Source organism: Tachypleus tridentatus, chromosome 12, assembly GCF_004210375.1.
Source record: "Tachypleus tridentatus isolate NWPU-2018 chromosome 12, ASM421037v1, whole genome shotgun sequence".
NCBI classification, from domain to species: domain Eukaryota; kingdom Metazoa; phylum Arthropoda; class Merostomata; order Xiphosura; family Limulidae; genus Tachypleus; species Tachypleus tridentatus.
Genome location: NC_134836.1, coordinates 113,152,328 through 113,279,702, shown reverse-complemented (window position 1 = coordinate 113,279,702; position 127,375 = coordinate 113,152,328). Strand labels below are relative to the sequence as shown.

The following is a 127,375-nucleotide window of genomic DNA, read 5'->3' as shown; positions in this document are numbered from 1 at the left end:
AAACCTCCTTGTCACAACGTATGTATTCCAAGTTTACAGACCTAGTAGCGATTCCCATAAATAATGTATTCTTAATCAAAATATGATTTCCAAGTTTATCTCTTTATTTGCCTTGTTATTCAATATAGATTGAAGATTAGGGGGAAAAATCAACTATGGTGTCATTTAAAGAGGAGAATATATGGAGTTATTATCTGTTCTAGGCAATATTTCTAACAAACCGGGGGGATGCATATGGAGTTATTATCTGTTCTAGGAAATATTTCCAACAAACCAGGGGGATGCATATGGAGTTATTATCTGCCCTAGGCAATATTTCTAACAAACCGGGGGGATGCATATGGAGTTATTATCTGTTCTAGGAAATATTTCCAACAAACCAAGGGGATGCATATGGAGTTATTATCTGCCCTAGGCAATATTTCTAACAAACCGGGGGGATGCATATGGAGTTATCTGTTCTAGGCAATATTTCTAACACACCGGGGGGATGCATATGGAGTTATTATCTGTCCTAGGCAATATTTCCATCAAACATGAGGGGAGGGTATGGAGTTATTATCTACCTTAGGCAGTATTTCCAACAACAAAAGGGAGCATATGGAGTTATCTGCCCTAAGCAATATATCTGCAAGAAAAGGCAGTAAGTGAGGATGCCTTAGTCAAAAATTGATATCAATAATAAATTCGATTCCGACACAAACTTCATCGTAAGGCTTCCCGTTGACTCACCAGGGAACTTTTCGCACATAAAACGCTATAATCCTGAGTTCGATTCCTTGGTTGTCCAGAGCACAGATATTTGCTTATATAACTGCGTGAAAAGAAACAAATTGAAAACACTCACACCGATGAAAATAAGAACATGTTTTGTTCTAATTTCAAGTGGTCCAAACGCAATTGCTTTGAGAATAAAATGTTGCAGAAAGTTTGGGCTGTTTGCAAGAAAATAGAGTGAAATCTTAATCAATATTCGTGCACAGTTTACTACAGGAGTTTGAGTTATATTACATTATGCACATCAGCAATTGACATGACATCTATAACTAATATAACAGTGAAACGGAATGTATCAGAACTACATTTTGACATTGTTTGGCAGAACGTAGGTAGTATAATTTTTATCTAAAACTTATGGGAAGTTATGTAACAACCCTTTCCAACGAAAAATATTCATACACTCAAATCAGAAAGATGTATTCAGATAGAGATTTTATACTTTCCAAAACAAGGATAATCCTTTGTATTTAACAACATTGGAATACAAATATGGATTAACATGAGGTGAGAACTATCCAGAATCAGACCTGAAACAAGTCGTATCCCAATCGTAATAAGCAAAGTGCAACATCTTTTAGCAGGTGACAGTCCACGAACACAAAGGTCACATGTCCAAGGCAACAATATGGAACATAATTAAGAAGGATCTCCAACCAACAAACCAATACAGTTTATTTGCACAAATTGCTTCCACAATATATATTTTAAGTTGTTGCCTACCGAAGCAACTGGAGAAGAAAACTGTTATTCATGCTAATTCCTACGAAGATGTACCAGTCAAATCGCCAGGAGCAGTTCCTGCAAATTTACATACTATCGAATTGTTAATATACGTTTTTGGGAAACATTCATAATAGTACACGAAATAGATTATGGAAAGTATTCAGAGAAAAGTGGTTTACTTTGGACATGACAGCTTTACGATGGGGACTTTTGCAATGTCCTCGTCATTCAAGGTTGTAAGGTTGCTGTCAAGATGCATGACCGCCACATACAGCGTGACCAAACGTGGCAACATGGACTGTAATAACGTACTGAAACTCCAAAGTCGTTTTTAAATAAATATGATAAAGTGATTGAGAATATTGAAGCAGATATAGATGGGGTTTATAATGCATCACAAATAAGCTTCACCCGTTAAAACATGGCGGACCCTCTTTCCCTCCAGTAATTTGTAACATAACACATAACCACATTACAGTATTATGTAACAAATAAACACATTTCTACCAGGGTATGATAAATTAGAAATTTATTTAACACAATACACGTTTTATAATACGTAATCAATCAATAATTAAGAAATGTCTGGCGAGAACATTGGAATGAAATATCCCAATCACAAATAAACATCAAGTTATTTGCAGTGACATTCATTTTACAATATGCGTGCTTCTCGTTTTTTAACTAAACTACATGTTCTCGACAGTTTCTCTTAATTTTTTGTTTCATTTCAGTCCACCTTAAGGAGCTGGTGGACTATTTAAGGGCTATGCCCTTTCTTTGTACAAGAGAAGGATGAAAAATCGAAACATGGGGAATATAAGTATGGGCAAGAGGGCTTAAAGAAAATGATGCCAAAGTTTATTGGTGCAAGTAATTTTTTTAAGTGTTGTACCTGAAAGTAGGTGTCCAATAAGAACGAGTAACATAAGTTATCAAAGAATCAAGCCTCTGGATCAATGTAACTAGGTGTATTTTGTTAAGAAGGGTTATTATGATAGAGATTCCCACGAGGAAACGACATCACACAAAGGTTTAGTAATTGATGAAGTGGAGGTAAAACTTGGCAAGGTTGTTATTCAGACACTGAGAGTAGGTTGGCAAAGATTGTATTTTCATTGAAAAAACATTGGTGGAACGTTCTCGGAGATCTACGGTAGTGGGTGGGAAGGTGATGCATTTATAGTGTTCTTGTTTCACAGTTTAGTATGAAAGATTAGTCTAAAACAACAACAACAAAATTACCATAATACATTTCTAGGTAATGTTCAGATTGACGATTTTTCTATTCAGTCTTCAGCTACAATTAAATATCTTGTTATTTTCAACAAACATCATACCTGGAAGTCTCAAATGAAGGTTGCCAAACTTGAAATCACCTCTTATCTGTTGGCTGTCAGGAACATCCTGGAGATTGAATGTCCCCACTTCTGTTATATGCTTTCAAGACCTTCATTCACCTCTTTCTCACAAATGGTCGCACTCCCTGCATTTGAGACTTCCAGGTGTGATGTTTGTTGAAAATAACAAGACATTTCATTGTATATGAAGACTGAATAGAAAAATCGTCAATTTGAACATTACATAGAAATGTATTATGGTAAGAACGGAATTTATGACATTTAAGACCAAAAAGTGTGGCTGTTGGATTGGAGACGTTAAGAGAAAGATGCCAGTGATGAATTTAAACCTAAAAGGTTTAACAGCAAAGTGTAAAACTTGGATGTCATCATTATATGACAGGTGACCACAAGAGTTGTATCATCAGTATATGGAAAAACATGAATTGGAAGTCTAGGAGTCACATGTGAGCAAAATAAAAGATATAATGGAGATGAGGTCTGACAGAGTATAGAAAGAAGAAATGCACGAGAACATCAGTATAAACCACAACACTTTTGCCACTGAGAAAGGAGTTGTCAAAAAGAATATAAATCAAATTGAAAAAAAAATGTGGAATTTGAAGACTAAACCTCAAAGAGAAATTGAATAAAAATCATGTGGAAAGTCAAAAGAAAATATATTGGAAGGTTGGGAAAAGTTAAAATGATTGGAGAATGTATTAAAGAACTTGGCAGTTGATTGGTGATCGAAATCCAACTTGTTTGTTAGGTGGTGTGTCACAATTCCCTCCCACACACACAAACCATGGAGCCAACGCACAAAGATGTGTTCAGGGGTATTGCTGAAGACGCTGGTGTGATTAATGGGATGATAAGCGTCAACCGAGATAGCACACTTTTTCGGTTTTGAGAACACAAAAAATTGTGCACTTTTTCCAGAATGCAGAATAAAATCCCGACCATAGAATAAATATGTGGCATGAGAAATCACGCTGAAGCATGTGTTTGTTTGTTTTGAATTTCGCACAAAGTTACACGAGGGCGACCTGCGCTAAGTCATTAGGTCATATGCAGTGTCAGACTAGAGGGAGGGCAGCTCGTCATCACAATCCACTGCCAATTCTTGGGCCACTCTTTTACCTACGAATAGTGGGATTGACCTTCACATTATAACGCCCTCACGGCTGAAAGGACGAGCATGTTTGGTGTAACGGGTATACGAACCCACAACCGTCAGATTACGAGTCGAGTGCCTTAACCACTTTGCCATGCCGGGCCCAGAAGCATATGTAAGATAAGAATAAATTACTCCATCTGGACTGGAAGTTGTGTTGCAGCCATACAGTGGATCCTGTACAATTATAAAAGCATTTGCAAAGGTATCACCCGGAGTATGTGCAGGAGATAGGATGGGTTTACGTGATGAAGGATCAGACTGTCTAGTGTATCCCGAACTGGGGCTAAAAATTTAGTTTCAAAAGAAGGAACCAAAATGTTAGCTTTGTGTTATGGATGAGAAGGTGTAGTTCCATCTCCTAGAAAGATGCACGTTTAAGAATCCTTTTGCTCTATTTAAAACTTGAATATATTCCTAAACTGGTTGGAATTGGAAGATAGACAAATATAATTAATCACAAGCCTATATCAAAACTGGATCTTCACCTTTCAGATAAAAGTTGGGGGATGTTCATTGAAGATGATGATGTCATGCAAGGAGAAGAGAGTCCTGGATGAATTGATGATCTGGTAACAAAGTCGAAGAGTGGAATGAAAGGTTAAATGCCCAAATATGAAAAACTAGATGATGAGATATGTATTGAGCAGTACGAATACGAAGTAAACGTGCAGTGGTAGCAGCTGATTACAGTACAGTGGGTAAAGACTTAACCTGATCATGATATTGTGTTAAAGGTTACTTCGAGCAGGTAGCCAAGTATTAGTAATAAGAAAACAGTAATTTGTCCAGTTGGCTTTACGAAAATCGAAGTTCTTATGCGTCACTGTGTGTGTGTGTGTGTAGGCATACTAGTTATGTAGTTTACATGTTCAGACAGATGATGACTTCCAATTTGGGAAAGTATGTTGGTGGATAAAAGAGGAGTTGTGTTGAATGATTGAAAAACAACATCAGGTAAATAACTTGATGCAAATCAACTAGATGGAACAAGGGTCACAGGCAAGCCCAAATACCACATAAAGCAAAGTGAATGTGTGGCTGTAGAAATTAATGTCAGCTAAAATAATATAGCTATAAAGCATAATTCTCACCATATCCTGTGAAGAAGGTGAACATTGCTGCATATAGCAACTTGAACTTGACCGAAGCCGAGTGGATGGTCATATTGATGAAAAGTAAATTCAGATCATTTGCAGTCTATATTGGTTTCAGAATAATTGTGTTGAAGAAGATGCAATCATCGAGCAGTTCCAGAATGGTTGGTTGATGAAGGAGTGAACATTAGCATCTACGAAGTTCAACGTGTTGTCTCCAGAAAATATGATCGTGCAGGATCACATAAGTGACCAAAATGAAAGTTGAAAGTAAGATTTAAAAACAGAATAGGTAGTTTGTATATCTAATCAAAACATTACCTTGACAGCATAGTGCATAAGGTCGAGAACAAAGATCTCTAAAAGGGATGAGGATTCTGAAATTTGAGAGTGAAGAAATGGAGGAGGTCTCCAATGGTTGGAGGTGAAGTGGAGGTCTTCAATGGTTGGAGGTGAAGTGGAGGTTTTCATTGGTTGGAGGTGAAGTGGAGGTCTCCAATGGTTAGTGGTGAAGTGGAGGTCTCCAATGGTTGGAGATTAAGTGGAGGTCTCCAATGGTTGGAGGTGAAGTGGAGGTCTCCAATGGTTGGAGATGAAGTGGAGGTCTCCAATGGTTGGAAGTGAAGTGGAGGTCTCCAATGGTTGGAAGTGAAGTGGAGGTCTCCAATGGATGGAGGTGAAGTGGAAGTCTCCAATGGTTGGAGGTGTAGTGGAGGTCTCCAATGGTTGAAGGTGAAGTGGAGGTCTCCAATGGTTGGAGATGAAGTGGAGGTCTCCAATGGTTGGAGATGAAGTGGAGGTCTCCAATGGTTGGAGGTGTAGTGGAGGTCTCCAATGGTTGGAGATGAAGTGGGGGTCTCCAATGGTTTGAGGTGAAGTGGAGGTCTCCAATGGTTGGAGGTGAAGTGGAGGTCTCCAATGGTTGGAGGTGAAGTGGAGGTTTTCATTGGTTGGAGGTGAAGTGGAGGTCTCCAATGGTTAGTGGTGAAGTGGAGGTCTCCAATGGTTGGAGATGAAGTGGAGGTCTCCAATGGTTGGAGGTGAAGTGGAGGTCTCCAATGGTTGGAGATGAAGTGGAGGTCTCCAATGGTTGGAAGTGAAGTGGAGGTCTCCAATGGTTGGAAGTGAAGTGGAGGTCTCCAATGGATGGAGGTGAAGTGGAAGTCTCCAATGGTTGGAGGTGTAGTGGAGGTCTCCAATGGTTGAAGGTGAAGTGGAGGTCTCCAATGGTTGGAGATGAAGTGGAGGTCTCCAATGGTTGGAGATGAAGTGGAGGTCTCCAATGGTTGGAGGTGTAGTGGAGGTCTCCAATGGTTGGAGATGAAGTGGGGGTCTCCAATGGTTTGAGGTGAAGTGGAGGTCTCCAATGGTTGGAGGTGAAGTGGAGGTCTCCAATGGTTGGAGGTGAAGTGGAGGTCTCCAATGGTTGGAGGTGAAGTGGAGGTCTCCAATGGTTGGAGGTGTAGTGGAGGTCTCCAATGGTTGGAGGTGAAGTGGAGGTCTCCAATGGTTAGTGGTGAAGTGGAGGTCTCCAATGGTTGGAGGTGAAGTGGAGGTCTCCAATGGTTGGAAGTGAAGTGGAGGTTTTCATTGGTTGGAAGTGAAGTGGAGGTTTCAATGGTTGGAAGAAGTGGAGGTCTCAAATGGTTAGTGGTGAAGTGGAGGTCTCCAATGGTTGGAGGTGAAGTGGAGGTCTCCAATGGTTGGAGGTGTAGTGGAGGTCTCCAATGGTTGGAGGTGAAGTGGAGGTCTCCAATGGTTAGTGGTGAAGTGGAGGTCTCCAATGGTTGGAGGTGAGGTGGAGGTCTCCAATGGTTGGAGGTGTAGTGGAGGTCTCCAATGGTTGGAAGTGAAGTGGAGGTCTCCAATGGATGGAGGTGAAGTGGAAGTCTCCAATGGTTGGAGGTGTAGTGGAGGTCTCCAATGGTTGGAGGTGAAGTGGAGGTCTCCAATGGTTGGAGATGAAGTGGAGGTCTCCAATGGTTGGAGTGTAGTGGAGGTCTCCAATGGTTGGAGATGAGTGGAGGTCTCCAATGGTTGGAGATGAAGTGAGGTCTCCAATGGTTGGAGAGTGTAGTGGAGTCTCCAATGGTTGGAGTGAAGTGGAGGTCTCCAATGGTTGGAGATGAAGTGGAGGTCTCCAATGGTTGAAGTGAAGTGGAGGTCTCCAATGGTTGGAAGTGAAGGAGGTCTCCAATGGTTGGAAGTGAAGTGGAGGTCTCCAATGGATGGAGTGAAGTGGAAGTCTCCAATGGTTGGAGGTGTAGTGGAGGTCTCCAATGGTTGAAGGTGAAGGGAGGTCTCCAATGGTTGGAGATGAAGAGGAGGTCTCCAATGGTTGGAGATGAAGTGGAGGTCTCCAATGGTTGGAGGTGTAGTGGAGGTCTCCAATGGTTGGAGATGAAGTGGGGGTCTCCAATGGTTTGAGGTGAAGTGGAGGTCTCCAATGGTTGGAGGTGAAGTGGAGGTCTCCAATGGTTGGAGGTGAAGTGGAGGTCTCCAATGGTTGGAGGTGAAGTGGAGGTCTCCAATGGTTGGAGGTGTAGTGGAGGTCTCCAATGGTTGGAGGTGAAGTGGAGGTCTCCAATGGTTAGTGGTGAAGTGGAGGTCTCCAATGGTTGGAGGTGAAGTGGAGGTCTCCAATGGTTGGAAGTGAAGTGGAGGTTTTCATTGGTTGGAAGTGAAGTGGAGGTTTTCATTGGTTGGAAGTGAAGTGGAGGTCTCCAATGGTTAGTGGTGAAGTGGAGGTCTCCAATGGTTGGAGGTGAAGTGGAGGTCTCCAATGGTTGGAGGTGTAGTGGAGGTCTCCAATGGTTGGAGGTGAAGTGGAGGTCTCCAATGGTTAGTGGTGAAGTGGAGGTCTCCAATGGTTGGAGGTGAGGTGGAGGTCTCCAATGGTTGGAGGTGTAGTGGAGGTCTCCAATGGTTGGAAGTGAAGTGGAGGTCTCCAATGGATGGAGGTGAAGTGGAAGTCTCCAATGGTTGGAGGTGTAGTGGAGGTCTCCAATGGTTGGAGGTGAAGTGGAGGTCTCCAATGGTTGGAGATGAAGTGGAGGTCTCCAATGGTTGGAGGTGTAGTGGAGGTCTCCAATGGTTGGAGATGTAGTGGAGGTCTCCAATGGTTGGAGATGAAGTGGAGGTCTCCAATGGTTGGAAGTGAAGTGGAGGTCTCCAATGGATGGAGGTGAAGTGGAAGTCTCCAATGGTTGGAGGTGTAGTGGAGGTCTCCAATGGTTGGAGGTGTAGTGGAAGTCTCCAATGGTTGGAGAGTGTAGTGGAGGTCCCAATGGTTGGAGTGAAGTGGAGGTCTCCAATGGTTGGAGGTGAAGTGGAGGTCTCCAATGGTTAGTGGTGAAGTGGAGGTCTCCAATGGTTGGAGGTGAAGTGGAGGTCTCCAATGGTTGGAAGTGAAGTGGAGGTTTTCATTGGTTGGAAGTGAAGTGGAGGTCTCCAATGGTTAGTGGTGAAGTGGAGGTCTCCAATGGTTGGTGGTGAAGTGGAGGTCTCCAATGGTTGGAGGTGAAGTGGAGGTCTCCAATGGTTGGAGGTGTAGTGGAGGTCTCCAATGGTTGGAGGTGAAGTGGAGGTCTCCAATGGTTAGTGGTGAAGTGGAGGTCTCCAATGGTTGGAGGTGAGGTGGAGGTCTCCAATGGTTGGAGGTGTAGTGGAGGTCTCCAATGGTTGGAAGTGAAGTGGAGGTCTCCAATGGATGGAGGTGAAGTGGAAGTCTCCAATGGTTGGAGGTGTAGTGGAGGTCTCCAATGGTTGGAGGTGAAGTGGAGGTCTCCAATGGTTGGAGATGAAGTGGAGGTCTCCAATGGTTGGAGGTGTAGTGGAGGTCTCCAATGGTTGGAGATGAAGTGGAGGTCTCCAATGGTTGGAAGTGAAGTGGAGGTCTCCAATGGATGGAGGTGAAGTGGAAGTCTTCAATGGTTGGAGGTGTAGTGGAGGTCTCCAATGGTTGGAGGTGTAGTGGAAGTCTCCAATGGTTGGAGGTGTAGTGGAGGTCTCCAATGGTTGGAGGTGTAGTGGAGGTCTCCAATGGTTGGAAGTGAAGTGGAGGTTTTCATTGGTTGGAAGTGAAGTGGAGGTCTCCAATGGATGGAGGTGAAGTGGAAGTCTCCAATGGTTGGAGGTGTAGTGGAGGTCTCCAATGGTTGGAGGTGAAGTGGAGGTCTCCAATGGTTGGAGATGAAGTGGAGGTCTCCAATGGTTGGAGGTGTAGTGGAAGTCTCCAATGGTTGGAGGTGTAGTGGAGGTCTCCAATGGTTGGAAGTGAAGTGGAGGTTTTCATTGGTTGGAAGTGAAGTAACAGAGTTTGAAGAAGGTATAACAAAATCAGTAGTTCCTACAAAAGCAAATGTGATAGGGTAACCAGATTGTGTTAAAGATTTATAACATTTATAATAGATGCTAAATGATTTAGCTGACGTGTACTGCAGAAAGGAAGAGCAACTGGTTGCAATGATGAGTGAAATATAGACCATAGTAAGGTGTGCCTATAGGTTTGATGGTACACTCAGCAGTTAGATAAAAATTATGAGCGAGACATTTCTCACAGTTTAAAGTTTGGGGAGGATATTTCAATGAAGATTCTAAGTAATATCATTGCTATACTGATGTTGGGTTGGGTGCACCAACACTCAAAAAACCCTCCAAATAGAAATATCATTGCTGATTAGTTTGGATACGATTTCTTTTCCGAGTTGGGAGGACCAACTTCGCGAATAATACGTAAAAATAATGGAGATGTACGTGGTGACTGATGGTTTAAAGTATGTGAGATAAATTTCTGTAAGCTGCTGGTGGGTCCTAAGTTAGCAAGTCCAATTTTGGTAAGGAGGATGTCAGAGAGAGAGTAAGATTGGCTGTCTTGACTATTACATCGTTGTAAGTTAGAACAAATCAATGGATATCAGCGAGTTGACAATATTTGGTGATCTCCCAAAATGGTTTAAATGTGTTAGAAATTGAGAATCCATCTTGGAAATTAGAAACACTGAATGTTAAGAAGTATGATCAGTATCTATAGTTGTGGACAGTAAACAGTCACCAGATGCAGCCTGTAGGAGGCAAAGTCACTGGAGTTGTAGTAGATGAACTGATTGTAACTAAATAGGTGTCACTCGAAGAGTTGGAAGTTATGGTTGGATATATCGTTGAAGAAACAGTGTGCGGTGATAAGTGATGAAAGGTTAGAAAATTCCAAATTCAGATCGAAAGTTTTCAACATGATAACACCAAAAGTTTGTTCTTTCTGGATCACTGCGGGGTCGAGAGTAAGCCGTATGTTATCAACGACTATAAAGTGTTTCCAGGAAAGCCCTGGAACCTCCTACAATTCCACCACGAAGAATTATGCTATAATGCATCTGAAAGACTGTGGAAGCACAATACATTTAATAGTCTAGACAATGAAACTAAAGTAATTGAACGAAATTTAACAAATGACATAATAAAAAGTTAACTCATCGAAGCAAAATCGTTTAATTACAAACATTGTAAAAATCACCAAGAATCGAAAGACCTCCTTCATGGAGAGTCCAACTTCTTCTCCCTCATAACTTCAAATTGCTGGCTAATAATTTCATTTATAAGTCAATGATGTTATATAAGGCATCACTAACAACTTATAATTTGTATTACGTAATCATAAAGGTATCTACTTTTGATCTTTTAATACAAAAACGTCTCTTTAATTTTCCCTAAAATTGACCGAAGACCGCTTGGAGAGGTCACCTGTTTTAACGACTCGCACAAGTAGTGAGTTGTCTGTTAGAAAGTCAGTAGACATTAAAATGACGTCACATAAGGGACGCTAAACGTTTTAATTTGTACTGTAGTGACGTCAGTAAAACGTGCATGCTATGAATCACGAAAACAACTGTACACTCTGTAGTCTGTAACATAGCATCACTTCGAAAGTAAGAAATAAAAATATTTGTTACTCTTAACTTTTGTTTTTACTCTTGAGTGTGTGTGTTTTTCTTACAACAAAGCCACATTGAGTTATCTGCTGAGTCCACCGAGGGGAATCGAACCCCTGATTTTAGCGTTGTAAATTTGTAGACTTACCGCTGTACCAGCGGGGTACTTTTTGTGTTGAAACAGAACAATTTCGGGAAATTGCGGAAATGTTTGGCATTCACGAGATAGCGTTTAGCGCAAATAAAAAATATAATGAAGATAACACAGAGAAGGATGAAAAACACATAAACGAGAAGCAAAATAACGAATAAAAACAGAAGTTCATTTTTATACGATATTATAAAAATCCAGGCTTCGTTTCAGAAACATGCAAGACCATATAGATTATCTGGGGGGTGAGAGTAAGTGATTAAATGTCTTCCAGTTTTTCTGTTTTTGAATTTCGCACAAAGCTACTCGAGGGCTATCTTTGCTAGCCGTCCCTAATTTAGCAGTGTAAGACTACAGGGAAGGCAGCTAGTCATCACCACCCACCGCCAACTCTTGGGCTACTCTTTTACCAACGAATAGTGGGATTAACCGTTACATTATAACGCCCCTACGGCTGAAAGGGAGAGCATGTTTGGCGCGACGGGGATGCGAACCCGCGACCCTCAGATTACGAGTCGCACGCCTTAACGCGCTTGGCCATGCCTGGCCACACCAGTTTTTCTGCGTGAACCCTTTAGAATCAGCTGTTCAACGTTTTATCAGCATTATATTGTTTTAATTATTACCTATGCAAATAAATGAAAAATTTAATAATTATTTATTAAATAATTATTCATTATTCTCTTCTCATCACTACGAACTAAACAGCTCAGAGTTAAACAACTTTTTTATTGCTATTACTATGTCAAGTAATGCTGTGACACCTGGTGTCATCATTATTTAACATTACCTAATAATACAGCGTCTTGCAAAACTATTCACCACCCTCCAAAGTTTCTACATTTTGTTGCCGTCTGAGCTTGAAATCACGTAACTGTCAAATAGGGCTATATATTTATAATCTATTCCAAATTCACAAAGCTACCAAAAGCGCTGATATTACGTAAGTTAGATTGTAAAAGATAATTAAAATATTCTTAATTGTCCAATTATTTAACCCCTTTGCTACGGAAACCCTAAATCAGTTCAGGCCAAAAGATTAATATGAAAGGTCACAAAATTAGTGTAATGGTCTTTGTCTGTGTATAATCAAAGTTTTAACATGACTTGAGAGTATATGCGTCTGTTTAAGTCACAACCCATATTGTGATACGGCAAACCAACTACGAAGACCAGGGAATTTTCCAAACAAGTCAGAGATAAAATGGTAGAAAAAGCAGAGATCACAAGGTAACAAGAAAAGTTCAGAGTCGCTAATTATCCCTTTCAGTACGGTGAAGTCCATCATTACTACCCAGATCAGGCAGCCCTTCCAAACTAAACAGCCGGTCAAGCAGGAAACTGGTTAGGGATGACACTGTAAAGCCAACAGTGACGTTGAAAGATCTGTAAAGTTCCATTTCTGAAATTGGAGTCAGTCTTTATTCATCGACAATATTCTAGTCTTTACACAAAGCTTGCATGTATTGGAGAATAGCAAGATAGAAGCTATTTCTGGAAATGAATCATTTTAAATCTCGTATGGAGTTTGAGACAAAGTTTGTAAATGATACAACAGACATGTGACAGAAAGTTTTGTGGACAGGCGAGACAAAAACTGAACAAGTCCAACACAGCACATCACCCAGCCAACACCATCCCAACTGTCAATCGTGGTGAAGGCAGCATCATGTCAAAAGAATTCTTCATATCAGGAGGAACTAGGAAGCTTGTCAGGATTGAGGGGAAGATGGATGGTGGAAATTACGGGTGAATCCTAGAGGAAAACCTGCTTGAATCAATAATAATTTAAAACTGGATCGAAAATTCACATTTCAGCAGGGCAGTGACCTGAAGCACGAGGTCAAAGCCACACCAGAGTAGTTTCATATAAAGAAAGTGAATGTTCCAAGATGGTTCAGTAAGAGTTCCGACTTGAATCTACTGGAACATTTATGGTGAGACTTAAATATTGCAGTTTATTAACTTTCTCCAACGAACTTGCTAGAATTGGAAGAAGCGTGCCAGCAGGAATGGGTAAAAATTACATCTCATTGTGCAAAGCAGATAGAGAACCATCCAAAAAATACCAGCAATAACTGCTGCTAAAGATGATTCCAACAAGTACTAACTTAGGTGAATAAATACTTAGGCAATCAACAAAATTCAATATATATATTTTCTTTGCAGGTTCCTCTGACGTTCAACCTCCTTCACACATGTCAGTGTTAAGTCTTATCGTTCGAGTTTTGAGTAAAAATAAGTTCATTACAAACTGTTAACATTTTTTGTATTTTATCAAGATGTGTCATTATTGGTAGGGGTGAATATTTTTTCTTGGCTTTTTATGTTTTAGACGTATAATTGAGGGATTTTATAAACCTTATTTATATTCAAGTACAATTAATTCATTTATATGCAAAGGCGCTTTCGATAATCAAAATAGAAAATTGAATGCGTAATTAATTTAGTACACTTTACCAAATATATTGACCATCCTCACGTAACGTGGAATATTTTTTGTGCTTTTCAAACTTGGTAACTAGTTATATAAGTAGTTCTTTGAAGAATACCCCGAAAAACTGACTATAGTCACCATGTTCATGTTAAGTTTTACCCATGCGCCATCTTGAAGTGCAGTTGGTATTAACGATTCCGTTTCTACAGTTTAAACAAACCACTTTTAATAGGCCCCCAGTGGCTCAGCGGTATGGCTGCAGACTTACAACGCTAAAAACCGGGTTTCGATACCCGTGGTGGGCAGAGCACAGAGAGCTCATTGTGTAGCTTTGTGCTTAATTCAAAAAACAAAACAAATTTTTAATAGAAGTATAGGGCATATGTTCAATATTTTTGGGGTAAAATTCTTAAAATCAAAGTATAGATAACTTTTTAAATATTACAAAGTATTGAAGAAAACAGACTATCATAATTCTCACACGTTCTTCAATATCTGTTGTATTGTTAATACGTCACAACAATAATAATCTCGCTCACTACTAGATGGCACTACATTCACATTTCATTACGACTCATTTTATCAACTCGCAACGTTGGTTCTTCTGATTTTTTGTTTTGAATTTGTTGTTACTATTGCTCTCTGCCAAGTTATTTAAATAATTAAAAAACACACTATAACTGTATTTATGTTTTACTGTAACAGGTAACTATATGGTTGAATCAGACTTGTGCTAGACTTTTATCAACCAAAAGTCAAATACAATCACATGGCTAGCATAATTAATATAGCTTGACGTACATTCGGAAACAGCAAGAAATCCGGACCAGCTGGACAATGAAATGGCGTAATTAAAAGTTAAATCAACAAGGTATTCTTCGGCCTAACTTACAAGAAACTGGTCTAAATAAGGGTGGATACCTCTGTAACGGACATCTACAGTATAAACATGCATGCAAGGTATTACAATAGATGTAACATAGAACCGTACACACCGTTTTCCTGCATAACTGTAGCTACAACCAGAGCTACAGAATCTACAAAACGGTTTCATGGATATATATATATATATATAGACACACATATAATATGGCAAAGCTTTTCAGGAGCCACTTCTATAATGTTTCTCGAGACTCTAACATAATAGATAAAATAATGAAAAGTAAGTTACTCATGTTACTGTCACATTCCTATTTACCAGTCATGATAACACTGCCAATATAAAAAATTGAAAGATTCACCAGCTATGATAACACTGCCAATAAAAACTAAAACTTACCAGTCATGATAACAATGACAATATAAAAAATTGAAAGTTGCACCAGTCATGATAACTCTGACAATAAAAACTGGAAAATTTACCAGTCATGATAACACTGACAATATTAAAAATTAAAAGATTTACCAGTCATAATAACACTGGCAATAAAAACTGGAAAATTCACCAGTCATGATAACAACACTGACAGTATTAAAAATATTAGAAATGTAACAGTTAGGATACAATAAAAAAACTAGAAAATTTATGAGTCACTAATGCTATATTTTTCCAGTTGTCTGGAATGATGCATAAAAGTTCCAATAGTTAATTTCAAGAATGAAGTGAACATAAAAACAAAATGTTTGTAGAACAACTTATGAACTTAAAACACCTTGTTTTGCTATTTCATTCAAGAATCCTAAAAGCTGTCAAAGTTTTCAGCATATACAGTGAATGTTTCACTACCATTCACCATAAAAACATGCTCACCCAACAGAAACAATGCAGTTTTCGAAGTGGTTCTATTTATTTGTTGTGGTACCTAACTACAGAACAAATACGGCAAAAACCTTTGGACCATTACAGCAAAATGGTAACTATTTTCATACTAAAGTTACATTTAAACTGATTATTAACCATTCTTTCAAATACTGAAAAACATATGCTCACCCAACAGAAGCTGAATGGAGAAAAATATTATTATAGAAAGTTTTCTACTTGTTTTCATAAACCAATCTAAACAATTTATTAACAGCCAAGAACACCTATTTTAAATGAAACTACGTGTACAATGACTCCAAACACATATAATTATTTAAAACCTTGTCAAGATAAGCTGACTGGGCAACTTCATCCTATACTATTGAAGGGAAATCAGTCAATGCAAAAATTTGTCCACATGTGTATGGATAAATGATACTATGGTAGAAACTGGAAACACACACTTGCCATACGGAAAACAGGTGAATGTTGCTATTATTCAAACTTTTTTTGTCACAAGAGATGTAAAAGCTTCCTTCACAGATTAAAAAGAAAAAATAATAAATTATTACGTGGAACCAACAATTGTATTCCCACCAGAAAATTGATGTTATGAGTTTCTCTATGCAATAAATGGGAAGTAAACAGCCATGTATGAACCACTAAAAATGAACCTATCACTGATAAATGATGACAGATTAGTAGGGAAACATTTCCGTTTGGTGACTAGAATGTTGATGTTATTCTTATGATACCATACTTTGCTGAATGATGTTGTAATGCTTCGTGTACCAGACTACTGAATTTTTCCTCTTGGAATAAAACTAACTGGCTTATACTATCCTATGACTCTTTGTAAAAATAGTTATAATATTAGTAGCATTCCGATATTTAATCACCTACCTACTGCCAAATTACTTTTAAAAAAGTAAAGAAAGATAGGCCTGTGTATCTAATCTTTGGTTTCCTTTAAAAACATTGGTAAAAACATTGTTTGATCCTGATTCTCAATGAACTTTTAGTCTCTCAGTGTTTCTTACACTAAGAAATTAATATCTTAATGACTTCCATCAATACTAATTTTCCAAAGACTGTTCTGGGTCAGCAATATTATTAATATTTCATTTTGTAAAAACAGAAAACAACAAATAGAAGCTCATCCCTGACAAATTCTTCAGCAAAACCCTTGTTCTCAGCATCCTTTGATTGCCCAATCCTTATAATAATACTGTGCTTATTTTTAGCACACTTAAAACAATCCCCCGTTAGTTTTAACTTCATCTGTCAACTGTTTCTCATTATCCTTTGGAGTTCCAAATTTACTTTTAAACACATACCTAGCTTTCATATAATTCTATAAATCTTTCATTCTAACTGCCAATTTAAACCTCTTAATTTTACAGCATTTATATTCAATTTCCTCCCTTAGTCTTTAGTAAACCAATTAGGTTTGATCTTAGTTCTTACTTGTTATCCGTTTCCTGTTTTTTTAGGAGCATGCTTATCTTAAAATAACTAGAAAACTATATCCTATTAAGGAAAATATTACAATAATCTTTTTCTTTACTCTAATTTCTCTGCATTTTTCCAAAAGTCATTAGACTTTGACTTGTTAGATCATTCTTAAAAGGTAATTTATATTCTAGTTTATGGTACATGATTTAAACTACTGCTATAAAAATAAAAAGTTAATACCTAGCTATTACACATACTATCCAATATACTAAAGTCCACTGTATCCAGGATCCTATGAATATGGTTTAAAATGTCACAATATCCTTTGGACAGGCTTACGTTTGACATAGATATTTTCAGATATTGAAACAATTAAGGTAAAATCAGATGATCTAGAAATGTTTACTTAACTACATGTAAGACACTTACAAATGTTAAAACACTTATGAATGTAACAGAACAGCTTGATAGTGTAAATATAAAAAATATGCTTATGGACTTAACTAGGTAAAAAGCATCAGTCAGCTTAAAACAGTTACTTCATGACTCTAAAAGTGTGGCTTTAAAGGACTTATTCTTACTAAAGTCATTATTAATAAGGTTGTCTCTCACATTTTATTGTCATTATATGAAGCATAAAGTTGTCAACATTTTAGGTTAATGAAGTTGTTTTCTTTATGATGGAACCCTAAAGCACATTTTCATTAGTTTCATAAAATGTTAAATACAGCATTACTCACCAGTATAATATATGAAAATCTGTAATAATGAAATGTTATTTTATATACTGAAAAATTAATAATTTGTTTTTTATCATTATCAATAATGTGATACTATCAAAATTCACAAGTTATCTCAAAATATTAAACACTGATTAATAACTAGGTTCAGATATTAAAAATTACTTAATACTAAATGAAATTTAAATCAATATGGCCAGTGTTATTCACGTTTTTAGTCTTAACACTATTTCAAAGGGCTGTTTTTTACAGAATAAGGTTAGGTGAGAATGTTAATTAAGTTAATCTAGTTTATTTTTAAACACTAATTACTGTTGTCTTAGTTTTTAATACAGATAAACCACCGAAAAGAATAGCACTACTGTGAAGAGAGAAAAAAAAAACTTATTTCGTAAAGAAAATACAGAAAAAGCTTTTGATATAATAACATAATGCAGATGTCTTAATTTATCATTTTTTGACACTTCCAAGTAATAAAAGTCATTACACCTTTGAATTTTTAAAATGTACAACATAAAACAATATTAATTTCTCATGAAAAAGTTGACAAGGCGTTTAGCTAACATTACTAATACCATTAGTAACAGTTTTTAGTGATATACAGGGTGTTGGAAAGTCACTGTGCACTTGTATATTTATTAACAGACATGTTTCAATGTAGAATACAGGAGAAAATATGAATGACAGTTATAAACAATGTTGAAAATGACCCCCGTTGGCATCAGTACAGGCTTGGATCCTTCTTATTTTGTTTCGAAACACCGCTATCAGTTGCTGGCTTGAAATAGACGGAATAAAATACGGCTTTCCAAACACCCTGTAGTTAGCCTATAGGCTTATAATGCATATATACCTAGCCGATTTTAATGTAAGATATCTAGAATTCCGTAATTATAGTTTGTAGTGAACTTTAAGAACAATCTTATTCGTAACTATTAATTTTACAGTAAATTACATAGAACAATTTATTCTGCTGTATTACCTTTATTATCACTCGTTACTAACGTTATTTAATTAATTATGTACGAGGAAAACTTTTACCTTCACATGCTTTCAGCATATCATAGATGACGCTAGTAAACAATTTCTGATTAATAATACATTTTACAATCAACTAACGTATAATAAATAGCCACAAGTAGCTTATCAAATATATTTATATAATAATGATAGCAAGTACAACATTAAAAACTGTTAACATCACAGCATTTTGTACATTTTAATTCATTATGAAAGAGATATCTGTAGTCTTGTGAAGTGAATTTACTTTATTCATGTTTTAAAATAACCCGTCCATTTGTTTTGATCATTGTTAAGCGCAAAGCTACACAATGGGATTTGTGTTTTACCCACCTTAAAGATATTGAACCCTGAATTTCAATATTATAAATCTTCAAGTTTGTCGCTAACTCACCGAGGATAATTTTCTTATATTGTTTTATCTTTATCTGTCATTGCTGGCAGCTGAGGTTGGTCATACTGCCACCATGTTTCAACAGCAGAACAATACTACGATATCAAAATACAAAGTAGTGTTGTCATTGACACAGCGGTCTGTTTGAGGACTTGCATCGCGATAAATCACATTTCAATACCCCTGGTGGTCAAAGCAGACATACCCAGTGCGAGGTAATGAAATTATTTTTTTCTGTTTTTTCATTGTACTGTTCAGAAAAATATAATGAAATGTACAGATTAACCAATGTTATTAAATCGGACTAACTAAATATTGTTAAGGTATTTATAATTTGATTTTTTCAGCAATAATTATTTGTATTGTATTTAAAAATATAAATGATGAAAAACAATCTATGATGAGTACAAAAAATAATTTGTTCATTTGGAAATCAACGGATATTTTTGTATGTTTCTGTATGACTCGATTTCATTTTCTTTAGATAGCAATTTTTAATTTAGGCATAGAAATTCGTTGTTGGTGTAACTCAATGTGTAAGATTACTCTTCTTTAGGTTTAATGAAGATACTAGTATCATACTTTGTTAACAGGAGGTGTGATTTCATGTTCAAAGCATAGTTACTGAGGGACTATACATACACTTGCTATGGCAACACCTGCTGCACTTAAATATTGGGTAGATGAGTGACAAAACTGATACGAAAAGTTCCTTCTCCTCATGAGATGAGTTAGGTTGCAAATAGTTATTCTGTTATTTCTTATAAACAAGTGTAGTGAAGTTAAGTACAAACATGCCATTGAAGACAAAGAAGAATACTTTGTTTGTCCTAGAAACATTAGACATCTTCATAAAGGGACCAAATAACCTAATCAAAGCAACAAATTGTCGTTACAGCAACCTAGAAGCATCATAAACAATCATTGGAACCATTGCCATTAACCATAAAAACAACTGTATCAACTTACCAGCTTTATCAACTCTTCGAATCTCTGTAGATAAACTAAACTTTACCATCCTCTCCTAGAATCTATGAACAATTCGTGAAGTCCTGGTCTAAATGTACTATAACAGCGTAAAACATTACTCGAATGTGAGAGCAATCTAGCGAAATGAAATAATAGGCGTAGAGTTAAACGAATCAAGGACAATCTCAGAAAGAACATTAATGTACCGATCATGCAGTCAAAAGAGCATTTGGACAAGAGCCTAGAACTTTGTCATCAATGAATAGGGGCGATGTAACATTATATAGTGTTGGACATTAAGAATATTCATGTTACCAAAAATAAACTGTCCGACTGAAAATACAACTCATTCAATGAGGAACTGACAGTATGAGAAGTACAGCAGAGACAAATCTTTAAGATATCCTTACTATTCCTAGTTGGATCACCTTTTGTAGTGTTAAATGTGTATGCACACAAGAGATAAATAGGTCAAAGAAGCTATCATCTTCACTCACCTACACATTTAAAATATTTTCAAGCTATTAATAGTAGTAAAAGGCTAGTTGTCGCTTTCATCGATTGATTTGTTTTGAATTTCGCGCAAAGATACACGAAGACCATCCGCGTTAGCCGTCCCAAATTTAGCTGTGTAAGACTCGACGAAAGGAAGCTAGTCTCACCACCCACCACCAACTTTTGGGCTACTCTTTTACCAGCGAATAGGGGGATTGACCATCACATTATAACGTCCCCAAGGCTGAAAGAACGAGCATGTTTGGTGTGACGGCGACTCGAACCCGTCACCCTCAGATGACGAGTCAAGCGCCCTAACCACCTGGACATTTCATCGATTGTTACTTGGTCACAACTTTGTATCACATATGACAAAAAAAGAAAAAAAAAGTCAACTTTCGGTAGTTTGTGTTTTTTTGTCACTATCCGTGAATAAAGAATGGACCAGTTAAACAATGTATTAAAATATTCTTAATAAAATTTTATAGTTCAGACAATTGAAACATTAATACAATAACACAATACTTCCTGTACACCAAAAAACAATATACTTCGAATAATTATCAGTTATCTAAATAAACATAAAGTTTGTTTTTTGAATTTTGCGCAAAGCTACATGAGGCCTAACTGCGTTAGCCGTCCCTAATTTTGCAGTGTAAGACTATAGGGAAGGTAGCTAGTCATCATACTCCACCGCCAACTCTTGGGCTACCCTTTTACCAACGAATAGTGGGACCATCACATTATAATGCTCCTACGCCTAAAAGGGCGAGCATGTTTGGTGTGACGGGGACTGGAACCCGCGCTTCTCAGATTACGAGTCGAATGCCTCAGCCACCTGGCCATGCCGGGCCTGCAAACATAAAGACAGCCTGGATCCAACTCATATCTATACAGCAATACTGTGTGACTATTACTTCTTCATCATCTTTTAGTTGTATGTTTTATTTTCGAATGTTTGTCTGTAGATAAAATTCCTTTCTCATTATATTCGTTTCATCCATAAACAGAAACTTTGTATCTACTATTATGAACACGTTCTTGAAATATTTAAGTTTCGGCTATCAGACAAATTCTTTATAACTCATCTCACAAATTGTGTAATCTGTTAAGATAACTATTTGAATGGAATGCAAAATTATTATTGATACCGTCTTATTATCATTCTACCAACACAGAGATAATAAAAAGTTAAATATTTCATCAGGGTGGATTTTGTTTGTTTTGAACTCGTACAAAGCCACTAGAGGGCTATCTGTGCTAGCTGTCCCTAATTTTGCGGTGTAAGAAGAGAGGGAAGGTAACTAGTCATCACCATCCACCGCCAACTCTTGAGCCCCTCTTATATCAACGAATAATGGGGTTGACTGTTACATTATAACGCCCCCACGGCTGAAAGGGCGAGCATGTTTGGCGTGACGGGGATTCGACCCCGCGACCCTTAGATGACGAGTCAAGTGCCTTAACCACCTGGCCATGCCGGGCCTTATGTAAAGGTTTGTCTGGAATTTTGCGCGAAACTACACGAGGGCTATCTGCACTATGGCACAATACTCTTATAGCGTACCCGCAGCACTAAACTGAAGAGTGCGAACCTCGGATTCACATTTCTTTGCGCACTGGACCACACTAGGCACCACTTTTCTTAAAGAATAAATCTTGAAATATTTACACAACAAATTCTACTATGGTCTTGTATCTGTTTCAGTGTAAGGCCGAGCGTGGCCTAGTGATTGACTTTCCTGCAGTGTAAACCAAATACTTGTTTTTTTCGCGTCATCTTTTCAATATTATGTTCTGATGAAAAGCGAGTAACCTAAAAAAATAACGTTGGTCGCTGTTAATTAATGGATTTCAACCTAATCTGTAACTTTAAGGTTACGATCCACTATGTACACAAATTCCTTCACAGCTTTGCGCGAAATTACGAAATAAACAAACAAATAAACCATAATGCAAATCTTTGACCTATAACTCCTTAGTCTTTGACCTCCAACCTCACAAGTGGAGATTTTTTTTGTTAGGAGTTTGAATTAGAATGATATTTTCATTCTTCTCATCGCGAATTTTTGCTTCATTTATATTCTACCATTGACCATTCGGCACGGATACTCGTAGAAAGTGTGTTTTCTTGAAGCATAGCTACATCGGGCTTTCTGCTGAGTCCACCGAGGGGAATCGAACCCCTGATTTTAGCATTGTAAATCCGTAGACTTACCGCCGTACCTGCTGGGGACTCTCGAAGAGAGAGAGAGAAAAAGAAACCGTGAAAAACACTGACTTTCCCCCTCTCTGTTTACCATTGTAAATCCTCTCTATTTTACTGGGTAAATTTTTAGGTGAAAAACATTTCATTTTGTTTGAGGAAGTTTATACTGAATACGTTTTCCTAGACATTGGTTATCCACCCCGATGGGCCCCGGCATGGCCAGGTGATTAAGGCACTCGACTCGTAATCTAAAGATCGCGGGTTCAAATCCCAGTCGCACCAAACCCCTTTCAGCCGTGGGGGCGTTATAATGTGACAGTCAGTCCCACTATTCGTTGGCAAAAGAGTAGCTCAAGAATAGGCGGTGGGTGGTGATGACAAGCTGCCTTCCCTCTAATCTTACACTGCTAAATTAGGGATGGCTAGCGCAGATAGCCCTCGAGTAGCTTTGCGCGAAATTCAAAAAAACAAACAAACAATCCAAAGATAAATTACTTTTAATAATTTAAATACGTTGTGTCATAACCTGAGCAAATAAACATGGATTTGTTATTTTTTTCAAACATACAGCAAATTATTCTGAAATCAGTTTTACTGATATTAATCAAATTACAAATCCAAACCAACAATAAACAAACAAAACAAAATATGTTAATAACTTTTCATTATATTATTTGTATTTATTTTCCAGTTTGATAGATGGCGCTAAACAAAACCCCTGTCTTTGTAAAATTCAAGGTCAAATAAGTGGTTATGTTCGGTATCATATTTTCTTATTGTCTTACCCGACCTTGTCAACAACAGAAAAGTATTCGCACAATCTGAAAGTTTATTAAGTTTGATCTGTACTTTAAGTTAGAATATAGTTTAGATAAATTACGTTTTAACTTATCGAATTCTAACATTTACTGTGATTCAACTTGGTGTATTACTTTGACACGAAGTAAATTATGCAAGATATTTTGTACAGAAAACATAACTGATAATGATGTTAATAGAAATGAATAATAAAAAAAATAAATAGGGTTTTTATTCATTCCTATGAAGACTTCTTGAACCTACGTGTTTTTCTAACATCATGACATCGTTGGCCAGATAAACACAGTTTTATAAGAAACCATGGTAACATATCTTTGCAGGTTATTGTTGAATTATTTTTTCCAGAGTTATGTTTGTTGTTTGATAGCGGTTTCTATATTTACTGAATAGGATTGCTCGACTCGCAATCTAAGGGTCGGTGGTTTGAATCCCCGTCCAACCAAATATGCTCTCTCTTTCAGCTGTGTGAGCTTTATAACCTTGGTAAGAAGAGTAGCCGAAGAGGCGACAACTAGCTCTAGTCTTACAACGCTAAATTAGGGAAGGCTTGCGCAGATATCCCTCGTGTAGCTTTGCGAGAAATCTAAGAAACAAACAAATAGTGGTACAAAGCCAAATCTGGATAACTACAATAATGATTAAATTATCACTTATAATGTCCTCCTACCTTACGTGCCTCAATAAAAATATTTTAGTTCATTAGGTCACAGAACTTAACAGTGCTACAGAACACTTGATAATAAATTATTTGAACGTATGAAGGGGGAGGTAGAAGTTCCGATACAGTATAACTCTCGACGGCTGAGAGAAGGATTCAAACCCTCGACCTTCGAAGTGAGTGTCAACCGAACTAACCACCACGAGATTCTGAGCCACTGTACTGGAATAAAGGATGACGTCTACTCTATTATTCAGGCACATTAACATCTCGTTCGTTAATCTGTCATTTTCATCTCCACTGATGTGGAACTAAATATGATGCTGCTGTAAACTTTGCAGTTAATTGGTTTAATCTCAAAATAGAAACAAAAATAATGTGATACATATTCATAAAATACAAAACGATAATCAACCTGTGGAAGATTTGAAATAAGTCATTTTAAGTACAATAAATTGTGTCAAACCTTGATTTTTTTTATTTGTGTATGTGAAATTCTGTTTATAATAACCTCGCGTTTTAACATTAAAAAGGGGGGTTGTGGTAAAGAAACAGCCTTACATTTACGAACACGCCCTGAAAGACAAAGACAGTATTTTTCATTGTCTTTATCCTTTAAGTAACACCACAACATGGCCGCCTATGACGTCATCACGTACAAGAAAAAAGAAGAGTTGTTACTTTTTTTTTCATAACGAAATAGATCTCTTGAAGTAAAGAACAGTTTTTATTCAATGATAAACGGTGCATTGATGTAATAAATGGAAAACTCAAACGTGACGCAATGGGTAACAGAACTTCGTTTGTTGAAGTATTATTCGAAAAATCACTCATTCTGAGATGAGTATTATGCTTGTACGCAGAACGTTTGAAAGGGTTGGGTGGGTTCTAATTTGTGAGATCAAAAGTCAACACATATTGTGCATGATAATCGTACAGGGGTTGGAGGGCATGCTCCCCCCAGAAAAATTGTAAGAAAAAAAATGCTATAAGATTAAATCTGGAAGCAGTTTTGTATGAAGCATAACTTAAACTGATGCATAACTGTTCATAAAATCAACATCATAAGCAGCTGTGTCACAACTATATAAGAAACCCCACAACCCAAGTGAAGGTGAATCGTTCTTTGTCAGATACAAGTTATAAGATTTTTTTAATAACCACCATTGCCTAAGCTGATAAAGTTCCTTAGATATAAATGGTAGATAACTATTTTTAAAAGAAATTACAATAAAGTATTTAGATAAGCAAAATGAAACATGATAAAGGATTAAAAGCATTTTATTGTATTATAAACTCGCTGATCTTTATAAAACCAATTTCTTATCTCTAAATCGTTTGTTCTCTTCAAGTAATATCTGTATTTGATGTGTTATTCAACAACAGAATAAAGTTCCTCAGCTTTCTGTGTGATTACCAACATTACAATAGACTAAAAAAATAATCATTTTCGTACACGAGATGGATTATGGAAAGTACGCAGGGAGATATTATGTGTTTTGATCATGACAACTTTAGGACAGAGCCTTTTATAATGGAAAATACGCTCTTGGACTATTGTAAAAAAAAAAACACGGACTTCAAATAGAACATAACTAAACATAGCTACACGGACTGTAAATCCACGGTGATGTTCTTAAACCGTTTCAATATAACGTTCTGGTAGACGCCTACATAAGAAACTTTTTGATAAAAATGTATACATATCCCAGAACTTGGTGGTTTCAGAGATTCTAGACAATGAAAGTTTCTATGTACGTAAGAAAGTGCTTGACGAATATCCTTACATCATATTTTACTAGTTAGTGGTTAGGAAGATTAAATATTAATATATAATTTTTTGCCGTCTATTATTTTAAGCCAGAACTACATCTCATGCGACTCATGGATTATTTGACCAGGTCAGAAACCGTGAGGTTCAAGCATAGCCATCCTTGGTTTTAAACTGTTGACTAGAGGGATAGCTGTCAGTCAACAGGATCTGCTTCCTACACGGATATTCTTAATCAAATAACGGAATTAAGTGTCACGATTATAAAGCCCCTCCCATCCCTATCCCCCCATTACGTCGCAAATTGAACCTTAGACCTTCCATCTTGGAAAACTAATTATTAATACACGTTCGGCTTTTGCATACACACAAAACGGAAAAGCTACTGAATACCTTTACATAGTTTACTAGCTAATGGTTCCGAATATTTTACCCTGATGAAGGTTACGGTACGAATGTGACGAGGTTTGTTTACGTATTATAGAGGGCGCTATAGTTTACTTATTCAGGTTCCTTTAGACACAAAATCGTTTTCTTGTTAAAGTTGTGTTGTGAATATTCACGTGCCAGGTCTAATGGCTTTTTTTTTTTTTTTACTCTATGCCATCTACCCTTTAGTGGTTTCTAAGAACTCTAATCAATTTCCAGTTCAAAAATTTTAATCGGGCATTATATATGAGAATGATTTACATTGAAACAATGGTTACTAAAGCTACTGTTATAATCACGAACGACGATACACTGTTTTAAACCTCCTATCAACAAGATAGAGGTTCCATAGGTATTTCGGCCCGCCATGGCCAAGTGGTTAGGGTATTCAACTCGCAAATTGATGGTCTAGGGTTCGAATCCCCGTAGCACCAAACATGCTCGTTCTTTCAGCCGTGAAGGCATTATAATGTGTCGGCAAATCCAACTATTCGTTCGTAAAAGAGTAGCCCAGAGAGTTCAGCTGCCTTCCCTCTAATTTTACACTGCTAAATTAGGGACGGCTAGCACAAACTGATAACTCTCATGTGGTTTTACGCGAAATTCAAACAAACCAACAAGCAGTATGCCCTCGAAGTGAAGCACATACAGCAGTCAAGTAGCTAATAATGAATTATATACAATTATAATTACATATATTTGTTTGTTTTTGGAATTTCGCGCAAAGCTACACGAGGGTTGTCTGCTTTAGCCGTTCCTAATTTAGCTATATAAGACTAGAGGGAAGGCAGCTAGTTATCACCACCCACAGCCAACTCTTGAGCTACTCTTTTACCAACGAATAGTGGGATTGGCCGTAACATTATAAGGTCTCCACAGTTGAAGGGCGAGCATGTTTGGCGCGACGGGGAAATTGAGAAACGAAAACGTTACCATAAAACATCGCGTTCTGCATTTGTGGGTCGTGAGTGCGTTCTAAAGAGACGACCAAATTACATTATTCGAGTAAAGAGTGGTCAAACAATCTCTTCAAACTAAGGAACAGATAGTGCTGAATTAAAACTTCTTTGTGCAAAATTTTAAAAATATATATATTTCAAATGAATTACCATGTTTAAAAGGCTTAGCATGGCCTGGCGGTTAAGACGGTCGACTGGTAATCTGAGGGTCGCGGGTTCGAATCTCAGTCACACCAAATATGCTTGCCCTTTCAGCCGTGGGGCGTTATAAAGTGACAGTCAATTCCACTATTCGTTGGTAAAAGAGTAAGTAACCCAAGAGTTGGCATTGGGTGGTGATGACTAGCTACCTTCTCTGTCGTCTTACACTGCTAAATTAGGGGCGGCTAGCGCAGATAGATCTCATGTAGCTTTGCGCGAAATTCAAGAACAAACCAACCATGTTTATATTATTTCTCCTGTCCCATAGAGTGACAACTTATAGTTGTGAGATAAAACGAATCTTATTTCAGCTGTTTTGTAAAAAGATATTCTTTTTTATTATTTATTCCCCTAAAAAGTGGATCAGAAACCTGAATTATTTTGTATGTCGGACGCAGGGTTTAATGGCTATTATCAAATATGCAGACTTTGATCACAGTTATCGACTTTTCTGGGTCAGAATAAAGATTGGAGTCGCATGTTCAAGAGAAACAGGTCATTGGTGTATTTTCTTTCAAGTTAAAGTTTACGAATTTGTAAGTAATCAGTATCAACTTGTAAATAAGATAATTCTAAAAAGTGCCGAATCGATTGTCTTTATACTTATCAATATAAACTGTGTTGTACCTAGAAATAGCTCAAGGTTTACGAACCCTTATTAAAACTAACATTCACATCTCTCAACTGTAACTCCCGTTGAATTTGTAAAAACATGGCGTCCTTACGCACGAGCGCTAAGGGTTAAAGCTTGAATTTGTCTGGAGTTAATGTGTCCCTCGTTTGTTTTCGTTTTAGGGTGAGTATCTTATTTTACTTGAATAATTAAATCGACCTTTTTTATATTTTATTTCTTTAAGTTCATTGCGAGGCTTGAGGGATTCTTATATTTGTCGTATCAACTGCTTAGGTACGATGCACATCGTATATCTACGATACACGATTGTGTGTAAGATGTTGCGACCTCTATAATTTTTATCAGCTCGTGGCTCCAATTCCACGTTATTGCGCCCCCCCAGTGGCACAGCAACATGTCTGCGGACTTACAATGCTAGAAACAGGGTTTCTATACCTGTGGTGGACAGAACACAGATAGCCCATTATGTAGTTTTGTGCTCAACTTCAAACAAACAAACAAACAAATCCACGTAAATGCATTTAATACACTCCAAATAATTTTAAAAAATAACAATAATATAGCTCAATCAGGCATTGCCAAGTTGGACATATGTTTAAACTGCATAATCTTTAAAAGTTACTACGATGTTTAACCGGATTTAAATCCCAATTTTCAGTCCAGTATGGTTGATCATTATAACGACAATATTAACTTGGTTCCATATCGTTTCGTTGTTGTTTTTTAAACCATTTAATTTGTGGAACGACAAATTTGCATAAAACACTATTGTACGAAATTACTATAATACGAGCGACGTGAAATTTGTTCAATGCAGAAATCGCATTAAGCCTTCAAGCTTAGCGCTGAACGGCCTTCCCCTTTCTTCTTTTTCCTCGTGACACAAAGCTGGGTCTGTTTGTTTTTGGAATTTCGCACAAAGCTACTCGAGGGCTATCTGTGCTAGCCGTCCCTAATTTAGCAGTGTAAGACTAGAGGGAAGGCAGCTAGTCATCACCACCCACCGCCAACTCTTGGGCTACTCTTTTACCAACGAATAGTGGGATTGACCATAACATTATAACGCCCCCACGGCTGAAAGGGCGAGCATGTTTGGCGCGACCGGGATGCGAACCCGCGACCCTCGGATTACGAGTCGCACGCCATTACACGCTTGGCCATGCCGGATTGACCGTAACATTGTAACGAGCTGAATAGCAGTTTGGCGCGAAGAAATACAGATTACGAGTCGCACGCCAATGGTAAGGGAAGTTTTAAATACAAAAAATACAGCTGGGCCAATGGGAAGGGGAGTTTTAAATACAAAAATCAATTTTAAAAACATGGAACATCGACAACTTGTCGCGATGACGAGAAGCCCGCTTGAAGCAGAAACGGCTGGTATGGGTAACAACACTTTTCTTAATAAAGCAGAAAACAACCTTTCGATCTTCCCAGGAAGTGTGAATACCCCAGCCCTCCCGAGATACGTTGACGACTTGTATTTTAGTTATTTATTATTGGTGGCTGTAAATAGGGTGTATGGATCATATTAACGGTTTTCAACAATGGAATATAATTCTAGTCTCAAGTTGATTATAATATTTACACTATCTAGTAACTTATATTTAAACAGAAGTTACTTTTACACGACCTGGGACGACTGTTATGTTGACTGTACACGTGGAGAGTTCGATTCTAAAGGAGTTGGGATTTAATACATTTTTATCTGCAGACTCGGGTTTCCGGCTCATCATTGTACTTAATAAGGCACCGCCTCTCTTCTTACCCAACTGTCTCTCACACACAAGAAGCTAGTGGAAAAAAACAAACCAACATACCAAAACTACAACAAAGTAAAACAGGCGAGATCTGCGTCTGGTAGATAATATCCAGTGTTTGGAACAATCTACTTTTGTACTGACTTGCATGCTGACCTGGCCCTACTTCTAAAGCTGAGGTCAAGAGGCCTACCAACTCCAGCCGAACCAGTTTTTCTTCAAGGCTTCGACAAGACTCGACTCTGCGCAAAACCACGGGTTTTAAAACGTGCAGCTAAGAAACGGTAAGAAGGACGCTAGTGATCAACCTTGCTATCTCCCTGCACTCAGGGTGCCCTTGAGAACTCTGTGATTTCTCGCATCACTTCCCAGTAATGGTTCGGTCCTACTATTAAGTTTGTGGGTCTCCTTACCTGCTCTCCGGAGAAGCCAACTTACAGGTCGTCTGCACCACGTCGTTGTTCCAGTCCGGAGTGTACAAGCTAGCTAATTATTCTCCTTCTGTATTGTTCAGAAATACTCGAAGCAATTCACGCTTCTGATGCGTGAAACGAGAGAGTCACTTATAAAGTTTGAAATGAGCCTTCTTGTTGTCCTTCCCATTGTCTTTACGTGACTGTTACGATATAAATTGTCTACAAAAACATTGACCATTACAATATATATATATATATACAGATTTACGTGGGCAAACCTGTTGGCTACACAGCTCGACAAAAATATGGACGTTTTGTGCATAATTTGATCCTAATATCGAATATTTAAATTTATGTTGTTATCTCAAATAACAATAAAGTTATTCAACTTCATTTTGTGGGTTTTCATTTGCGGACACCCTGTGTATTATAGTTTGCTAACATATATCATAGGTGTCACTCCTTGGAACAGTGTCGCTCACTGTGTAAACCATAACTCTAATTTTTCTCCAATTTTCATTCACCAATAATGGTCTTCAACAAAGGATATTTTCCAGTTACCTTAGTTTTGAGAAAAACGGATGGTTTGTTATGATAAGTAATGCCTATATTTCTTCAAGTTGCAGGGAATTGCTAATTCAAAAAATATATTATTCTTATACTGTAATAGTCTTCGGAACCTTGTGAATTCAATTTTTTTAATTTTCTACAGCTTTATTTTTTAGGATACACGGTGTTTCTTGTTATGTTCCGTTTATTTTCCTACTTCGCCGAAACTATTTCTTCTTAAGGGCGCGGCGTGGCCTTATCAATTGCTTACCAAACTATGGATTCGAGGGTCCGTGGTTTCAGTTTCAATTCTCCCTCTAGTGGATCAGCAGTGAACTTGAGAGCATATAATGCTAACATTCAGGGTTCAACCACCTTGCAGTGAGCACAGTGCAGGTAACCTTACAGCGGGCACAGTGCAGGTAACCAATTTTGTAGTTTTGTCTTTAAATAGCAAAACATTTCATCTCGTTTATGATACGACTGTTTCATAATTTGGTCTAATGAACCTGTTAGAGTGTTTTTACTGGAAATCTTCAGTAAAAACAGTCTAACTTATGAGAACTGATACAGCGTGCAGTTCTCGACTGGTTGTGATAGGAGATTTTTGAGCAAATGTTTTTTGAACTTGAGAGTTGTTTTCTTAGTGCAAGCCTACACAACGGGATATCCGTCATTTGACCCACCAGGGTACAGTTCTTGGTTTGTTTTGAATTTCGCGCAAAGCTACACGAACGCTATCTGCGCTAGCCGTCCCTAATTTACCAGTGTAAGACTAGAGAGAAGGCAGCCAGTCATCACCACCCACCGTCAACTCTTGGGCTACTCTTTAACTAACGAATAGTGGGATTGACAGTTACATTATAACGCCCCCCACGGCTAAAAGGGGGAGAGTATGTTTGGTGCGACTGGGATTCGAACCCGTGAACCTCAGATTACGAGTTGAACGCCTTAACCCACCTGGTCATGCCAGGCCGCACGTTTCTTACAAGGTTCAGTGTTTCGGTGGTTTCTTTTTTGCACTGTAAACGTCTTATACGTCCAGTCGTACTGGAAACTATATAAACTCTATTCACGTTTATTTCGCCTATTAAGTAGCATTGATTGTTGCCACAGTCGCTCAATTAACAGCAAATGTTGTTTATTGCAACTGCAATTTTTAGCTAGCAGTAAATATGCAGAAAACATTGAAAGACCAAGGGCTTGTTAACATAAAAGGCACTTTTCAAGCATTGTAAAGTAAGTATGTTTTTTGTTTTGTTTTTTAGGGGTGAAGAGGAAACATTGAGGACTATAGGTTACGGGTAGCCTTCTGGTACACACAGGGGAGAAATCCATAAATGAAAGCAAACATTTATTGCCACTAGTTGGTCTGATAAACATTTTTACTATCTGAAAGCAAACAGTAAATTATCGCGTATTAACATTTAATAGCATATCAAACATTTTTTTTTTATTATGTGACATTATAACTCGTAGCAAACAAGGTGTGGAATCAGGTGTGTCTTATCGTAGTGACATTTTTCATGATAAAAAGCAATAATCAACACACAGAGCCTAAAAATAGTTTATTTTTTAAATACATAAAAGTAACAGTTTCAGGTTTATAGCTAAAAAAAACAAACAACGATAAAATATTTCTGCACAAGTTTGTGATAACCAAACTGTTTCTGAACGGACGTTTTCGTGCAGGTATCAAAGTGAGACGAAAACGTCATATGTACTCTGTGTGTGTGTGTGAAGTTTATGTTTCTGTGACATGCGTACACAAGTCACGTGCCGTTAGAACTGGCGTGTGGATTTTGAAACATTACACTGAAGAGTGGCTTCGAATTCACTATTTTTTAACCCATGTTCTTGAGAGAAACAGGGCGTAAATGTCATACATTTACATGCCGCCCGAAGCCACAGATTTCTGACTGTATTTGTTTATCACGCTAAACAGCGTACTGCCTCTTTGTCGTTTGTGATTGGGTCGTTTCTCACTCATATCGTTTGACCGTGAACCGCTACGGGCCCAATCAACAGGTATCTGTGAAATTTCTTGTGGCGTCACGCTAGAGGGCGCAACAGTCAGCAGAGAGATCTTTGCTATGGACGCTGTCAGCTGTGGCGGGAATTAATACGGTTTGCACATTGAAAGTTGAAAAATTATTTTAGAGATTATGAAGTTAACCTAATTGTTGAAAGTTAATGAAAAAAGGTTTTAGGAATCTACTCCACAAAAAATGTTTTGATTCGTGTGTATTCTAGTGCTGTTTTCTAGTTAGTCGTAACAAAAAAAGTGCCACGTATTCGGAAAGCGTTTTATGGGTTTTCTCAGCGCACCTGGCCCTAATATTCGAGTAGCGTTAGACAGTGGCGGAATTGATCACGTGGTAAGAGAGCACAGTTGCCTTGGTACAGGTAAGGGCGAAAACAATAAAATTTTATTCACGTTGTGTAAATGTAAATGTACTGTAGATAATTAAACCTCAAATAACCGACTTGTCACAATACTTCTATCTTACGGTAGAGGTCAGTATACTGTTTTGAATTGAATGCTTTTATATTTTCGTATGTCATAACACCAACTACGTGTGCAAATAACTGGCTCAAATTACTCATTGCTATTGCCAAAAACGTAGGAAAGTTTCGCAATATTTAGTGGGATTTATTGCAAGTAATTAAGGTATGTTTGATGATTGTTTTAATATGTGGATGTCACAGTGGTATGTGTGGGACTTAAAATACTAGAAACCTGGGTTCAATACCTGTGGTTGGCAGAGCACAAATAGCTCATTGTGCAACTAACACGCAAACAAAATCGTATGTTACCAGGAGCCTTGCAAACAAATAGTTATAGATTCACAAGCAGTTTCATTTCTAAGTAGTTTAAAAAAAATGTGTTTTAAAACACAACGAAGCCTCTAAATCTAGTATTAGTTGGTTTTTTTTTTTTACAATAAACTGCATTATACACCCTACATCACGAGCGGTGCGAAAGGAAATGCTTAATTTCTGAATATCTAGGGTAATCAGTCCCAAATTTCAAATACGTCAACAACAACGATACCAGGAATAAATGGCCGCACCTATTTCATCTTAAAATATTTTATTGTTTTGCTGGCGTTGGTTACAAATAAAAGCAAAAAAGTTACACTTTTTTTTTCTTAAATAAAACTGCAACTACCAAAAGACAACCTCGAATACTGTGTGTTAAAACGTTCCTAGACATAAACATTTAATCAAATACAAATTTAACAAATGCTCCAACCCTATTCTAGTGATTTTCGTAAGAAAACACTGCAGTCGAAGTTCTGATGTTTCTTGACGCTGGTGGTTATACATTACACATAACATCGGTTAATAATCTGTAATTTGTTGAGTTTAGTTTGTTTTGTTGAGTTTCGTATAAAGTTACATGAGGGCTATCAGCTCTAATTTAGCCGTGAGGGGTGGAGGGAGGCAGGTAGTCAATACTACCCACCGCCTACTGTTGGACTACACGTTTACTAACGAATAGTGAGAGTGGCTGAACATTATAACACCCCCACACAGCAGCTGAAAGGGTGAGCATATTTGGTGACGGGGAATCGGACCTGCGGCCCTCAGATTGCGAGTTGAGAGCCCTAATGACCAGACACCTATTTGTAAAGGACCATAAAGTATCAACGGACTGTGGCACTTCATCTTATTTTAAGAATTAGATCATTACGAACCTTTTAATTGTACTAAGTAACATGAATATCCTTACGTTATATCACCATTCATTGTATCGAGTGTTGAATTTGTACTAAATATCCAATTCATAGTTAATCTTATGAAACAATTCATTAAATTTAAGGCATAATAACGTTTTTTTTTTTTTTTTACAAAGATTATATGTTTTAACGCAATAAGCCGTGTGCGCTCTGTCAATTGCAAGGAATCGAACCTAGGAGTTTAGCGTACAAGTTCGGAGACTTACCATTTACTCACTAGGGGAACGTCACAGATATTACATGAGTACTTATTAGGCTTTGGAATTTTTCTCCGTCTATTATAGTACATTCTGTGCGACGAATGATATTTCTCCATAAAGTTGTTAAATAGCTTAATATAATGCTGTCAGTGTACACTGTTTTCATACAAATCATGAGTATCAACATAATTCATTTATGTTCCGCTGTTGTCTGTGTTTAGTGTCGCAAGTAACATGTGAGATACAGTGTTAATTGCTGTAACATCAACTTACCACTACTGTAATGTTTTAATACCCGAAAATCACGTCTCTTATACTGTCCTTTTAATAGATATTCATGGATGTGCCACACTTTTAACTGTTTGTTTCAAAAACCATTCATTTACTTGCGTAACAGTGTTAACTGTTCGTTATTTTTTTCACCTGTGTATCGCGTTACGCTATTGAATGATCTAATAACTCACGAGTTACTCACGTGAGACAACTGAATGTTTGTGCCAATACCTAACAATAATTAATTACTTAACCACTGTTAACTTCTTGTATTAAATAATCTTCTCAAATTTGATATTAACGAGCATTTCAATATCAATGAATGGCTCTATTCACTATTAATTTTAATATTCTGAGTACTAAACAAGCAAAAGTACCCGTCCCCAGTGATGGTAATGATTAACTTAATTTGTCAATTTAAATTATTTCATGGACTTTTTAAAAGGTTAGTTGGGTTCATTCTTTGTTTCTTACACCACCCATCTCATAAAGTAAATTATTGAACATTTCAGTCATGCTAAGAGCCATTCAATAATAACATACAGTAAACTTACATTTTTATTCTTTAAGTTTGTTTGTTTTTAAATTTCGCGCGAAGCTACACGAGGGCTATCTGCGCTAGCCGTCCCGAATTTAGCAGTGTAAGACTAGATGGAAACCAGCTTGTCATCACCACTAACTAATGCCAACTCTTGGGCTACTCTTTTACCAGTGAATAGTGGGATTGACCATCACATTATAACGCACACACGGCTGATAGGGCGAGCATGTTTGGTGGGACGGGGATTCGAACCTGCGACCTTCGGATTACGAGTCGAACGCCTTAACCCACCTGGCGATGCCGGGCTTTACGTTACGTCGCGCCCCTTTTGGTGTCACAACAGTATCAGTGTAGACTTACAACGTTAGAAACCGCATAGCCCAACGTGTAGCTTCGTGCTTACTTATACTTAAGTTACGTCGCATTTTGAAATGTGATTTATAGTATGAGTAAGTTCTAACAATTTAGTGTAGAATATTCTCCTCACAAAATAAAACGTATCACCTACGTTATTCATACCTGTTCTACTGGCTTTTCAAATGTGAATGTTGAGCTTTGTCTGCGTGCACAGCCAACAGTGGTGTGTAAGATTGTTCATATTTGTGTTTTCAGCTAGAAGTAGCCACAACATTCGTTTCAATGTTGTTTCTTTTAATACTCGGAACTCACTTGCCTTACACTGTTTTCTTTTTAAATCCTGAGAAAGATTGTGCATGGCCTAGTGGGTGGTGAGCCTGGATTGTGGTTTGTGTCCTGCTTACTTAAAAAGCAACATACTCACAGAAGAGTGCTCTACACTTTAGAGCCATGAGTGTGACATTGAAATGACCTTCAGTCCCATCCTTCGCCCAGATGAGAATTGTCCAAGAGTTGTCAATGGCTACTGCTGATTAGCTACCTCCTCATTAGTCTCTTAGCTCAAAATTAGCACACATATGAGCACAAAGTTCTTGTCATCAAAGAAATCTTTGACAGTAAAGTCATTCTTAGTAAATTGGGTTGTCATCAAAGAAATATTTGACTTTACTGTCAAAGATTCCCTCAACTTTACAGATTTCATCAAAGTCAGTTTTGTAGACACTTAAGAGCACATTTATTTTCACCATTCTGCTATAATTGGTCTCATCTTTGAAAAGGAAGAACTTTTTTTTTTTTTTTTTTGCGTCTGAAGAGACCAGAATACCAGAAAAGGCCTTTCTGTTATTTCTCTCAGTTGTGACTTATAGTCGACTTTAGTCTTTATGTAAAGAGTTAGGCCAATACATTTGAAAATAAGGAATCACAAACAATAATTCAGAAGTTCTAACACTTGTGTAAATGTGTTTTTCATCTGCGGACTTCAGAATAGAGGTAGTACAAAACATTTTCTCGTTTGTAACACGTTGATTTGGAAACTTTAAAATAAACCTAAGTTATTAATAGATGACTAAAGATTCAAATTTCTTTTAAATATGACGATCTGTTACGGTTTATAATAATAAAATTAATTATATAATTTAAGTTTCGTAATAATTCCACTCGAACAGTTTCAGTTATATCGACAAACATGTGGACTGCATGACAACAGGACCACAATTTGCGATGGCTCCGGTCTTGAACTCTCCTACCAACCCCTCTTTATCTCCGAACCCTATAAAAGGGATGGAGAATCGCCTTCGATACATGATGACGCCCCGTAATTCTATGTCCATCACTTATACTAAAGGACTTCTCAACATGCCTGGTCAGAACAACTGCTTTCTTAACAGTGCTGTACAGGTAAGATAATATTCACGTTTATTGAAATAATAATAAAATAATATTGATTGAATTCTATGTATACTGTAAAACGATTTGTTTCTCCTTAACGAAAAGCCCCTCCGCTAGTGCAGCGGTATGTCAACAGATTTACAACGCCAAAATCAAGGGTTCGAATCCCCCTCGGTGGGCTCAGCAGATAGCCCGATGTGACTTTGCTATAAGAAAAACACACTCCTGTTACCATGAAACTTTCTCCAGAGCAGCTTTAGACTCTCTAACTTAGACCCTAACTCTTTAGATCCTAACTTAGCAAGAGTAGAGGGAAAGCAGCTAGTCATCACCACCCACCGCCAACTCTTGGGCTACTCTTTTACCAACGAATAGTGGGATTGACCATAAAGTTATAACGCCCCTACGCCTGAAAGAACGATCATGTTTGGTGTGACGGGGATTCGAGCCCGCGACCCTCAGATTACGAGTCAAGTGCCTTAACTACCTGGCGACGCCGGGCACTCTTAATGGCACAGCGGAAAGTCTACGGCTCAACATTAAAATCCGAACTTCCATATCCGTGGTGGGCACAGCACTGATAGCCGATCGTGTAGCCGTGTAGTTTCGTGATTAGCTATAAATAAAACCTAAAATCGATTGCGAGTGAAAAAAGGTCTAAAAATTAATATTTTCAATTATGAGTTTTTTTTAAAAAAGTTTTAAAAGGTTAAATTAAATTCTTAGTAAATAATATTCTATAAAGATATGGATGAGTGAAAAAAGAAAGGCTCTAAAACCAATTGATTCAATAGTGAGTGAAGAAACGTTGTTCTGGAATTGTTATATTCTACTACAAATAAAAAATAAAAGTTTTAAAATTAATAGAATTATTATATATAATTATTTATGAAGTAAATCAATGACCTCTATATAACGATATTCCGCTGTTTGTTCGAAGCTTCCGTTTGGTGGATTTTCACGTGCTGGTTTGACCTTGTTAAATTCCTGATCGTTAACTAGTTTTACTACAGTTTTTTTTTTTTTTTTTTCCTGATAGAGAGCGCATTACGACAAATACGATGACACATGAAATGAGTGTGTAACTTCCGTTAGTTCACTCTGTGACGGTGCTCGCCACCTGTATATCCACACCTTTCTTTCTCAGAACTTCCGACATGCTTTATACATTAACCTAAAATACCATAAAGATAACATTTACGTTGAAGCCTAACAACATTACTTATAACAGAGGTGAAGCGAAGAAAATAAATTCTCTTATATTTACGTTTAAGCCTAACAACATTACTTATAACAGAGGTAAAGCGAAGAACCCTTATATAAATTTTCTTATATTTACGTTTAAGCCTAACAACATTACTTATAACAACGGTAAACCGAAGAATCCTTATATAAATTCTCTTGCACTCGTGAAATTTAAAATTACAAATATTCTGGGGGGAGGGGGAGACAAAAAGCAGTTATTTTTATGTGTATTGGATGTCGAAATGCACCTAGACCGTGACGCATACTGGAAAATCGCTGTTTAGTCAACCTATACGCTTGATAGGCTCGCTGTTTTATTCAACTCTTGAACGGCGGTCATTACCAGTAGTTAATGCTGCTACCCACAACACACCCATTGTTTAAGAGTTAATAATCGAGGATTAGTGTACAGTTGGAGCTTAATAGATAGAGCTGTAGTGGCTTGGGTTGTTAAAAAGTAGTTAACCAGCAAAGCGCTAACGTTTTAGCCCAGTTTGTAAAGCACTTACCTGGCAGGTTTTATGATAAACTGAGGTATGATAAAATTAACACACAATCATACAGGGATATTGAAAAGTAAGGAGGATGGTGTATACCTGAGAGCTTAATAGCCACTGCCATATTTGAAAGTAAGGGGGCTAGTATATACCTGAGAACTTAGTAGCCACTGCCATATTTGAAAATCAGGATGATTTTGTACACCTGAAAGCTTAGCAGACGTAGTTATATTATAATGTGAGGGGTTAGAATACACTTGAGAGCTTAACTCAGTTGTATTTGAAAGTTAAGGGTTAATATGTGCTTGAAAGCTTAATATAAACAGTTTTATTAAATTTAAAAGTTTAATCGAAAAAATTTCCTGTTATATTTAAAAGTCGGAATGCGTTTAGGAGCATAATGTACAGTTATGTTTTAAAACAATGAATAGGCTTATACTTTAAACCTTTAAGGGTTTAATAGTCTCGTTAAGGGGCTCTGTTATTCTCTTCAGGTTCGATCTTTCACATCAGCATATTGTTATAAAGTCAGTTGTTCACCGTATTATTGTGACATCAGCTGCTAAACATATTATTGTAAGATTAATTGTTCAACGTACATTTCGCCTTGTAGTTAATTATTATAAAAACAACTGACTTATAAAAACGTAAGGGATAGAGCAGAACTTGTTTCAGCGGTATCTGTTAATTTATTGGGATTGATTATATCTGATTTTAATAGTGTTTTTGGGTCCCCAGTGCTTATGTTTGTTTTTTAAAGAAAATATGCTACTGATCTCACAAACGTGAGGTCTTCGATCTCTTTCTCTCGGGGTTTGGGTAATCATATGTACTCTGGAGGGTCAGGTGCGCTTTGACCTCTTCCTCCTTCTTACATGGTGATGCAATATAAGTCTGAGTTTACTTCGACCCTTTTCAGGGCAATGTCCATGTACTAGTTTCATACAGTTATTTATATTATTTGCCCTTTCAGCAGGAGGTCTAATTTGATGGTGATTTTTTTTCTCCCTTATATATATATATATATTGTGTTTAAAATATATGTTGATTGGGGAGAGATGTTTAGGACTGTCTTCATCATGTATGCGGTACCAGTCTACTTCACACAATAATTCATTTTTCATCCAATTTTTTTTATCGAAATACGTTATTGTATTATTAGGAGTCTATCTGGTATGGTTGGTATGTTTGAATATTTGTGTATGTAATTAGATGATATAGTTCTTGGAACTCTGTGTGTTTTGGATTGTTTGTAGCTTGGTTTTAATTATTTTGTCATTTACAGTTATCCTCGCTGGAGCTGCATAATCTGTTACTGGTCTAATATATGTTTTGTAAATTTTCAGTATGTTGTCTGTTAATGCTTCACTGTTCTTGCCAGTTAGACCACTAGCGTAGTTGGTTCTTCGTCAGACTTTAATTTCGTTTACATGGTTAATCCATGGTTATTTTGAGTCATAGGTTAGACATAGAAATTTTGCCGATGTGGCAGTCTGAAGTAGTGTTCCATTCATGTATACTTCACGCTGTAGTTTTTTGCGCTTTGTCAGCTTGGTAAAGACGACTAGTTGTGTTTTTGCTGTATTTATTTTTATTATATATTTTTGGCAGTATTCACTTATTCTGTTTAATTGTGTTTGTATGTTCGTGGCTGCTATTGCTGGTGTTGGAGCACTTTTCCAGACTGCTACATCATCAGCGAACTGTGAGGAGAATCCATGATTAGCATCCTTTAGAGGCAAACTGTTTACATACGTGATAAAGAGTATAGGGTTACCTCCCCTTCCGAGGGACGCCAGCTTTTGGAGTAAAGTACTCAGAAGAGGCCCCCTCTACTTTTATTCTACGTTTTCTGTTTTCCAAAAAGTTAGATACCAAGCGAATAATTCCACGCGGTAGTCCCATTTCATTCATTCGGAACCTAAGACCATTGTGTCATACAGTGTCGAATGCTTTCTCAATGTTAAGAAAGCAGACAACAGTGCATTGTTTTTTGTTAAAGTTATTTATTATCACTTCAGTTAGTCTGATTAATGATCAGTTATTTAGTTGTCTAAATTTTCTGAAGCTATTTTGCTCTTCAGGCAATTTAGAAATTATTTCCAAGTATGTAGAGAGTCTATTACTAATTATGCGTTCTAAAATTTTGCCTAAAACAGCTGGTCAGACTAATTGGTCGGTAGCTATTACGTTAATTGGCTGGCTTTCTTTCCTTGTGGAACATTAATATATCAGCATGCTTTCCAAAAAACTGGTATGTAATAAGAGTGCTTTTAAATGGTGAAACAATTTCGGAGCGTAAGGGCTTCGCTTGGCTTCTTCTTTGTGGGTATGTTGGATTTTAAATACCCGGAAGGGTCACATGCAAAAGACCTCTTCCTCCATCCCTAACTTTAATGTCGGCTACTACTATGCTGTAGTTGTAGTGCTTTAGGACCAGAGTAACACACAGTACTCTGGCCCTTTTAAGGTCTTCTCAACGACTCATTGTTAGGTTTGAATTTCGCGCAAACCTACATGTAAACTATATGCTCTAGCCGTCCCTAATTTAGTTGTGTAAGACAGGGGGCTAGGCAGCTGTCATCAATACCTACCACCAACTCTTGGACTATCTTACCAACGAATAGTCGAGTGCATTAACCACCTGGCCATGCCGGGTTATATTGATAAGAAAGACAGATTTTCGTTAGACGTACATATCAAATTTGGAAGTTATTTTGAGTCTTTTTATCACGCATGTCAACTTAACCAAAATAAGAACATAAAGTATTAGTGACTCAAATAATGACTTTTCTTTCTGAGTGTATGAAATTATTTTTGTTTTAAACGCGTTAATAAAACTGGTATAATCAATACAATATTTTCTTACTTTAAAAACCGATACAACGACTGGCATGACCTGAAGGTAAGGTCGTTGGATTCGTAAGCTGCGGATTTAAATCGCTGTCACACCAAACATGCTCGCCCTTTCAGCCGTGGGGGCGTTATAATATGACGCTCAATCCTACTATTCGTTGATAAAAGAGTAGCCCAAGAACTGGAAGTGAGTTGTTTTGGCTAGCTACCTTCCACACTAGTTCATCATTGCTACGTTTGGGACAGTCCTTCGCTGGTACAACGGTAAGTCTACGGATTTACAACGCTAAAATCAGGAGCTCGATTCCCGTCGTTGGACTCGGCAGCTAGCTCAATGTGGCTTTGCTATAAGAAAACACACATACGTAAGAGACAAACTTAGTAGCGTAGGTAGCCCCCAAGTAGCTTTGTGCGAAATTAAAATAAAACAAACCTGTACCCAAGACACCAACTGTAATAGTCTAAAAATAAAAATATACCAAATATAAATTTTCTATCGATTATTATCTAACTTCTTCAATTCTTATTTTGTTCGTGTTGTATCACTTAAGACTTCCGCGTTCGTATTTATGATTTGGTTTGCCAAAAAAAAAAAAAAAAAATGCTGTTAAACAGATACACAACGGAATGTCTGTCTATGCTCTTCCCACCATCGGTATCAAAACACGATTTTAATCATTATAAGCCTTCAGGCCTAACAATGAGGCCCCGGCACGGCCAGGTTGTTAGGACTCTCAACCCATAATATGAGGGTCACGGGTTCGAATCCCCATCACATCAAACATGCTCTTCCTTTCAGCCGTGGGGGCGTTATAATGTGATGGTCAATCCCACTATTCGTTGGTAAAAGAGTGGCCCGAGAGTTGGTGGTGGGTGGTGACGACTAGCTGCCTTCCCTCTAGTCTTACACTGCTAAATTAGGTACGGCTAGCGCAGATAACCCTCGTGTATCTTTGCGTGAAATTAAAAAAAACAAAAAACAAATGTTATCAGTATCTGCATATCCGAGCACATCGAATATGTCGTGGATTGATGGAATATAGAAACAAGGAAATTACAGTGACTTATATAAAACTTACATAAATACTACACGAAGAAGCACGTGAACTTCCGCAATTTATATTGTTGTTGATCTAGGTTGAAGTTGGGAACAATTTTTTGTCAGTTTGAGGCGCATATTCCTGTAACGTCACAGAGATGGTGGCGAGAGTCGAAAAACAGGTTGAACTGGAATTGAAAATGTCAAATGGTTTTATCTGGAATGTTGCCATGTCTGGGATCGCACGATAACCGTAGCTACACGTGAGTGAGCTCAAATGTTCGTTAAAAAAACATCTTTAAAAAAAAAGATTCCCGTTACGTCATACTAAGTTTTTTATAGAATTGTGATGTCATCATTCTAGTTGTACCATGTCAATATTCACAATGAAACAAACATTATGTGTTTGTTTTTTTGAATTTCGCTCAAAGCTACACGAGGGCTATCTGCGCTAGCCGTCCCTAATTTAGCAGTGTAAGACAAGAGGGAAGGCAGCTAATCATCATCACCCACCGCCAATTCTTGAGCTACTCTTTTGCTAACAAATAGTGGGACTGACCGTCACATTATAACGCTTCCACTGCTGAAAGGGCGAGTATGTTTGGTGTGATAGGGGTTCGAACCCGTGACCCTTGGATTATGAGTCGAGTGCCTTAACCATTTGGCCATGCCGGGCCAACCTTATGTGATTATATATTTCTGGTTTTATATATATATATGTGTAGTGTATGGCACGAGTCTGACTTATTCTAATTATAACCATAGTGTGCACCTTTCTCTTAAGTTTTTTTGTAAATATACCGAAAGAGAATTATGTGTTGGTACATCTGTAATGATTGAGTTTACACTGACACACTGATGTATGTATATTGTTAGTAGCTACTGATTCCGTGTTCAATTGTTAACTGTATTTTATAATCTGTGTTTAGTTTCGAAGTTAATACACACGAGGGTAACCTTACCTAGAACTTTTGTGCGCCTAACGACATCTGGTGGTTTTATAGTTTCACGTAAAAACTGATTTCGAGGCAACCCTAACAACTTGTCGTACCACGTGTTTATGCTTAAACTGCATACCAAGTAAATAAACAAAAAACAAATAATGTAACTAAAGCAGTTATAAAAAATATTATATTCTTGCGTATTTTACTGATGTAGCTCAACGTCATTGTGAATTCATCCGCATCCACTGTATTTTCTAGAAAGTAGTCCATTGAACTATGGTTTTTGCTGCTGTATTTATGGTACTTCAGATATTGTTTTCAATTTTTCCCTCATACTCATATACTGAATATATCATAATTGTTTTATTCATTTAACAGAATAGCTTAAGAACAAGCATATATTGTGAGATTATGACTGTGGATCTTTGTGGTTCTCAAACGTTTCACACTTGTATTACTTTTTATTTTTGTTGCTATTTCAAACCTAAGCCTAATCTTAAAAAAAGACAAAAACCCAGTAAGAAATTTTCGTATTTTAAACACTTATCCATTAATACGGAGGATGCGATTGTTTTTTTTCATACACGATTAAAGAATATCTGGTAACATTTTTGTTAATTTTAATAGAAGAAAATACTGGTGAGTGTATGTAGGTAGAGGGTGAGTATATGAGTGAGGACAGTAGTATGTGTATGTACGGGGTAAACTTGTATAGAGTGAGGATAGTAGTATGTGTATGTACGTGGTAAACTTATATAGAGTGAGGATAGTAGTATGTGTATGTACGTGGTAAACTTATATAGAGTGAGGATAGTAGTATGTGTATGTACGTGGTAAACTTATATAGAGTGAGGATAGTAGTATGTGTATGTACGTAATAAACTTATATAGAGTGAGGATAGTAGTATGTGTATGTACGGGGTAAACTGATATAGAGTGAGGATAGTAGTATGTGTATGTACGGGGTAAACTTGTATAGAGTGAGGATAGTAGTATGTGTATGTACGTGGTAAACTTGTATAGAGTGAGGATAGTAGTATGTGTATGTACGTGGTAAACTTGTATAGAGTGAGGATAGTAGTATGTGTATGTACGTGGTAAACTTATATAGAGTGAGGATAGTAGTATGTGTATGTACGTGGTAAACTTATATAGAGTGAGGATAGTAGTATGTGTATGTACGTGGTAAACTTATATAGAGTGAGGATAGTAGTATGTGTATGTACGTGGTAAACTTATATAGAGTGAGGATAGTAGTATGTGTATGCACGTGGTAAACTTATATAGAGTGAGGATAGTAGTATGTGTATGCACGTGGTAAACTTATATAGAGTGAGGAAGTAGTATGTGTAGGATAAAGTAGTATGTAGTATGTAGTAGTATGTATATAGTAAAGTGAGGATAGTAGTATGTGTATGTACGTGGTAAACTTATATAGAGTGAGGATAGTAGTATGTGTATGTACGTGGTAAACTTGTATAGAGTGAGGATAGTAGTATGTGTATGTACGTGGTAAACTTGTATAGAGTGAGGATAGTAGTATGTGTATGTACGTGGTAAACTTGTATAGAGTGAGGATAGTAGTATGTGTATGTACGTGGTAAACTTGTATAGAGTGAGGATAGTAGTATGTGTATGTACGTGGTAAACTTGTATAGAGTGAGGATAGTAGTATGTGTATGTACGTGGTAAACTTATATAGAGTGAGGATAGTAGTATGTGTATGCACGTGGTAAACTTATATAGAGTGAGGATAGTAGTATGTGTATGCACGTGGTAAAGTATAGAGTGAGGATAGTAGTATGTGTATGTACGTGAGTAAACTTATATAGAGTGAGGATAGTAGTATGTGTATGTACGTGGTAAACTTATATAGAGTGAGGATAGTAGTATGTGTATGTACGTGGTAAACTTATATAGAGTGAGGATAGTAGTATGTGTATGTACGTGGTAAACTTGTATAGAGTGAGGATAGTAGTATGTGTATGTACGTGGTAAACTTGTATAGAGTGAGGATAGTAGTATGTGTATGTACGTGGTAAACTTGTATAGAGTGAGGATAGTAGTATGTGTATGTACGTGGTAAACTTGTATAGAGTGAGGATAGTAGTATGTGTATGTACGGGGTAAATTTATATAGGTGTTGTTACAAATTTTGTTTTTTTATATTAATTATGTCGTGCACCATTGACATTAACTCCATGTACCGTAGTTTGAGAATCCCTGGTCTGGAGAAGGCTCACTGGATAAACAAAAACAAACAAAACTTGGTCTATACACCGAGTTCTGTGACATTTTGTTCCTCGATTTCAGTGGCTCAGCGATAAATGGACTAGCTCTAACGCTTAAATCGGGTTTCGGTACTCATTGCACAATAAACCCATTGTGTAGCTTTGCGAGGAACAATAAACAAACATTTGGTTTCCTGACTGTAGTTGTTGTGGCGAAGGTGATTTTTTTTTAAGACATATAGTTTATTTACATACCTAGGTGGCGTGAACATTTTTCAGAAATGGTTTGATTGTTGAAAGGTAAGCATAAAGTTAAACGGGAGGCTATATATGCTCTTCCCACCACGCGTATCGAAACCCAGTTTCCAGCGTTTTATGTCCGCATACATAGCGCTGTACCACTGAGGTATTTGAAATCAAACAAAAAAAATCGAGGCTCTAACAAAGCAGGGTAAAAGGATGTAGTTTTTGGTCAGAAAAATCAAAAGTTGCCCAGTAGCTAGCCTAAAGACTAATAATTCCTCAAAGTGTTTTGGAATAAAATATGGTTTCATTAGTTACATTGTTAATTTTAAAACCTCTCTGGTAATCAGAATTTTCAAAAGCACCTTCTACGTTTCCTATTCAAATGTTGTTTTTTTATTTCGAATAAACACGTCCCCTTCTTTGTTTAACCAATAATGGCGTTTTTAAACACCAGTGTTTCTTCACATACCGATAACAACAGATGCTTTGTGTTTTCAACTCCATATTTGTGTATTTTGTCCAAGTATTTTAAGGTTTTGTGTCTGTATTCTGTCAAATTAACGGATAACACTGTGTTACAACATTTTTACTTTTTCTTGTTCCTGGGCGAAAAGTGTTACTTCAATTAAATGGAAAAGATCTATTTTATTGTTCAAACTTTGCTTTCGTGGCCTGGGAGCGTATAACGAAAACATGACGGGAGACTATATTTGGGGAATGATACGTGAAAGTGATTTACATTACAGTCGCAAATCTCAAAAAACTACTCACTTATAAACATTTTTGTATAATTTTACTATATATACGTGTAAATCTTGATTCATATATTGTTTTATTCAGACCTTATGTAAATTAAAATGTGCAAATTTGTCTGTTTTTACACAGAAAATACATTATTTTCTAAATTTCATTATCCAGGTCACAAAAGCAAATTTTGGAGGGAATAATGGCCATTTCTGTACTGTTACAACATAAGCGATTAACAGATAACACGTACTATCCAGGGACAACATTTGTGTTACGTAATGTAATGGGGGAAGGATTCAGTATATGATAATCACAAATTGACTCGAGAGGCTATAAATACATTGCCTTCATAATGCTCAACAGAAAGCTGATGTTTCGTACAGGAACTTTCTAACATATCTTTTTCGGATGGCTTTATTAGTCAGAAAAAAGGTATGTTATCTATTGTGTGTATGACATTTGTGAACTGTTCTTTGTGTATAACCACGCATACGTACAGCTTTGTGTTATTTGGTTCCAAATAGAAGCAGTTCTTATTTCATGCACGACGTGCTTAGTTTGTCGATCGTGATGTTCTTATTGTTATTTTTAATTAGTGAAAGTCTTTTTTCAGTGAAACTTCAGGATAAACAGAACAGACACTTGGTCTTATTTTGCTAGGTGTCCTCCAGTGGAGGAATATGTGTCGTCAGTTCTTTACATATATTATGTTATACTTATTTATCTTCAGGTGGACAATCTGAGGTGGTGATTATTCAGGCGATTACAATAAATATTGTGTATTTTACAATCTTGCTGGAGGCCCGGCATGGCCAGGTGGGTTAAGGCGTTTGACTCGTAATCTGAGGGTCGCGGGTTTGAAGTCCCGTCACACCAAACATGCTCGCTTTTTCAGCCATGAGGGTTTTATAAGGTGACGATCAATCCCACTCTTCGTTGATAAAAAGAGTAGCCCAAGAGTTGGCGGTGGGTGGAGATGACTAGCTGCCTTCCCTCTAGTCTTACGCTGCTAAATTAGGGACGACTAGCGCAGATAGCCCTTGAGTAGCTTTGCGCGAAATTCAGAAACAAACAAACAATCTTGCTGGTATTATTTTTGTAACTTATGCTAGTTACGTGTAAGGTCCGGCATGCCCAGGTGGTTAAGGCAATAGACTCATAATCTGGGAGTTGCGGGTTCGAATCCACGTCACACCAAACATGCTCGTCCTTTCAGTCGTAGGGGCGTTATAATGTTATGGTCAATCCCACTATTCGTTGGTAAAAGAGTAGCTCAAGAGTTGGCGGTGGATGGTGATGACTAGCTGTCTTTCCTCTAGTCTTACGCTTCTAAATGAGGGACGGCTAGCGCAGATAGCCCCCGTGTAGCTTTGCGCGAAATTAAAAAACAAAACAAAAACAAATGGCGCGTAATCAATTATTGTTTATATATATTAATCTTGTATTTTCCGTAAGCCTATTGATAAAAATGTATGAAACAAAATACTGAATTTTTTTTTTGCTTTCTTGTTACCCTGATTATAGAGCTCATAAGAATTGTGGGTCAGGGTGACGGTTCTTCAGGTGGTCCATCTTCTCTTTACTGAAATTGATAAAACACTAAAACTAATGCTTAACTAACATCAGATTAGATACCTATAATTAATTGGTAGTTATAAAAGCGTGAAGGTGTGGCAGGTGAGGTAGGTTGTGGAGTGACAGTCCACCTCCATAGCCACAGGATTTATAACAAAATGATGGAATGTGAGATAAGATTAATTGAACACTCCCTGTCTACCGAATCACGTAATCAAAGGTACTTACAAGACAGAGCAAACATCGGTTGTGCGCTCTACCTTATTGTAAAATAATGTATGTGAGGGCGTGACTTCAGCAACTTTAGCACAAAACACTTGACTACTTATCGTGTTAAAAATCTTTGACTTGTTGAAGGGGTGATGTCATGTACACGTGCTCTTCGAGAGGTTACTCCAGTGGATTGTCACAAAGAATGCATTGTTATCACTCAACACTAACAGTGCAAAAGCAATACAGTGTTTTTTCAACAAGTTTCTTTTCAACTGATGCCATGGTTGATGCGAGAAGGATTGTTCCGTGAAAAACGTTTAAAGAGGTAAAAAGGCTTGTGGCATTTTTAGTACATCGTTGGAGAAAGGACCCTTGAAATGGTCTTGCGATGTTGTCGATTAATCGTTATATTATGCTCTGATCCTTCGAAAAAGTGACCACAGTTTTCGAGTATGTCATCTAATGGGTCAGTTTGTGAGAGATCATAAAAAAAACCACTGTTTGCTTTTGTATATTAACATGTTTATTTTGACCACGAAAGAGAAGCTACAAAGGGAGACGTTGATTTAAAGAAAATTATATTCTTTGATATTTATCTGAAGTGTAAAGGTAATTTTTAAAACTTTTATCCGAATGCGAAAATCCCCTTCCCCGTCTGCACTACAAATGTTGAAAGTCAACAAAAAATTCCTTTCTAATTGTTAAACAGGAATTATTTGTGGCTCGTGATTTGAAATTTTGCGTAAAGGTGATTGAAGACTGTCTGCGCTAGACGTCCTTAATTTTAAAACTATAATTAAGAGGAAAGGAAGCTAGTCTCCACCACCCACCGCCATCATTTGGGCTACTTTTGTTATATCATATAGTGGGTTTGATCGTCAGCATTATAGCATGTCCTTGGCTTCATAGTGAAGAAACTAATTTTCTTTAGGTGGTAATAGGGTACAAAACCCAAGATTTGTAGACTTTGACTTACTGTTGTTGGAGACCGAAACTGTGGATGTTCATAGCAATGTTAGAATGTAATACATTTATAGTTTGGAAACGACCTTAGAAGATACATTGTTGAAATTTCTTACGTTTGCATAATTCTGAACATTGGTAAGAAATCCAATACCAATATATGCTAGGTTTTTGTCCACATGCTCTCTGTTCGCCACAGTACTTACACTGATAGACACTACCGTACAGATCCTCCAATACTGTACACGTCCTCTTCTGCCGTACACATTCTCTTTCGACCAAGTTCGTTTTGCAGAGAAAGCTGCAAATTCTATAGAGGGGAAAAGTGTTAAAATATTTCCGAGTTTGAAGGCTAAACCACAAGCAAAGTAACTACTTCACAAATCTTGGTTGATAAATGTTTTTCATTAAAGAGTTTGTTATAGACTTTTTGTCCTCCAGTGGCACAACTGTATGTCTGAGGATTCACACCGTTAAGAAACCAAACCGTGTTTCGATACTCATGGTGGGCAGAGCACAGATAGTCAACTCATTGTATAATTTTGTGCATAATTCCAAACAAACGAACATTGTGGGGTATATATGTCAATTAGTAATAGCAAAGTAATTGTGGTATACTTAAACGATTGAAAGTTAACAGTATAAATGCTATTAAAAGTCAACATTTTGGTCGTAACCACCGCCTGATAAATGTCTCTTGTGTGACGCTTCGAGGTGTACTTTGCTTGTAGTACTCACTACACACAAAAATAGCTTCTAAGTATTCAGTATTTTGATATTTTTTATGCTTGTTTTTAAACGTGTTTGTTAAGCGGGGTTTTTATTGGATGCTGTATCTACCGAGCGAATAGCCAATTAATGAACACCAACCTTTCTTGAATCACGATTGCCGTATGAAAAAACAACAGCAAACATGCAAATATAAATAATATGTAAAAGACGTCGTCAGTTTTTGTATTCAAATAAGAAAACGTGTTAATGTGTATATATTTACCGTTTATTATAAACTTATAATTAATCTATACGAGTTCATTACTAAACCTAAAGGGTTTTAATGAAGGAAGTAGACTGTTGTGGTCAGAAACTATGGAATGCAAAACTGCAAGGCCTATCAAGAAGTTCGTGTTTCTCTACGATGCAGGAATGTTTCCGAAAATTTAATCTTTATTTGAGTTTAGAAGTTACACGGTAATTATATATCATTTGTCTTGAGAAATAATATTATCCTCCTAAACAGCTGTGGAATTCATCTGAAATGGCATAATTACTTGTTAGAAGTCACACGGTAATTATATATTATTTGTCTTGAGAAATAACATTATTCTCCTAAACTGCTGTGTAACTCGTGAAATGGCTTAATTACTTGTAGAACGGTTTCACCAATATCAGAAGAAAGTGCGTTGATATTTAAACGTCAGTTCTTCAAAAATCTTACTCTAAATTAAATTAATACATACTTATTATATATTCACGGCGTAATGTTATAAAAAATTCAAACAAAATTAACACAAACATAAAATCCACCATTAACCCTTAAACGGTGGCCATCATCAATTGATACTGCTACTCACAACATTCCTGCTGTTTAAGGGTTAAAGTTATTTGGAGTATCTCTCTTTATTTTTTTTTTTATTTGCATGTTCTTTAATGATGCCTGCTGGTTAGGGCCGCAGGTTTGAATCGTTAAACATGATCGATCTTTCAACCGTGGGGACGCTATAACACGGTTGATCTCACTATTTGTTGGTAAAAGAGTAGCCTATGAGTTTGCGGTGGGTGTGGTGTTGAGTAGCTGTATTCTGTCTTGTCTTTCACTTCTAAGTTGGGGTCGGCTCAGCGCAGATAGCCCTTGTATAGTTTTGCGCGAAATTCAAATCAAACCAAACCAATAATATATATATATATATACACACACACACATATATATATATAAAGTTTTAATGGTAAACTAATAAATAACTTACTGTATCATTATATCACTGTTATGAACTAAAAGAATATTCAATGTATTTATTTTTATCTAAGTACAATGGACACATAATTGATATGAGATATACTAATATAATTTTCCTTACATTTGACACCAAAAAGACACATTTCTAACATCGTGCAATTCAGTTGCATTACCGGTTTCAAACCATCATATTATTAGGCCTGGACTTCCCTGTTGCAATACAAGTTTAAAACTTGTATTTAATTTTAGCCCTTCTGCCCTTTTAATTGGCATAGTTGTCTTTTGAAAATGGCTTAAGTTTATTTATGATGTTTCAAGAAATAATAATTCTGCGTGTGTTTTTTGTAGAATTTCATTTATAGTGTATGATTGTTTACAGATGAATCAAAAAGAAAAAGGTTTTAATATACAGGGTATGTTAGTTAGTATGTTAAAACACATAATACCTGTACTTGATTTGTTTCGAAAACAAACAGAAAAATAGTTATAAAACTGTGTAGTATACCCAAACAGTTCCTCTAGTAATTAGCTAGAAAATATTTATAATTCAAGTTTGATAAACTTGCAACTCATTTTCAAGATTTTCTGGTTGACAAAGATATATTTCTGTGATAATAAATTAACCTGTTTGGTAGAGAGTTTCAGTTTAATGCCTTGCTTATTACCACATTTAAAGTATAACCTTTGTGAGACTTTTGAACATGTTTGTAGCTTTAGTAATTTCATGGTTGACTTACTGTTTATCATCAGGATATGGTAATAAGGCATTGCTATAAATTGTTATTTTTATAGACTTGTGATGGTAAGTCACAGTGTAATTAAGAAACGTTTTTTTAAATTGTTACAGGTCCTTTGGCATTTGGATATATTCGGAGAAGTTTCAGAGAAATCAAAGGTCACGCGTGTATGGGCGAATCTTGTATATTTTGTGCTTTAAAGGTATGTTCAAAGAAAGAGCACCAGGAAAGTTTATTGTGCTCGTTTCAAGAACCACACTTAGTGTCAACTGTGTCTTAATGTGGTTATAATGCCTTCAAAGACCAAAATTAAGAAATAAAAGATATATATGGAGAGAATTAGAGCTATATATTTCATAGAATATTTGTGATCTTTAATTTGTAACAAAAAATATGAAATAATAATATTATGACTCTCATATGTATTTTATTTGAGCAGAACAAAATCTGAACTTATGTTCTTTGAAATACTAATATTTCATGCTTGTGATTTTTGCGATTGAATAATCAATTGCATATGGGTGAATTTTTGTAATTCTGAAAAGAAAATTATATTTTTAGTTCTTAATGCAATAACATTTTGCAGTCAAACATTCTTTAAATGAAAACAAAAGTCAAATGAAAAGTTGTGTTTTTTTGTAGGAACTCTTTGCCCAGTTCCAGTATAGCCAAGAGTCTGCTTTACCACCAGATGCTTTGAGGCGTGCTTTAGCAGAAACATTTTTTGACCAACGTCGTTTTCAACTCGGTTTCATGGATGATGCAGCAGAATGCTTTGTAAGAATAACTTTTATGTGTTTTTCTCGTCATGAACACAGTCACAGTAAATCTTGATAATGATACAATGTATATTTGGAGTTAGGACAACTGGGGAGGTTTGGCATATAAGTACAATCATTTTTGGATATTTCAAGGAGTACTAACACTTAATAATTCCTCATAAAAATATATGTACTAAAAGTTTCAGGAAAGCTGGAAATAATCACTTGTTTGGGAGTAGAGTGCTTCTCTTTGAGCTGAATAGAACTTTTTTGTTTGAACAAAAAATTAACTTTGCTCTTTTGATATTCGATGCTAAAGGAATGGTAAATTCAGGTTATTTGAAAATAAATTGCTCAGAAATAAAAGAGTTGTTTATTTGAAAAAAAATTTCTTTTTATTTACTTAGTTTTGAGGATTGATTCATGTATTTATCTTTAACGTCTAAATGTGCATTATGATAATCAGCAAGTTTTATCGTATTATAGGAGAATATTCTTATGAGGATCCACTATCATATAGCCAATCAAGAACCAGAAGACATGTGCACTCTAACCCACTGTATTGCTCATCAGAAATTTGCTATGACTTTAGTAGAACAGGTAAACAGTTGTTTTTGTTATCTTGTCATCCTATCTGTAACTTCTAGTGGTTCTTTTACTCATTATATGTAACAAAGTTTTATATGCTTTAGTTTAATGTCTTTGGTTGCTCTTAAACATGATACTTGTAGTGAAACAAAACGTGAATAAATAAAATCAGGTAAATGCTAACATTTAATTGTTGTCCACAAAAGGTTATATATTGCTTGTTATTTGTTTGAAAACTATAGAGCAAAAATCAGTAGTTTTGTGACTCTAGATTTTAAACAATAGAAAGTTATGCCTGTTCTCAGCATGTGATGGCCAGGACTACAGTAGAGGCGTTTCAAATTGGTACTGTAACCACCAAATAAGAAAACATTTTTAAAAATATTAGGAAACGGATCTACTTTAATAATGTCTAATAGACAGCTTTATATAGACAGGTAGATAAAGATATGTATATATATATTTTTTCATCCATCTTAAATGTAAACAGTATTTGAAAACAATGATTTTAGGTTTTTTACACAAATTAATATATTTATAGCTGATACACTTATTGTTCATGAATCATATGAGTTTTGTACAGAAATATAACTTAATGGATGGTTCTTCAATTAATTCTAACATCTTTATAATTTTTAATACTGGTTAGTTGTGAAATGTCTAAGTGTTCTTAGTATAAAAATATTATTTTGTGAATATTTTTTCAGCTGATTCTAACCTTTAGATGCAATTTTAAGATAAGTTAGTGATGAGAAATCACTGTTATTGTTACAGAAATATCATTTAATGAATAGTTTGTTAGCTAATTCTAATTTTCTGATGAAATGTTCGAACTAGCTTGGTGTCAAACTTTCACACAGACATACAGAAGATTCAATATGTTATACTAAAATAGTTTTGAATATGCAAATCAGCAAGTCGTGTGATAGTTACAGCCTATATAAAAATGTGGTTGAAAGTATGTAATGGATCTATATTTTGATATTTTATTGCTGTTTCTTGGATAGTGTGATGGAACTGAAAATTGAACACTTTTTGGAGAGGTATATGAAAGCCTTTTACAATGCAAAATGTTCATATATACAGATCATAAAGGTGTATTTGAATAGAATAGTTGGAAATATCCAAGATGAGGATAACCTTTTTATATAATGACATTAGAAAAATAAGGGAATTTGAATGATTCTGAGACATCAGAGTCATTAAAAAAAATATGTAAGACATTGTAACACAGCTTTAGTAAGCAAAGCGTGGGGTCTTGTAATGGATAAGAATTCATGAATGTGCCTCAAGCAATAGTATGCAACATAATCAAGAAAGATCTATGCCTGGAAATGAAGTTAATGTGGAATGGATTTATCAAGATAAGCTTCCAGTCATACCTCCCATTCAATTATTGCATATCTCAAGCAACTAGAGAATGAAATGAGTAATTATGCTATTTCTTATGAAGACATACTGGTCATGGGTGTCTGTGAGATTGTTACAACAAGTACTAATAAACTGTCATTCTCATTCAGGACATAGAGAATGGAAAGCAGGCAAGGAGGAGTAATGTGCTGTGGACATGACAACATTTATGACAGTGCCTTAGTAATGGAATATATGCTTGCATGGTCATAAGATAGAGCATGACCAGATGTGATAACATGGACTGTAATGATTTTGTGAAGTTTCAAAATCTTTGTGAATCTTCTGTATGTCTGTATGAAAGTTTGACACCAAGCTAGTTCGAACATTTCATCAGAAAATTAGAATGTAATGATTTTGTGAAGTTTCAAAATCATTTTAATATAACACACTTAACCTCTTCATAACCCAATCAACAGTTTATTTACACATTAACTACAGCAATGCTTGGCATCATCTATGACAAGTGCTGATAACAGTTTTAGTGCAGTATTGTTATGCTTTCAATTTAAACAGTACCAATAACAAAACTAAAACATTTAATCTTTACATTTTTGTATTTACAATACATATGTGCTTCATGAACACATGAGAATAAATGATAAATGCACACATGTACATCCTCAGCAGTGAATGTGTTAACTGAATTGAGCCTCCAGACATAATGTTTGGGCAGGGTAGTCATGAAAAATCCATCTTATTGGTATAAAAATGTTTACAGCTGAACATGTTAACTGAATCGAGCCTCCAAATGTAATGTTTGGGCAGGGTAGTCATGAAAAATCCATCTTATTAGTATAAAATTTTTTTCTAGCTGATTTTTATAGTTTTTTTGTGTGTTTTTTCAGAATGTGTGCCATGTGTGTGGAGCAACTTCTGAACCTTTGTCTTTCACTCAGATGGTCCATTATGTTTCATCATCAGCTTTGTGGTGAGTCTGTTAAGTTATACATTTTACATATGAATAAACATTAATTCTGCTTTGCCTCTTATTTCATTTTTCTAAAGCTCTGTTTGAGTTTTTATATATACTGAATATCTCATAATATTTTCATATTGCAGTAGACAATGCTTTCTTTTTATCATTGTCGTCAATAGCCTTAGTTTGATGTGGTCACCGTCCTTCTGTAACAAACTCCTTACTTTTGATTTATGCTGTCAAGTCAGTGTTATTTGAATAATTTTGTCAGAAATTAAATCAGTACAAAATTGGAAATTACAATAAAAAATTATATATTTGTAATTAAATCCTTTACTTAACAATGTCTAGAAATTTTAATTAAAGTTTTAATGCCCATACCAGCTGTATTTTAGAATACAAATGCCCAGAAACAGATCAGCCATGAAGGTCAACAAAAAACTCCCAAGTATCTCCGGTGCCAAAAACAAGTCCTACTATGACAACTAAATAGTATAAGTTCTTAAGATCACAAACTGTCAATTATAAGGTTTTGCCTGAACAGTCCTGTTTTTTTGGTAGTTTGTAGTAGTATTCCGAACAGAATCTCCAATTGACTTGTTTATTATTGTAATATGTGTTCTCCTCATATCAAACTCTCAAAAATTCCATCTGTTTATGATAAGAAATCCATGTCTGTGCATTTTTTTAAGTTAACAGTACTGAAGTAGACGTACAGCAGTTGGTGACTGTGTGCCTATCACCAAAAATAGTAGTTGAAATTACTTCAGAAACAAAGACAATGTTAATGTATTTGGAAACAGTGTAGAATAGTTCAATAAATTTAAAGTAAATTAAATATTAAATTATTTCAAATTTATAATATCCATTTTTAAATCAGGGGCAAGGGCTGGGCTGTCCCAGTTTTTGGTTTGCCAACCTGGTCACTTTAGTCAGTAGACTACTGTGATACAGATACTCCCTGTGAGGTGTGGACCACTCATTAACTGATTTATCAGTGACCAGTAAAAGTGCTAGACTGCCTATAATTACATCCAAATTCATTTTTTGAATTATGTCCATTTCTAGTAAGAATTTTTTACACAGCATAAAAAAACCCAAAAAAACATGCAAATTTAAAATAGATGATATCTTAAAATAACAGGTACTCTCATTCAGTTGCCTTCCTTTGTGTGACATATCAAAAATTAAAGATGGCAGCTGATAGTCCCAGTAGCCTGGTCATAAATAAAGAATTAATCCTATTATATACCACCTAGGGTGGATTTATATTACTCAGCACAGGTTGAGCCATAGCAACTGTGAAATGCAAGCATCATTCTCAACAATTTAAGTCTCTGTAACCGTAAATCCATATCTTTCATGTTCCACATGTTTTACATTAAGACAGTTTTAATTCAAGTTTCTTTTACTAATATTACATTTAATCTTTGTCTCATTTTAAATATATGATGTAATTTATAGAATTGTCTTAGAGTTTCCTTTCCAGAACATTCTAGAAGCAATGTAAAAGTCTATACGAGTCAAGCAACAAATTCTGCTGTTCATGTAGTCAAATTTTTTTCCAATAAGAGAGAGCGTTTTTTGGTTTAGTTGACTAAATATATATCTAGTTCAACAAATGCACCCCAGCTGGTATAATTAAGGTAGATATAGTATATGGAGAGTTAGAAGGATGAGTAATTGTAAAGCCCAAATGTGGCTTGTGGAAAGAGATTAATTGATTATTAAATGCAAAGAAGAATCTAATGGTTCACTGTGAAGACTCAAAGAATAAATGAGTTAAAAGTATAAGATCGATAGCAGTCCTTGTATTGAAAGAAATATGACTAAACTTTTTAAAATTGTTTTATCTGATTATTAAATTCATATTTTATTGGCTTTTGCTTTCATTTTTTTTATCACATGGTGCATGGAGTATTGGAATGTATCACAGACGTTTTAATTTTAGTATTAAAAAGTTTCATCTGTATTGAAGAAACCTAAGAGATATTTACATTTGAAGTATTCTCAGTCGTAGAAGCTGAAGTGCTTTTTTTTTTTTTCTGTCACACCTCAGTTCTCAAGCAAGCCTGATGATATCACAGAAAATAGATCCCACCCAGGCCTTTGGTCAGTTGTTACGGCAAGCAGGAAGTATGGGAGAAGTAAGGAACTGTCCTGTAAGTGTTGTTGTTGGTTCTTATTATCATTACAGAAGTCTCACAGTTACATTAGTGAATTTTCATTTGGAGTTGTACATTTTTCCTATAACCCTAAAATCTTTGCAAATCCAGAAAAGTATATATCTAATCATTGAGTGAAAAAACTTAATTATGTCAACGTGATTGTTTTTTGCATTTGATAACAGTTTATAGCAATATTGTTAAACAGCAGTTTATATGTGTAGTTGTTAGTTTTGTTTATTATCATCTGAAAATTATTCTTTTTCCATGCCCTCTGGTTCAGTGGTAAAGGTAATGACTTATAATGCGAAAAATTGAGGTTTGATCCCCACAAGAGGCACAATACAGATAGCTCATTGCATATTTTTGAATTTAGAACAAAAAAACAACACTTTCCCCCAATTTTTGAGTTTATTTTTTTAAAATTTTTTCATCCTCAATCAGTGTTAGTATTTTTGGACTTTTAATTAAAACACTTCATAAAACATAATATCATCTTCTAGTAAGTGGTATATTTCTAAACAACCTCCCTCTTCAATGGCTCAGCAGTCAGCATGAAAGTATATACACTAAAATTCAGGGGTTGATAGCCATGATTGGCACAGAATAGATAGTCCTTTGTGTAGCATTGTGCTTAAACACAAACAGAAATTTAAATTATCTTCATGGGTTTGTTATCCAATGCTATATATTTGATTTAAGCATTGTAAAAAAAAAAAAAAATGTAGTTATTGTTATAAATATTTCGATGAATATAAAATAGTTGATTAGTGTGTTTATTACAGTTACCAATTTTTTAAGCTATACATTTTTATTGCTCTATTTATTATAATATTTTATCTTTTTTTCTCATAGAGTGCTTGTGGTGCCAAAATACAGATATGTAGGGCTTTAATGAATCATCCAGAAATAGGTAAATTGATCTATAATATTATTATTGGTTATTTGAAAGTCCAGGAGTTTCATCTTAACAAAATGACATTATTCCTCAATATTTATTTACCTTTGTTGTCTGAAGTGGTTGAAAAAAAATATCATAGTTCTAATAAAATAGATTGTTTTGGTTGTTAAAAATCTGTTCAAAGTAAATTAATTTATAAATAGAGGGCACATTTTTCATTAATATTTCAGTGTATTCATTCATTGCATGTTAACTTGTTTTTGGTAATACAGTCCAATTATTTTTTGTGTTTGGGTTCTAGTGAGTATTGGAGTAGTATGGGATTCTGAAAATCCAACTTTGGATCACATCATGGATGTTATCAAAGCTATAGGCTTGAAAATAAGCTTACAAGATGTAAGTTGAAATCAATATTTTTTATCACACAACTGAACAACAAATTGTAGAAACTCTTAATGAAAACAGTCTGTGTGAAAATTAAAATACAATTTTTTTGTGAAAATATATTAGTTAATGGTATTAGCTAACAACATATTATTATTTCCTACTGTTCCGATACAAATGTTAAATCATTTTTCAGTTTTTATTGAAATAGACTATTTCTCTTAATAGCATGGTGATATTGAGATGGTTTAGTAGGTAATTGAAAACTATCTTACACATTAATTACAAATTACAAATCATAGATTAACAAATTTTAATATTTTATTCCTTAATATGTCAGGATGTTAGGCACAATTGTACTTGAATATTTTAAATGCCATCTTACAGACATTCCACTCAGTTGTTGATGGAAGTTGGGCAAGGGGTACCACTCACCAGTTGGTAGGGATTGTTACATACTACGGTAAACATTACTCTACATTCTTCTTCCACACCAAACTGCGAATTTGGATATATTTTGATGATGCTGCAGTGTGTGAGGTAATTTCCATTGTTGATCCAGTATATAATGATATATGCTAATAATGGTCATACTTTTCCTTCACAAACAAGTTTCTTTCCGTGCTTATGTTTGTTACAGAGTCATATTTTGACAAAGTTATGCACATGAATCAGGGTTTCATTTCACTGGTATACTTTCTCCACAGATTGGCCCGAAATGGGACCAAGTGGTGGACAAATGTTACAGAGGACATTTTCAGCCACTGCTGCTTTTGTATGTTGACCCACAGGGGAGTCCTGTCTCATCAGAAACTGCTCCGAAAAGTGTCACAGTGGTTGCAGGGCACAGTAAACCACAGAAAGGTAGGTTATAGTTCAAAAGGACCTTCAAAAACACTGGCCAGTTAAGGCTACATGCAGATTTTATAAGTTAAATAATATTAATGCTACAAGGAAATCCCAGGATTTGTCATTTGAAGCTGACTGTTGTATTTAAAAAAACATAATTTTCTGATTAAATACAGATTTAATGCACAGTCTAATCACACTTCATAAAAATTATATTTTGGAGTCTCCTGTTGCCTATGGAAAAATCTTCGTCCATTGTCAATTATGCTTGGTCTAATGGCCATGATAACACATACTGCCTGTTACTTCAACAAGGTCAATAGGTCAATCTCGATAAAGTTTCCACAGTTATGTTTAAACACATTAAAATCACTAATATTCAGTGAAACTATGTTGAAGGACCTGACAAGCATATTTGCATGTTATTGCTGTAATTCAGCTTTCTTTCATAAACTTTCAGTTGTATATAACCATAGATTTTAAGATATGTCTGGAAGCACATGAACTATTGACTTGTGATTTTTCATCATATTTAAATATTTGTTTATTAAATTGTTGACCAAACTAGGAAATATGGATTTTTTAGAATTGGTATGGGAGGTTTAATTTGATAACAAAGGCATTGTTCACTTCCATGTTAAATGCAGTAAGCTCATTTCCTTCAGATGTTATGTCATTTAACAGTCTTGCATTATGAATAATTCTCTTTGGAAAGACTTTAAAAAGTCTTCCAGCCATAAGTTCTAATCATGTTGGATTACACAGTTGAATTTCAGGAATTTGAAGTGAACCAAATTTGTAGGTACTAACTATGCCAGTGGTGAAGTCATGGTTTGCACTTGTGATGACTTAGTACTGTATATACAAGCCATTTAAATAATGTGCAGTTAATCCTCTGGAAGTGAATTTTATTATATGCTTTAATTTGTACTGATTAATACATTTTGTCTAATCATTTTTCTACAGATGTATTTTCCAAAGAGGATGTATACTCTTCGAGTGGAAACCACAGACGAGCTTTCACTCCAAACCCTGAAACTTCTCAGGAGAACATTACTAGTGTACAGCCGAGAAGAGCTATAACTCCTAGTGGGGAGTTATCTTGTCGCTCTGTAAAAAATCATTTTCATTCTCAATTTAGGCAAAGTTCTTTAGCAAATGTCGTCTCAAACAAAAATGGAAGGCATTTATCTTTTAAACAGTCTCACCCTTTGCAACCGAATTCATCCTGTGAATGGCAACCTCACTATTTACAGAATTACTTGAAACATTCATCAGCCTCAGTTCTTTCGGAGCAACAGGATGAGCACTGCAGTGGTGGAATGATGTATTCAGGTAACTTATCTGTGGAAACTTCCAGATGTAAAAGTAGTGTTTCAGCCTGTCAGAACAAGTCTAACAGTGAGGAAATTTCAAGAAATACACAAGGAATGAAAAAGATTGAGGGCACATCTCATGGTTCACCACTGAAGCCTAGTTGTGGAGAAGATGTATTACAGCAAAGGAAACCTGTCAGTGTCGGACAGTTTGGCTCTAGAATTGTAATGGGTACCAACGGTGAGAACGGAAACACTTATATCAGTCGACAAGCTGTTGAAAGCATTTTAAAGGCTCAAAAACTTCAGTGGCAAAAAACACTCACTGGAGGTGTTGGTTTACCTATGGCAGTTGGAACAAGGAACTTCAACAATGCTGCTGTTGAGAAAAATAAAAAATCTCAAGATAAATCTGTGACTGGTGATTTAACTTTAAAAATAGACATTCCTGATTTTCCAAATACATTTGGAAGACGCGATTCTGGAAACTGGAGTGGGGATTGCAACAGTGCTAGTTCAATGAGTAGCTCATCTGTGGATAATATATTTTCTGGTGTGGTGGCTGGTAGCAGGTACGTGTCACATAAAGTAATATTTATTATGGACTCTTACATGAGCAGAAGTGAGGAAAATTGAATAACTATTTAAATGTTTATATATGATTGATTTTATTTAAGAAAGACCATACAAACCATATATTACTAGATTCACTGTGAAAAACTTATAAAAGTAAACTAGCATGGGAATAGAAATAGTGGTCATACCAAGTGTGTCCTTATGGTAAGCAATGGGCTTAGATTGTAGATTGAGGACTGTAATTAACATGATAGACTTTAATTAACTTTATCCCTTTTTTAATATTTCCCTCAGATATTTGTTCAACTTAATCTCCCAGCAAAAAGATATTTTAGAAATTGTCTACACTAAAGAAAGTCAATGCATTTAATTCAGATACTATTTGTTAAAATTATCCCATTGAATGGAAAATATGAAACTAATTTTGGATTTTGGGAAAGTAATATTAGTCAGTATTTCAAAATAAATTTTAATTTGCATTTTAAATTAAGAAAGAAAATAAAAAGTTGAATGGACTATCTCGTTACATATTTGTTCTTAGAAGTCTTAAAAAGTATAGTTTTTGTATTTTATTAGAATTATATAAAATCAGATTTTACAACTTTCTTTTGAAATTTGGTATATTATTTAATTATGATTTCACTACAAATATATGTACTATTTCAAAAACTAAGCACTTTGTTTAAATCTTAAAGCCTTTAGATGTGAAGAGGTGCCATTATACAGATTGTCTTGCTATTAGATATTGAATTTACATATTATTGTGTAGTCTTTGCATGTACGTATTTAAAAGTACTTGAATTAAATCCTTCCATTACAATATTTTTTGGCTTGTTTTATAGACAAAATATCAATTTGCATCAGTTTGGAAACCTCACAAGAACTCACTTCGACAGTAACACCCAGGGCGCGACAGGTGACCTGGGATATGATTCCTTTTCACTCTCAAGTACTGAAAGTTACCAGTCTGCAAGAACAAATTCTCCCTCTAAAACTGATCATTCCTTGATTCAAATTACTGAAGGCATGCAAACAGTTTTTCAGAAAAGTAATAAAGTGGAAATGTTACAGAAGGAGAGTCATGCCAAAGGTGAGATATTTATGTACTGTAAATCATTAACAAATTTGATATTCAATCATATTTTAAAATCATAGTATGAGTCTGGTGCCTGAATAATAATTTATTTTACTTACGTCTTATCAGTATCATATAAGATGTATATTTGTCAATAATAGTGTCAGTGGTATCTTTTTAGTATCACCATTTGCAGTAAAACGTTATTGCATCGGTTAGATGTTATTTCCACCTAAGAGGTTTAGATTTTTCATTCTTACACACATATATTTAACACTCAAACTGTTTATGGGCTAATTGAAGGATGTTTAACTCATGTATAACAAACTACAAGTATTGTTATTAATCAAAGTTAATGGCATTCCTGAGATTATTTTTATTTACAGTGACCAGTTTTGTGATCTGATGCATACAGTACAGTAGTATATGAAATTGAAGAATATACACTGTATTCTGAGTAGTTTGAGCAAAAACTGGGCAAAACATGCCCAGACTTCAGTGAAAACAGCTGAATATTTCTATGATGTAGAGAACAATAATGTAACTAGGAGCTGATCAGACACATTGAGTCTTTGCAGACTGGTTACATGTTGAGTGAACTTGCTTTCAGGTCACTGGTAGAACTGACTAGATTTCAAGAGGCTGATCACCGTTGGTTGACTGTACAGTTTGATGCAATTGGTGGGCCTCAGATTGCCATCTGTATCAACACTTCAGAGCAGCAGTTGAATGAAAATGTAGCAAGGAAATTGGTAGGAAGAGGGGTTTACAAAAGTTGGTCTGTAAATCAGATGATGGGATGTATTCCTCTTATTGATTACAACAATCCACCTTCAGAAGTTTGAAGAACGTGCAGGTTAATTAAAAGGCACATGGGTAAATGTAAATATGTTATTCATGGACATGTCATACTTCATGCTGCAGCCAGATATAAAACGTGTACAAGTTTGGAGAGTGGCCAACACCAGTTCCAACCCAAATTACACAATGAGTACACACGTATGGTGGTAGAGGCATGATGGTATAGGATGGATGACTACACTAACTTTTACTTGCTATATATTGGATACTCTAAAATAACAATTGGTAGCAATGGATTATTTATCAAGTAATGTTGTTGAATAGAAAGCAGCTGAATGGTTTCACTCATTTTAAACATGCCACACGTTTTCAAGGTGATCATGCACCATTTATAATCATTTACCACTGATTGGAATGCAATGTCCATAAAACCAAACAAGCATTGAAGAGTGAACTCCAATAGCAACACCTTTTGCATATCAAATCATATGAATTTTTTAATGATTGTTGTGTATAAAAATAAACTTAAAAAAAAAATGCCTTATCAAATACATTAGTGATTACTGATATCCTCAAAACATTATAGTTGGAATAATTTCCTTGAGCAGTTGTGTTGCTACTAACCCTAGTTTGGTTTAAACGTTGGTAAAACATCTAGTCATTTCACAGTGCTTTGCAGGTAACTAGATAAGCTCATAATTTGCCTGATTTTTGTGTTTATTTCTGGTTGTGTAATTTATTTATGGAGAAACTATAAAATCACAGTCTCAAAATCATAACTTTTATACCCGAGTACTTAAGTAATGATTGTTGAAAAATTTTCAGTTATGAACATGTTTGAATATGTTACTTTAGGAGGAAGGTCAATAAAAATAATAACCTACATTTTCTTCATCTCTTACAAAAAAAACATGCAAGTTTTGTGTGTACTCATAAAACACTACAGAGCACAGTAAACTGCATTTTGTACATTAATAATACGCTATAGAGCACAGTGAACTGCATTTTGTGTACTCATGATACAGTAGTAATCCATATTTATAAAGCACAGTGATGTGATTTTGGTACGTACTGTTGTTTTTTTGTAGGTGCTAGAGACGACTGTGATAAATTGTGTGTTCAGGCTGATGCTCTTTTGATCAAATCACAAGAGAAAGAAAAAGAAGGACAACTTAAAGTGGCCACATTGTTGAGTGATGTAGCAGCAGGTATGTTTTGTGCTGTGTTATGGAATAAAAAACGTTTATAAACAATAATTGTTTTACTACTCTCCGAAATATTAAGTTCTTTAGAGAATGTAGCATAAGTGAAAAATGGACTGCAAGAAAGGTAAAAATTGTGCTTAAAGTCAAGTGGATTTATGAGAAAAGGTTTAGGATAGATCATTCCTCTGAAATATCTTAGTAGAAACAGTTTTCTTGATAGAGAAAACAGAATTTCATTATTTTGCAAATTTAGAGAAAATATATTTCAGTTTTGTCACCAATCTGCATATGCCTGTTCATGTACAATGTAAATGATGCAAGTGGTGGTTTCAAATAAAAATATTGTAATCATACATTTATTTAAAATAGAAAAGTAATACTCTTTAATTAATACTATACATATTTTAACCTACTTGTCTTTTTGTGTAAAATGCTGAGAAGTAATTGTTAAAAAACAACAACTCTGATTATAAAAACAAGTTTTCTTATCATTCCATGGTGAATAACAATCAAATTAACTTTTGAACCTGTAGTTAATCTTAATAGTATGTAGAATTATTTGAACATGCTTGCTCACATTTAATCAAACTTGTATTATATTTCCAAATAAAAATATATAGCTAAGGCAAGAGAAGCAATGGATGCTCCTTACAGTAATCCTAAATCATTGACAACTGCAAAAATGAAACATCGAAGATGTATAATGAGGTCATCAGCTCTTCACAGTAGATTAAAAGAAATTGAAAATGAAGAATTGAAATCGAGAAATGAAGCAAATTCTTGTAACTTAAATAAATGCCTTAATCCGGTTGGCATTGTCAGTACTGATGATTCTAGTGTGTTACCTGACCAGCAAATTAACACTTCTACTTTAGTAACTGAATGCTCTACTAGTGGCAACATAAATGAGAGAGATGAAAAAATGCTTCAGATTTATGCTACATTACCTAAAAAGGGAAGGAAATACAAAAATAACCAAGAAGGATTGGAAGATGCCATTAAGGTCAATGGTGAACAACCAAACAAGAATACTCCAGAAGAAAAGGAAAAGTTTTTTCATCAACAGTCCTCAAAATCCAGACGAGACTTCGCAACGAGGACCAAAAGTTTTAGCGAGAAAATAAATCTCGACGATAAAGAAAGATTATCCTTAAGAAAAACAGATGGATCAAATATTTCTGATGTTACAAGCTTGTTCAAAGATAAAAATGTAGCTGAAGTGGCTGGAAATGATAATGCTAGAAGTAACCTTCACAGAACATATTCTGTGCCATCTGCAAGCCTGAATAAAGACCAAGAGAAAAGCACCGATATGCTAAATCAGACGTTTTCTGGACAGCCAAGTAAAAAACAACATCGAGTTCGGAGAAGGCTCCTTGGTGGTTTCATGAGAAGAAAAAACCGCAGCCTCCCTGACCTGAGAGAGGACAAAGACCAGGATGAGGTTATATCTAATTCCTATGATGATTCTACCATCTTTGGCATGCTGCGATTTACTAAGTTACATCAAGTTAAACCCTCAACATATGATGAATTCTGTACAGGCATGCAAGGACAGAAGAACAAAAACACTAACCATCAAGATAGCCAGATGAACAAGAGACCTACGAAGAATTACACTTTACTGAGGAAAGAATCTCACATAACCGAACCTGGTCCTTCCGAGAGTAATTTCAAGAAAGAGTCCACGGTAAGAAGCCATATGGTACCACCAGCCTTGTTATCTCAAAATTTCAATAATAAAACAAATGTCAAAATTTCTCCATGGAAGGTTTCTAACCGATCAAATAAACCAAATATTCAACCTTCTGAACATCTGTCAAAAGCCTATATTGATCAGGAAAATATCAGACAAGAACCTGTGTCATCAGAACATAACCCAAAGAGAAAGATTCTCGAAAAAAATGAGGATAAGAAACACGAATATACGACATCCGTAAATAGTGGAATAAAAGAATTTTTGAATAAAACCCAAGAAGTTGAAACAAGTGATCAGCATGATTTGCCCAAAAGCCATCATACAAAAGAAGTTCAATGGATGCAGGAACTGCAGCAGAAGCAGTTTCATATACTGCAGAAGAAGAAGTTCCAGGAATCTTGTAGTTCTAACCCAGGTATACCAACTTTGATTTCAAAATTGTAACTGAAAAATATGATGTATGTTGTTTATCTGCAGTTATGATGACCTTAGAATATTAAAATGTGAACACATAGCTTAGTTTAAAAATACAAGGTTTTTCACATCACTATCAGCATTCCCAAAAACTTGGATAAAACTAATTTTTTGAGATATTTATCCTATTTCTCATGACATATGATATAGCTTTTTAATTATATTTAACTGCATATTTTAATTAGTAACTCATTAAAATGAATAACTCTAATTTAAGAGGATAAAGTCACAGAAGAATTAATCTATTTATGTCAGTTTTTATTCTGTTCCCATTTTTCCAGGCCTAAGTATTAACTTTAAATGATTCAGGTTTTCAAGCATGTATGGAAACCACGATCTGAGTTTTTCTTCATGTTTTTATGCAATTACAAATTGGAAAGATTCATTCTTCTGATGTTAGTGAATTTGATTGAATGGTCCAGATATTAATGGTTGTATAAGACTGTATAATTTCATTGTGAGGGGCCGAGTGCTCTACAGACATTATAACCCCACTATATATTTGTATTTTTTTAATTTTGCTTTTTAGGGGAATTACAGAATACAAGAAATAAGTCTCCACACACTGTTCTATCAGAAACTCCAAAATCCATTAAGGTAAGGTTCCCATGTTTTCAAAACTTTTTCTTGGATTTGTTTCTTATTAAAATATTTAAATGACAAATAAATCATTTTAATGCGTGTTTGGTACTACAACATTTTTATTAATGCTAAGGATGTTCAAGTTACCTTTGAAAAGGAGAAAACTTAATATTTATATCAAAACTCAAAATTCATTTTTTTTTATCCATTGTACTTGAAGGACATCTATAATTTTTAGTAGTTTTTACTTCTTTCTTCATAAAAACAAGAGGGAATCCTCAATAGCTGTGGCAACTGAAGTTATTTTTGGTTGAATTATTTAATCGTTAATCCGTGAGACCTTTTTCTTTCCCTTTAATTAGTTTTAGTTTGTGCACCAGTAACACCAATCATGGTGCACAACTACACACGATCCAGTTTTATTACTCATCAGGACCTCTACCAGCCTACCCTCAAATTGAAATTATTTTAGGCAGGATTGGAGTAAATTAATTTATGAGACCTTGGGCATGGCCAAATGCACCATTTGATAGGGTTTGACCTCTGGAGTCCAAAACTGTAATTGGGTCTCAAATCAGTTAAGAGATAATGGAGCTATGAGCTAAGAGTTTTCATTTGAAAAATCTCAGAAATGTTCTACAAGCTGTGGCTAAAAAAAGAAAAAGGGGATATTGTTAACTAACGTTTTAAAGTACAATAGTAACAAACTGTCAATAAAGAAAACAAGACTTGTAATTTGTTAAATGTATGTACAAGAAAATCTAAATTTAAGATTTTTTATTTGGCAGTGTGTCCATCAGAATCGTGAATGGAGTACAAATGTTCATCCACCATTACAGAGACCCAGAACAGGATTTACTACTGCTACTGAGAGAGTAAAAGAAAGAGAGCCTCATTTGAATAATCCTCAATCTGTGAAAGTCTTAGCCTCAAGAATTGAATCATTCCTTAAGCCTGCCTCTGAACATATATCTAAAGATGAGAATAAAAGCAGTTATTCACAGTCTAGTGGTAATTATAAACAAGCTCTATCTCATAAGTCTTCTCTTCAGATTTCAAAACAAAAGGAACTCCAGAGCTGGGAGGCTTGTTCAGCAGTTACTGATCCTAAAATAGTTGATCAACCACCTGATTATGAAACCACCCTTCAGCGTCTTGGATTGCTACGAAACAAGTGGCAGTCTTCTGATGAAATGCTTTCTCCAACGTGTGTAAGTTATGAAATGGAGAGTGGAAGTAAAATACCTGAAATGAAGAAAATTTCAAGTTCTCACGTGTCTGACTTTATTCCTGGTTACCACAAACAGAACTCAAGTTTACTAGGACATACAAGACAGGAGGCTGGAACACAGCCTATATCTTCTGTGGGAACTTCCCAGGCCAGACAGACTGTAAAATGCAAACATTCATGTAATTATACTTCAGAAGGAGTCCCAAATTCGTATAGTGTGCCTTCCTTAGTTGATATATCAAAAAAGAAACCAAATGCTAAGAAGTGTGTGACATTTTCTGATTGTGTTGTTTTGGTGGAGTGTGATGAGGACAGAGGAAAAGGGATGTCTTCAAATACACAATTCCAAGAAATAGCAGAAAAAAGTTCTATGCAACGACAAGTTTTGGGTGTTGGATCTGGTGATAAGGCAACTCTTAGGATGACTACACAACCACCAAAACTTAGTTCAAGCAACCAATCAACTGAAACATTTTGCAACCTATGTCACAAAGCTGTAGTGGTTCCGCCAACCGTTTATTGTGCTAATTGTGCTTGTTACTTAGCTCGATTTAAGTAAAGTATATAGATCACAGATCTCCAAGACATTATTAAGTAAGCTTTATTTTAAATATGAAACATTTCTTTGTACAATTTCTTCAGTCATGTTAGACTCCAAACAGAACCACAGAATGAACATTTGTCTGTTTTCTTGTCTGTGATAACTTCTCAAAGGTATGGCTATTCATAAATTGAAATTATGTATAGATTATATGCATATGTGGTTCAGAATTTAGAAATCAAAAAATTACCAAGAGGAGCGTATTTGACAACAACACAGAATTATTTCCAAAAAGGTTTTACTGTATAAACTTTTGTACTATACACTTATTGTGTACATACTAAATTTTTACTACTGTATAATATATATACATATATATATATACTTGAAGATCTATATTTTTATATGTGCATGTATCTCATTTTTTGTGGTTCTAAACATTCTTGATGACAAATTATACACGTATACTGCAGGCATATTTTAACGTTTTGGTGCATATGATTTTACTGTGATTTTATCTCAACTTGTGGTTAACTAACAAATCATATTTTTATTGAATCTGATCTCAGTTTATCCTACACAAGTGGTTTTTTGGTCTTGATCCTGGAATATTTTTTTTATATGCTATTTCTTATCCTAAAAAGTGCCATAGAGAAAAACTGTATTGTGAACAACCAAAATTCAAAGTGCAAAAAAACTAAATAAATGTAAGCAAATTTGTTTTTGTAATTGTACAAATGTAAATTTTTAAGGTTAACTTTTTCAACCCTTTCTTTTATAGAAGCATTCAATAAAATATATTAGATACAGAGGAAAAAACAAACTGAAGTTTTATTTTTCTTCAACATAACTATCACATAATGATAAGAACATACATAATATTCAACTAATAAGATTTCCAAATTATCTTTCAATAAATTTAGAACTCTGCATTAAATATTACTGTTCACAATATTTATAGCTGAAAACATTTTTAAAAGACCTGTTATTGTGGATGACATTAACCTTAAAATTACAGCTATCCATTCTAGAAAGTAATACTTAAATCAGTGGTTTGGTAGTGTGGTAAAAAAATTAAAATATTTTTAATTTTTGAAATTTAGTTCAACAAAACTAGACACACATATACAATTTTTTTAATAATGTCTTAATGAATGTCATGACTCAAAGATTTATATACATTTTTACATAAACGGATAAACATTTGTCTATGGATATATTTAATAATTCCTTTTTGAACTTTCAATAATTATTGTGGATAAAAATATATGCATAGTGCTGAATATTTCCAAACTTATTTGTCTATACATATTTATACATATTCCAAAGAATGATTACCTCCCCACAAACACACACTACTACTACTGAAGTTTTATGTATGTAAATATGTTACATTCTACATTTATAAACTCAAAACCTTTTGTAATATATAGTATAAGTTTGAAAACATTTCTTTAATTGGGTTCATTCATACCATTCTTGAGGTATCTATTAACAACTAAAAGAATGTTACTTAAAATCAGTTGTGAGATTTTTTGCCAACAACCACAGAAGTTAATCTAATTATGTCTATGCAGATAACGTTACAAATAAACAAAAGTTATTATTCTACTATTGTATAAGTAAACTAAGTTGCTATCAAAAGTAGGAGGTAAGAGGTTAAAATAATACTAAAACTGTGCATTAACTTGTTACAGGTCTTTAAATGTATGTTCAATTATATATATATAAAACTACAGCCAGCGAAATATTTTTGCCTTGTACACACACACACACAAAAGAATTAAAATAAAAACAGTACAATGAAATATAAATGCATATTTCATTAGCCCTGTGTATTCTGAGGAAGGTAGCCAATCAGGAGCACTTGACCATGCTTTGGGATTGACTGTCACCCTTATACACTGCTCCCACAGTTTAAAGTGTAGGGAATAATTTGTGCAATCTCTTGGGTTCAAACCAAGTTTGCCAGCTCTGCAATCTGTGCCCTTTCTTTAAGAATATGAATGAATATTAGAAAAGGGTATCAAATTTTAACCAATAATATTTACGTGCAAACAATAATAACTATTACACTACGTAACACAAATTTTGTTCCTGGACAGTATGTGTTATTTCTTAATATCTTATGTTGTAAAAGTACAGAAAATGGCCATTATTTCCTTCAGACTTTGCTTCTGTGACTTGGATAATGAAATTTATAAATTAACCTATTTTCTATGTAAAAACGGGCAAATTTGCACATCTTCATTTACATAAGGTCTGAATAAAACAACATATGAATCAAGATTTACATGTATTTACACTAAAGTTATACAAAAATGAACAAAAATTTTTAGAAGCTAGTAGGTTTTCGAGATTTGCAACTGTAATGTAAATCACTTTCATGTATCAGTCCCCAAATATAGTCACCTATCATGTTTTTGTTATATGCTTCCAGGCCACAAAAGCAAAGGTTAAAGAGAAAAATAGGTCTTTTCCATTTAATTTAGGCATAAGCAATTGGGAAAGAACACTTTCTGTCCAGGAACAAGAAAAAGTAAAAAATGTTACGTAGTGTAATTGATAAAGAAAAATGGGTATATGATATACCTCTTTGAAATAATACTGGATTACTCAGAAAAGCAGACAAAATACTAAACCAGTAACTTAAGTGCACCTTACCCTCAAGTTTCTGAACATACTGTTGAAATATTTAGTTGCACTTTCAATTTTAAAAGCAAACAACATTTCTTATTTTTACATGATAAATATGAAATGCTTTGTAATTCACACACACACACACACACACACACACACACACACACAAATGTGGTACAATGATATTAATCAACATTTTAGTAACTGATATCAACTCTTGCAGTTAAGCTGTTATTTCCTAAAAATGTTTGCCCAATATGCGCAAATTAATTAACCTTTCGCAACCTTTAAAAATTAAAACAAGAACTTTACAGTTGTGTTTTGTCACTTTTAACTTGAATGATTGCAAGTCTTTAACTCATTCATTGTGAAAGGCTTAATGAATGACTTTTTTTTTTTTCTTTGATAAGTGTTTTAAAACTATTCCTAATCTATACTGTTCCACATCTGGATAAACAGAAAGTGGAATTAAAAAAATATATTAAACAGTCTGTGTGGTAACAGCATCAGGAAATGAATTTTAAACATGCTAATGTCAGCTAAAGATACCGTTATTATAACTAATTTTCTTTATCCAATTTTTCATATGATATCTGATAAATTTTAATAAAATTTGATGAAATCTTAGTGATTTCTCTTTCATTTATAATTATAACTACAGAAGATCTCAGTCTTAAGGCTAAGAGCTAAACTCTCCATTAGAATCTGATGTTAACCACTGTGACACAACAGGTGGTTGATAATATGACGTTAAAACGTCTCTATCTGAGAGACTGCAAGCATGCCTTGTTACATCTTCAATACAGTTTGTTTTATTATTTACATCTATCATGTTTTCTGTAATGGAAATGCCAGCATTACTTTGGGAAAGCCATTCTGTGTTATTTAAACTCTGGAAGCATTTTGGAAGAACCAGCTTGGATGTGTTCTTGACGTAATCATTTGTAAGCCATTTCTGAACATTATCTTGCATGACTGTCACTACTGGCAGTAACCAGTCTTGTTGTTTGTTGTTAAGTAACTGCAAAGAGTCAGTGGTATACACATTATCTTTGATAACTTCATTAATGTGATCCTGAAGATGGATTTTATCCACACTGTTACCATCATCTTTCAATACTTGATTTCTTACAGCATTAACAAGACAGTTCTCTTCACAAACACAACTATTAAATGTTTGGCACTTTTCATTGGCTTTGCAAACCTCTGCTACAGAAGTGATGCTGGAATAGATCCTGTCTCCTCGCAACCATCTGCTTGTAACTTGAGGATTTATTGGCCTGTCAGATCCTAAAGCATTATTTGGAAGACAAGACAGTAGGTCCAGGTTTTCTATCTCCACACTGATAGGTGAAAGACAGTTGCAAGACAAGTGATCGTTCTGTACAACAAGTAAACATAAAACAAGCTAAGTTGGTAAAGATACTTAAACCTGTATATCACCATGTTCTCTATGTTTCAACTAAAATATGGTTTTATATTTCACAAAATATCAATAAGAAGTATCATAAGGCTGTTTCATTACCTTTAATGAGAGGTTCTTCTCTGATTCTTCAGTAGTTGTTTGGCTGTCAGGTTGGGAAACCAACTCTATAGAATCCGAGGACGTCAGCAAAGACTGTTTCTGATCTTCTGCCACCAAAACAAATTCTTCGGAGTCAGACACTGGCTCGGTCTGTGTCACTGTCTGTAGCCACTGCTGGACAAGAGATTTGGTACTTTCTTGTGAAATGGTGGACTAAAGAGAAACACAAGTTGCACGTCAAATGTGGTAAACCATTTTCTCATGTCCAGTTTTAAACTGACTTAATTAACAAATAATGCACATTACTACCCACTGTTTTTTTTTTAATTTGCAATCAAAACTTCATTCGTATGATAGAAAATATGAACAGAAAAAACCTAAAACCACTCTTAAAATGTAAACAAAGAATTTATCATAAATTAGTATCTTATAATGTCAAAAAACAGATATCAGTACTGTCAAAATATAGTGTTATAATCCTTTTCATCTATTTAACTGCTTGCTTAACAAAATATCAAAATTTCTGTGACAGAAACAAAACAAATACCACTAACAAGTGTGTTAAAATCGAAATAATGTTTGTGTGAATACCTCCATGAAAAAGCAAAAGATATGTCAATACACAGAACATGAGATATCCATAACATATACCAATTCATATCTTTAATGATCAATAATTGTAATTGTGTGTGAAACTAATCAATTTGTGAGAAAATGTTAAAAATTAAGAATCCCAGAGACTGTGTCCTAGCTAGTATTTACACTTTCATGAATTGTATCTTTCACTTCTTCTACTCAAATGAATTTTTTTTTCCAAGAGACGAGGACTGTGAAAAACTTTGTTAAGTCTAATATTGTAGTTAGAACATGTGACAGCTTTAGGTGTTTCTCTCTGTTTTATTTCCAAACTGATAAAAGAATTGTATATATTTTTTATGATACAGGGTACCAAACATATTGATATTTACATTTTCCTGGAATGATGTAAAAATAATTAAATAACAGAATCAAGATAATTATTACACGATACCAGAAGTTTCAGAACTGTAAGTGGTTCTTTCCATATATTTTAGCCGTTTTCCTACATTTTAAACAAAATGAGTCTGACATACTGGTAAACGGAACTATGAAACCAAACCATATATAAGCTTATCGCTGATTGGTCAGCTTGAGAAAATCCTGTGCTTCCTGGATAATTGCCTTCCATTCAAAAACTAACTAACTAATTAAAGTATGGTGAATTCTGATTGGCTAAACACAATGCAGAAATACCAAGTTGCTACACTTAGGTTTCAGCTTTGCTTGGAGAAATTAGCACTAAATGTTATACATGGTTTTAATAATACTTATTCACTTCATTTGTTAAAACGTAAAAGTTAATGAATTTCATCACCTAAAAATACCCCTTTGAAATTTCATGGTTTTTCAGGTTTTCCAGGACCCATGGGAACCCTGCTATGTATTGGCCTAATTATACAGCCACAAATATAAAGTTTAAGCACCAACACTGTAATGTTGGAACTGTTTACATGTTTTTATAAATGGTGAACTGTAGTAAGAGCTTTACAGACAGTTTGTGCTATTTAAAAAATGATACACATGTACTTCAGCTAATATAACACGAATGTATTACAATTTATAAGTTGCCCAATTATAACTAAATTATGACAGATGTATACAAGTCATACCTTATAATGGTCAATTTCTAAAAGTGATTTGGAGTTGATATTTCTGGATAATTTACTACAGGCCAAACTTCTTGGACTAATCTCAGTCATTTCTACTTTGCCAAAACTGAGAATGCATGATTTAAGACATTCATCATCAAACTGTACATCAACTTTTTGAGGTGGTTGTAATTTTGGACTGAAAAAACAGCAACAAAAAGTCATATAACATTAGTTATCTAAAGAGAAATAAGTACTTACATACACCCAGTTTACGTAAAGTTTATGTAAGATGAAGGAAAAAATATTTCTCTTCCAGGTCATTCCATGACAAATCACCTAATATCTTTGATTTACAAGAAACTAATTACAGACAAAATAACAAATTAAATACTTTTCAGCCTGAACAGCTGTTGTGATCTAAAGTTATGCAAAGGTCAAAAATCGATCAACTTTTTTTCTCAAAAACATTTTTTTTTGTGTGATAGTCATTTGTGTGACTTTGTTTTAGTGAAATTGTATAAGGATTAAAAAAGAAATTCAGTGTAATAACCAGTGTCTGGTTTGGAAGTAAGTTTTGCAGGACCAACTACAGCTGTTACAGACAATCTCTCCCACACCAAAAGCAAGCATGTGGAGGATGGTAAAGGTTTAAAAAAGATTTGGTCTACACAGAGCTGTGGATATGCATGTACCTAAATGATGTGGAAATGTAAAGCCACAAGACTAGCAAAATAAATTTGGTTGAGTGTGTGTTTTCTCATATCAGAGCCACATTGGGCTATCTGCTGTGTCCACCAAGGGTAATCAAACCCCTGATTTTTAGAGCTGTAAATCCAAAGACTTACCGCTGTACCAGTGGGGGATGAATATGGATGATAGAGATGGCACAGATCCTTAAACGAACAATCTTTCATGTACAGAAATAATCTTAATGGCCATGTTCTTTATACATAGATTTTTATATATGAGATATCTGTTTAAAAAAAACCACTGCTCAAAAGCATCAGTGTATGAAAGAACTGACAAATATGTCAAAGTTCTAGTTTGTTATTTCATCAAGTAAACTAATACCTTTAGCAATATAAGACATACTGCTGCACTCTAGCAACTGAGAATGTATCTAGCTCTTCTATGATCTAAAATGTTAGAACTTTCAATCATTTTAAAATACCATTACTGTTATCTGACGTGCTGCCATATTGGATTTATGCAAATGAAACATTGGTACAACAGGAATATGAATTGTATCCACTTACCTGTGGTATAAACTTGTAATTACTAAAACAATCTAGATAGTAAGCTATGGTTACAATAACTCGAGGTGCCATCATACTGGAATTATAAAAATAAAGCATTTACCCAACGAGTTTGCAAGTTCCCGCTGCTCTGTTGATCCAGTCACCAGTCTAACCAGGATGTCGCTCACCATATTCAAATTTAGTACCTCCCCGTAATTATGATTACATTACCATTGAATGCTATAACCAAAGACCGTACATAAATACGGTTGCTTACACAATGTGCATGAACAAGTAATTTATGAAACTCTTGAACTGGTAAGGTTCAGTTGTTCTTTTGATGTTTAAGAAAACTGCACAATATTTAAAGACCATATCAAGAATTGTCTGAATGTAGATAACATAAACTATCAAATAATCTACATCATTAAAGTATGCATTTTTTTTGTGAATTAAGTCCAAAAAGTTTCTGACCTGCACAATTTTCCTATACTTAATTAAAAACAAAATGACACACAAAATAGCACAAATAGTTCAGCATATATGAGTATATGCACAGTTATGTTGTTGCCAAACGATTAAGATATTGAGCCATATGTTAAATACAGATACTTACACTCTATGTTCTTCTGTGTCCAGAAACCTGTCAACTAATCCTCTGTCAAGAGCTTTCATCTTGAACTTCAGCTCACCAACTAGATGATACAATGTTAAAATGTTCTTCAAGAGCTGATTCTGCTGGCCGTATGTTACGGCATCTATTTCTTGCATGAGTTCTGCCTCTCTCTGTCTCATGAGGAAGTAATGTTCACTGATTTTTTCTTTTATGATTACTTTCATCTGTTGAGAAAAGCATGTAGAAAAACAATAAAATTAATTAAACACACAAATCAGTGTTAAGCTATATAAAATATAAAAAATTAGACTTTCAGAGAAAAATCAACTTTAAAAACTATAGGAGTAATTTATTTATATGATGACATTTTGAGCAAATGCTCTTTTTTCCAGCCAGAAACAAGCTTGTTAGGTTAGACTGGTGGTTCTTAACCTGGGGGTCGTTTGAAGTTTCTTGGGGGTCACAGAAAGTTTGGGAATTACTGGGGAAATCACGGAGCAATTTGTAGCTTTTGTGGCAAGTGCGTGCAACTGCCCACCAATGAGAAACACGCTGAAGTGCAGCAGTTGAACTGAGTCGGGATGCTTGTTGAGCAACAACCTGTCTAATTTTGAGTAAAAATTTTCATATATTACAACGTTTTGAATTGCCTAAATTTTTAACTATATAATATTAATACATCGAACTTAAAATTTAAATATCAAAGTTTTCATCATATTTAGTATATTTTCTCATTATATATATATATATTATATCAACCCTCACACTGAGTGAATAAGTAGGTTTCGTATGATGTTCCATAATTCCATGGATTTTTTTCATTTGTTTATCACTTGTAGCATTTCTCAAGGTCATTTATTTGTAACATTTTCAATAAATTAGGATCTTTATATAGTTTTGTTTTATTCTACCTTTACACAAAGTTCACCATTACAAAAATTATTATAGGGGTCACGGTAATACCCTGGAGAGTGTCAGGTGGTAAGACAATGAAAAAGGTTAAGAACCACTGGACCGTTAGACTGATGTTTCGCAAATTATAATTAATAACAATGATAAAGTTTCATTTTCTATTATATAGGCTTTTCTCTTAACTTGAGTAGTTCTACAAGTGGTATTAGGCCTCAACTATAAATATTTAAGGAAGTGAAATAATTAAAACAAAAGAAATAACATTTCCAGTACTAACGTACGGACAAGCACTTTAATATTTCTATAAAAAGGAGAGATTTTTTTGGGCTTTTTTTGTTTTTAATACAAAAGAGTGTGTGATAACTGTGAGCTTTCAATAACTTAGTTTAATATGTCTGATTACAAGGATAAAGCATGCTCACTTTCAAATGCATAATAAAGACACATATCTTACACTTGAGTGTTTACTGCTGTACTGCCCTCAACAAAATAAAATTAAATTACTGAACTGGTCATTAAATAAATAGATGAACTCCCATTTCTCAGTTTCATAGCACTAAGCTTCATGACTTACATTGCAAAAAAATGGAATTCAATACCTGCTGTGAGAAGAGTGTACATGTGTTTTCTTATAGCAAAGCCACATTGAACTAACTGCTGTGTCTACTGTGAGGAATCAAACCCCTAATTATAATGTAAATTCCAGACTTACTGTTATCTCACCAGAGGACACAGTGAGGAAAGAGCAGATGGCTCACTGCTCAGTTTTGCACTTAAACACAAAACAAACAAAATTAAACTATGAAACATGTAACAAAATGAATAATAAACACTCACAAAACAAACAAAATTAAACCATCAAACACGTAACAAAATGAATAATAAACACTCACAAAACAAACAAAATTAAACCATCAAACACGTAACAAAATGAATAATAAACACTCACAAAACAAACAAAATTAAACCATCAAACACGTAACAAAATGAATAATAAACACTCACAAAACAAACAAAATTAAACCATCAAACATGTAACAAAATGAAAAATAAACACTCACTTTTTGAGCATTTTCATGCAAGAATCCTCTAAATTCTTCCAAGTTATTGATAGCATCTGTCACAGATGCAAGTTTAAAATGAATATTTTTTATGATATCCTCAGACATACTGAAGACACAGAAACTGAAACTAAAGAAAAAAAATTACCACATGATTAATAATCTCATTATTTAATTTATATGATGCAAATCAATACACGTTTTATAATTTTCCTAGATTGAAAATGTCTTTCCAACAAGTGCTTTTCACAAGATTAGCTAATTTTGTTCATTGCTGCCCTTTGTTTGGAAATGTTTTTAAGTATGCCACAAGCTTTTTGTGAGATGAGGGCTAGGGATGAGAAACAGAGGGAAGGGAAATAAATGAAAATAAGGAGTTAACATCATGATCCACTGGAATTTTAGGAAGGAATGAATGAGCAATGCAGATAAAGGAAAAATATGGTGAATAAAAGGTGTGTAATGTTAATGGTGAACAAATCAGACTGCCAACCAAAAGGACAATGAAATACGTCTCGAGGGACAGGCAAAATAAAAGAATGGAAGGCCATATTAATATTGATTGCAATACAAGGCTTGTGGCATGAGTAATGAAAAACTTTACATACAGTGTTCAGCAATGAGCAAAAACAGTTAATCTTGTGAAAAGAACGAAGTACTAGATAATATATATGTATAGACACACACATGTTCATGAAATAATATGGCAAGCCTTTCACCATTCCTATTCTTTTCCAGAGCTGAAATGAAACAAAGCTTAAAAAAATTTAATTTTTAATTCTAATTTTTTTTGCTATCCTACTTTATTTTGAATAAATCTACAGTATAAGACTCCATAACCTGTTACCAGGTTAAAATCACCAATAATATTAGCCTGTAAAAAATATTAGTGATGTAGGCTATAAATTAAAAGTGTACAGTAAAACCACTATTCTAAATTAAAATTACACACTAATCACTAATTTCATGAACAGCAAACTTCATTCAATGCTTCATTGAATCATGTATAACTTTAAATGACAAGCCTATTATTTTTCAATGTAGTATATCATGTAAACAGCTGATTCTTAGCAGTTGAAAGTCTAGTGAAGAAGGATTATTTCTTTATTCTTAAACCTATAACTATCTTAATTGATGTCCGAGATGTCAGAAATCAAGTCACCCTTAACAATTTACTGCAGCTGGTATGTACAGTAAATCTATAAAATAATCTGGAGTTTTCCTCAGCTGTAGCAGCAAGATGTATTCATACAGGCCCTTCTGACATGTTGAGGAAAACCAACTCATGGAAGGTCAAAATAACTGTACTACTCTTGACAAGACTCAGTGCAATGTCAATGGACAACACTACCACAAAATCTAAAGAATCCAACATCTCTCAATGGGATTTTAAAAGGAAAAATCCATATGTGTATCAGTTTCACTAAAAGAGTTAATCATACATGCAAGAGCATATTAATCCATTGTGGTAGCTAGTCTGAAAGGTACAGAACAAAATTCTGCTCTTGAGTATCATTAGATGTAAAGTTTAAACAGAATAACAAACTGGTTCCATCTATCTAAGAGTAGTGGATTGGCAAGTAGTTTTTGTGAAATGTACTGGATTTTTGTGGACTTGGAACAGTTGTCAAAATCAATGAGACAAATTAACAAAAACATTCACCACGTTGTCTGATCACAAGCCAACTGTTCAGGCTAGGCAAAATGAAAATATGGTTAAAATATGCAGTTTCAGCATGCAAGTCAGAAGGATGCTTTAACAAATGTTTACTAGAATTTCTATACATATTTTCACAGACACACAAGTAAAATGATGATCCATGCTTAAAACTTGGCAAGCAGATTAGACAAACAATAAAGTAATTGTTCTAAATCATAAGGCATTGTGGAAATAGAAGATTACAGAACTTCAGTGGACTACAGCAGACTGTTGAAGAAAAAAGATGACATTTCAGCTTCTAAGCTAAAGAAGGCCTTGCTACAAATGATGAAACACTGTCACCTTTCCTTTCAACATGCAGTCCCAGTTCTTAAACCTACTATGTACTGATATGCACTGCACTGTATACCTATAACAGACTAGAAACAAAATCAACACATGCAAAGCTACTGTTCATCTACAACAACTTTTTAAAGGTAGCTTGTTAGATACTTTAATTACCTAATGTAGTTGTTGTCTGACTGAGTATTTGGTGTGATAGTGGAGGTTTACCAACGTTTTGTTCTGAAGAGAAAAACTGTGTTAATACTACTAGCATATAACATTTTTATTCTTCAGAAACTAGTACATGTTTTGCAGTTTATCAAAATATTACCTTAATCTTTAATTAATAATATAATGCAGCTTCAATATCAATTAGTGTTAAATGTCTATCCTTTAGCCTAGCCCAAACTAGTCACAGCAATAGTACAGCCTGTCATGTAATACACATCAGCAGTGACTTTCAAATCTGTAATGTAAATAAGTGAAAGCTGATTAAGGAAAGCTTCTGTTTAGGTAACTGGAAGCTGTAGCACTAATTTCAATTACAAACTGCATTCCATCAAATAATTTGGTAAAGTTTCCTACTCAGCCTAGCAATACTCTTTCCTGCTTCACACCTTCATTTTCAGTTAATCATATTTTGACATTTTGGTAGGCTACATTATATAAATGTAAATGAACCATAACATATGAAAATGCTATTTGATTTTAAGCTGGTTGTACTATGCTGTTTTATCAAGACTGCATCATGGCTAGATTAATCAAAATGTGGTTTTTTGGGCCTAAAGCACTAACTCAAATGTTTGGTTTTCAAGATACAGCAATGTAACTAGTAATGGTACGAGTCTAGTGTTATAAATTATTGTAACTGTAATGATACTACTATATGAATATATTTTTAATAATGTTATTGATAAACTAGTGATGTTTCATATCTCAGAAATCAGAGATGCATCCATACATTATGCAAACTTAATGCAAAGTTCATGTGAAATTGAAGCAATGTTTAACAAACGAAAGAAGTTATGAATATAAAACTACAACACCAAATACAGTAGCTTTTAAATTGTGAAGCGCTAAATTTAATTTTCTGTGAGCGTACGTTAAAGTAAACTGTGGGTTCAAAAGTCAGTCGTACGCAGGTTGACCCCGTCATTCCTCGGGACGCCCTAAAATTTTAGTATTAAACAAGTTAACAATATAGTAAGCAAACTAATACTACAGCTAGTAATTTTATTTCAATTTACAGCTTTTACGGTAAGTAAGATAAGTTTTAGAACAGATACGACGTTTAGATCACTAGTGTAACCATTAACACGAGTATAGTAATAATAAATGGTATTGATAACAGTTAACATAGTTAATTTGTACAGCACTAGCCCTCCTAGTCGTACACGTAGTACTAGCGAGACTCCGACTAAGCTGTATGGATCAGAATGGCCAACGATTAAACTAAACTTATGTAAAGTATTCGCCAAACAGCAATAATATGTAAAACAAAACACAAAATACATACTGGAAATTAAATTTGAAGATTATCCTGATTACGCTATTAATATTATTATTAATTATAACTTATACGAGAGACTTGGCAACACCTAGCACCAATTAACCAATTTCATGTACGCCCTCTAGACTTAAGCCATGAACTTTTAGTAATAGTTTGTTTGTTTTTGAATTTCGCGCAAAGCTACTCGAGGGATATCTGCGCTAGCTGTCCTTACTTTAGCAGTGTAAGACTAGAGGAAAGGCAGCTAGTCATCACCACCCATCGCCAAACCTTGGGCTACTCTTTTCCCAACGAATAGAGGGATTGACTGTAGATTATAACGCCCTCACGGCTGAAAAGGCGAGCATGTTTGGTACGACGGGGATTTAGTAATAGTAAAGTGTTTTCATTTAATTTAGGCAAATAGCGTTTATTTAGTGATTTCATATATTTCTGATTTTTAAAATCCGATATGACTTGATAGCACAACTCAACAGGACTTATAATTTTAAGCTAGACAAAATATTCAAGCAAGTCTTATTCAGAAATAAACCACTATTCGGGGCAGTAATTTCTTTTTTCATAACATTCGTTATTTATTTCGATTTTAATATGGTTAGAAAAAAAAACGTTATTTGTTGAGACTTTGAAGATTATTGATTTCTTATAAAGTAAACTTCAAGATATTTTCTTGTGGAAATTAATATTATTAGCACCAGGGGCATTACATTTTCCTGGATTATGAGCTTCCCGAAAAGATTATCACCAGAAATTACTGCGTTGGGTATATATTTAAACGTAAAGGCTAAATAAAGTTATTGACCATTTATATTTTGGGCTGAAAAAAAAAAAAAAAGGTACATCAAATTTAGAAGCTTGTTATACATGCATATTTAATTGTGTAAAAGAAAGCTGACGGTACGAACAAAGCACAGTGAATATTTGTAAATTGTAATGTGAATTATAGTTTATTGTAAATGTAACTTACGTTTTCTAACACTAATAGTGTTAGTCATACTATATCATATAACATATAAGACGTTACTCTTACAGGCTATGCTGCCTACTAAGTAAAAATACAGATTATGATTGGTAGCCACAATTTGCTGTGTAAATATCATGTTCAGTGTTTTAGATTCTTATACGTAGAATAAATTAGATGATATTAGGTTTAATGATATGTCAAAATCCACCTGTTGTTTTGGCTGTTTTTTTCACTTACGATTAAGTTGTGTTTGTAACATAACTCGATATTTACTTGCACTGTTATAATTTTTATTAATATTGATATTATCATAAGTTACTCATAGTCCAACAAATAGCCTGCAACTTTGTATTTTAATCTGTAAGATTTGGTATACTTCATTTCATAACTAATCATTTTAATAAATTGATTACTTAAAATTTAAAGGTACATGGTCAAATGTTAAGGTGTAACTTTAGAGCACTTGAACAAATTCAATCTAACATAAGTGAGACTTATTTTTAAAATTTGGATATAATTACAGTCTAATTTTGCTAAACTTCCTAGCCTTTGACAACTGCATTAGGTTTGAATTTGACAACATTTTAACTTTCCCTCATATCACAACTCCTCCATCACTGGTACCATTTTAGTAGCTCTCCTCTGAACTCGTTCCAACAATTCAATACCCTTTGTAGGATAAGGAGCCTAAGACCAGACAATATATTCCAAGTGTGGCCTCGCCAGTGATCTGTATAATGAAATACTAACCTATTTAGACTTGTACTTGATATTTTAGTACAACCTAAAATTCTTTTAACTCTACAACTAGAATGGATCAACCATTGTACCAAGATATTTTCTTTCTTGACACTGTTAACATTATTCCCATCCAAATTATAATTATAATACAAATTATAATAACACAAATGTATTATCTTGCATTTATATTATAATTAAAACCCATTTGCCATTTATTCATCCAACTCAATAAATAATTTAAATCCTTTTGTAAAGTAGCAGCATCCTCTTCACAGCTTCCAACCTTAACATTGTCTGTAAATTCAGGTAATGTATTGACTGTTCCTTCATCTATGTCATTAATGTAAATCAAAAAGAACATAGGTACTAAACTGAGGCTTATAATGTGCTTCATGTTGTTTGTATTATGTTCATTTTTAACAAAAGTGTTGGACCCCATCATGAATGAAACCAGCGAGAGTGTATCTGAACAACCTAACATCAACCTGTTGGCAACAACCATGTTTGAAAAGACTGCAAGCTATCTACAAGAAGAACTAGCTGGTAAGTTAGAAATAGTTAATTAACTATAACACATAATTGGGAATTCTACCTGCTTTTCAATATGTATCAGAGATTGCTATTTTTCTAAACTAGGTTTTTAATTTTAAGTATATTTGAATGGTGAAAAAATTACTGTCAATACCTTAAATGAGCTTAATACTATATTTCATTATTCTAACAGAATATTACATTCAGTAGCAGTTCTGTCTTTAGATATCTGAAACAGGCATGGTGTAGAATAAACTCTTTGCAGATTGACTTTACATTACCCTGCAGTGCGAGTTTAAACGTTTGTACTTAATTTTGCACACACACACACAAATTTATTTCTTTGAAGTTTAGCTTCTCTTTCCCATGTGTTTAATTTGTAGAATTTACATATATTTAATTTCTCGAATGTCAGTATCAAGGAATATAGGGGGTGTTAAAATATGATAAAGTAGGTATTGGTGATTTAAAAAGTATTTGTTATACATTTTATCAGTTTGGTGTAGAAATGTGTAAAGATAAACACAGCACCAAATGTACATCTGCAGCACTGCTTGTAATTCAGTCACTTGCTTGGGCTACGGTAAATCTGGATAATTAGAAAAATAAAACAACAAACATCCTGAAACAAGACTGAGCATTTTAAACTTAATGTATTTTTCAACCATCTGTTTTATATCAACTGTACTGTTCTCATTTATGGCCTTTGCTTTTTGGTAGTGTCACTGTGAGATATTATACATTTAATTTTTTCCAGTTTGTTTATTTATTGTTTAATCACTTGAATAAGTAACATTTCTGTTCCCTCTCTCTCTCTATTGTCTTTTATTTTATTCTCTCATGTGAGAGTATTTAGGCAAAGTATTGTACTTGAAGGGATGTATAGTTTTCCCAGCCTTATGTAAACCACTTAGTTACTATACTTTCTATCACAGCACTTGTCAAACATTCCATGAAGGTTGTTATCTGGTTTATGCTGTACCTTGATTCTTTGATGACATAATTACAAAAATAAACAATAAAAGTTAATTTGAACTGATTGAATTTCACTGATTTCCTATCAGTTTAAAAAAAATTTTAATGGCTAAACTGAGACAGCATGCCACTGAACTACGACAACCTCCAATCAGTATTTCACCCCTAGTTAACCTCATTTAAGGAAGAAACCAGTTTAGCTTCCAGTTAAATTTGTTAAAACTCTTTTTACCAATAATTAATATCCAGTTATCTAATTTAAGCTTTGAAACCTTCAACTAATTTCTCAGGTATGAATATTTGGTATCTATATATAACAACATAGTTTGAAAATATTGTTTTACTATGCATGTAACATTGCTAGCACAGGCCAACTAGATTTAAAAAGTAGCTATCACAGTTACCTGTGTATGCAAACAAAATGTGGTTGTGTGGCCATGACAAACAGTTACAGGACCTGAATTCAAAAGTATTTATTTCTTGCTAAGGATGAAAGGATCTGTAGTGGGCTGAGAACAATAGGTGTCATGACAGGGTTAACAGGGGTGATAACAAGTCACACAAAACTCTTTTATTTTGGTTCTTTTTAGTGTCAGCATGATTGATTGTGTCTGTTAAATATGAAGGACTTCTTTGCTGAAGCATTTTCATCATTGAGTTTCTATCATGCAAGTGGTCTTCACATTCTTAATATGCTTCACTTCTTCATCAGTCTTTCATCATTTTCATCAGTTCTTGTCTTTTCTCTTGTCACTACTATCTGACTGCTTCGAGTGAATATTTAGTTACATATATCCTGCTAATCTCCAACTTCAGCTAGTTCCACATCTTTCTGTTCTTTTTATATAAAAGTGTGATGTATCTTGGTTTACCAAAATATCTGTAGTACATGTAGACTACAACTGCTAAAACTACATTAATTTGGAGTATTGCATTATTGAATTGAGGTGCACAGTGTTAGATTTATGAGTGAGTGAAATAGTGCATTCATATACTTTCTGATGTTGCTGAATATTCTTACTCTGACACGGACAAGAAACCTGTGCTCAGTGGCAAATAATTTTGCAATGTGGATATACTATCAAATGAAACATTTGGGAGAATATCATTAACATGTTGTTGCACGAATGTGGAAACTCTTGTTGTGTTTTGATTTTTGGCTGAAAGTTTTTAGTTGGATTATACTGTTTTTCTTGTAGAAATAATCTGTCTACTCTTTTAACTTTAATTCCCAAGCTTTATTCACAATATAAGTATTAGTGTTCCATTTATAATTACAAAATTGAAGAGCTTTATCTTTTAGGTCAGTCAGTTTTTAGATAATTTGCGTATGCTAATAAGTAAATTAAATTTGTTTTTATTAAAAGTTTTGAAAATTTTTCACCAAATAAAGTAAATCTATTTTTCAATGTACCATTTATAATTACATTCATGAGTTTTTAACTTGATTCAAATTTACTTATTTCTTTTTTAACTTTGAGAAATTCTAAATTAAATGTTCTGAAGATTTATTAAGAATTTTTGATAATCAGGTGTTTAGATGATGCATTTGTCAATTTTCAACTTAAGACTCGCATTCATTCTTTCTATCTTAGAATGTTTGAACAATTTTTTATCAAAGTATAAATTTTGTAGTTTAAGAGGATTTTGCTGCTATTGTACACATTGTAGTGTTAAATATATTTAAATCCTTTTCTCTTTCTTATTACCGTAACACTCCCTCTACTGGACTTTGTTTTCTTCAACAATTTATTTTTAGTCTGTTGTCAGAAGAATTTAATCACTAAACATGTAAAATAGTCTGTGATTGTATACATCTTGTAAAAACTGAAAAAAAACAAGGTTTCTTTAGATTAACAATTATACCATCAGTTAAAGAACAAACACAAATTAATTTTACTTTGCTATGTTTGTTTCTTTTCAAGCTTCAGATTGACAGCTTATTTTTATTTAACAATACAATTCCTGTGTTTCAGTTATTTATTATGTTAATTTTCATTAAGTGTTGGATTGACAGGTGGTTGTCTATACATAAGATTGTCTAAAGCTATCCATAGAAGATTTGTCATATATTTTCAGCTTCTTGATGGCCAATGTTATGCAATCTGGCCAGTGCTAATTTGGACATAAATGTTTAACCCCAAGTTTAATACTCTATACAGTGTATCAGTTAAAGAAACCAGTGATTGATCATTTTTTGTTTAAGTGTGCTCTGTTTATTAAATTATCACCCTACTGTCAAGATACATTTTGTTTTTTTTTACAACTGGGAAGAAATGAACATTTAATACACATACAATGTCCATATTTGATGAAAATTCTAATCTTGTTGTTAGCTACCGTTGATGATTACCGGTTGTTAGAAGAAATGAATAGACAAGCTATAACCAAGTATTCAGACATGAAACAAATTGCTGCAAACATAAGCAAAGCACTAAAGGAATTGAATGAGAAATGTGAGTGTTTTTGTTTCTTAGTTTTTACCCTGAAATATTTTTGTGCTTATTTTAATATATCACACTGATGTGGAGGAAATGGTTTAATTGTATTATAAACCTATTTAAATACTATTTCACATTTTTGTTCATCAAAGTAATTTTAATTAGATATTGTTAATTCGTAATTCATCATGTTTAAGATCTGTTTTATCTAGGTTTAGTTTTGAATATCTACATCAAGTGTTACTGAATTTATTTTTTAAATTCCTGTGACTACTTTAAATAATCCAGAAAATTTTCTAGAACAAATGTTTCTGGAAATTCTTTTTTCTTTTTCTCTTTTGGATAAAGGAATAATTATTTTTTTTTTAAATCTAAGTTATCTGTATTTATGTTGATTTTGTTTTGTACTGCATTAATCATCTGATGTAAAGTTTTAGGTTATAAAGAAAAATTATATATATTTCATTCATTCTAACATAGAAAGATTGACAAATTATGTTTTGTGAGGTGAAACTGTTGTACAAGACTTTTGCTGATGACATATTTTCATCTTACATTGTACTTTGTGATGTGGATTATTGTATGAACACGACAGGTAGTGAAATTTTTAAAATTTCAGAAAAAACAATCCAACCTGTAACCTGTTGCAGTGAAATATCCTAGATTTCTTTAACCCCTTGCTTACTATGGGAACAGATTTGGTGTGGTCACTATATATATTTTAGGTGTCATACGAGGGCTGTTCAAAAAATACGCGGACTGACGTCATAAAACAAAATGTACTTTATTTAGAAGTTACAGGTCTGGGACCCCTTCAAAGTACTTTCCTCCCCAACGCACACACTTATCCCAACGGTGTTTCCACTTGTTGAAACAGTCCTGGTACGCTTCTTTTGTAATGTCCTCCAGCTCCTTCATCGCATTTGCCTTAATCTCGGGAATCGTCTCAAATTTTCTTCCTTTCAAGGGTCTTTGGAGTTTGGGGAACAAGAAAAAATTGCAAGGAGCAAGGTCAGGTGAGTAGGGGTGGGTGGGGAAGAACAGTGATCAAGTGTTTGGCCAAAAAACTCACAAGTTCTGAGGGCTGAATGGGCACAAATTTTGCAGCAATGCGGTGCATCTTCAATTTTTCGGTCAAAATCTCATAACAAGATCCAACTGATATCCCACACTCTTCAGCAAGCTCCCTGACAGTCAGACGTCGATTTGCCCGCACCAGGGTGTTGATTTTGTCGACGTGTGGGTCGTCAGTTGACGTGGAAGGACGTCCAGGACGCTCATCGTCTTCAATGGACTGTCGACCATCCTTAAAACGTTTATGCCACTTGAAACATGAGCACGCTTCATAGCAACATCACCGTAAGCCGTGTTAAGCATAGCAAAAGTTTCAGTCGCAGATTTTCCAAGTTTAACACAAAATTTCACAGCAAGTCATTCATTCTGAAATCCGCCAAATGAAAAAATCGCACTTCACTTAAAACCGCGTAGCTAATACACAAATGAAGATATCTGCAATCGGGAAATGGCGTCATAATCAGCTGATCTGTGCGAACCTAGCGACACCAAGCGGATTCCCCTGGAACCAACTGGAGCCGCGCAATTCAAACAGTCAGCGTATTTTTTGAACAGACCTTGTATGATTGTACTTTGAAAGTTTTTTTTTCCCACTGAATCCAATATTTGGTTTGTAGAGCCTTTCTTGAATAAAATATACAATAATTCAATGAAAAATAAAACGTCATATTTTTCTCAAATTTTACTTCATTACTAGAAATATAAAATTTCTGAAATGTTCTTCTTTTGCAATTTAGCTTTACCCTGATGAAAGGTTCCTTTACCCTGATGAAAGGTTCTCTTTGTCCATCTGAACAACAGTAGGAATTCATCTGCACTTCATTAAATCACCCCTAGTGATTTTAATCTTATGATTTTCCATCTACATCAATGCATCCTTTACGTATAATCTGTGTATAAGCTCTCCATCATTTTTTCTTATTTACTTTTCCTCAGCAGCAAAAATTATGAAGACAGTTATTTGCTTACTGCAGGTTTCTCTTTTGTGCTATTACTAAATTTACCATGTTTGATTTTAATTATTTGAGATATTTTTTAATGGGGCTTGAGTTTATATTCTTGATAGTGTGAGGGAAAATAAAATTATTTGTAGTCATATTTTTGAATATTGATACATTCATTTTTCGAGCACAGTTGCCTGATGTCCCTTCTCTACTACCTCATTATTTTAACTTTATCTGGTAGGGGAGGGATTCTGTGAAGAACATAGTTTTTTTATATGCAAAAGGGTAATGTCATATGTGTGGTTTGTCTCAGAACTAACAGGAGAAAAACATCAGAGTTTGTAGGGGTCAGCATTGGGCTAATGCTAATATAGACTATTTTTCCAGGCTAATGAATCTTCACTTCTTGATTGAGAGAAACAAGCTCATCTGTTTATCTGGTCCTTCCACCTTTTCAGATGTTGCAATGCATATAGTGAGATTTGCAGATCATTTCAAAGAGTTGTGGGGGGTACTGCCATGCCCTGATCTCTTTTTTATTTATTGGATCAGCATGTCTTGGCTTTCCATCACATGGTAAATCCTTATTTGGACTCTTGGAGGCTCGACCATCTACTTCCTATTTTGAGCTCTATACAAGATGCCACTGTTCATCTTACACAATCACAGTTTTTCAAATTTTTCTGTCACTTATAAAAGTTTCCAATTTTTATTATCTTTGCAATTGTTGTCTGAAATGTAACACAGGTCTCCTGTCCAAATTTTTGGAGGATATTTGTCATTTATTGACTTTACTGGATAGGATTGTGCTCTCTCCTTGCTATCTTGGTTGATTTGTTGTTGGTATGTTTTGGTGAGAGATGTCTTACTGTAGGAAATTTGCCTTTATATGTTGGCTCATAGAAATCTGATAGAAGCTCCTATTCTTAAACAGTCTGTGGTGTTAATTTTTTTTCAGGAATTTCAAATGTTGTCCATTTACATTCTTTGTTTCCTATGATGGCTTTTTGATTGTCCCAAAATTTACTGCATATCCCTTTATGTTTTTTAGACCTCCTGTTTTGGTGTTACGATCTGTTAGAATACAAGGGTAATTTCAACCTTACCAATGGGGATTCTCCTCCAGAGTGAAGTACAGATTTCTGAATCAGTGACTACATTATGGAGTCAGATTTTGTGGGGTCTCATCTCAGAGGGCTTGTGTTTGTATGGGAGACATTGACCACAGGTCAATGAGCCATTCAACTTCTCAGGAGGGGTTTGGACATTCAGTCCATGTCTCCTCCTCCTCCTCTGTCTCTCATACCATTTGGCTCTTCACTCACACAGAACCTTCTTACATCCAATTATCAAGCACAAGCCATCCAGGTTCTTCTGCCCAAAGAGACCTTAGAGCATGTCACCTCCTCTCTTAAAGGGTTTTTATTGTCAGCTGTTTATAATATTGAAAAAGACAGGTGATTGACAAATGGTTAGTTGCCTTTCTTGTCTCAATTGCTTCCTCATTCTACAATGGAGGTGTTTCTTTCTTGTTATTGGATCTTTTTCACCAAGACCGTGGATGACAAAATTTGACGCTGCAGGTGTCTAACTTCATATTCCAGTCACCAAGTCTTCATTATCTCTCGTTCTTGCATGACAACCAGATTTTTTAGTTTTTATGCTTTACCATTTCTCATTGCATCTTGTGTATATGTTTTTGTCAGATAGTCTGAGCTTTTTGCATCATCTTGACACCCTCAGCATTCACACTCATTACATGGATGATTGGCTTCTCACTTTGACACTATCAGACTCTGGTATCAGAAGCTGCGAGAGTTGGGTGCCTTATCAAAAAAGGAGAAATATATTCTTACTCCCAGACAGTACCTCATACACTTTGGGGTGTTTTCTTCATTTCCAGATTCAGTCAGGGTCAACTTTTTCTGCTATTCCTTCATCTATATCTGTTCACTGATGCTTCCCTTTAGGATTAGGGATCCTTATATAGATAACATAGAATTTGATGAACTCAGATTGCAGAGAAAGCTACTATCACCATTACTTTCTCAGAACTTTTATCAGTTTAATAAGCTATAACTCAGGGTCTCAAGGGAAGGTGGTAGTGGAATTCAGACAATTCTGTAGTAGTGCCATCCTATTGAAAGATAAGTGGCACTCACTCCAAATATCTGTTTTCAAACTGTGTTTTTTCTCTTTAGGGCACACAGTTGTCTTGTTTCTACCAAATGGATGCTTTATCTTCATGTTGTTTGTTGGATATGAACTTATCTTGGGACAACACAGATTGAGCCTTTTTACCATGTGTTGGAATGATTAGCTTTTGTCCTTCTGTTCTCTAGTGACATCCTCTGGCTTTGGGAGTAGAAGCTCAGCAAGGATTGGATGGGTCTTCATCTTTCTGAATTCCTTTTATTTGCTCTCCATGGTTCTGGCACTAATTTGTTTCATGTCCTGTTGAATTTTGATAGTATCATATTAGCTTGTTCCTAGCTTCCACTCTTCAGGAGTGTCAATCTTTTTTCCCATCCTCACTGGCCATCTCTCTTATGTCAGACTTGATTGGACTTTTGTTCATCCAGCAGTTGGCAATTATTCAACTTCATGCCTTGCTTTTATGCAGTTCATTGCACATCATCAGAGATTGCTATTTAAAGTGGCATCTTTATTGACACATTCCATTTGACATTCTTCAGAAGTTTGTCAAAGGAAATGGTTTACTTATCATCAGAGGTCTCTTGAATGTGGATATAATGTGACCTTCCTTCCTTCCTTGTGCTGGAGCAAAGATGTACTTACCACTCTGTTTTCTTTTACTGGAGTTGTGGACAGAGGTCTGTTTCTCATGCATAATGTTTGTACTCTTTATTACACTCCAGGAGAAGAGGGCAATGCTTCTTAACTTCCCACACTTAATCCTGGATGGTTCTCCCAGATGTTGGGTGGGGGGCCAGTCTAGGACCCTTGTAATTTCTGTTCAGAGATAACATTTTGCTATCTGGTTGTGTAAGTATGGGCCTTTTTTAATGATAATTTTCTTACTATCCACAATCTTGCAAGAGGGTCCTTCTCATAATTTTACACAGAGAGCATGATCTCCATAGACCATTGGTTGAACTTTGTCCCACATCCTCCTTGTAATTCCAGGGGCAGGAGGTGTTACCTTGCCTACCAGGTTGTGGAGTTAGGATTTCAGTTTGTAATCTCAGGCCAGATGATCTGTTTCTCCAGGTTGAGGGAAGGGTGAATTAGTTTCATAATTCCAACTTCAATTTGTTGTATTCTGAGCTTTTTCAGGCTGGGGGAAGACTAGTCCTGTTGAATGTTGCTTGCATTTGTAATTCTGGTGACTTGCATGCAACATTCTGTAACCTTCAGGTTGGGTGTTTGGGCTCACAATTCTGAATTTGGTTAGTTGCATTTTATGCTTCTCCAGCTTGGAGTGAGGATCTGTCTACTTAGGTGTTGCTTTCCTTCTCTTTCTAATTCCAGTGACTCAACACGTAGCATCTTGTAACTTTCAGGTTGGGCTCCCTTCATATAACAGTTTTATCGTACAATTATATAATATTGCTGATCCCATTGCTCTAGCCATTACACCTACATCTTGGATCTAGCTTTGAGTCCACAGCCATATAATTTCAATGACAGGATGTGAAACCTCATCTGTGTGGTTGGATCCTAGATGAATCTCATAATAACGAACAATTTTGACTCCATAGTGGTTGACCTTTACCATCCATATTTAGATTTCACTTTATCTAGACAAAGAGCATACCTGTCTCAGAAGTTGTGTGGACGTCCACTAGTGTGCTTTATTATATTTCAGTATTTCACACCGGATTTTCTACTCGCATGCTTTCTGTATAGATCTTTCCCTCACTATCCCTTCCACTTGGTCACTGTGTGATTCACACTTTAGCTAGCATCTCATAAGATTAAAATCAGTAGGGGCAGTATAGTGGGGAATAAAGACTGGAGCAAACAAAGTAAAATTCATACCATTGCTTAGAAAAGCAAGGAAGAGAACCATTTGTTGGGACAAAGCTGAATTATGAAAGGAGATAAGTGTTATTGCAGATACATTTTTGGTTAACTTTCTGGTTCCAAAAGGGGCTAATTAACACATCCATCAATAAAAATTATTGATGGAAAATATTGGCTTTCTTATCTTGTGGAGTTGACTTTTCCTTCTTGTCATCATATTTATAGGAAAGCCATTCCAATAAAACAGTATTTGTAACTAGTATGTTTCCAATTCTTTACTGATTTGATGTAGACAGGAACCTGAAACCGTACTTAGAACAGATTGATGAGGTAGAAGAAAGTGTGTTTAAACTAGAGCAGGCTGCTTACAAACTTGATGCATATTCAAAGAGACTTGGTAAGTTAAAGTTACTATAATGTATTCTATTTAAATAATTTTGTTGATACAAACATTTCGATGTTGCTTTCATTTAAAAAGTAATATTTTATGGATATAATAAGAAATCTGGCTTCTAAATGTTTGGCTTTATTAAATTTAAGGGGCCACACATAATATATTGGTTGTCAACTGCATCCTATTATTAAAAACTATCCTTTGCTCTCTGGTACTGTTGGTCCCTTATAAAGATGCTCTTTAAATTTCACTGTTCAGTCAGAAAGAGCAGGTGAAGAGTTGGCAATGGTTGCTGTTTGCTTGCTATTTTCCCTCTAATCTTTCAGTTCAATTTGTGCCATCTAGTGCAGATGGTCTTTGAACAACTGTGATTGTATCCAAAAACATACAATTTAAACTAAAGCATTTAAGCAAATTGGTCATCAGGTTTTTGTTACTGTATTCACACTTTGTGATATCTAAATATGTTTCTTGGTATTAATGATTCTGAAGTAGTTACTGTTTAAATAGAGAACTGAGGGGTTGATTAATTAATACCTAGTAGGATAACTAGCTTTATAATAAATGGACTTTTTTCAGTAAGATACTTTTATGAACCTTTATTATGCAAGATCCCTCCATTATAGTGATTTACTTACACAAGACAGAAGAATATTGTTTGCAAACTTTTTATAAATGAATATGTCAATACTGTATCGTGACCAGTTTCTTTATCGACTTTAGCTAGGACTTGAAATGCTTCATTTGAGAACGATCAGCTAATCTCAGTAATGTCTCCATAAATTATATTAACCAAAATCACTGATTAATTGCAGATTCTAATGTACATGTTGATGTGGCATATGTTTTAGTTTAAAATTTAATAAAAAATAATTGAAAGGCAATTTGAATTTCTCCAGTCATTCCTTTGTAATGAAAGATATGTAAAATAAACATTTCAACAAAAAATTGATGCAGAATTCCTAAATTAAGAACATGTTGAGCATTGGTAAATCTTACTGCTATTTATTCTGTCTGTAGCTAGTAGGCTAACTTTGAATGATATGACATGTGAAACACTAATATTTAGACAGAATGGAGCCCTTAGTAGGGGTTAACATGTCAGACTGTGACTGCGATGGTTCATGGTTTATTTCCCACTGCTGCCAAGTTGTGTACAGCACTTTGGAGCCATGATTGCATAATAAGAGTGACAGTCAAATCCCACTGTACAATCAGAATAGTAGCCAAAATTTGGTAGTTGGTATTCCTGTCTATCTTCCCTCTATTCTTATTTCAAAATTAGGTTTAGTTAGCACAAATAGTGATCATGTAACTTTGTGTAGATATCCAAACCAATGATACTGGTGTTTAGATGGCCATTGTAGTGTTCACCTTCTGTTCTAAATCACCTGATGATAATAGGAAAATCTAATGAAACAGCATTTTTAAAAATTTAAGCTTTTAGGAACATATTACTTGTTTTGTCTATAAAGAAAACTTTAGTTTTTGTGTTCCATATTTTTTCTGTTAATGCTTTGTGCAGCATTAGTATTATTCTATTTTAAACCATACACAATCATTAATGTATATTAATTAAGTCACAACATTTATATAAATTTATACTATAACATTATTAGGATTAGTGCTTGTTTGTATGTGAGTGTTATGTACAAAATTATATTACATGTATACCAATGTACTTCTTAAAACATTTTGAGGCATGGTGTTTTAGTTGAATTGAGTTTCTTTATAAATCAACTTGTTTTGTTATAGGGATTTGTTGGTTACTTATTTTGTTTTTCTAGAAGCAAAGTTTAAACAGCTGGAGAAGAGGTAAAGGTGAAGACCTCAAACCACAAATTTATCCAATTTTGATGCATCTACAAAAATCAAATGTTTCATGTGGTCTTCTTGATAGAATAAATTTGGTAAATAAATTCATACTCTAACAGTTTGCTTGAATATCAATTCGTTTTGTGCAACACAAACATTTAAAATACAAATATTGTTTTGTTTTAGAGATAAAACAGTATGTTTTAACCTGTAAACAGTTGGAATGTTGAAGGTAGCAGTATCAGTTGATGATGGCTACCATTTAAGGGTTAAAAACCACTATGCTCTTGCTAGATTTACCTAGCATTGTCAAATGTATCTATCCACCTGATGATGGTAGGTAAAGCTAGAGAAATGTTGTGTGTTTTAAAAAGTATTACTTGTTTTGTCCCTAAACAAAACTGAATATTTTTATTTCTTTAAGACTGAAGTCATTATGATGTAACTTTATAGAACTCTGGCTTTCCAAACTTATTAAACAATACATGTTTACTCTGTGTATATTTATTATAGTTTTTTTGTAATTTTACAAGATGAAATGATTTATATTTCATGATAACACTGCACAACAATTCTGTTGAAAAGTTTTGCTTCCTGTAAAGTTTTGCTGTTTGTGACAGGTACCCGGTGAGTATGCACAAATATAGTTTTAGTTTTGCTTCATCACGTAGGAACTCAGAAATAGGCGGTTAACTGTTTACTGTCAATAACGTATTTAATTGCATTTATGTTTCTAATATGTTATTAAGTTCAACATAATTAAAAGTGTTTTGCTCCTGATTTTTGTTTGTATTCAATGTCCGGTGCATCACGTTGCAGTGTCCAATAGTAGTCAGCAAGCATTGACGGATTCCAGTTGCCCTGATATCGTCTTTCCATTGTAGCAATGTCCTGGTGAAACCAAGATTTCGATGAAACGGTACGTGATGGGCAAATTTGGATGTGATTTTTGTGATCAGCAGCCAAAAATCTACAAGAAACACCTAACAGTGTTGAAGAAGCAAAAACTTTGTTGTGCAGTGTAACGTGTGTATGTATATATAAAAATGACTTTAAAACTCTATTACTGTTAATTTAAGAGAAATAAGTAACAGAACAAATACATAAATACCAATCTGATGGTACTTTTCAGTTTCTAAAGTAAAACTTTTTCATACAAAGCCTTCTTAACAGTATTATACAAGTTTTAAAATATTTCAGTCATTCATATATCACTTCCTTTAACAAAATATATGTTTGTGTGTGGATTCATAGATGAAATGTTTTGTGTATTTAAAAGCGTTCTCTAATTTGTATTAAACTAATTTTTCAGAACTTTCTTCACATATAAAACATTCTTGTACCAAAGTTCCTTCCCCCTGAAGGTTTACTTTTGTGAGTTCTGCTTAACTCTATCTTGAATTTCATTAATTCAATTGTGTAACAAGTACAAGGAATCTTTCTCCTTACCCAATCTAGCTTCAAATACCATATATTCTTTTGTAATTTCATAGTTGAAATTTCAATTTAAGCATGTTATGTTAGAAAAATGATGAAACTAAGTTATCAGTATAGTGTGCTACATCAGAAACGACTTCAGTCTGTAAGGTTTTTATTTAAAATATTGAAAAAATGCCTTTGTTTTTTTTAATACCTATGTGAATAGAATATTTTTGAATTACCCATAAAGGAGTCTTAACTTGATTAAAGAAAATTAATTTTTTTTTACCAACTGCAAGTTATTAATATCAAATAATGCTTACATTTATTATCAGCTTTGAATTTATATTTGCAATTTTGGACTACAAGTTGCTTCTTGTACCTCTCCATGCCACATTTTAAGGTCCTTACTGTAATAAATTAAAAGGTATGCAATGACTACCTTCAGAACAGTAGGAAAGAAATTGTGATGGTATTTAATAAGCTTTAAATTAGTGTCTCCATGTTACTCTCCAAGAGCTTTCCTCCAAACCTCTGAAAGGGGACTTTCTGCATTGTCTGGAAGCAGCTGGGAAAAAGGAAGAGGTCTAAAGTATTCCAACCGATGACTGAAATAAAAATTAAATAAATAAATTATTATTTCTGATGGATAATTTTTTTAATTAAAAATCATTGTATTTCTTTCTGTAAATGGCAGTTACTTGTATGTTGTACAAAATCAGCATTAAAATATTGCATTAAGTAATTTATAAGTAGATTTCACGTCCATTAACAATTTTACTAGTAAGGTAAAAAAACACGTGTGACCTTTCCATAAAATATGATGTGTCACTGAAACAACAGAAGATATGTCCATTAACAATTTTACTAGTAAGGTAAAAAAACACGTGTGACCTTTCCATAAAATATATGTCACTGAAACAACAGAAGATATGTCCATTAACAATTTTACTAGTAAGGTAAAAAAACACGCGTGACCTTTCCATAAAATATGATATGTCACTGAAACAACAGAAGATAAACAAAAGTTAGACACCTCCAAGATATTTAAAATTTTTTTTAGTTTTGTGTTTGGTATACCTAACCTACATAAAGGAGATTGACCGATCAGACCCACTACAACTAACATGAGAACACACAGTTAAACACTAGCTGTTTTTTTAAGCAAGTTATTACTTCCATTTACTGAGAATAACATAGATGTTAAAGACTCCTTTGATTTCTCTGATTTTGATTAGTCTGTATATATCGAGTTTTTATATTAAGTCAATATATACTAACTTCTACTTGATGAACTAATCAAATTGTGTGGTCGTCTGTTTATATCACAAGTTTTTATATTAAGTCATTATATACTAACTTCTACTTGATGAACTAATCAAATTGTGTGGCGGTCTGTTTATATCACAAGTTTTTATATTAAGTCATTATATACTAACTTCTACTTGATGAACTAATCAAATTGTGTGGTCGTCTGTTTATATCACAAGTTTTTATATTAAGTCATTATATACTAACTTCTACTTGATGAACTAATCAAATTGTGTGGCGGTCTGTTTATATCACAAGTTTTTTATATTAAGTCATTATATACTAACTTCTACTTGATGAACTAATCAAATTGTGTGGTCGTCTGTTTATATCACAAGTTTTTATATTAAGTCATTATATACTAACTTCTACTTGATGAACTAATCAAATTGTGTGGTCGTCTGTTTATATCACAAGTTTTTATATTAAGTCATTATATACTAACTTCTACTTGATGAACTAATCAAATTGTGTGGTCGTCTGTTTATATCACAAGTTTTTATATTAAGTCATTATATACTAACTTCTACTTGATGAACTAATCAAATTGTGTGGTCATCTGTTTATATCACAAGTTTTTATATTAAGTCATTATATACTAACTTCTACTTGATGAACTACTCAAATTATGTGGTGATTTAGTATTGCCTGAAAACACAACTCAATGGCATAACTAAAATTCAACTTACAAAATTACTTGAAATTATCACCAAAGAATCGCAGTTTGTTTAATGATAAGACATGACCATACTGACAATGTAACCATAAGTTCTCCACTAGGTCCCATACCGGTCAGTTTGTTCTTATCTTATAGTGAAACAAATCAGTTACAGTCATGTCCATCTGAGCTTCAGTTTTTTGTTGTTTGTTTAGAGACAGATATTCTCTTATTTCAACTGTTTTAGGGTTTTACCCTCAGTGGAAATTTTACTAATGTTTATGTGATTATAATATGTATATCTAACTGACTTACACACAGTTTTCTTGATTACTGAAAATAGTAAGATGCTTACAAATCTGGTGAAGAGTATAATCCAGGGGGAGCTGGATAGAGAGCTTCATATGTTCTGTCTTTACCCAATCCATGAATGGCATAGGCATTAAACCGGTCAACATTGGGTGGGAAATAATCCACAGGTATTTTGGCTATGCCTGTCCAATGGTCAGAACTAATGGTTGTAGTGTAGTTCAATGGCAGAGAATGCTTTCAGAATGGTAAAACACCACCATCAATGACAAATTTGTAGTGAAATATCACTGGAGTTCTTTGAACTTTTGGCAAGAACATTTTTAATGAAATAACGTGAGTATAAAGCATATGAAATAGAAGTAAATAATGCTTGAGGTTTTTAGAGAAACCTTTAATTAGCTTGCTAGGCCGAACCACAGTTCTTGGAATTAACTTTTTATTTTTGTCTTGGAAACTGTTAGAAGAAATTATACCACTATGTAGCCATAACAAAATGAATAGCTATGTGGAAAAATGTTTGTATAACTTGTTTAAGTTCACAAAGTGCTTTAAATAAGATGCATAACAGAGAATTTTGTAAACTAGAAAACATTGAGAGTTTTGTCAAGTGTTTTAAACAGTTTGTCCATTGAAACAGCATATTCCTAGAAAAATGTTAAGACAGCTTTCTTTTCAATGAACTGTAGTTCTAAATATAATTACTAGAGTTTTTTTTGTTTTTTTTATATTACAGCTTATGTTTTAGCCTGGATTATAATATATCATCTATGATTTAAAAATTGTGAGATTTATAGCAAAACAATTTGTTAATCTGATATTAGAAACATTTGCTTATAACTGTTTAGGAAGCTAGTGTGATGATTTTATAGACATGAAACTATTTTCCTTTCAAAATATATGAGGTACAAGATGGACAACGTATTTTGCTTTGGAATGTAAAAAGAAACTGGTTATTATAAGTATTTGAATAGGAAAAGATATGTGATAAATTTAGGAAAATTAAAATTAACCCACAATATTAATAATTTTATCAGAAGTACTGGTTTTCAGGAATTAGGTTTATAACCTTCAATTTAAACATTATACAAGAACCCATAAAAAATATTAAACTTATGAAGAACTCGACTTGTTGCATCACATTCAATTTTTAAAGTATTTTTTAAAATTATTCCTCAAGAAATCTTTAGTGTTCAGGAATTCCATGAATCATTACCTCAATAGCATTTCTTCTTCCATTTAACAAAAGTAACAGATGCTGTCCATGACTGGAAAAATAAAATGAACTGGTTTGTTAAATGTAATAGAATTGGAAGTTATGAAAAAGAATAGATCATTGTTATTAAATTTGATCTAAACATGTCCCAGTCTGCATCACCTACTGAAACGCTAACCTTAATTTAAAATAACAAACAAAAAATATCCATCCACAAATAATAGTTAATGATACTATTATTAAAACATCAAATTTAGAAAAATGCTGTCAAGAATAAATAAATATGCCTAATTTAACACATAAACAAGATAAGTGTTGGAGGGGTAAAATTTCTGTTTGTTACATGTACACACAGTGGCATAAAATATGTCCCCACAGATGTGATGGGTACACACAGTGGTATAAAATATGTCCCCACAGATGTGATGGGGCCAGAATCATAAATATAATTACGAATATATAAACACAGAGAGTTAAATAACTTTTTATGTAGGGAGGGGGGATATTTTATAATAAGCTACTAAGTACATGTATACAAATAAAGTTTTTATTATGCATTTTCTATACCAAATGTTAAAGTTTTACTTACGGAGAGAGTTCGACTTCCAAGTATTTGTCATCTTTTGTTAGGAAGAATGCTTCCACAACTACATAATAGTTATATATGATTTTCGTTGGTTAATCACAAACAGTTGCGAGTTTATTCATTAAAAAGAAAACCATAATGTACTCTCTCTAACATAATATAAACTATTCCTTTCTGCAGTGCTAAGATATGAAACTTATTTTTTTACTTTTATCATTTGAAACTACATGGTATGTAAATCATACTTTCATAAAAAACACATTATTTTGTATTCTTATATCTTCCAACTGTCATATCTCTAGGTCAACCATGCATACAGACATCAAATTACAAACTATTTTCCTCAGATATGTACCATTATGTTTGGCCCTGCATGGCCAAATGAGTTAAGGCGTTCGATTCGTAATCTGATGGTTGCGGGTTCGAATCCCAGTCGCATCAAACATGCTCGCCCTTTCAGCCGTGGGGACGTTATAATGTGATGGTCAAGAGTTGCCCAAGATTTGTCGGTAGGTGATGATGACTAGTTGCCTTCCCTCTAGTCTTACATTACTAAATTAGGGACGGCTAGCACAGATAGCCCTCGAGTAGCTTTGTGCGAAATTCAAAAAAACAGTTTTCCTTGCACTTCAGAAGTAATGTTATGTTTTAAGGAACTGTGTGTTTATTTTTATATACTGCAAATACTTGGGTGATTTACAGTAATTTCTTGTTTTGAATTAATTGTATCTTGATATTCAATTAATCGAAGTTTGGAGTCTAAAGGCCATTGTTCATTGGAGTCTGTCTTTTACATATTTTGTTTTTTTCCAAGTGATTCTGCAGAAGCAAATTAACTCTATGCGACAACACCTGTCAGTGATAACTCATTCCATCTCGTAAATGTAAATAAAACTTGCAAAAACAAACTCTCTCATCACTTAAGAAGTCCCCTTACTAATGGTACATTTGAAACCCATTAATCCTACGTTTTGTTTCCAAGATTTTCAAATATTATTTTATCAACTCTTCAGAACTGTGTTATACACTGTGTAGGAACCAACGTTTCTAAAATATGGGTTTCTAAATGTATAACTTGGAGCAGAAAAGGGAAGTTCATAGGAACAGAATTCATAAGTAGTTTGCAAGTATCCTTTGTACAAATTCTATAAGAAAAAATCATTCCATAAATGCCATTAGTCGAAAAATTGCTCGAAGAAAGTATCCAATTAAAGAATACATAAAACTTTCCTATTCTAATATTTCAGACTATCTGCATCATCTACAGTACTATTTTGATTACACTTCTATCTTGTAGTGGTTGGTTAATGTATCGCATGATTGTTTGTTAAGTTAGATACCTAACTATACGAGTCAGACCCACTATTTGTACAAAAAGTATCTTTATAGGGAAATCCAATGTTTTGTAACATTCACCATCTAAAGAACCAGGACCCATCATGGCCAGATGGTTAAAGCACGACTCGTAATCCGAAAGTGACGGGTTCGAACCCCGTGGGGGTGTTATAATGTTACAGTCAATCCCACTCTTCGTTGGTAAAAGAGTAGCTCAAGAATTGGCGGTGGGTGGTGATGACTAGCTGCCTTCCCTCTAGTCTTACATTACTAAATTAGGGACGGCTAGCACAGATAGCCCTCGAGTAGCTTTGTGCGAAATTCAAAAAAACAGTTTTCCTTGCACTTCAGAAGTAATGTTATGTTTTAAGGAACTGTGTGTTTATTTTTATATACTGCAAATACTTGGGTGATTTACAGTAATTTCTTGTTTTGAATTAATTGTATCTTGATATTCAATTAATCGAAGTTTGGAGTCTAAAGGCCATTGTTCATTGGAGTCTGTCTTTTACATATTTTGTTTTTTTCCAAGTGATTCTGCAGAAGCAAATTAACTCTATGCGACAACACCTGTCAGTGATAACTCATTCCATCTCGTAAATGTAAATAAAACTTGCAAAAACAAACTCTCTCATCACTTAAGAAGTCCCCTTACTAATGGTACATTTGAAACCCATTAATCCTACGTTTTGTTTCCAAGATTTTCAAATATTATTTTATCAACTCTTCAGAACTGTGTTATACACTGTGTAGGAACCAACGTTTCTAAAATATGGGTTTCTAAATGTATAACTTGGAGCAGAAAAGGGAAGTTCATAGGAACAGAATTCATAAGTAGTTTGCAAGTATCCTTTGTACAAATTCTATAAGAAAAAATCATTCCATAAATGCCATTAGTCGAAAAATTGCTCGAAGAAAGTATCCAATTAAAGAATACATAAAACTTTCCTATTCTAATATTTCAGACTATCTGCATCATCTACAGTACTATTTTGATTACACTTCTATCTTGTAGTGGTTGGTTAATGTATCGCATGATTGTTTGTTAAGTTAGATACCTAACTATACGAGTCAGACCCACTATTTGTACAAAAAGTATCTTTATAGGGAAATCCAATGTTTTGTAACATTCACCATCTAAAGAACCAGGACCCATCATGGCCAGATGGTTAAAGCACGACTCGTAATCCGAAAGTGACGGGTTCGAACCCCGTGGGGGTGTTATAATGTTACAGTCAATCCCACTCTTCGTTGGTAAAAGAGTAGCTCAAGAATTGGCGGTGGGTGGTGATGACTAGCTGCCTTCCCTCTGATCTTACACCGCTAAATTGGGGACGACTATCACAGACAGCTCTCGTGTAGCTTTACGCGAAATAAAAAACAAAGAAACAAAGAACTAGATGAGACCATATTTGGTGTAATGGGGATTCGAACCCGCGACCCTCATACTACGAAACGATCGCCCTGACCACATACATTAGGCCTGGACAAACATAACACAAAAACAATTACAAAAAATACAAAATTCAATCTTAACCTCAGCGTATGAAGTACCACGCTGTACTTCATCCGCATTTATGCACAAGTATGGAAACATAGAGACAGTATCCGATAGACTTTTGCATAATGCACTAAATTATTTTAATAAAAATTGACATAAAAATGATTTATTGTGTGATCACATATATGATGAACATAGTCCTAAGTATCTTTCTCCTATGAATATATATTTAAGAAATATAAATAAAGCTGACCACCATGCACGAAACGTTTAGTATAATATTCATAGCTTTTTCTTTCTCTCTGTTTTTCTGTTAAATATATATGTTTATAAATAGATTTTAAAAAATAATAATGAAAAAATATATTAAAGAAGAAAATAAATAAAAAAAGGGTAACTCAAGACAATACATGGACATTGCCCTGAAAAGGGCCGAAGTACTGTGGGTTACTCTGGCCCTAAAGCACTACAACTACAACATAGTAGTAGCCGACATGAAAGTTAGGGATGGAGGAAGAGGTCTAAAATTTAACATACCCGAACACCCACAGAGAAGAAAGCGAACTAGATAACTCCCCCCTGCTTTTGTGATGCATGCTTAGCCTGAGGGAGTCGAACTTTTTGCTTGCCATTGTCACGATTTTTCATTTCTTTAGTAAGATATTGTGCCTTTTTATAAGTTGTCCAAAGTATTGGCTGCTATATCAAACACGAAGTATTTTCTTCAGATGTATAACTGGGGGAGGGAGGAAGGAAGTTCCTCAGACGTGCGCTTAATAGCTGTAAAATTAAGACCATCAGAGGCGCTTTTGTGCTGAGATAAGTGCTCTAAAAGTGTCCTAGATTTATTAACCCTCAAACTAAAAACTTCTTTTTATATCCTTCGCCGCTGATGGAGTCCGCGTTGACTAATTTTTCTATTAGGTCGTCCAAAAAATAAATGTGGGAATTCTCATGATGACATTTAGAAGCTGAATATTGAGTAGCTTATCGTTGATTGGTTAGTTTAATCCAACGTTTGTTGTTTAAAAGGTGTCTTAATTATCTGCTGTTTCAACTCTACTCAGAGTAAATTTCGCAATCCCCAAGACAGCATGTACAAGAAGGACTTTCGTCTAATTTTCCTCTACGACTTCAAACTTGGACGAAAAGCTACCGAAACTACGCGGAACATCAACCAGGCATTCGGCCATGGATTTGTTACCGAACATAGAGTTTGGTTCCAAAGGTTTTGATATGGAGATGAAAGTCTTGAAGATCACGAAGGTCGTGGAAGGAAGCCATCTTTAGATGAAAACACATTAAGGGAAGCAGTTGAGACAAACTTTCACACAACAGTACGTGGGCTTGCAGAAAAACTAGGTAAAAGCAAATAAAACATTGCCAACTACCTGGGTACAATTGGAAAGACGAAAAAGTTGGAAAAGTGGGTTCCGCGTGAGCTGAATGAAGACCAACAAAATCGGCGTTATGAGACCTGTCAAGGATGACGCTCCAAAAATTGAACGTATTGGGAATCGAGGTTCTACCTCATCCACTTTATTACCCAGACCTTTTCCCTTATAGATTTTCATTTTTTCAAGTATTTTGACAACTTTTTGAACAATAAATGCTTTCAAAACCAGACAGCTGCAGAAGAAGCTTCCAGGAAGTTCACTGACCACAGAAAATTTTTTACAAGAGGGACATAAACAGCATCGTTACATGTTGGCAAAAGTGTGTTAAAGCAAATGGTGCTTACTTTGATTGAAGTATGTTTTATAAACTGGTTCATACTTATCCAAACTTCGTATTTCAAAAACGACATTTATTTCTGGATAACCCAATATATTTGTAATTGCTCCCAGCTTAAAGAGGGTAAAAACCACTTATGTTCTATATGAAATACACTGACAAATTTAACAGTTATTAGTGGGAATAACTGTAACATTAACGACATTTTCGCTAATGATGATATTCTGTGTGGCTCGTATGTTTCTAGGTAACCTGTATCCAACAAAGCTTATTTGTAATTTAAGCACAAAGCTACAGGATAGGCTATCTGTGCTCTGTCCATCATGGATATCAAAACTCGGTTTCTAGCGTTTTCAGCCCATAGACATACCACCGTGCCACTGGGGGCATGGGGGGGGTACTGACAAACTCACGGAGTCGTAAAGAATCGAATGCATAAATAAATCAGACAAATCTGATATAAAAATCCAATGAACCTTATCGATACTTCTAGGATCAATCAAGTTTTATATCAAATTGTTTCTAGGTTCCCACAAGTTCGTAATTTATTGAATATGTAAACTACAATAGGAACGTTTTACACGTTTTTTTTCTTGATGCCTGTTTATCTACTTTACAGTTTCGTAAAAAATATCTAATTTCAAACATTGTTACGTGTTAAAGTTGTTGGGTTTGCAACGCTAAAAATCTAGGGTTAAATTTCCCACGGTGGACACATCGCAGATAGCCATGGTACAGGTTGCACTTACTTAGAATAACACATGAAATATTTTCGAGACAGAAAATATAGGAATACTACGATAATTTTAATTTTTGTGTTTATACTAGTTCTTACCTTCATAATCCCACAGTTTAAAGAAAGGCTCACCAGGAGGGCCTTCTGGAGAAACAGGGTCATTAAAAAATGGAGCATTGACTCTGACGACCACCAAGCCCTTGTCTTTATCGTGACTCAGTTCAATGGATATTGGAGTATGGTCTACAGGGTGACCATCCCACGTTTGGTTTATCTCAAACGTCATTCTGTAAGGAAAAAAATACAAATTAAATAAATTTAAGGCCGTCGATTTTCATTTAAGAATGTACATTATGGATACCGAGACTTTAGCAAGTCTGCATCACAACCAACTTCCTAAACAAACACGTTACCCGAAATGTTAACTAAAATAAAAACAAAAGATGGTAACTAAGTAACAGGTAGTGAGAGCTCTCTACTCGTAATCTGAGTGTCGCGGGTTCGAATCCCCGTCACACCAAACATGCTCGCCAGTTCAGGCGTGGGGGCGTTATAAAGTTACCGCCAATTCCACTATTCGTTGATAAAAGAGTTGGCGATGGGTGGTGATGACTAGAGACGGCTAGTGTAGATCGACCTCGTGTAGCTTTGCGCGAAATTAAAAAACAAACAAGTAACCGTGATAGCAACTTTTGCACCATTAAATCCGAGTTTTTGTTTAAATCAATATACATTTTGCATCTGTTTGGCTGATCGCCAAAATTTTAGAATTGCCAGAGGAAACTGTATGGTGGCAAAAACGATGAAATGTTCTGAGTCTTCCATTCGTCTCTCAAAAACCAGCATAAAATTATGCAGAAAAAATGTTAGTCTTAAGATGGTTAGGGAGCACGACTAGCTGTCTGAGAGTCGCAAGTTCAAATCCCCGTTCCATCAAATATACTCGTCTTTTCAGCCGTAGGAGCGTTGTAAATGTGAAGGTTAATCTCACTACTAGTTAGTAAAAGATCAGTCCAAACGTTGGCGGTGGGTTGTGATTTAAAGGTAATAAGCCTCGAACCAGAAATATTCTGCAGGATTATTAAAGTCCTTAAAGTCAGTTAGGAGTCGAACAACAAATTTTAGAATTCGAATCAATGACCCTAAAAGAGAAATACAATATTCGACTTATCTTAAGTTTCATAAAACGTGAAAACAATCAAATGCACGATAAAAAATATTTTATTTTCATTACACGTTTAGCTAATGTCTTTCAGAGCACTGGAAGCAATGCCCTTTAATTAATTGTTTTATTATTACAACGCCATGAATTTTTTTTGTCAGTATGTTATTATTTTTATACAATTTATCTTTAGCAATAAGTAAATTATTATTTTTCAATACTTTTACTCAGAAATTTACAAAATAACGTTTTACATTATTCGTTTTATTTAACACGAATTTGTTCACTATTATTTCTAGTTTCATTTTACATGCATTTGTTCAGTATTGTTTCTCATTTCGTGAGTTTGTTTGAAGCTAAGTACAAAACTACACAAACAGCTATCGGTGCTCTGCCCAGAAAGGGTATCGAATTCTCATAATTAAACCCTTGATTGAGTTGAAAACTGAAGTTATCCAGCACGCCTAACTTAATGTGCTTTAAATAAAGCAGTTCTATTCTTTATTACGATCTGAATGTTTGTACACAGCACATCAAAGGGACACACAAATTCAATCGATTTATCGTGCAATTTCACTTTAATTCGGTCAGTATTCTTTTATTTACATCATAATTTAGATATTTAAAGAACACAAATTCGTATAGGGCAGCCGAAGAATGATCACGTACTCTCACTCTTGTGAGTACAGTTAAAAGTTTAAGAACAACTCGTAAACATTTCTGATAGAAATCGGAAACTTATGTTGAATACGACAGGCTTGAAAGTTTTAAATTTTACACCTTCTTGCTTTAGTTTTTAAAAATATATGTAAATAGATATACAAAGAAGAAAGAAATATTTTATTACTACGAAAGATACGTTCGTAGCAGATAACGCTACCATCTTGCTAGAGAAGCGTTGCCTTGAAACTTGTTAAATTTATTACCGGCGGTTACTCACTACCTCGAAAGCGAATGAAAAAAAGAAAAAAGTCGAGCAATGGAAGACAACTTGGGTATTATCAATAAAAATCTTCAGTTATGCAAAAGAATGTTCCATTAATAAGAATCAATGTCAAAACATGGTAAATACTTACTTTTGCCTTCCCTCCATAACTGATAACCAATGCAGAATGCACGTGACGATGCACACCATCTGTCGGTTAAAACACACAAACTAAAAATGCTTCATCAGATTTATTTGTTATATTAGTTACATGTGATGTACACTGCTGGCCAAAATATTAAGGCCAATGAACATAAAGAAAAAATATGCATTTTGTGTTGTGAGACTCAATCACTTATATGAGTAGAGCTTCGAAAGATGAAAATGGGAAGAGAGAAAATAAAAATAAAAAACTTTTTCGGCATTTAATAGGGAAAATGTGAAAACTATGAAATTAGCTTAAATACTAGCCGGTCAAAAGTTTAAAACCATACTGAAATGAAGCGTTAATCGGTAAACACGTAACGAAATTTAGTCATTTGTGTTCAAGCATTAGCGTTGTCAACATCTCCCACTAACATCTCCTGTGTTACATTGGGTAAAAACATGGTAAAGGCTAAAAAGTTGACAGAGTTTGAACGTGGAAGAATTGTCGAGCTGCAAAAGCAAGGTCTATCTCAACGTGCCATCGCTGGTGAGAGTAGGCGTGGTAAAACTACTGTTGAAAATTTCTTAAAAGACCCTGAGGGATACGGAACGAGAATTTCAAGTGGTAGGCTTAAGAAAATTTCGCAGGCGTTGAGCAGAAGTATTCGACGGGTTGTCTGGCAAGACACCAGCCGATCGTCGAACCAGATTAAAGCCCTTACGGACGCAAAATGCAGCTTAAGAACAATAAGACGACGTTCACGATAGAAAACCTTAAAACGTTTTCAAAGGCCACGCCTCCTTCCACACCACGAAACTGCTCGGTTAAACTTTCCTGGGAACCATCAAACATGAGATGTAGAAAAGTGGAAGAAGGTTTTGTTCTCTGGTGAGAAAAAATTAACCTGGATATTCCAGATGGTTTCCAATGTTACTGGCACGATAAGGATATCCCACCGGAGACATTTTCTACACGACACAATGGAGAAGGTTCCATTATGATCTGGGGTGCTTTCTCCTTCCATGGAACAATGGAGCTTCAGGTTTTAGAGGGGCGTCAAACAGCGGCTGGCTTCATTGGCATGTTAGAGAGAGCATCCTTATTGACTGAAGGTCCTCGCTTGTATGGAAATGATTGGATATTTTAGTACGACAACGCTGCAATCCACAATGCGTGCAGGACAAAGGACTTTTCCATGGCGAATAACGTGATTCTTTTGGACTATCCAGCGTGTTCGCCCAAACTAAACCCAATTGAAAATGTTTGGGGATGGATGGTAAAGGAAGTCTATAGAAATGGACGTCAATTCCAAACAGTGCATGATCTTCGTGAAACCATCTTCACCACTTGGAATAACATTCCAGCCAGCCCTCTGCAAACGCTTATATCAACCATGCCAAAACGAATGTTTGAAGTTATTCGCAATGAAGGCGGTGCAACTCACTACTGAGACCTCTTGTTGGGCAATTCCTACCCTGTTTAGGGCTTCTTATTGGTATGGTCTTAAACTTTTGACCAGCTAGTATTTAGGCTAATTTCATAGTGTTCACATTTTCCCTATTAAATTCTAAAAATGTTTCTTATTTTCATCTTTTGAAGCTCTATTTAAAAAGTGGTTGAGTCTGACAATGCAAAATGCATATTTTTTCTTTATGTTCATTGGCCTTAAGATTTTGGCCAGCAGAGTATTTATGTATATTAAAAAATCCAGTCCTTCTTCACTATATTTTTACTACGTTTTGTGTAACATAATTTTTGAGTCCTGAAAATCAGTTAGATAAATACAATAAAACGTAAAGGTCATGCGTACCTTCGTTTTAAACTTTAATTGTTAGTGTGCTCGGAATACGAATGTGATGGTTAATTGGTTTGTGTCCTGTTGTTTGAAGAAACGTGTACTTGCACTTCGTAGATGTAGTTGTTCTTTCAGATTATTTTAGCTCATGAATTTACAACTAGTGCTGTTCACTAGATCTCTTTCCTCTGTCAAAATTATGGACAGTTATGCGTAAATAGCTCTTCAGTAGCTCTGCGTAAAAAATATAAATATACAATGACTTTCCTCAACATTCTGAATCTAAACAAGGCCACCACTAGAAGATGCTGGAGTGGGCCGTGAAAACCAAAATTTGACTTTGGTGGGCCAAAGAACAATCCCCGAGCAGTTTAAAAACACATCTCGGATGGGACAAACATATTTGCTAGAGAACGTCTTCTCTAAACCAATATCACTGCATGATAGATGCATAAAAACCCTCCATCCAAGAGAGATAAATTGGAGGTGGGCTTGTATCTAAAAGACATTATCCAAAAGTTTATCATTTCCTGGCATTTAAATAGTAAAGCACCTTTAAGAAAGCATAAAAAAATTTAAAAAGTTGGTTTGGTTTTGAATTTCGCGCAAAGCTACCCGATGGTTGTCTGTTCTAGCTGCCTCTAAATTAGCAGTGATAGACTGTAAAATCTTGGGCTATTTATTCTTTTATCAACAAATAGTGGAATTGATCATTACAGTATAACACCTCCGCGGCTAAAATGATGAGAATTCGAACCCGCAATCAACTTATTACAAGTTGAGCACCACAACCACTGTCACACCAAACATACTCGCCCTTTCAGCCGTGGGAGAGTAATAATGGTACGATCAATTCCACATTCGTTGGTAAAAGAGTAGCCCAAGAGTTGGCGGTGGGGGTGATGACTAGCTGCCTTCCCTCTAGTCTTACACTGCTAAATTAGGGACGGCTAGCGCAGATAGCCCTCGTGTAGCTTTGCGCAAATTAAAACAAAAACAAACAAACAAACCGTAATCACCAAGCTTTTAAAAAGATGTATAATCATATCTACCAGATTAAACTTATCCAATAAACATAAGTTTTCCTAATGAACAATTTAAACATTGCCAAGCCAAACATTTCGATTGTTGAGGGTTATTACAATTAAATTTCGATACTTTGCTGAGGATTCATATCACATATGGTAATAAATTAAATTTCTCATATTTTAACTGCACGATTTTTTTAAGCCAATAAAACTGTAATCACAATGTATAGCTCCTTATGCCATCAAAATATAGGAAACATTTGTTTCTAAATTCATCATCAGACAATAATATAACAAAACAGAAACGTATTTAGCATAACCTCAGCTTCATCAGACAATAATATAACAAAACAGAAACGTATTTAGCATAACCTCATCTTCATCAGACAATAATATAACAAAACAGAAATGTATTTAGCATAACCTCAGCTTCATCAGACAATAATATAACAAAACAGAAACGTATTTAACATAACCACAGCTCTTTAATAAAGATATTTTAAAGGTAAATTTATACTTTAATGATGTATATCTGTTGCGATCAATCTCAAAATTGAAACAAAAAAAATGAAGTTATTTCAACAAATGTGGAGAGTAAAAGAAACAACTTACTGTTTTTCCCATCATTTTTTCTATTCTAACCAGCTTTTAGAATTATTTCAAATAAATCTTCACGTATTATTCACCCAGGAACCGATACTAATGTTACGAGAAATGTAGTCTGGTCATATTAAAGTACGTGTACAAAGCAAGTCAAACAGGTTCTCTTATAATAAATGAGGTTCTGGCTTGATCTAAAAATCGTATAAACCAATCACAAGATTTTACTGAAACGTCATAACAGTCAAAACAGACGTATTGTTTGTTTGTTTTTTAATTTCGCGCAAAGTTACGAGAGGGCTATCTGTGCTAGTTGTACCTAATTTTGCAGTGTAAAATTAGGGACTAACTGCCAACTTTTGTGGACTGCTCTTTTACCAACGAATAGTGGGACACGTCGCACATTATAACACCCCAACAGCGGAAAGATCACGAAGCTTCGGTGAAACGGGGATTTGGACCTGTGACCCTCAGATTATAAGTCGAACGCCTTAACCACGTGCCATGCTGGGCCTGGGTTTTTGTAAGCAAAGCGAGAAGCTAACTATGTACTGACAAAAGAAAACGGCCAGGCATGGCTAGGTGGATAAGGCACCCGACTCGTAATCCGAGGGTCGCAGGTTCGAATCCCCATCCCACTAAACAGGCTCGCCCTTTCAGCCGCGAGGGCGTTATAATGGCACGGTCAATCCCACTATTTGTTGGTAAAAGAGTAGCTCAAGAGTTGGCGGTGGGTGGTGATGACTAGCTGTCTTCTCTCTAGTCTTACACTGCTAAATTAGGGACGGCTAGAGCAGATAGCTATCGCGTAGCTTTCCTCGAAATTGAAAAAAAACAAAACAAAAAATAAGACGAAAGAAAAACTCATATATGTATGAATAACTGTTAATTGGCAGCTTACTAAACGACTATGACTTGTTTACTGGGTTAAACAACAAGTAGAAATAAGTGCGTACAAAGCGCTTAATTACAGGATAAACATTTTCTATATATTTTATTCCATAAATAAAGAATAAAAACTCAATAATTATTGCATAAAGAGAAGAAATAATACATTTAACTATTCAAAAATATATCTAAGTTATTTTTTCATGTCATATGTTGCTGTTTTTGGTTTCCAAACAACGCTTTTAAAGTTTTATTCTCAGAAGTTACACCAATCAAGTCTGCAAGTGACGTTGGTAACGAAGGTCACTCGCTGTAAGGTAGAGGTTTGCAGAGTTGCGAGTGTAAACAAAGAGAACGTGCGAGCGAGGAGTTAAAAAAATGATGTCTTGTTTAAATCGATTTTATAAAACACAATACGCATAAATGTGGTGCTATCAATACAGTTCTAATCACACTAAGAAGTATTGAATCTGGTGCTGTTAACACAGTTCTAGTCACACTAAGGAGAATGGAACGTGCTACAGTTAACACAGTTCTAGTCACACTAAGGAGAATGGAACGTGCAACTGTTAACACAGTTTTAGTCACACTAAGGAGAATGGAACGTGCAACTGTTAACACAGTTTTAGCCACAGTAAAGAGTGTGGAATGTGGTACTGTTAACACAGTTCTAGTCACACTAAAGAGTGTGGAATGTGGTACTGTTAACACAGTTTTAGTCACACTAAGGAGAATGGAAAGTGCTACTGTTAACACAGTTCTAGTCACACTAAAGAGTGTGGAATGTGGTACTGTTAACACAGTTCTAGTCACACTAAAGAGTGTGGAATGTGGTACTGTTAACACAGTTCTAGTCACACTAAGGAGAATGGAACGTGCTACTGTTAACACAGTTTTAGCCACACTAAAGAGTGTGGAATGTGGTACTGTTAACACAGTTCTAGTCACACTAAAGAGTGTGGAGTTGGTACTGTTAACACAGTTCTAGTCACATAAAGAGTGTGGAGTTGGTACTGTTAACACAGTTCTAGTCACACTAAAGAGTGTGGAATGTGGTACTGTTAACACAGTTCTAGTCACACTAAAGAGTGTGGAATGTGGTACTGTTAACACAGTTCTAGTCACACTAACGAGTATGGAGTTGGTACTGCTAACACAGTTCTAGTCACACTAACGAGTATGGAGTTGGTACTGTTAACACAGTTTTAGCCACACTAAAGAGTGTGGAATGTGGTACTGTTAACACAGTTTTAGTCACACTAAAGAGTATGGAATGTGGTACTGTTAACACAGTTTTAGCCACAGTAAAGAGTGTGGAATGTGGTACTGTTAACACAGTTCTAGTCACACTAAAGAGTATAGAAAGTGGTACTGTTAACACAGTTCTAGTCACACTAAAGAGTGTGGAATGTGGTACTGTTAACACAGTTTTATCACACCAAAGAGTGTGGAATGTGGTACTGTTAACACAGTTCACACTAGTTAACACAGTTCTAGTCACAGTAAAGAGTGTGGAATGTGGTACTGTTAACACAGTTTTAGCCACACTAAAGAGTGTGGAATGTGGTACTGTTAACACAGTTCTAGTCACACTAAAGAGTGTGGAATGTGGTACTGTTAACACAGTTTTAGTCACACTAAAGAGTGTGGAATGTGGTACTGTTAACACAGTTCTAGTCACACCAAAGAGTGTGGAATGTGGTACTGTTAACACAGTTTAGTCACAGTTTAGCGCACACTGTTAAAGAGTAGTGTGGAATGTGGTACTGTTAACACAGTTTTAGCCACACCAAAGAGTGTGGAATGTGGTACTGTTAACACAGTTCTAGTCACACCAAAGAGTGTGGAATGTGGTACTGTTAACACAGTTTTAGCCACACTAAAGAGTGTGGAATGTGGTACTGTTAACACAGTTTTAGTCACACCAAAGAGTGTGGAATGTGTTACTGTTAACACAGTTTTAGCCACACCAAAGAGTGTGGAATGTGGTACTGTTAACACAGTTTTAGCCACACTAAAGAGTGTGGAATGTGGTACTGTTAACACAGTTTTAGCCACACTAAAGAGTGTGGAATGTGGTACTGTTAACACAGTTCTAGTCACACTAAAGAGTGTGGAATGTGGTACTGTTAACACAGTTTTAGTCACACTAAAGAGAATGGAAAGTGCTACTGTTAACACAGTTCTAGTCACACTAAAGAGTGTGGAATGTGGTACTGTTAACACAGTTTTAGTCACACCAAAGAGTGTGGAATGTGGTACTGTTAACACAGTTCTAGTCACACTAAAGAGTGTGAAATGTAGTACTGTTAACACAGTTCTAGTCACACTAAGGAGAATGGAACGTGCTACTGTTAACACAGTTTTAGCCACACTAAGGAGTGTGGAATGTGGTACTGTTAACACAGTTCTAGTCACACTAAAAAGTATGGAGTTGGTACTGTTAACACAGTTCTAGTCACACTAAACAGTGTGGAGTTGGTACTGCTAACACAGTTCTAGTCACACTAAACAGTGTGGAATGTGGTACTGTTAACACAGTTTTAGCCACACTAAGGAGTGTGGAATGTGGTACTGTTAACACAGTTCTAGTCACACTAACGAGTATGGAGTTGGTACTGCTAACACAGTTCTAGTCACACTAACGAGTATGGAGTTGGTACTGTTAACACAGTTTTAGCCACACTAAAGAGTGTGGAATGTGGTACTGTTAACACAGTTTTAGTCACACTAAAGAGTATGGAATGTGGTACTGTTAACACAGTTTTAGCCACAGTAAAGAGTGTGGAATGTGGTACTGTTAACACAGTTCTAGTCACACCAAAGAGTGTGGAAAGTGGTACTGTTAACACAGTTCTAGTCACACCAAAGAGTGTGGAATGTGGTACTGTTAACACAGTTTTATCACACCAAAGAGTGTGGAATGTGGTACTGTTAACACAGTTCTAGTCACACAAAAAGAGTGTGGAATGTGGTACTGTTAACACAGTTTTAGCCACACCAAAGAGTGTGGAATGTGGTACTGTTAACACAGTTCTAGTCACACCAAAGAGTGTGGAATGTGGTACCTGTTAACACAGTTTTAGTCACACCAAAGAGTGTGGAATGTGGTACTGTTAACACAGTTCTAGTCACACCAAAGAGTGTGGAATGTGGTACTGTTAACACAGTTTTAGTCACACCAAAGAGTGTGGAATGTGGTACTGTTAACACAGTTTTAGCCACACCAAAGAGTGTGGAATGTGGTACCGTTAACACAGTTCTAGTCACACCAAAGAGTGTGGAATGTGGTACTGTTAACACAGTTTTAGCCACACTAAAGAGTGTGGAATGTGGTACTGTTAACACAGTTTTAGCCACACTAAAGAGTGTGGAATGTGGTACTGTTAACACAGTTTTAGCCACACCAAAGAGTGTGGAATGTGGTACTGTTAACACAGTTTTAGCCACACCAAAGAGTGTGGAATGTGGTACTGTTAACACAGTTTTAGCCACACCAAAGAGTGTGGAATGTGGTACTGTTAACACAGTTCTAGTCACACCAAAGAGTGTGGAATGTGGTACTGTTAACACAGTTTTAGCCACACTAAAGAGTGTGGAATGTGGTACTGTTAACACAGTTCTAGTCACACCAAAGAGTGTGGAATGTGGTACTGTTAACACAGTTTTAGTCACACCAAAGAGTGTGGAAAGTGGTACTGTTAACACAGTTCTAGTCACACCAAAGAGTGTGGAATGTGGTACTGTTAACACAGTTTTAGTCACACCAAGGAGAATGGAAAGTGCTACTGTTAACACAGTTCTAGTCACACCAAAGAGTGTGGAATGTGGTACTGTTAACACAGTTTTAGTCACACCAAAGAGTGTGGAATATGGTACTGTTAACACAGTTCTAGTCACACCAAAGAGTGTGAAATGTGGTACTGTTAACACAGTTCTAGTCACACCAAGGAGAATGGAACGTGCTACTGTTAACACAGTTTTAGCCACACCAAAGAGTGTGGAATGTGGTACTGTTAACACAGTTCTAGTCACACCAAAAAAGTATGGAGTTGGTACTGTTAACACAGTTCTAGTCACACCAAACAGTGTGGAGTTGGTACTGTTAACACAGTTCTAGTCACACCAAAGAGTGTGGAATGTGGTACTGTTAACACAGTTTTAGCCACACCAAAGAGTGTGGAATGTGGTACTGTTAACACAGTTCTAGTCACACCAAAGAGTATGGAGTTGGTACTGTTAACACAGTTTTAGTCACACCAAAGAGTGTGGAATGTGGTACTGTTAACACAGTTTTAGTCACACCAAAGAGTGTGGAATGTGGTACTGTTAACACAGTTTTAGTCACACCAAAGAGTGTGGAATGTGGTACTGTTAACACAGTTCTAGTCACACCAAAGAGTGTGGAATGTGGTACTGTTAACACAGTTCTAGTCACACCAAAGAGTGTGGAATGTGGTACTGTTAACACAGTTTTAGTCACACCAAAGAGTGTGGAATGTGGTACTGTTAACACAGTTCTAGTCACACCAAAGAGTGTGGAATGTGGTACTGTTAACACAGTTTTAGCCACACCAAAGAGTGTGGAATGTGGTACTGTTAACACAGTTCTAGTCACACCAAAGAGTGTGGAATGTGGTACTGTTAACACAGTTTTAGCCACACCAAAGAGTGTGGAATGTGGTACTGTTAACACAGTTTTAGTCACACCAAAGAGTGTGGAATGTGGTACTGTTAACACAGTTTTAGCCACACCAAAGAGTGTGGAATGTGGTACTGTTAACACAGTTCTAGTCACACCAAAGAGTGTGGAATGTGGTACTGTTAACACAGTTTTAGCCACACCAAAGAGTGTGGAATGTGGTACTGTTAACACAGTTGTTAACACAGTTTTACACACCAAAGAGTGTGGAATGTGGTACTGTTAACACAGTTTTAGCCACACCAAAGAGTGTGGAATGTGGTACTGTTAACACAGTTTTAGCCACACCAAAGAGTGTGGAATGTGGTACTGTTAACACAGTTTTAGCCACACCAAAGAGTGTGGAATGTGGTACTGTTAACACAGTTCTAGTCACACCAAAGAGTGTGGAATGTGGTACTGTTAACACAGTTTTAGTCACACCAAAGAGTGTGGAATGTGGTACTGTTAACACAGTTCTAGTCACACCAAAGAGTGTGGAATGTGGTACTGTTAACACAGTTTTAGTCACACCAAAGAGTGTGGAATGTGGTACTGTTAACACAGTTCTAGTCACACCAAAGAGTGTGGAATGTGGTACTGTTAACACAGTTTTAGTCACACCAAAGAGTGTGGAATGTGGTACTGTTAACACAGTTCTAGTCACACTAAAGAGTGTGGAATGTGGTACTGTTAACACAGTTCTAGTCACACCAAAGAGAATGGAATGTGCTACTGTTAACACAGTTTTAGTCACACCAAAGAGTGTGGAATGTGGTACTGTTAACACAGTTCTAGTCACACCAAAGAGTGTGGAATGTGGTACTGTTAACACAGTTCTAGTCACACCAAAGAGTGTGGAATGTGGTACTGTTAACACAGTTCTAGTCACACCAAAGAGTGTGGAATGTGGTACTGTTAACACAGTTCTAGTCACACCAAAGAGTGTGGAGTTGGTACTGTTAACACAGTTTTAGCCACACCAAAGAGTGTGGAATGTGGGTTAACACAGTGTTAACACAGTTTTAGTCACACCAAAGAGTATGGAATGTGGTACTGTTAACACAGTTTTAGCCACACCAAAGAGTGTGGAATGTGGTACTGTTAACACAGTTCTAGTCACACCAAAGAGTATGGAAAGTGGTACTGTTAACACAGTTCTAGTCACACCAAAGAGTGTGGAATGTGGTACTGTTAACACAGTTTTATCACACCAAAGAGTGTGGAATGTGGTACTGTTAACACAGTTCTAGTCACACACAAAGAGTGTGGAATGTGGTACTGTTAACACAGTTTTAGCCACACCAAAGAGTGTGGAATGTGGTACTGTTAACACAGTTCTAGTCACACCAAAGAGTGTGGAATGTGGTACTGTTAACACAGTTTTAGCTCACACCAAAGAGTGTGGAATGTGGTACTGTTAACACAGTTCTAGTCACACCAAAGAGTGTGGAATGTGGTACTGTTAACACAGTTTTAGTCACACCAAAGAGTGTGGAATGTGGTACTGTTAACACAGTTTTAGCCACACCAAAGAGTGTGGAATGTGGTACCGTTAACACAGTTCTAGTCACACCAAAGAGTGTGGAATGTGGTACTGTTAACACAGTTTTAGCCACACCAAAGAGTGTGGAATGTGGTACTGTTAACACAGTTTTAGTCACACCAAAGAGTGTGGAATGTGGTACTGTTAACACAGTTTTAGTCACACCAAAGAGTGTGGAATGTGGTACTGTTAACACAGTTTTAGTCACACCAAAGAGTGTGGAATGTGGTACTGTTAACACAGTTTTAGTCACACCAAAGAGTGTGGAATGTGGTACTGTTAACACAGTTCTAGTCACACCAAAGAGTGTGGAATGTGGTACTGTTAACACAGTTTTAGTCACACCAAAGAGTGTGGAATGTGGTACTGTTAACACAGTTCTAGTCACACCAAAGAGTGTGGAATGTGGTACTGTTAACACAGTTTTAGTCACACCAAAGAGTGTGGAATGTGGTACTGTTAACACAGTTCTAGTCACACCAAAGAGTGTGGAATGTGGTACTGTTAACACAGTTTTAGTCACACCAAAGAGTGTGGAACACTGTTAACACAGTTCTAGTCACACCAAAGAGTGTGGAATGTGGTACTGTTAACACAGTTCTAGTCACACCAAAGAGTGTGGAATGTGGTACTGTTAACACAGTTTTAGTCACACCAAAGAGTGTGGAATGTGGTACTGTTAACACAGTTCTAGTCACACCAAAGAGTGTGGAATGTGGTACTGTTAACACAGTTCTAGTCACACCAAAGAGTGTGGAATGTGGTACTGTTAACACAGTTCTAGTCACACCAAAGAGTGTGGTGTGGAAGTGTGGAATGTGGTACTGTTAACACAGTTTTAGTCACACCAAAGAGTGTGGAATGTGGTACTGTTAACACAGTTTTAGTCACACCAAAGAGTGTGGAATGTGGTACTGTTAACACAGTTTTAGTCACACCAAAGAGTGTGGAATGTGGTACTGTTAACACAGTTTTAGTCACACCAAAGAGTGTGGAATGTGGTACTGTTAACACAGTTCTAGTCACACCAAAGAGTGTGGAATGTGGTACTGTTAACACAGTTTTAGTCACACCAAAGAGTGTGGAATGTGGCACCGTTAACACAGTTTTAGTCACACCAAAGAGTGTGGAACACTGTTAACACAGTTTTAGTCACACCAAAGAGTGTGGAATGTGGTACTGTTAACACAGTTTTAGTCACACCAAAGAGTGTGGAATGTGGCACTGTTAACACAGTTTTAGTCACACCAAAGAGTGTGGAATGTGGTACTGTTAACACAGTTTTAGTCACACCAAAGAGTGTGGAATGTGGTACTGTTAACACAGTTTTAGTCACACCAAAGAGTGTGGAATGTGGTACTGTTAACACAGTTTTAGTCACACCAAAGAGTGTGGAATGTGGTACTGTTAACACAGTTTTAGCCACACCAAAGAGTGTGGAATGTGGTACTGTTAACACAGTTTTAGTCACACCAAAGAGTGTGGAATGTGGTACTGTTAACACAGTTTTAGCCACACCAAAGAGTGTGGAATGTGGTACTGTTAACACAGTTTTAGTCACACCAAAGAGTGTGGAATGTGGTACTGTTAACACAGTTTTAGCCACACCAAAGAGTGTGGAATGTGGTACTGTTAACACAGTTTTAGTCACACCAAAGAGTGTGGAATGTGGTACTGTTAACACAGTTTTAGTCACACCAAAGAGTGTGGAATGTGGTACTGTTAACACAGTTTTAGTCACACCAAAGAGTGTGGAATGTGGTACTGTTAACACAGTTTTAGTCACACCAAAGAGTGTGGAATGTGGTACTGTTAACACAGTTCTAGTCACACCAAAGAGTGTGGAATGTGGTACTGTTAACACAGTTTTAGTCACACCAAAGAGTGTGGAATGTGGTACTGTTAACACAGTTCTAGTCACACCAAAGAGTGTGTCACACCAAAATGTGGTGGTACTGTTAACACAGTTCTAGTCACACCAAAGAGTGTGGAATGTGGTACTGTTAACACAGTTTTAGCCACACCAAAGAGTGTGGAATGTGGTACTGTTAACACAGTTTAGTCACACTAAAGAGTGTGGAGTTGGTAGTTAACACAGTTCTAGTCACACCAAAGAGTGGAATGTGGACTGTTGGTACAAAGAGTGTGTTAACACAGTTCTAGTCACACACCAAAGAGTGTGGAATGTGGTACTGTTAACACAGTTCTAGTCACACCAAAGAGTGGTACTGTTAACAGAGTGTGGAATGTGGTACTGTTAACACAGTTTTAGTCACACCAAAGAGTGTGGAATGTGGTACTGTTAACACAGTTTTAGTCACACCAAAGAGTAACACAGTGGAATGTGGTACTGTTAACACAGTTTTAGTCACACCAAAGAGTGTGGAATGTGGTACTGTTAACACAGTTTTAGTCACACCAAAGAGTGTGGAATGTGGTACTGTTAACACAGTTTTAGTCACACCAAAGAGTGTGGAATGTGGTACTGTTAACACAGTTTTAGTCACACCAAAGAGTGTGGAATGTGGTACTGTTAACACAGTTCTAGTCACACCAAAGAGTGTGGAATGTGGTACTGTTAACACAGTTTTAGTCACACCAAAGAGTGTGGAATGTGGTACTGTTAACACAGTTCACACCAAAGAGTGTGGAATGTGGTACTGTTAACACAGTTTTAGTCACACCAAAGAGTGTGGAATGTGGTACTGTTAACACAGTTTTAGTCACACCAAAGAGTGTGGAATGTGGTACTGTTAACACAGTTTTAGTCACACCAAAGAGTGTGGAATGTGGTACTGTTAACACAGTTTTAGTCACACCAAAGAGTGTGGAATGTGGTACTGTTAACACAGTTTTAGTCACACCAAAGAGTGTGGAATGTGGTACTGTTAACACAGTTTTAGTCACACCAAAGAGTGTGGAATGTTACTGTTAACACAGTTTTAGTCACACCAAAGAGTGTGGAATGTGGTACTGTTAACACAGTTTTAGTCACACCAAAGAGTGTGGAATGTGGTACTGTTAACACAGTTCTAGTCACACCAAAGAGTGTGGAATGTGGTACTGTTAACACAGTTTTAGTCACACCAAAGAGTGTGGAATGTGGTACTGTTAACACAGTTTTAGTCACACCAAAGAGTGTGGAATGTGGTACTGTTAACACAGTTCTAGTCACACCAAAGAGTGTGGAATGTGGTACTGTTAACACAGTTTTAGTCACACCAAAGAGTGTGGAATGTGGTACTGTTAACACAGTTTTAGCCACACCAAAGAGTGTGGAATGTGGTACTGTTAACACAGTTTAGTCACACAGTGGAATGTGGTAGTTAACACAGTTCTAGTCACACCAAAGAGTGTGGAATGTGGTACTGTTAACACAGTTCTAGTCACACCAAAGAGTGTGGAATGTGGTACTGTTAACACAGTTCTAGTCACACCAAAGAGTGTGGAATGTGGTACTGTTAACACAGTTCTAGTCACACCAAAGAGTGTGGAATGTGGTACTGTTAACACAGTTTTAGTCACACCAAAGAGTGTGGAATGTGGTACTGTTAACACAGTTTTAGTCACACCAAAGAGTGTGGAATGTGGTACTGTTAACACAGTTTTAGTCACACCAAAGAGTGTGGAATGTGGTACTGTTAACACAGTTCTAGTCACACCAAAGAGTGTGGAATGTGGTACTGTTAACACAGTTCTAGTCACACCAAAGAGTGTGGAATGTGGTACTGTTAACACAGTTTTAGTCACACCAAAGAGTGTGGAATGTGGTACTGTTAACACAGTTCTAGTCACACAAAGAGTGTGGAATGTGGTACTGTTAACACAGTTTTAGCCACACCAAAGAGTGTGGAATGTGGTACTGTTAACACAGTTCTAGTCACACCAAAGAGTGTGGAATGTGGTACTGTTAACACAGTTTTAGTCACACCAAAGAGTGTGGAATGTGGTACTGTTAACACAGTTTTAGTCACACCAAAGAGTGTGGAATGTGGTACTGTTAACACAGTTTTAGCCACACCAAAGAGTGTGGAATGTGGTACTGTTAACACAGTTTTAGTCACACCAAAGAGTGTGGAATGTGGTACTGTTAACACAGTTTTAGTCACACCAAAGAGTGTGGAATGTGGTACTGTTAACACAGTTTTAGTCACACCAAAGAGTGTGGAATGTGGTACTGTTAACACAGTTTTAGCCACACCAAAGAGTGTGGAATGTGGTACTGTTAACACAGTTTTAGTCACACCAAAGAGTGTGGAATGTGGTACTGTTAACACAGTTTTAGCCACACCAAAAGAATGTGTGTTAACACAGTTTTAGAATGAATGTGTACTGTTAACACAGTTTTAGTCACACCAAAGAGTGTGGAATGTGGTACTGTTAACACAGTTTTAGTCACACCAAAGAGTGTGGAATGTGGTACTGTTAACACAGTTTTAGTCACACCAAAGAGTGTGGAATGTGGTACTGTTAACACAGTTCTAGTCACACCAAAGAGTGTGGAATGTGGTACTGTTAACACAGTTTTAGTCACACCAAAGAGTGTGGAATGTGGTACTGTTAACACAGTTCTAGTCACACCAAAGAGTGTGGAATGTGGTACTGTTAACACAGTTTTAGTCACACCAAAGAGTGTGGAATGTGGTACTGTTAACACAGTTCTAGTCACACCAAAGAGTGTGGAATGTGGTACTGTTAACACAGTTCTAGTCACACCAAAGAGAATGGAATGTGCTACTGTTAACACAGTTTTAGCCACACCAAAGAGTGTGGAATGTGGTTAACACAGTGTTAACACAGTTCTAGTAACACAGTTCTAGTCACACCAAAGAGTGTGGAATGTGGTACTGTTAACACAGTTCTAGTCACACCAAAGAGTGTGGAATGTGGTACTGTTAACACAGTTTTAGTCACACCAAAGAGTGTGGAATGTGGTACTGTTAACACAGTTTTAGTCACACCAAAGAGTGTGGAATGTGGTACTGTTAACACAGTTCTAGTCACACCAAAGAGTGTGGAATGTGGTACTGTTAACACAGTTTTAGTCACACCAAAGAGTGTGGAATGTGGTACTGTTAACACAGTTTTAGTCACACCAAAGAGTGTGGAATGTGGTACTGTTAACACAGTTTTAGTCACACCAAAGAGTGTGGAATGTGGTACTGTTAACACAGTTTTAGTCACACCAAAGAGTGTGGAATGTGGTACTGTTAACACAGTTCTAGTCACACCAAAGAGTGTGGAATGTGGTACTGTTAACACAGTTTTAGTCACACCAAAGAGTGTGGAATGTGGTACTGTTAACACAGTTCTAGTCACACCAAAGAGTGTGGAATGTGGTACTGTTAACACAGTTTTAGTCACACCAAAGAGTGTGGAATGTGGTACTGTTAACACAGTTCTAGTCACACCAAAGAGTGTGGAATGTGGTACTGTTAACACAGTTTTAGCCACACCAAAGAGTGTGGAATGTGGTACTGTTAACACAGTTTTAGTCACACCAAAGAGTGTGGAATGTGGTACTGTTAACACAGTTTTAGCCACACCAAAGAGTGTGGAATGTGGTACTGTTAACACAGTTTTAGTCACACCAAAGAGTGTGGAATGTGGTACTGTTAACACAGTTTTAGTCACACCAAAGAGTGTGGAATGTGGTGTTAACACAGTTTTAGCCACCAAAGAGTGTGGAATGTGGTACTGTTAACACAGTTCTAGTCACACCAAAGAGTGTGGAATGTGGTACTGTTAACACAGTTTTAGTCACACCAAAGAGTGTGGAATGTGGTACTGTTAACACAGTTTTAGTCACACCAAAGAGTGTGGAATGTGGTACTGTTAACACAGTTTTAGCCACACCAAAGAGTGTGGAATGTGGTACTGTTAACACAGTTTTAGCCACACCAAAGAGTGTGGAATGTGGTACTGTTAACACAGTTTTAGTCACACCAAAGAGTGTGGAATGTGGTACTGTTAACACAGTTTTAGTCACACCAAAGAGTGTGGAATGTGGTACTGTTAACACAGTTTTAGTCACACCAAAGAGTGTGGAATGTGGTACTGTTAACACAGTTTTAGTCACACCAAAGAGTGTGGAATGTGGTACTGTTAACACAGTTCTAGTCACACCAAAGAGTGTGGAATGTGGGTTAACACAGTAGTCACACCAAAGAGTGTGGAATGTGCTACTGTTAACACAGTTCTAGTCACACCAAAGAGTGTGGAATGTGGTACTGTTAACACAGTTTTAGTCACACCAAAGAGTGTGGAATGTGGTACTGTTAACACAGTTCTAGTCACACCAAAGAGTGTGGAATGTGGTACTGTTAACACAGTTCTAGTCACACCAAAGAGAATGGAATGTGCTACTGTTAACACAGTTTTAGCCACACCAAAGAGTGTGGAATGTGGTACTGTTAACACAGTTCTAGTCACACCAAAGAGTGTGGAATTGGTACTGTTAACACAGTTCTAGTCACACCAAAGAGTGTGGAATTGGTACTGTTAACACAGTTCTAGTCACACCAAAGAGTGTGGAATGTGGTACTGTTAACACAGTTTTAGTCACACCAAAGAGTGTGGAATGTGGTACTGTTAACACAGTTCTAGTCACACCAAAGAGTGTGGAATGTGGTACTGTTAACACAGTTCTAGTCACACCAAAGAGTGTGGAATGTGGTACTGTTAACACAGTTTT

General features: G+C 35.4%; 3 protein-coding genes and 1 pseudogene across 11 annotated transcripts; 2 read left to right on the top strand and 2 right to left on the bottom strand.

Annotated features, from left to right (window-relative positions):
* The first annotated feature begins 28,051 nt into the window (after positions 1 to 28,051).
* Positions 28,052 to 70,904, top strand: LOC143234372 (uncharacterized; annotated as a pseudogene). Its single transcript, XR_013018639.1, has 17 exons — positions 28,052 to 28,288; positions 37,135 to 37,366; positions 52,715 to 52,806; positions 53,247 to 53,381; positions 53,852 to 53,965; positions 56,212 to 56,294; positions 58,342 to 58,444; positions 59,303 to 59,360; positions 59,650 to 59,744; positions 60,120 to 60,272; positions 60,440 to 60,596; positions 61,548 to 62,469; positions 63,316 to 63,563; positions 65,438 to 65,557; positions 66,175 to 67,668; positions 68,257 to 68,324; positions 69,098 to 70,904. The product of XR_013018639.1 is annotated as an uncharacterized LOC143234372 (transcript).
* On the bottom strand, positions 70,895 to 83,366 carry LOC143234374 (uncharacterized). The gene is made up of 6 exons (XM_076471681.1): positions 83,244 to 83,366; positions 79,744 to 79,873; positions 77,771 to 77,994; positions 75,935 to 76,112; positions 74,247 to 74,459; positions 70,895 to 74,102 (listed from the first exon to the last, which is right to left on the bottom strand). Exons 2-6 carry the CDS (start codon positions 79,849 to 79,851, stop codon positions 73,401 to 73,403), a joined length of 1,425 nt encoding a protein of 474 aa, XP_076327796.1. The 5' UTR covers positions 79,852 to 79,873; positions 83,244 to 83,366; the 3' UTR covers positions 70,895 to 73,400.
* An 87-nt stretch (positions 83,367 to 83,453) lies between these two features.
* On the top strand, positions 83,454 to 99,274 carry Blos2 (biogenesis of lysosome-related organelles complex 1 subunit 2). Of its 7 annotated transcripts, XM_076471684.1 has the most exons (6): positions 84,287 to 84,326; positions 85,201 to 85,248; positions 85,369 to 85,485; positions 88,785 to 88,904; positions 95,187 to 95,291; positions 97,076 to 99,274. In XM_076471684.1, exons 1-6 carry the CDS (start codon positions 84,302 to 84,304, stop codon positions 97,105 to 97,107), a joined length of 447 nt encoding a protein of 148 aa, XP_076327799.1. In that variant the 5' UTR covers positions 84,287 to 84,301; the 3' UTR covers positions 97,108 to 99,274. The 7 variants fall into 7 exon arrangements, with proteins under 7 accessions (XP_076327801.1, XP_076327803.1, XP_076327805.1 ...); XM_076471686.1 differs by lacking the exons at positions 84,287 to 84,326; positions 85,201 to 85,248 and adding an exon at positions 83,454 to 83,589; XM_076471688.1 differs by lacking the exons at positions 84,287 to 84,326; positions 85,201 to 85,248 and adding an exon at positions 83,930 to 84,073.
* On the bottom strand, positions 98,978 to 113,734 carry LOC143234375 (UPF0462 protein C4orf33 homolog). 2 transcript variants are annotated; one of them, XM_076471682.1, is made up of 7 exons: positions 113,579 to 113,734; positions 110,147 to 110,205; positions 108,008 to 108,195; positions 102,606 to 102,663; positions 102,017 to 102,068; positions 100,847 to 101,037; positions 98,978 to 99,130 (listed from the first exon to the last, which is right to left on the bottom strand). In XM_076471682.1, exons 1-7 carry the CDS (start codon positions 113,591 to 113,593, stop codon positions 99,028 to 99,030), a joined length of 666 nt encoding a protein of 221 aa, XP_076327797.1. In that variant the 5' UTR covers positions 113,594 to 113,734; the 3' UTR covers positions 98,978 to 99,027. The 2 variants fall into 2 exon arrangements, with proteins under 2 accessions (XP_076327797.1, XP_076327798.1); XM_076471683.1 differs by lacking the exon at positions 110,147 to 110,205 and having other exon boundaries at positions 113,579 to 113,732.
* Positions 113,735 to 127,375: the final 13,641 nt, after the last annotated feature.

Excerpts from the sequence above, each read along its gene's own strand:
- Blos2 (XM_076471684.1), top strand. The coding sequence starts at position 84,302 with ATGATTGGTAGCCACAATTTGCTGT. Across the intron at positions 85,249-85,368 it reads AACATTGTCTGTAAATTCAG|TGTTGGACCCCATCATGAAT; the intron begins GTAATGTATTGA and ends TTTTAACAAAAG. Across the intron at positions 95,292-97,075 it reads TGCATATTCAAAGAGACTTG|AAGCAAAGTTTAAACAGCTG; the intron begins GTAAGTTAAAGT and ends TTGTTTTTCTAG.
- LOC143234374 (XM_076471681.1), bottom strand. The coding sequence starts at position 79,851 with ATGTCTGAGGATATCATAAAAAATATTCATTTTAAACTTGCATCTGTG. Across the intron at positions 76,113-77,770 it reads GACACAGAAGAACATAGAGT|TCCAAAATTACAACCACCTC; the intron begins GTAAGTATCTGT and ends CTGTTTTTTCAG. Across the intron at positions 74,103-74,246 it reads AGAAGAACCTCTCATTAAAG|AACGATCACTTGTCTTGCAA; the intron begins GTAATGAAACAG and ends CTTGTTGTACAG.
- LOC143234375 (XM_076471682.1), bottom strand. Across the intron at positions 102,664-108,007 it reads TAAACTGTGGGATTATGAAG|TTGTGGAAGCATTCTTCCTA; the intron begins GTAAGAACTAGT and ends ACTATTATGTAG. Across the intron at positions 102,069-102,605 it reads TTGGAAGTCGAACTCTCTCC|TCATGGACAGCATCTGTTAC; the intron begins GTAAGTAAAACT and ends TTATTTTTCCAG.